The sequence below is a fragment of the Loxodonta africana genome, chromosome 13, assembly GCF_030014295.1.
Source record: "Loxodonta africana isolate mLoxAfr1 chromosome 13, mLoxAfr1.hap2, whole genome shotgun sequence".
Lineage (NCBI taxonomy): Eukaryota > Metazoa > Chordata > Mammalia > Proboscidea > Elephantidae > Loxodonta > Loxodonta africana.
Window position 1 is genome coordinate 59,373,029 of NC_087354.1, and position 109,853 is coordinate 59,482,881.

The 109,853-nt window shown below is 38.7% G+C and overlaps 2 protein-coding genes across 5 annotated transcripts; one reads left to right on the forward strand and one right to left on the reverse strand.

Annotated features, from left to right (window-relative positions):
* Positions 1-3,202: 3,202 nt before the first annotated feature.
* On the forward strand, positions 3,203-36,872 carry MNS1 (meiosis specific nuclear structural 1). 2 transcript variants are annotated; one of them, XM_003418326.4, is made up of 10 exons: positions 3,203-3,323; positions 4,048-4,269; positions 6,113-6,240; positions 7,181-7,283; positions 10,252-10,481; positions 11,070-11,286; positions 11,388-11,495; positions 19,270-19,527; positions 34,679-34,804; positions 36,329-36,872. In XM_003418326.4, the coding sequence occupies exons 1-10, from the start codon at positions 3,321-3,323 to the stop codon at positions 36,419-36,421; spliced, it is 1,488 nt and encodes a 495-aa protein (XP_003418374.1). In that variant the 5' UTR covers positions 3,203-3,320; the 3' UTR covers positions 36,422-36,872. The 2 variants fall into 2 exon arrangements, with proteins under 2 accessions (XP_003418374.1, XP_010596295.1); XM_010597993.3 differs by lacking the exon at positions 3,203-3,323 and adding an exon at positions 3,365-3,807.
* A 575-nt stretch (positions 36,873-37,447) lies between these two features.
* On the reverse strand, positions 37,448-97,531 carry TEX9 (testis expressed 9). Of its 3 annotated transcripts, XM_010597992.3 has the most exons (12): positions 95,874-97,520; positions 95,676-95,767; positions 80,288-80,351; positions 78,422-78,498; positions 70,979-71,027; positions 70,115-70,197; positions 69,281-69,459; positions 64,062-64,144; positions 63,501-63,674; positions 59,353-59,487; positions 38,791-38,925; positions 37,663-38,119 (listed from the first exon to the last, which is right to left on the reverse strand). In XM_010597992.3, the coding sequence occupies exons 1-12, from the start codon at positions 95,898-95,900 to the stop codon at positions 38,042-38,044; spliced, it is 1,176 nt and encodes a 391-aa protein (XP_010596294.2). In that variant the 5' UTR covers positions 95,901-97,520; the 3' UTR covers positions 37,663-38,041. The 3 variants fall into 3 exon arrangements, with proteins under 3 accessions (XP_064123584.1, XP_010596294.2, XP_064123583.1); XM_064267514.1 differs by lacking the exon at positions 59,353-59,487 and having other exon boundaries at positions 37,448-38,119; positions 95,874-97,531; XM_064267513.1 differs by lacking the exons at positions 37,663-38,119; positions 38,791-38,925 and adding an exon at positions 46,042-50,980 and having other exon boundaries at positions 95,874-97,522.
* Positions 97,532-109,853: the final 12,322 nt, after the last annotated feature.

Genomic DNA, 109,853 nt, shown 5'->3' on the forward strand with positions numbered 1-109,853 from the left:
TTGGAGAGAGATGCTGACGAAGAGTGAGCTACTTGTATCAGGTGGACAGTTGAGACTGTGTTGGCATCTCCTGTCTGGAGGGGAGGCAGGAGGGTAGAGAGGGTTAGAAACTGGCAAAATTGTCACGAAAGGAGAGACTGGAAGGAGGGAGCAGGCTGACTCATTAGGGGGAGAGTAAGTGGCAGTATGGAATAAGGTGTATATAAGCTTATATGTGACAGATTGACTTGATTTGTAAACTTTCACTTAAAGCACAATAAAAATTATTTTAAAAAAAAAAAAAGAATGCCTTTGACAGGCTCATTGGAAGATGTGACACAGCTGAGGAGTTAGTGAATTTGAAGATATAGCAATAAACATTGTCCAGACTGACACATAAAGAGAAAAAAGATTTGAGGAGGGGAAAAAAGAACAGACATTCAAGAGCTTTAAAACTATATCAAACAATATGTGTAAATCTATGTATTATGGACCTATAGCGTATATAAAAGTAAAATGTGCAATTAACGATAGCACAAAAGATGGGAGGGAGACATTGGAAGTACACTGTCATGAGGTTTACATATGACACATTAAGCAAAATTACAGTATTTTAATAATTAAATATGTATACAGCAAATCCTAGGAAAATCACTTAAAAATTATAAATAGAGGTAAAAATAATAATAGTGAAGATAAGATGGAGTCACAAAACATACTCAAAGGAAGAAAGGTAGAAAAGAGGGAAAAAATAAACAGCTGAAACAAAATTAAAAAAACTAGCAATTGTAGATTTTAATCCAACCATATCAATAGTTACATTAAGTATAAATCAACTCAACAGACTAATTAAGACAGAAGTTGTCAAATTAGATTAAAAAAAGCAATACCTAACTCCATGCTATTTATAGGAAACCCACTCTAAATGTAAAGACATAGACAGTTTCAAACTAAAAGCATGGAGAAAGATATACTATGCGAACACTAAGTAAAATAAAAGAAAGCTGGAATGGCTACTTTAGTATCAAAAAGATTTCAGAACAAAGAATACTGCCTGGGATAAACAGGGTCATTTCAAAATGTTAGATGTCAAAATGTCATGAAGATACAATAAAAAAAATCAAATAATAATCCTAAAGGTGTACACATGTAACAATAGAACTTTAAAACACATGAGGCAAAAAATGATAGAACTAAAAAAAAAAATTATGGCTGAAGACCTCAACACCCCTCTCTTAGCAACTGAAAAAACAAGTAGACAAAAATATTGTACTGTAAGAATATAGAATACCTGAACAACATTCTCAACCAGCTTGACGTTATTGACCTTACAGAACACTCCACCCAACAACTCCAGAATACACATTGTTTTCAGGTGCACTTGGAACAATCCCTGGGTAAAATGAACCTCAACAAATTTAAAAGAACTGAAATTATATAAAGTATGTTCTCTGACCATAATAGAATTAAATTAGAAATCAATAACAAAAAGATATCTGGGCAATCTGAAATACTTGGAAAGCAAACAAAACACTTTTAAATAACTCATGGGCCAAAGAAATCAAAACTGAAATAAAAAATATTTTGAATTGAATGAAAATAAAAGCACAATATATCAAAATGTGGAAGGTAGCTAAAGCAGTACTTAGAGGGAAATTTATAATACTATATGTTTATATTTGAAACCAAGAATGGTTTTAAATAAACAACTTCAGCTTCTACCTTAAGACACTAGAAAAAGAAGCGCAAATTAAACTCAAAGCAAGCAGAAAGAAGGAAATAATGATGGCAGGAGCAGAAACCAATGAACTTGGAAACAAAAACAATAGAAAAAAATTAATAAAAAGTTTGTTCGTAGAAAATATAGACAAAATTGATAAAACTCTAACTAGACTGAAAAAGAATACTTACCCAAAGTAATTTCTGTGTAGAGCTTTCTCCCACACTGCACCACCAGACCCCCCTTTATGTGCATAACAATAATATAATTTCAATAATTTGTTCATTTAACAAATATTTATTTTGCACCTACTTTATGCCAATCACCATTTTAAATGCTTGAAATATGTCAGTGCTCAGGTTCCTGGAGGTAAAGCCCACAAAAATACACACCTTCCCCCAAGAATGCAATGCCCAGGGCTTTCTTACTCTCACATTAGTCCACATTTAGCCTCCAGCAAATCATTAAAATTACCATTTAAGTGTTCCTACTAGTTTATGGCTCCGGTGGCTACTGTTTTAAGTACACAGATCTCAGCTTTGACTCTCCAGATTCACCTGTCTCTCCATATTTCTGTGTGGCAGTTTTCTTTGTGACCTTAGTTTTCTGATGGGTCCAAGAAAAATTGTTGATTTTCAATTTGTTCAGCTTTTCTTTTCTTATTTTAAGGATGAGGTTGACGACTTTCAGGCTCTTTACGTGCTGGAGCTGAAATCCGAAGTCCTATTTGTTATTAATCTCTAAGCAGCTGGATTGCTACACAAGATGGGCTTCAGATTAGGATAGCACTAACTGCTGCTAACTACCTTTGAAAAACACTTAGTTTTGACAAGACTTCTCTAAATACATAACCTCTGAAATAAGTGTATTTCACTAATTTCTCTGACCCATTTGTGTTCTTAAATTCTTCCATTTAAAATGGACTTGAATGTCTAACATGCTGATAAAATAAACCAGACCAACACCCCGGCCATCATGTATCTGCTCTTTCACTGGTACGTGGACCTTCTATTAAATAGCAGAATAAGATCCACGCGGCCCATACATTTTACTCCCAAAGTTTACCAACATCTTCTATGGGGGTGAAGTGAAGGCTCCTGGAAGCACTCGCCGCGCAAAGGTCTCAGGGTATCCCAGCAGTAGGGACAGTGCCCCGGGACAAGCACTGCTGAGAACGAAGCCATCAACCTCTGCAGAACTGGCTTTGAGGACGGAGGACGCTCTGTGGGCAGAACTCCCTCCAGCCACATGTACTAGACAGGAATTTGTGCTTTTCTCTGTAAACCGTTTCCAGCCTCCTACTTGGCTTCCAAACCACTCAAATTTCAGAGTTCGGCCGTTTGGGGGAAAACCTGGAGCTCTAAAAAAAAAAAGCTGACTGCAAAGGCCTCATCTGAACTTCCCGCCTGTTTAGTTTAGACCAATAGGAGAAGCCCCGCTGCCAGGCTCCTAAGAAGTCCTGTGCCTATTGGATGTCTCCCCGGCCAATAGGAGGCCGAGAGTCGCGCTGGTTGGCCTCGGTCAGGCTGCGGCGCCGAGACGGTTGCTAGGACACCGCGTTCACTCTGGGGCCCGAGGTGGTGGCGGCTGGAACAAGAGAGGGGAGTTTTCGCTAGCCGAGATGGTGAGCTGGTCGGGGGACGCGAAAAGCCTTGTTTATTTATTGGTTTAATATAGTTAGAGCCTCCTGCTTCTACAGAAAGATCTGAGAATCCAGTGGGAGACTTGAGTTTGCGCTCTGGGGCCTCAGGCGCTGTGTGAGGCGCGTTCGCGGAGGCTCCCAGCCGTTCTTGGTTTCCCCCGCACTGTAATAAATAACGCCTCTAAATCGTTTCTCATATTTCTGGGGAAAAATGTAGAACCTCTGGACAAATTAGTGAAAATAAAAGTCCTGGCGAGAGTGAGTGAAGGGATGGATACCAGCGGTTGACCGATTCAATTTGTGTTGGGAAAACGTGACCAGCGTCCCAACAGCACCCTTGCCCGGGTTCGGGGCGTGGAAGGAGGAGAGGAGGGATTCCCGCGTAGTGGTGAAGAAGTGGGGCTGTGGAGATAGACAGCATGTCTTTGAATCCTAGTATTGCTACTTATTAGCCTCGGAACCTTGGGTAAGTTGCTTTTACTTTTCATGCCTCGTCTATAAAATGGGGAATCCTACTAGTACCTACTATATTCGTCTACGATGTTTACCTCTTTATTATGGAAAATTCTCTGAACTTAGGAAGGAAGCCAATGGCCCTTCGTTTATAAGTTACCTATGTTTGTATCATTTAAAAGTTACAGATTTTGGTTTTTCAAAGTATACGTAATTTTTCGTTCTCTCCTTTTTGTGTGTGTGTGTGTTATAGGCTTCCAAAAGGAGAAATTTGAGCTTTGCTGAAAGGCATCAGAAATTAGTAGATGAAAACTACAGCAAAAAATTGCATATGCAAGCGCTAAAAAAGATAGAAAATCAAGTCAGGGATCTAAGAGTGAAGAATGAAAATGATGACCGTGTTGAGCGCAAGAGATTCCTCAGGTTATTACAGAATGAACAGTTCGAGTTGGATATGGAAGAGGGCATTCAAAAGGTAAGTTTTGCTGTGCATTGTTACACTATTTTTTTCTCCCCTATTCTCCTTGGAAAGGACGAAAGCCAACTGCTGATACTGGCGTTGAGTGGATGACAGCATCAGATAAGGGATGCCTCGCTGTGAGCCAGCCCAGCACAGGGCTAAGTCGTTGCGTCACTAGACTGTACTAGACTGCATGTCTTTGGATCCTAGTACTGCTATTTATTACCTGCAGAACCTTGGGTAAATTGCTTTTACTTTTTATGCCTCATTTATAAAATAAAAAATAAAATAAAATAGGGAGTAATAATGGTACCTATGTCATAATAGGATTGTTATAATAATGCGTTAATACATGTAAAGCCCTTCAATGGCACCTGGCACAGAGTAAGCACTCAATTTTACTTTTAGGTATGTATGAAATCCATAGTTATTAACTTCCACAGTTTTGTTCACAAAGTATGATTGTGTTGCTTTCCACGAAACACTTTTGGTTTTTTAAGTTGTGCTTTAGGTGAAACTTTACAGAGCAGACTGGTTTTTCATTCAACAGTTTATACACAAATTGTTTTGTGACATTGGTTGCAATCCCCGTGATGTGTTAACACTCTCCCTTTCCACACCTTAATTCCCCTTTTCTATCTGTCCATTTTTCCTGTCCCTTCCTGCCATCTCATCATTGCTTTCGGGCAGGTGTTGCCCTTTTGGTCTTGTATACATGATCCAACTAAGAAGCACATTCCTCATGTGTGTTATTGTTTTATAGACCTGTCTAATCTTGGGCTGAAAGGTGAACTTAAGGAATGGCTTCAATTCTAAGTGTCCAGGGGGCAATAGTCTCAGGGGTTCTTCCAGTCAGACCAGTAAGTCTGGTATTTTTGTGTGCGAATTTGAATTTTGTTCTACATTTTTCTGTCCATGACCCTCTATTATGATCCCTATCAGAGTGCTTGGTGGTGGTAGCCAGGCACCATCTAGCTGTTCTGGGCTCAGGCTGGTGGAGGCTGTGGTACTGTGGTCCATTAGTCCTTTGGACTAATATTTCCTTTGTGTCTTTGATTTTCTTTATTCTCCTTTGCTCCAGACAGGATGGGCCCAGTAGATGTACCTTAGATGGCTGCTCGCAAGCTTTTAAAACCCCAGAGGCTACTCACCAAAGTTGGATGTAGAACATTTTTTTAATGAACGTTGTTATGCCAGTTGACATAGATTACCCCCCCCCTAGACCATGGCATCCAGCCCTCAGCCCAAGTAACAAAGTTCCTCAAGGTGTTTGGATGTATCTATGAAGTTTTTATGACTTTGCCTTGGTCAAGTTGTATTGACTTCTCCTATATTGTGTACTGTCTTTACCTTCACCGAAGTTAACACTTATCTACTATCTAGTTAATGATTCCCCCTCCTTAGCCCTCCCCTCCCTCATAACCATCAAAGATTTTTTCTTTCCATGTGTAAACCTTTTCTCGAGTTTTTATAATAGTGGTCTCACACTGTATTTGTCCTTTTGTGATTGACTTTTTCTTTTAGCATAATGCCATCCAGATTCATCCATGTTGTGAGAGATTTCCATTGTGTGTATGTACCATGATTTGTTTATCCGTTCATCTGTTGATGGGCACGTAGTAGATTGTTTCCATCCTTTTGCTATTGTGAACAATGCTGCACTGAACGTGGGTGTGCATGTGTCTATAGTAGTTTGTGAAGAGATATCCACAAGACACTCTGGGAGTTATAAAACACACAAAATAGTCAACCATTGCACCTAAGGCATGTGTAGTTTTGTATAATAAAACAAATTCATCCTAAAAGAAAAAAAATGATTCTGAAGGAAAAATACCTGAAGTTACTTTTTCTCATTCAGGCAGAAGAAAACAAAAGATTGAGGGAACTCCAACTTGAACAAGAAGAAAAATTGGCTGCAGAGTTGGCAAAACTAAAACATGAAAGTCTAAAGGATGAAAAGATGAGGCAACAAGTAAGAGAAAACAGGTATCTTGGTTTCTCTTAATGATCTCACTTCTATGAAATAAGCAAAATATATAGAATCCAGGGATTATTAGTAGCTACCAAAAAAAAAAAAAAAATTTTTTTTTTTTTTTTTTACCAGGGTGGGAGGAGGGGAGAGGGAGAGTTTTTGTTTGGGGAGGGCATTAAGTTTATGTTAATGGTGGTGGAATGTTTTGGGTAAGGGTAGTGATAATGGTGGTACAACATGAAAAATATCATTGAGTTGTAAATGTGGAAGTTGTGTTGTGGGATGTATTGGGGTATGTGTTTTCACTACAATTTAAAAAAGAAGGGAAAAAGTGATTAGGTTTAAGACACACCCTACACTGATATGACCTCATTACCATAACAAAGAAAATGCTATTCCCAAATGGGACCACACTCCTGGGCATTAAAAAAAAACAAAAAACCAAACCCAGTGCTGTCCAGTAGATTCCAAATCCTAGCAACCGTATAGGACAGATTAGAACTCCCCCATAGAGTTTCCAAGGATCTTCTGGCAGATTTGAACTGCCGACCCTTTGGTTAGCAGCCATTGCTCTTAACCACTACGGCATCAGGGTTTCCCTCCTGGGCATAGGGGTGAGAATTTCAACACATATTTTGGGGGACACAGTTCAATTTATAACAGAGACCTCTGAACCAGGCATTGGTAAAAAAAATTTTTAGTGATGATAATGGAAATAAAAGCATTGTTTTGTCCAGAAAATTAATTATAACGTTGCATTCCACATGCATTCTGATTTTTATTTGGATGAAGAGAGAAAAGGGTATTTTTTCAAAATAATTTTAATAGTAGTTTAAATATTCTTAGTACATTTAGAAAAAAATCTTTAAAATTTCAGGTATAGATTATGATTTCATGGTAGTAAAAGAAATACAGTCCTCAAATTTAAATTTCTGTCCTTTTTTTTCTTAACAGTATTGAGCTCAGAGAATTAGAGAAGAAATTAAAAGCAGCGTACATGAATAAAGAAAGGGCAGCTCAGATTGCTGAAAAGGATGCCATTAAATATGAGCAAATGGTAATTATGCTTCTGGTTATTATGTCTTTAGCTTCGTTTAAGAAACCAAGATTTTTTGAAAATTGTTACATAGTATGAAGAATTTACACTGCTAGATTTCTCAGATATTTTTATACTATTTAGTTCTTTAAAGTGTAGGAAATTATGAATGATATCGTATGGAGCTTTGTTTAATCATGTTAGACCCTTTCAGATGTCTTCAAGTGACAATGCGTACTCTGCTTAAAATGAAAGAGATTTATTGAGAGCAAAGGCAGCTGTAGTGTTGGATCTCACAAACTGAAAACCAGTGTTCTGAACAGCTGCAGTCCCAGGAGCATAGTTATAGGGTTGAATCAGGAAGTTAGCTTGCAATGTTCTGATTCGTAGACAAGCAGTCAGTAAAGTGGAAGGCGGGATATCCTGAAGTGGGGCTTTGGTTGAGATTGGTCAACAGTATATGTGGGTTAAGGGGATGGGGTACACGCACATAATTATGGAAGTATGTGCTCATGAGGGGGTCACAAGACAATTGATGGGGGCCAGGGTCTGCTGGTTCCAACCAGCTAGAAGCCCAAGGCTGTATGTATATGAATGGAAAGAAGGCTGATCTATTGGTTCCACCCAACCTGAAGCCCAGGGCCATAAGCATGTGAAGAAGTTGAGGTTACATTCTCAGGAGTGCAAAAGCAGAAGTCACAAAATGGAGTCGGGCCTACATCTGAGCCAGACACCTTAGGCATGCCAGGCACCTCAGTGTTGGAACCCTTGTACCTGGGGATGTGAAGGGTTAGGTTGCCCAGCATCCATATGGTCTCTAACTAATTATTCTTTGACAGACTAGTACAGGACAAGGAGTTAGTATGATAAATTATTTTAGAACGTTAACTTCTTGTTTATTTTTTAAATGTTTTAAAAAATAATTTTATGTTGGAAACTCCTATTTTTCTAACTCAAGTGCTACCAAGTCCAGAGCAAGAGTTAACCCTCAAGCAGAGGAGTCTGAGACATACTCACCAGTAATGTTACATAGTATAAATGTGGAATAGTTTATTGAGGAGACATTGACAGGTAGGACAGACATGCTCACTTGAGCTGTCATATCACACAGAAAGGCCAGGCAAGGATTCCAAGGTCTGATTGAGGGATTCCAGCCTTCACTTCCCTTCCCTGCTTTCCCTATTAATGTGCAGGGCATTATGGTGGTGGAGTTCCCTCTCTTCTGATCCCTTTCACAGATGTTTTACAGCTGTTACAGAGAAAGAAGTAGAGGTAAATGTTCTGGCTTTTAAAGTTGGCGAGACTGTGTTACAAACTGAAAAGAAACAAAAAACAGCAAGTTGCAGAAAAATTACATTGGAAAATAATTCATAGCATAGATCATTTTTACATTTTAGAAAGCTGTACATATATGTATATATGTGTGTATTTTAACACATCATACATGTATTTGTGTGTGTTAATACAAATGTATACACACACGTATGTATTTTGTGTATCATTACACACGTATGTTCACATACATACGATTATAGGAGTGATATAAAAATACTTAACCTGTGCAAGTGCAGTATGAGCACCAAATAAGAATAGCTGCTGGCCATAAATGACATGCGTGTATGTGTACGTGTGTGTGATGTATGTGAGCATCCATTTTGTATTAGTTTAGGCAAGTCTAGAGGGTTAAACAGCGTGTGTGGTAGGAGTTGGTGGGGAGGCTTCATTTCCTAAACCCTTTAGTTCTACCCTTTAAAAAATGAAATAGAAAATAAAAGGTATACATACCTGTTTGACCAGTGGTTTGCAGTTTTAATTATCCTGACAGTTGAGGTTATTCAGGCAGTCGTAGACGTTTCAGCTTGACTCCTTAGAGAATTGCTGCTGTTTTCTAAATTGACCCACGAAAACTAAAGTCAGTACTTGACTACATGTCAGTACACCTGGGTACTAGTTCAGCCCTGCCTCTCTGAGTCTTAGCTTTCTTAGTCATAAAATGAGAACACTGTATTTCTATAAGTGTATGGTAATCTGTGCATACATTTTTTTGTCATTTCGTATTTTTCTTAAAGGACTTAATGCATCAACATACACAAAGAAAGCATCGGCAAAAAAAGAATTTTAGTCAAGTCATATTGATGGTGTATGTTGAAGGTATCAGCTAGATCATGAAAAGACATTTAGCATTTGCATTTTAATCTGTTTCTTTGTGTTTGATGTGCTAACCATTGCAGCATTTGGAATATGATCGTAAAGGTAAGGGTAATTTTAGAAGTTGCTGCAGTACATCTAACTTGAAACGCGTTTTGTCGATGATTTGAAAATGCTGCAAAGGAATAAGGGGTTTAACCCACCAAGAAGCAGGATTGGCTCTAACTCAGAGGGAGTGGTTTTGAGTGAATTAAAAACTGTAGAAAACAGGCAGAGTGACATATGGAACCCTTTTAAATTGAAGCGGTTACAGAGGGCCTTTAATATGTAAGAAAGGTGGGACCTCAACAGCCAGTGGCAGGAAAGAAAGTTTAGGCTCAGAGAAACTCAAGAGTTGTAGCCATTAAATAGCAGGCCTGTGGGAAAGAGGCTAGTACCACCTTACTTCAAATAGACTATGGTACAGAATGGAGCTAAAAATAGAGAAAATTGCCTGGAGCAAATTATAAAGAAGAAGAGGATGACTCACGTCTTAGCAGTTGAAATAGTTATTAATCAAGTTCTTACAATTTTACTTACTGTTTTTCACATATGGAGTTATTAATTATCATTGTCAGATATGGCCCTGAGAGAGTTACTTGAAGGAATACGAAAGCCTCTTTAGGGTTTGACTCATCATCCAAACCCTCCGGGTGACAGTGATTTAGTTTTGCTTTTTACCTAGATGGATGAAAAGATTTTATTTTACAGGCTTTATAATACTGAATTACATCTGCCTAAACTATCTGTTGTACTATGCTCACATTTGAAAATGGGAAGATAAATTTTGTTTTAATAACAGAAACGCGAAGCTGAAATCGCTAGAACCATGATGGAGGAACATGAGAGAGTGATGAAGGAAGAGAAAGCTGCAGAGGACAGACGAAACCAAGAGAAAGCGCAGTGCTGTCGTGACTTAGAGAAACAACTCGAAGAACAAGAGAAAAAGAAGCAGGAAGCTTATGAGCAGTTGTTGAAAGAGAAACTCATGATTGATGAAATCGTCAGGAAAATCCACGAAGAAGATCAATTGTAAGTTGGTCCCAGCTTTCTTAGGTGGCTAAACACTTACAGTGAATTTACCATAGCTTGTGGTGAAGATGTAAAACCTACTAGGACTAGGTACCTAGTGCACGCTCAGTAATTGTTAGCTATTGTTATGTAAAGTGAGACCAACCCTTGTCGTTTTTGCTAGCGTGTTGTCTAATTAAATGATTCTCGAGGGACTGAATCACTGAACGTTTGTTTTTCTTAAGTATGCCCATATCATGTGTCAGAGGATGTGCTTTCTGGTGGATTTCCGTGGTGACAGCTTAAGTGTAGAGTGATGCACGGCTTACATTAACAGGCTGTGACCTTTCTGAAATGAGATGCATAAAACTTCACTAATAGGTTGGAAGAGAGGCATACCAGCATTTTACCCAGAGAAAATTGATAGCTGGCATTTGACTTAGTGGTACAGAGTAGGCATTCAGAATGTTTGTTGTGTGAATGAATGAAGAAACTGTAAAGATGAAAGACCTTTTCCCCACATTATTATCAACACAGGGAAATAACTTTTTTATTTAACTATATTATTATTGCTATTTTTATAAAACTGTATCCCTTGTTGCTTTTTAGGGAAAGACAACAAAAGTTGGAAAAAAAGAATGCAACTCGAAGGTATATAGAAGAGTTTCAGAAACAGCAGGCTGTCTGGAGACAAAAGAAACGTGAGGAGATGGAAGAAGAAAATAGAAAAATTGTAGAGTTTGCCAACATTCAGAAGCAAAGAGAAGAAGATCGGATGGCAAAAGTTCGAGAGTATGAGGAAAAAAGACTACAGCTTCAGAATGCGGTATTAAAACAGTTAGTTCTTTAACATTGGAAGAATTCTGAAATAACTGGTTGTAGAATTTGGTTCCTACAAATATTTGTGTGTGTTTTTTAATTTCATAGCTGACTCAGAAATTAGAAGAAACACTGCGACAACGTGAAGATTTTGAACAAGTGCAACAAGAATTATATCAGGAAGAACAAGCTGAGATAGATGAGAGAAGACTAAAAGTAAGTTTTGGAAATTGATAGAACGGTTAACACAGAATAGAATATCATTCTGAGATGAGGCAGCGAAGCTGCATTTTTAAATTTCCTACCGCTTTACCATACATGTAAAGATTTACTACAGCCTTGGAAACTCTATGGGGTAGTTGTGTAGTGCCACTGAGTCAGAATTGACTGAATGGCAGTGGGATGAGTTTACCGTACATACCCAAAATTCTATATCATGTAAACAGTCATGAGGCATATGAACATTTGTGATATTTTATAGTTATTCATAGGAGGAGTAATGAAGTGTGTAAGACTCTCAAAATATGTATCACCTAAATATATGTGCCTGTAGAGTGTTTAAAAAGGGGCTGGTGAGGTTGTACTATTAGGGTGCCTCTCTAATCATTTCCTCTATCTCATGTTCCAGAATTTTTAGTTTTTGCATGAAGGTTCTATGAAGATTACAGCCTTGGAAACCTTGCGGGACAGTTCTACTCTGTCCTGTAGGATCCCTACGAGTCAGAATCGATTCCACGGCAGTGGGTGTGGTTTGGTTTTTGGGTTTGAGAATTCCCTAGGGTAGGACAGCCATCTGAGCCTATGGGAATGGTGCTCCCTGGAGTGGGCACCTGCCCCACACCAAAGCCAGCATGCTAGTTCAGATGTTGTATCACAGGAGCACACTTAGTTTTTAGAAAGCTGTTCTCATGGCTAGGAAACAAGTGGTAATGAAAACTCAAAGTCAGAAGTCCTGCCAGAGTTTTTCTACAGTTTAGGGTGTTGTCTTACACATCCTTAAGTCTTCACATTAACACTCACCATGCTGTACACTGCTGTTTTGTACTGCCCTCTGGTGACGTGTTTGCACACTCCTGTGTTGTTCTGTGAATGGTAGGCTAACCTAAGCTGAAAGGGAATAGGCCTAAAGCCACGAGAACAGCCTGAGGAGGTGCCCGTGCTACAGACAGAATAGCTAGAGAAACAGGAAATTAACCTTTTTGAAAGTATAGGATTATAGTTTGTCTCATTTAAATATTTGAACTAATTGGAAATTATAAGTGAAAAGTGAAATTTATAATCTAAGTGAACAATTTTTTGCCTGAAAATTAGGTGGTAGTCAACTACTTCTTCTCTCACAGCATTGTAACTAGCATAAAGAACTCATTTTCTTATAAAAATATCAGAGTTTCTTAACAATTCAGTTGTTAGATCAACATTAGGTGTTTTCTTACGTAGAATTGAAAGCATTTGCAAAAAATGCACACATGAGATTTTATTAGGTGTGTAAGGGAAAGTTATGCCTTCTTTTCCTTAAAGTCTTTTTAAAATGTGCTAATTAATTTGTACATAAGAGTTTGATTTTTATGTTTTGTCTCTTTTAACTAAAATAGCACTCTGTCAGCTTAAACGACATGCATATTATGTTACTGAAATGAAAACTGTATAACATTTTTCTTCAAAATGAAAATTCTTTCTAGGTTTCAGAAGTTTTAGAGAAAAATTTAGTGCTTGAAATTTTCAAGCTTGTGTTTTTCTTAAATGGCAAGCAATTTTAGCAGGAATTCTCAAAATAGTGAGTGAGTTAGTTTAATATAATTCTAAAACCAATCCAAATGTGGTCATTTAGACAATATAATTTTTGCCTGAATTGTGAGATTGATTGTCCTTGCAGGTAAAAGTTCACCAGTTTAAGATTTTGGGTGATAGGATACCCACTGTTCTAGTAACTTTTAAAATGTGGAGTATCCTTATTTAGTCTTCCTAACCAGAGAACAACTGCTAACATTGAGGTTTAAGTCATTAATTTTTCACACAGTTTTACTCTTGAATCTTCCAAAACTTTTTATTGGCTGAGTTCTGTGCCCAGCGTTGCTAAAAAGAAGCCTTGTACCTGTGGTCAGGTGAGCATGTGTTCCCGGTTCCTGCCAAACTGCGGGAAGGACTTCCTTGTGCAGCGTTACAGGCCTTAAAACGTAACATGTGAGAACCTTCAGAATGTGGTCAGTAGAGTGTGTTTAAAGAGCTGCTCAAAATTCATTACAGTGAGCTGTGCATGTTCTTTCTTAGTGTGACAATAAGGTATGGTGTTTCCTTTATTCATACTTCTATCTCTCAGTAGCATTCTTTTTTTTATATATAATTTATTTATTGTGCTTTAAGTGTAAGTTTACAAATCAAATCAGCCTCTCGTACAAAAAGTTATACACACCTTGCTATGACCTCCAGGCTGTTCTCCCCTTAATGAGACAGCACATTCCTCCTCTCTACCCTGTATTCCCTGTGTCCATTCAACCAGCTCCCATTGCCCTCTGTCTTCTCATCTCGCCTCCAGAGAGGAGCTGCTCACATAGTCTCATGTGTCTACTTGAGCCAAGAAGCTCACTCCTCACCATTATCATTATCTATCTTATAGTCCAGTCCAATCCCTGTCTGGAGAGTTGGCTTTGGGAATGGTTCCAATCTTGGGCTAACAAGGGGTCTGGGGACCTTGACCTCCAGGGTCCCTCTAGTCTCAGTCAGACCATTAAGCCTGGTCTTCTTCTGAGAGTTTGAGGTCTGCATCCCACTGTTTTCCCGCTTCATCAGGGATTCTTGGTTGTGTTACCTGTCAGGGCAGTGATTGGTGGTAGCCGGGCACCGTCTAGTTCTTCTGGTTTCAGGCTAATGTAGTCTCTGGTTTATGTGGCCCTTTCTGTCTCCTGGGCTCATCTTTTCTCAGTAGCATTCTTGACTCAAAACTTTTTGAAGGGAAGTCGGAGAGATAGTCAGGAAGAGGATAGTACGCTATATTCTTCAAATAGTTTAAGTTTGGTACCTGCGTGTAAAATATGTAAACTTTAGAGTTCTGTATTTTTAAGGGAGAATATTATAATTGGGGTAAGAGATAAGAGTGAGGTAAGAAAATAAACTAATAATAGAGAAGTATTTATATGATTTGAACAGACACTTAAATAAGATTTATAAATAGCCAACTCCTCGATAAACTATTAGTATTTAGTATTTTTCAGCTGTATCAAAACAGATTATTCTTCTGGATATACTGTTTCATCAGTTAGGAGGAAATAGATACTATGTATTGATATCAAAACCTACTTAATGATTAACTTCATATTAAATGAAAAAATACAGTTCTTTTTGAAATATCTTAATAGAATCAACTTATGCATGCCTAATACCTAATTCCCCTCACCCCAAGATTAAGAGTAAAATGACAGATGAAGGCATAACAGGCATATATGAACAAATGGGATGCAGATAGCAGTTATCGCCAAATAAAGTAGATCAGATGAGACTCAGATATCATCAGCAGTGAAGCTATAACAGAATAATTTAATCTGCCATGTCACGTTGTATAGAAATACATGACTTTAAAAGTGATTACAAATCTCTAGGAAATTTACAGACATGATGTAAGGGGAAAGACTGTTTAACACACCACTAAAAATTAATAACACTTTTTAACCTACTAACTGAAAATCTAAAAACATTATTCTCAGTTATTATTGGGTTGAAGAGGAAATTCACAGATTCTTGAGAGGATGAGAATATTACATTTCAAAAGTTATCAGATTCTGTAAATCTAATCTCGGAGGCAATTATTAAACAAGATGGAGAAAATATCTAGTCAATCAGCAACTTAGAAAAGAATATAAATTCAAGTGTAAGGCAAGAACGTAGAAGGAAATGAAGATACAAGGAATAAAGAAATAAAGATACAACGAAATTGACTAAAAATCAGGAAAACAGAGGAGCATTAATCCAAGTGTTTAATATTTGGGGAAAAAAAAGTATTTTCCTCTGGGAGAATACAATAAAGAAAAAAGTAAAAACAAATAACATTGGAAGAACATAAGTAAATATAGACAAGATTAGAAAAACAATGAAAGGTTATTCAATTATATAGTGATAAATGTGACTCTTCGTGGCGTAGTTTTCAGAGTTAAAAATAAACCCAAAGACGTAGAAAAATCGGACAAAATAAGATCAAGGATATCTTTTGTATCAAAAGCTTCTTGTGCCCTGCCTCACATCCTCTAGTTTCAGAGACAGCTGAGAGGCACAGTTGTGAGGGCCAGACTTGTGCTACAGGTTCATTAGCTGTAGGGGCAAGGGCAGGGGCAGGGAGCTACTACCCTCTGAGGCCTCTCTCAGCCGAAGGTGGAAGGGATCTGATAGAGAAAGGCTTCTTCCTGTCACCCTGGGCGCTGATGGATAGCAGTCCATGCATGCCTCACAAGGTCCTGGCAGGACTGAGCCCCAACTGCCCATGGTGGTAACCAACTCAGTATTGCGTCCTTGTGTTGGTTTTTCTTCTTCCCTGTTTCACTCGGCTTATTCCTCACTGCTGCTTTATAGGATTGTTGTTGTTATTGCCAGCGAGTTGATTCTGACTTACAGCGACACTATGGGACAAAGTATAACTGCCCCATAGGAATTCTAATTCCAAGACTGTAAATCTTTGTGGAAGAAGACTGCCACATCTTTTTCCCACAGAGTAGCTGGTGCGTTTGAACCACCGACCTTTCCGTTAGCACCCGAGCACTTAACCATTGTGCCACCAGGGCTCTTTAGTGACCCTGTATTACCTCCCCAGTAAAAAAAAAAAAATCTGTATACAAGTCCTTATTTAAGGCTCTCATTTCAAGGACAAACTCAGTGTAAGATAGACAGCTCTAAAAGTTTCCAGGCTCGGAGTGGTTTTACAGCAAATTATTTCTGAAACCGTAATGGGTTTTAGCACACGGAAAAGCATGGGAGATTGTATAGTTCATATTATATAGCTACCATAATACTGATCCAGACCCATCAAAGAATACATGGACCCTTTCCAGTCGAAAGAAATAGAACTAGGGTTTTGTTTTTCGCCTAAACGTCTCTGTTCCTTTGGTAAATGTCTTCACCATAGGATTAAACTGAAATTCACATGGGGGGTGGATTCCAGGAAACTATACAGTCCGTTTAGTTCACTGTGTATTACATTTCTGTGTACAAAATACTCTCTTGGCTCTGGAAGAATTCAGAGCTAAATGGGACAGTATCTCTACTTCAGTGAGTCTTTTTCACTTCTGTCTAGTACATGGCAAATACACATACACAATGTATATTATAAAAAACACTATGCGCCCAGCATCTCAAAGAAAAATAAGACATACCCTCTAGGAATTTATTTTTCAATGAGGAGATAAGGCACGTACATATGAAATAAAATTAAATGATAGAGAAATTAAATACTGTACAAGGCCAAAATGAGATGAGTATGGGTTGGAGTGATTTAAAAAGACTTCATGGAGAAGGCAGGATTTGAAAGGGAGATAAGGTATAGATGGTAAAGAAGATAGGATTTGAAAAGGGGATTAACTATGGATAGGTGAAGAAGAAGAGGTTGAATACTCAATATAAATTACAATGAACAAAGATGCTATAGCTGATACTGCAGATTGGCTCATCTAACACCCACTCCGTCCACTTTTAAAAATTTATCTTACTATATTATAAAGACGAGAAAGCTAAAACTACATTTTTGAGACTTTCTTTAGTTAGAATTGACCTAGGTTCTGTCCAGCAGACACTCCTTCTCACCCTCTACCCCATCCCCAGGCCAGTTCAAGGTGTGGAAGATGGAAGTGAGCAAAATGAGATAGCAGCCACCCGGATGAAGATCAGCTCATGTGTGGTGGCCGTGGGAGAGTTAGCATCATGGGATCAGAGCAGTGGGGTGCAGCTTGACCCCCTGGCCCTCCTGGAAGTTGTAGTATTTTGTTGTCTGTAAGATAGAGTAGATTCCGTTATCTGTAAAAACCCTGACCAATACAGGTGTTAAGACAGTAGTTTAATACCTTGAGGATATTGTTCTGTCTAGAGTATGTTAGAATTGGTCAAGGTTTGTTAGATTAGAGAAGGATTTAAAATGTACATCAGTTTTTTTTTTTGACATTGTTGTTGAGAATATACACAGCAAAACATCCACCAATGCAACAGTTTCTATATATACAATTCAGTGACACTGATTACATTCTTCGTGTTGTACAACCATTCTTATCCTCCTTTTCTGAATTGTTCCTCCTCCATTATCAAACTCACTGCCCCCCAAGGTTCCTATCTAATCTTTTGAGTTGAGATTGTCGTTTGATTCCATATAGAAAGTTCTGAGATTTACATCAGTTATTGCTAGGTGCCATGGAATCGGTTCTGGCTGGTAGTGACTTTATGTATAACAGAACAAAAAATTGCCTGGTCCGATGCCATCCTCACAATCGTTGCTATGTTTGAGCCTACTGTTGCAGCCACTATGTCAATCCACTTCATTGAGGGTCTTCCTCTTTCTCACTAACCTTCTGCTTTATCAAGGATGATGCCTTTCTCCAGCGATTGGTCACTCCTGATGACTTGTCCAAAATAAGCAAGACAAAAATCTCGCCGTCCTTGCCTCTGAGGAGCATTCTGGCTGTACTTCCTCCAAGACACACTTGTTCGCTCTTTTAGCAGGGCATGGTATAGTCAGTACTCTTCACCATCACTACAATTCGAACGCGGCAATTCTTCAGTCTTCCTTTTTCCTTGTCTTGCTTTAGCGTGCATATGAGGCCATTGAAAATACCATGGCTTCAGTCAGGCACACCTTATTCCTCGAAGTGACTTCTTTGCTTTTTAACACTTTAAAGAGGTCTTTTGAAGCAGATTTACTCAATGCTCATTTCATTTCTTGACTACTGCTTCTATGGGTATTGATTAATGATCCAAGAAGAATGAGCTCCTGACAGCTTCAGTTTCTTTGCCATTTAGCATGATGTTGTTTATTGGCCCAGTTATAAGGATCTTTTTGTTACAATTCATTTTCTTGGAATTGTAGTATTGGCAAAGAACATCAATTCTAGTTGAGTAGATAAATGACAGAGTAAGAGTAGTAAAATGTTATTGGTAGGATCTTGGTCTTAGGTATATGGGTGATCACTATAAAATTCTTTAAAGTTTTTGGTATGTTTGGAAATTTTCAGAATAAAATATTGGGGAAATAAAGGCTTGCAGGAAAGGACTTTAACTGCTCGAGGTAGGTTTGACTTGCCATGAGAAACTTCTGATTGCCATTGCTGGATTACTGTGTACAAATTTTAAAGAATTTTTGAGAACAGAAGTATTAGAAGACTAGAGATGGGTAAATGCAGGCCTGATTTCATAAAGGGGAGGGAGTTGGAAACGAAAAATGCTTAAACGATTGGTTTGGGCAGAACTTTCAGACAGGATTCTAGAAAGATTCATAGATGGTACAGATATCACACACCACATATTAGTAAACTCAGGTGTACAAAAAAGTTTTTAAATCAGCTCTTTTCAGAGTATAATTATGTATTAATTCTGAGTACAGAAAAAAGATGGTAAATGTATACAAATTGAAATTAAACAATAAGTAATACAAGGTAATTTCTCCAGCGATTTGTCCTTTTCTCCAACTCTCATTGTCGAGCTTTTGCATCCATATGAGGTGACTGAAAACACCATGGCTTGGGTCAGGTGCACTTCAGCCCTCAAAGTGACTTCTTTGCTTTTCAACACTTTAAAGAGGTCTTTTGCAGCAGATTGCCCAATGCAAATACATCATTTCAAAGGTAAGCATGCCCTTTATCCAATTAGTTTTGAAAGAACGGGGCAAAGTATTATCCTGAAAAGGTTTAATTTTTCAGTTTGTATGGTTTTATATTGTAACTCTTCAGTTTAACAAAACCCTATCCCACCCTTTCTTTATAAATCAGATATAAAGAAACTGAATTAACGTTTTGCTGTGTTGTTATAGGAAGAAGAAGAGAAAAAATTGAGAAAGCAAAAGGAGATGAAGCAAGACTTTGAAGAACAGATGGCACTGAAGGAACTAGTACTGCAGGCTGTGAAGGAGGAAGAGGAGATGTTTAGAAAAGCCACGCTGGCTAAACTGGCTGAGGACGAGCGAGTTGAATTAATGAATGCTCAGAAACAGAGAATGAAGCAGCTGGAACACAGGAGGGCTGTGGAGAAACTGATTGAAGAACGTCGTAACCAGTTCCTTGCAGACAAAGTAAGAAAAAAAAATATTCAGTTATTCATCCACTACATGTCACTGAGAACCTTTTCTGTGCTGGACAATGTTAGAAAGAGTGTGGAAAGAAAAGGTTATATAATTGCACTTTATATGCATTGATTTTGAGGTCCAGGGGAAGATTTCTAGTGGGCAGTTGGACATAAGATTTTAAGAGTTAGAGAACTAGGTTTGTGTCTATTTATGTTTCATTCATGAAACTGAAATAATACTCATTATCTGTCTCACTAGATTCTTGTGCTTTAAAGTGAGATAATCAGTGTGTGAATACTCTGAAAAGATAAAGAACTCTATAAAAATGGAGGGCACATATTAGGCTTATAGTAAATATTGAATAATAATAGAAGTGGTAGTAATAATACCAGCATTTATCGAGCGTTTACTACACGTCATTCACTATCGTAAGCTCATCATAAGCAATAACAAAATAACTTAACTTTTAACCCTTTTAATTAGGTGATACTCCTATCCCCACTTAAAGATACGTAAACTTGGACTGAGGCACAGAGAGATTATTTTCATTGCCCAAGGTTTCACAGCAAGTAATAGGCAGAGCTGGGATTAATTAATTAATTATGTCATAATGCTAACTTTTTGCTCCATGAGCAGACAGAAAAATCCCAGGATATTTTTTTTTTTTTATAACTTTTATTAAGCTTCAAGTGAACGTTTACACATCCAATCAGTCTGTCACATATAAGTTTACATACATCTCACTCCCTACTCCCACTTGCTCTCCCCTTCTTGAGTCAGCCCTTTCAGTCTCTCGTTTCGTGACAATTTTGCCGGCTTCCCTCTCTCTCTATCCTCCCATCCCCCCTCCAGACAAGAGTTGCCAACACAATCTCAAGTGTCCACCTGATATAATTAGCTCACTCTTCATCAGCGTCTCTCTCCCACCCGCTAACCAGTCCCTTTCATTTCTGATGAGTTGTCTTCGGGGATGGTTCCTGTCCTGTGTCAACTGAAGGTCTGGGGAGCATGGCCGTCGGGATTCCTCCAGTCTCAGTCAGACCATTAAGTTTGGTCTTTTTATGAGAATTTGGGGTCTGTATCCCACTGATCTCCTGCTCCCTCAGGGGTCCTCTGCTGTGCTCCCTGTCAGGGCAGTCATCGATTGTGGCCGGGCACCAACTAGTTCTTCTGGTCTCAGGATGATGTAGGTCTCTGGTTCATGTGGCCCTTGCTGTCTGTTGGGCTCTTAGTTGTCGTGTGGCCTTGGTGTTCTTCATTTTCCTTTGCTCCAGGTGGGTTGAGACCAATTGATGCATCTTAGATGGCCGCTTGTTAGCATTTAAGACCCCAGGCGCCACATTTCAAAGTGGGATGCAGAATGATTTCATAATAGAATTATTTTGCCAATTGACTTAGAAGTCCCCGAAAACCATGTTCCCCAGACCCCCGCCCTTCCTCCGCTGACCTTTGAAGCATTCATTTTATCCCGGAAACTTCTTTGCTTTTGGTCCAGTCCAATTGAGCTGACCTTCCATGTATTGAGTGTTGTCTTTCCCTTCACCTAAAGCAGTTCTTATCTACTGATTAATCAATAAAAAACCCTCTCCCACCCTCCCTCCCTCCCCCCCTCGTAACCACAAAAGTATGTGTTCTTCTCAGGTTTACTATTTCTCAAGATCTTATAATAGTGGTCTTATACAATATTTGTCCTTTTGCCTCTGACTAATTTCGCTCAGCATAATGCCTTCCAGGTTCCTCCATGTTATGAAATGTTTCACAGATTCTTCACTGTTCTTTATCGATGCGTAGTATTCCATTGTGTGAATATACCACAATTTATTTACCCATTCATCCGTTGATGGACACCTTGGTTGCTTCCAACTTTTTGCTATTGTAAACTGAGCTGCAATAAACATGGGTGTGCATATATCTGTTTGTATGAAGGCTCTTGTATCTCTAGGGTATATTCCTAGGAGTGGGATTTCTGGGTTGTATGGTAGTTCTATTTCTAACTGTTTAAGATAACGCCGGATGGATTTCCAAAGTGGTTGTACCATTTTACATTCCCACCAGCAGTGTATGAGAGTTCCAATCTCTCCGCAGCCTCTCCAACATTGATTATTTTGTGTTTTTTGGATTAATGCCAGCCTTGCTGGTGTGAGATGGAATCTCATCGTAGTTTTAATTTGCATTTCTCTAATGGCTAATGATCGAGAGCATTTTCTCATGTATCTGTTGGCTGCCTGAATATCTTCTTTAGTGAAATGTGTGTTCATATCCTTTGCCCACTTCTTGATTGGGTTGTTTGTCTTTTTGTGGTTGAGTTTTGACGGAATCATGTAGATTTTAGAGATCAGGCGCTGGTCGGAGATGTCATAGCTGAAAATTCTTTCCCAGTCTGTAGGTGGTCTTTTTGCTCTTTTTGAGAAGTCTTTAGATGAGCATAGGTGTTTGATTTTTAGGAGCTCCCAGTTATCTGGTTTCTCTTCATCATTTTTGGTAATGTTTTGTATTCTGTTTATACCTTGTATTAGGGCTCCTAGGGTTGTCCCAATTTTTTCTTCCATGATCTTTATCGTTTTAGTCTTTATGTTTAGGTCTTTGATCCACTTGGAGTTAGTTTTTGTGCATGGTGTGAGGTATGGGTCCTGTTTCATTTTTTTGCAAATGGATATCCAGTTATGCCAGCACCATTTGTTAAAAAGGCTATCTTTTCCCCAGTTAATTGACACTGGTCCTTTGTCAAATATCAGCTGCTCATACGTGGATGGATCTATGTCTGGGTTCTCAATTCTGTTCCATCGGTCTATGTGTCTGTTGTTGTACCAATACCAGGCTGTTTTGACTACTGTGGCTGTATAGTAGGTTCTGAAGTCAGGTAGGGTGAGGCCTCCCACTTTCTTCTTCTTTTTCAGTAATGCTTTGCTTATCCGGGGCTTCTTTCCCTTCCATATGAAATTGGTGATTTGTTTCTCTATCCCCTTAAAATATGACATTGGAATTTGGATCGGAAGTGCGTTAAATGTATAGATGGCTTTTGGTAGAATAGACATTTTTACTATGTTAAGTCTTCCTATCCATGAGCAGGGTATGTTTTTCCACTTAAGTATGTCCTTTTGAATTTCTTGTAGTAGAGCTTTGTAGTTTTCTTTGTATAGGTCTTTTACATCCTTGGTAAGATTTATTCCTAAGTATCTTATCTTCTTGGGGGCTACTGTGAATGGTATTGATTTGGTTATTTCCTCTTCGGTGTTCTTTTTGTTGATGTAGAGGAATCCAAGTGATTTTTGTATGTTTATTTTATAACCTGAGACTCTGCCGAACTCTTCTATTAGTTTCAGTAGTTTTCTGGAGGATTCCTTAGGGTTTTCTGTGTATATAATCATGTCATCTGCAAATAGTGATAACTTTACTTCTTCCTTGCCAATCCGGATACCTTTTATTTCTTTGTCTAGCCTAATTGCCCTGGCTAGGACTTCTAGCACAATGTTGAATAAGAGCGGTGATAAAGGACATCCTTGTCTGGTTCCCGTTCTCAAGGGAAATGCTTTCAGGTTCTCTCCATTTAGAGTGATATTGGCTGTTGGCTTTGCATAGATGCCCTTTATTATGTTGAGGAATTTTCCTTCAATTCCTATTTTGGTAAGAGTTTTTATCATGAATGGGTGTTGGACTTTGTCAAATGCCTTTTCTGCATCAATTGATAAGATCATGTGGTTTTTGTCTTTTGTTTTATTTATGTGATGGATTACATTAATGGTTTTTCTGATATTAAACCAGCCTTGCATACCTGGTATAAATCCCACTTGATCAGGGTGAATTATTTTTTTGATGTGTTGTTGGATTCTATTGGCTAGAATTTTGTTGAGGATTTTTGCATCAATGTTCATGAGGGATATAGGTCTATAATTTTCTTTTTTTGTAATGTCTTTACCTGGTTTTGGTATCAGGGAGATGGTGGCTTCATAGAATGAATTGGGTAGTATTCCGTCATTTTCTATGCTTTGGAATACCTTTAGTAGTAGTGGTGTTAACTCTTCTCTGAAAGTTTGGTAGAACTCTGCAGTGAAGCCGTCCGGGCCAGGGCTTTTTTTTGTTGGGAGTTTTTTGATTACCGTTTCAATCTCTTTTTTTGTTATGGGTCTATTTAGTTGTTCTACTTCTGAATGTGTTAGTTTAGGTAGGTAGTGTTTTTCCAGGAATTCATCCATTTCTTCTAGGTTTTCAAATTTGTTAGAGTACAATTTTTCATAATAATCTGAAATGATTCTTTTAATTTCATTTGGTTCTGTTGTGATGTTGTCCTTCTCATTTCTTATTCGGGTTATTTGTTTCCTTTCCTGTATTTCTTTAGTTAGTCTAGCCAATGGTTTATCAGTTGTGTTAATTTTTTCAAAGAACCAGCTTTTGGCTTTGTTAATTCTTTTTCTGTTCTCTAATTCATTTAGTTCAGCTCTAATTTTTATTATTTGTTTTCTTCTGGTGCCTGATGGATTCTTTTGTTGCTCAGTTTCTATTTGTTCAAGTTGTAGGGACCGTTCTCTGATTTTGGCTCTTTCTTCTTTTTGTATGTGTGCATTTATTGATATAAATTGGCCTCTGAGCACTGCTTTTGCTGTGTCCCAGAGGTTTTGATAGGAAGTATTTTCATTCTCGTTGCTTTCTATGAATTTCCTTATTCCCTCCTTGATGTCTTCTATAACCCAGCCTTTTTTCAGGAGGGTATTGTTCATTTTCCAAGTATTTGATTTCTTTTCCCTAGTTTTTCTGTTATTGATCTCTAGTTTTATTGCCTTGTGGTCTGAGAAGATGCTTTGTAATATTTCGATGTTTTGGACTCTGCAAAGGTTTGTTTTATGACCTAATATGTGGTCTATTCTAGAGAATGTTCCATGTGCACTAGAAAAAAAAGTATATTTTGCAGCAGTTGAGTGGAGAGTTCTGTATAAGTCAATGAGGTCAAGTTGGTTGATTGTTGTAATTAGATCTTCCGTGTCTCTATTGAGCTTCTTACTGGATGTCCTGTCCTTCTCCGAAAGTGGTGTGTTGAAGTCTCCTACTATAATTGTGGAAGTATCTATCTCGCTTTTCAATTCTGTTAAAATTTGATTTATGTATCTTGCAGCCCTGTCATTGGGTGCGTAAATATTTAATATGGTTATGTCTTCCTGATCAATTGTCCCTTTTATCATTATATAGTGTCCTTCTTTATCCTTTGCGGTGGATTTAAGTCTAAAGTCTATTTTGTCAGAAATTAATATTGCTACTCCTCTTCTTTTTTGCTTATTGTTTGCTTGATATACTTTTTTCCATCCTTTGAGTTTTAGTTTGTTTGTGTCTCTAAGTCTAAGGTGTGTCTCTTGTAGGCAGCATATAGATGGATCGTGTTTCTTTATCCAGTCTGTGACTCTGTGTCTCTTTATTGGTGCATTTAGTCCATTTACATTCAGGGTAATTATAGATAAATAAGTTTTTAGTGCTGTCATTTTGATGCCTTTTTATGTGTGTTGTTGACAATTTCATTTTTCCACATATTTTTTTGTGCTGAGGCGTTTTTCTTAGTAAATTGTGAGATCCTCATTTTCATAGTGCTTGACTTTATGTTAGTTGAGTCGTTACGTTTTTCTTGGTTTTTATCTTGAGTTATAGAGTTGTTATACCTTTTTGTGGTTACCTTATTATTTACCCCTATTTTTCTAAGTAAAAACCTAACTTGTATTGTTCTATATCGCCTTGTATCACTCTCCATATGGCAGTTCAATGCCTCCTGTATTTAGTCCCTCTTTTTGATTATTGTGATCTTTTACCTATTGACTTCCATGATTCCCTGTTATGTGTGTTTATTATTTTTTTTAATTAATCTTAATTTGTTTGTTTTTGTGATTTCCCTATTTGAGTTGATATCAGGACGTTCTGTTTTGTGACCTTGTGTTGTGCTGATATCTGATATTATTGGTTCTCTGACCAAACAATATCCTTTAGTATTTCTTGTAGCTTTGGTTTGGTTTTTGCAAATTCTCTAAACTTGTGTTTGTCTGTAAATATCTTAATTTTGCCTTCATATTTCAGAGAGAGTTTTGCTGGATATATGATCCTTGGCTGGCAGTTTTTCTCCTTTAGTGTTCTGTATATGTCGTCCCATTCCCTTCTTGCCTGCATGGTTTCTGCTGAGTAGTCAGAACATATTCTTATTGATTCTCCCTTGAAGGAAACCTTTCTTTTCTCCCTGGCTGCTTTTAAAATTTTCTGTTTATCTTTGGTTTTGGTGAGTTTGATGATAGTATGTCTTGGTGTTTTTCTTTTTGGATCAATCTTAAATGGGGTTCGATGAGCATGTTGGATAGATATCCTTTCGTCTTTCATGATGTCAGGGAAGTTTTGTGTCAGGAGTTCTTCAACTATTTTCTCTGTGTTTTCTGTCCCCCCTCCCTGTTCTGGGACTCCAATCACCCACAGGTTATCCTTCTTGATAGAGTCCCACATGATTCTTAGGGTTTCTTCATTTTTTTTAATTCTTTTATCTGATTTTTTTTCAGCTATGTTGGTGTTGATTCCCTGGTCCTCCAGATGTCCCAGTCTGCATTCTAATTGCTCGAGTCTGCTCCTCTGACTTCCTAGTGTGTTGTCTAATTCTGTTATTTTATTGTTAATCTTTTGGATTTCTACATGTTGTCTCTCTATGGATTCTTGCAACTTATTAATTTTTCCAGTATGTTCTTGAATAATCTTTTTGAGTTCTTCAACAGTTTTATCAGTGTGTTCCTTGGCTTCTTCTGCAGTTATCCTAATTTCATTTGTGATATCATTAAGCATTTTGTAAAGTAGTTTTTTATATTCTGTATCTGATAATTCCAAGATTGTATCTTCATTTGGGAAAGATTTTGATTCTTTTGTTTGGGGGGTTGGAGAAGCTGTCATGGTCTGCTTCTTTAAGTGGTTTGATATGGATTGTTGTCTCCGAGCCATCACTGGGAAACTAGTTTTTCCAGAAAATCCACTGCGTCCAGTCCAAATCCCTGCAGGACGGTTCCCCCGCTCGGACGTTGCTCTTTCTGCTCCAAGACCAGTCACTGACTCCCGGGGACTTCTCCTACTGGCTGCGTCCCACGCCGCCCGTGGAACCGGCTGGTCCCCCTCCCGGGGTTAGTTCAGGGGGGTGGAGCCGCTCTCTGTGCTTGTGCCGTACCTGACTGGTACGCTGGCTCCAGGCTCTGGAAACAATCGCTGCTTCCCCGTATTAGTTCGTTCTCCGTCTCTAAATCTGTGTTTGTTGTTCAGGGTTCGTAGATTGTTACGTATGTGATCGATTCACTTGTTTTTCCGTGTCTTTGTTGTAAGAGGGATCTGAGGTAGCGTCTGCCTAGTCCGCCATCTTGGCTCCGCCTCCCAGGATATTTTTTAACAACGGACACTGACTTGTTAGATGTTCTGCTGAGTGCTGGTGAGGGAACCAACACAAATAAAAGCTCATTCAGGTAGCTTCTAATCTAGTGCAGAAAATAAGTGAATATTTGTTTTCTTCCAAACTGTTAGTAAGACTGGATTATATACAAAATTCCATGATATAAAAATAGCACACTTCTGAAATGTACATGTAAACTTTATAGAATTTTATTTTACACTTTGTAATATTATACATTATTTTTAATAATGTATAATACAGTTATGGCAGAACTACATGGATTTACCTGAAAATGCATGAGCGGTGAATAAAAGGACTCCAGAGACGCCATTCTGAATTGACAGCATATGGGTTTATACCACACTGAGAAACATGAATGATAGGCAGAGGAGTAAGTAGTAACTCAAGTGTGAGGGGATGAGGACCTGGAAGAGGCTATTAACAGCAGTAGGAGGAGAAAGGGAAGAATTTAAACATTTTTAAAGGAGAAACAGAAGAGAATTGAATGATTTCTTTACTATGTAGGGTAGAGTGGAGGAAGGAGTCAAAATAACTCTGAAGTATCCACTATGGGAAACTTAATATAAGTGCTGTTATGTTCTGAGTTGAAGCTAAAAAATATAATGACTTAAAATTAGGCATATTGAATTTGAAATAGAAATGCCAAGTGGAAGATAATCCTGAAGGCAGCTGAATAAAAGAGTAAAGTATAGGTTAATCTTGTCTTAGAATTTCAGGTCTGGAAATAAGTAGCACAGAGAGGTTCAAGCCAAGATGATTCCTTTAAAGAATATATTAAATGAGGAACAATCAGAAGGCCTGTGACTGAGTCTTGGAGAACATTCCAATTTAGTTGGTAGAAGGAGGAGAAGAAACCACAAGATCAAGAAATGGTCAGAATGGTAAGAGAATTAGGTGGTATAGTTACAGAAAACCAAGAAAGATCTGTCTTTTGCCTGCTCCATAAAATGTTGGTGTACTTGGATTTCAGTTTTCCTTTATTCTTAATCAACTAACACCACAGTTCTGTTGTCATATTTCTAAATGCCTAAAGGATATAGTTGGAAATCTTGTGGCATACCTTAGAATTTAGGTTTCCAAAGGTGAACATATACTGGACAAACCTTTCCAACTCCCACACCCTAAATCTTGGTTAAAGACAACATATCCACTCAGTCACCCAAGCCCAATACCTTGGAAACGTTCCTGGATTTTTCTCTCACATAATGTTTTTTAGTCAGCCACCAAAACCTATTCATTCCACCTCAGCTATAAATCCAGCTTCTCTTCTTCATGTCTTAGTTCAGGCATTCAGTAGTATTCCTTGGACTTCTGAAATTGTCTTCTAATTCAGGGCTGGAATGGAAGCTGTCTTTCACAGTCTTTAGGACCTAGGCTCCTTCTGTCTTTTCACTGTGGCATCCTTATGGCATAGCCCTTTTCTTCATGGTCTGAATTGGATTTCTAGCTTTCATGTTCATGCTTCAAACAGCAGGGTGGAGGAAGTGGGGAAAGGGCAAAGGGAGTACATAGGAAAGATTCCTGGAAGCTGCCACATGAGGCTTTTGCTTACATTCAGTTGGCCCAAACCTAGTGTTACTGTGAACACACCTGCTGTACGGGAGCCTTAGAAATGTAGTATCAAAAAATTTTCAGGTATAACAATTCCATGGGTGATTCTTTTACCCCCTTTCATTTTAGAGAAAAAGTAATTAAGAGAAAACTTAGCCTTTTGATTAAGTAGAAAGAGTCATCAATGCGTATAACTTTATTCTCGATAACCTAGTTATCAGCATTGCTTCAGATTCTGTAACAGTATGCATCTAATAGAATATCAGTAAAATTGGTGGAATAGTAGCCCCAAGGGCTTCTCCTTCCACAGAGACAGAAAAATCAAGCAAAAACTGTCAGAATTAATGTTGTCAGAACTCTAGGAAATAGTCAAAGGTTTACAGCAACTAAGCAAATGCTGAATCAAGAAAAAAGCAACTTGAAAATATCAGGAATGCTTTGTTACATTTTTCCTTGCCATTTCCCCAGTTCCTCCTTGACCCAGGAGATCTCGAAGATGGCAGTCATATATCCAGAGGAGACCTTGGTCTCTAGTTCTGGAGAGACCAGCAGACCTTATTCTCAGAGAATCATGTTTGTCTATTCTAGCATATATTTGTTTTGCGTAATTCAAGGCGGAAAGGCAGCTATGCAGAGGGTATTCCTTGAAAATATTGATGGACAAATGAACAAAATACAGCTCCTGGAACAGAAGGTTACAGTTGAGGCTACACAATGGAGTGCTGTTGAAGGGAGTGCCCTAACACAGAGCCAGTCTGCAAAGACTAGGACAGCTTTCTGTCTTTTGTGTGTGTGTGTGGCAAGGGAGGGGGGCTGCTGATACAGGGCAAAGCTCTGTCAAAACAATAGCTAAACACAAGCTAAAGAAACAGAGCCTTCAGAGACCAAACATGAACAAAGAATACAGACTTTAACAAAAATAGTTTGGAAAAGTTACTAAACAAATAACAATAGCCTACAATAAGTAACAAAAACAAAACCTGAGGAAGGGGGAGAATTAGATTTCTAGAGTTATATTATAAAAATCAGAATATCCAGTTTTCTTAAAGAGTTAAAGGAAAATATAGACAAAGAGCTAAAGAAAACCAGGAAAATGTCTCAACAAATAAAGAATTTCAATAAAGAAATAGAAATTATAAAAAGGAACCAAACAGAAACTCTGGAGCTAAGAAGTACAGTAAATGAAATGAAGTAACAGAGTTGGGTAGGTGGAAGAAAGAATCAGTGAACTTGAAGATAGGCTAATTAAAGTGATCCATTCTGAAGAGGAACGAGAAAAAAGAATGAAGAAAAATGAACAGAGCCTAAGACACTTGTGGGATGCCATCAAGGTACCAACATACACATCATGGGAATGCCAGAAAAAGAGGAGAAAGAAGAAAGAGGCAGAAAAAATATCTGAAGAATTGATGGCCAGAAACAACCCAAATTTGATCAGACACATGGGTCTACACATCCAAGAAAGATAAACAGAAAGAGACCCACACTGCAACACATTATAATCAAGTTGTTGAAAGCCAAGGACAAAAAGAGAATTCTACCAAACATTTCTGCAACTCTTCCTGAAAATAGAAGAGTCAGAATCACTTACTACCTCATTCTATGAGGCTAGTATTCACCTGATACCAAAGCCAAAGAAAGAAAACTACAGACCAGCACCCCTTGTAAATACAGATAGAAAAATCCTCAACAAAATACTAGCAAACAAATCTAACACCACACTGAAAGGGTTATACACCATAATCAAGTGGGATTTATCCCAGAAATGTAGGGGTGGTTCAACATAGGAAAATTAGTTAATGTAATATACCATATTCAGGGTCGCTATGAGTTGGAATTGACTCGACAGCACTGGGTTTCTGGGTTACCATATTTATAGAACCAAAGTGGGGGGAGGGGCAACACATTATCTCAGTTGATGCAGAAAAAGCATTTGACAAAGTCCAATACCTTCTCATAATAAAAACACTCTATACATTTTTTTTATACAGTAGGAATAGAACAGAACTTCCACAGTGTGATAAAGGGTATTTATTTAAAAAAAAAAAAAATAGCTGATATTCTGCTCAATGATGAAAGACTGAAAGCTTTCCCCCTAAGATCAGGAACAAGACAAGGATGCCTGCCTTCACCACTGCTATTTAACATTGCTCTAGCCAGAACAGTCAGGCAAGAGACAGAAATAAAAGGCATCCAAATTGGTAAGTAGTAAAACTGTCTTTGCAGATTACATGATCCTATGTGTAGAAAATCCAGAAGAAGCCATACACACACACACAAAAACTACCAGAGCTAATAAATTCAGCAAAGTTTCAGGGTAGAAGATCAACACACAAAAATCAGTTTTTTTATTATTATTTTAGTTTCATTGACTAGCATGAACAATCCAAAAAAGAAATTAAGAAAACCTTACTTTCACAGTAACACCCAAAAGAATAAAATAGCTAGGAAGAATTTAACCAATAAGGTGAAAGATTTGTACACTAAAAACTACAAAACAATGCTGAAATTAAAGACCTAAATAAATAGACATCCTCTGTTCCTGGATCGGAATACTTAATATCGTCATGGCAACATTCACTGATGATCTCGAGGTTCATTGCAATCCCTATCAGAATGCCAACAACCTTTTTTTTTAAAAAAAGAAATGGAAATCAGATGCATATGGAATTTTAAAGGACCTCAAATTGATAAAACAGTCTCGAAAAAGAAAAAGTTGGAAGACTCAACAATTCTCAGTTTCAAAATTATAGAGCTACAGTGATCAAGACAGTGTGGTACTGGTGTAAGAACAGGCATACAGACAAATGAAATGGAATGGAGAGTCCAGAAGTAAACCGGTATACCTATAGCCAGTTGATTTCAACAAGCGTACAGTAGGGGAAAGAACAGTCCCATCAACAAATGGTGCTGGGACAACTGGATTTTGACATGCAGGAGAATGATGTTGCACCCCTACCTCACACCTTATACAGAAAATAACTCAAAATGGATCAAGAACATAAATATAAGAACTAAAATTATAAAATTCTTAGAAAAAATGGGTAAAAGCTTCAAGACCTTGTTTTTGATAATGGATTATAGACAAATGACCCTAAAACTTGAGCTGCTCAAGAAAAAAAAGATAAATTGGACATTATCAAAATTAAAAACTTTTGTGCATCAAAGGATTTTATCAAGATAATGAGAAGACAGCCTACAGAATGGGAGAGACTATTTGGAAATCATATGTCTCATATAGGATTGATACCAGAATATATAAAGAACTCCTACAATTCAAAAACAAAAAGACAAACTACCCACTTTAAAAGTGGGTCAAGAACGTGAACAGACATTTCTTTTACGAAGGCATACAAATGGCCAACAAACACATGAAAAGATGCTCAATATCCATTAGTCATTAACCAAAAAAAAAAAAAAACCCCAAACTCATTGCCATCATGTTGATTCCGACTCATAGTGACCCTATAAGCCAGAGTAGAACTGCCCCATAGGGTTTCCAAAGAACGGCTGGTGGATTTGAACTGCTGACCTTTTGGTTAGCAGCCTGAGCTCTTAACCACTATGCCACCAGAGCTCCAGGGAAATGCAAATCAAAACCACAGTGAGATGCCATTTTACACCCATTTGGATGGCTATATTAAAAAAAAATCAGAAAACAACAGGTGTTGGCGAAGATGTGGAGAAATTGGAGCCTTTGTACACTGCTGGTTGGGCATGTGGAATGCAGCTGCTCTGGAGGCGTTTGGTGGTTCCTCTAAAGTTAAACATAGAATTGCCGTATGACCCAGCAATTCCACTCCTAGGTATATATCAAAAAAAAAAACCAAACCCACTGCCATCGAGTCGATTCCGACTCATAGTGACCCTATAGGACAGAGTAGAACTGCCCCGTAGAGTTTCCAAGGAGCGCCTGGTGGATTCGAACTGCTGTCCTTTTGCTTGGCAGCTGTAGCACTTAACCACTACGCCACCAGGGTTTCCTAGGCATATATACAGAAGAATAAAAGCCAGGGCTCAAACAGATACTTGTACACAGTAGCCAAAGGATGGAAACGACTCAGGTGTCCATCAAAGGAGAGTGGATAAAATGTGTTATGTACATGCAGTGGACCATTACTCAGCCATAAGAAGGAGTGAAATAGTGATACATGTCACAACGTGGTTGAACCTCAAAAACATGACGCTAAGTGAAAGAAGCTAGGCACGAAAGGCCATATGTGATTTCTTTTATATGAGATATCCAGAACGGTAAATCCAGAATGGAAATATCCAGAGTGGGACAGAAAGCAGATTGGTGGTTGCCAGGGGCCGGGCACAAGGAGGAGTGGGTGTGATTGTTTAATGGGTACGAGGTTTTTTTTATGGAGTGAGGAATACGTTTTGGAATTAGAGTTAATAGTTGCACCGTGTTGTGAATGTATTAAATGCTTTTGAATTTTACGCTTTAACATAATTAACTTTCTTGTGTGGATTTCACCTCAGCATAAGAAAACACATCTAATAGGAGAGTAGACAGAAAACTCTGCTGGGAAGCGATTCCAGCTATAAGTGGCCGTGGATCTGGCTGTGTCATAGCCTTCTTTATCTTCATCTAGCAACTTTGAAGAGTTGTTAGGCGATACAGAACCTGCCTCCCTGTAGTGGCAAAGAAAACAAATATTCTCCTTTATGGTTTACATGTCTTTGACCAGGAGTGGTCTAAAGAAATCATAACCTCAGTAAACTAGTTATTTCAGGAAGCTCAGCATTAGTGCTACTTGAACGTGTTCTAGTTAAGAATTCATTCCTATTTCAGTGGTCTGCCTGTAGTATCCTCTGTCTAATGGGTTTATTTGCTGAGCTGTCTGGGCAGCCTCGGAAATCCTGGTGGTGTAATGGTTAAGATCTTGGCTGCTAACCAACAGGTTGGCAGTTAGAACCCACGAGGCACTCCTTGGAAACTCTATGGAGCAGTTCTACTCTGTCCTGGAGGGTCGCTGTGAGTGTGAATTGACTTGACAGCAGCGGGTTTGGTTTGGTTTTGCGCTTGATTACTAACCTAAGGGCTGGTGCTGCGAACCCACCCAGCGATGCCGTGAAAGAGAGGCCTGGCAGTCTGCTTCCATAAAGATGACAGCCAAGAAGACCCTATGGAGCAGTTCTACTCTAACACAAGGTCACTCTGAGTCAGAATCAACGGGTTTGGTTTGGTTTATGGGCAGACTCATTTGGATACAATTCCGTGAGTTCTTGTAAGTCCTGAATTTTTCTTAAAACTAATGTCCCAGAATTTTGGTGTGGTTATCTGAAGAACATTGAGAATTCTTTACTGAGAATACAGACTCTCCTGCCAGAGCTCCCTGCAGCTGCTGCTCTGGTGCTACAAACTGCCCCCGCCCCCCTCCCCAGCAAAAAAGCCCATTGCTGTTGAGTCGATCTGCCTCATAGCGACCCTATAGGACAGAGTAGAACTGTCCCATAGGGTTTCCAAGGAGCGGTTGGTGGATTCGAACTGCTAACCTTTTGGTTAGCCGCCAAGCTCTTAGCCATTGCTCCATCAGGGCTCCTTGTGCTACATACAGGCTTTATATATAATGTATATCATTTATCATTTTGATATCCATGTTCTGTTTTATCCACAAAATTTTTTCTTACACCATAAGCTGTCTTCAGCACCTGGCATATGATAAGCATTGAATAAATATTTGTTGGATTAGAAAATCACTCCTTTAAATGTTTATTACATGATAATGAAGACTTTGTCCTGAAAATATGTGTTTGTCTTTCTAAAATCCCAGTCACATAATGTTCTTGTAACTGTAATGGAATAGCGATAGTAAAAGAAAGATATATATTATCTACCTATGCAGTATCTTTTGAAGGAGTCCCTGGGTGGTGCAGACGGTTAACACACTCGGCTGCTAACCAAAAGGTTGGAGGTTCTTATTCACCCACAGGCGCCTTGGAAGAAAGGCCTGGTGATCTACTTCCAAAACAGCCCTTGAAAACCCTGCAGAGCACAGTTCTACTCTGACACACGTGGGGTCACCATGAATCGGTGTTGACTCAGTGGCAGGTGTTAGTATCTTTTGAACTTACTACCATAGACAGTTCATCGATTTTACCATGCAGTTCACTGCATGAATAGTTGTATTTGAAAACTTCTTAAAAGACTAATGTATTTTGTGAAAATTAATAAAGTTTGATTTACATTTCTAGGAGCGTGAACTGGAAGAGTGGCGGTTGCAGCAAAGAAGACAAGGATGTGTCAATGCAATTATTGAAGAAGAAAGAATCAAACTTCTCAAAGAACATGCTGCACAATTACTAGGCCATCTCCCTAAAGTAAGTGAGACTTCAGGCCTAATCTTCCTGACCTCTAACAGTGAAAAAAAACAGGCTTTAGAATTTCACAGGACCTGGGTTTTGTTCACTTCTAGGAGCTTAGCCTAATCTTTGAACCACTCTGGCCCATTTAAACATCTCTCAAATGAGAGGATTGGCCTTAGCATGTTCTTAGAAGTATGAGCTAGATTATTGAATTTAAATTTTAGAGGTTTTTTTTTCCTCCCCTTTTAGCATAGCCCAGTCGATTCCTTTCAGCATAAGATGTCTTAAAAAAAAAAAGACTAGACTATCCTAGAGCCACTATGATGCTTGTATACCGAAGATGATGTATATGAAAACATTGTAATTGCTAACACCAACGACGGATACATGTTTGAACTGAATCTGAGACAGATCTGCTGTATAATAAGAATTGATGTTATTACTAGGTACTAGGCAACCTTGGTTTTTACAAGTACTTCCAGAAGATAGCAAATTTTCATGTATATTTGACATATATCTATAAAATAATAACTGAGTGTCACAAGGCTACAAACAAATCACTATCCTACAAATATGAAAATCATGTCATTTGCTATTTTATTCAATCTGAAGACTCAAGCGCATATTTTGTGTCCTGTCCAGTGCTAAGTAAGCCCAGAGAAATAGAAATGTATGAGTCATTATTGCTTGTCCCACAGGACCTTATTGTCTAACTGGTTAGACAGGATTCCTGAATATGAAATGATATATTGACAGCAAAAGCAGTATATAATTGATGAATTTCCTGATATAGACTATAATCCTGGGAGAGTCTAGGGGTGTGGATATTTTTGAGGAGAAATAATTGTAGAGAAAGGAGGAAGGCCAAATATCCATCAGTGACTTTTATCCTTTAGGTTTTAATGGTCCCAAATGACTAAAGTACTTAGATCCTTTAGATGGCAAAATAAGTAAATATTTAAGCTTAATTTTATTTTAAAAAGCCTTTTACTGTATAAGGGAACAGAAAAAGTAAATAGAGAGTGAAGAATTTCAAAGCCTTGCTTAAATGGCTTAACTCCAAACCTGGATCCTTTCCTGCAAACTGCATGTTTGCTGATCAGCCACAGAACTGGGGCACATGGAGCCATCTCACACATGAAACCTTCCACAACTCAGTCCCTCCAACCCCGGGTCCCTCCTGTCATGTGGTAGGGCTGTTTCAAGACACAGGTGGGGTACTGTATACATTAAATTCCTTTCCATCTAGCCAGTACAAGCAGTAGTGATTGTACTTAATAAAGAACCCAGACTCCTATCACGGTTCCTCCGCTGGAGCTGACAAATCAAGCAGTCAACCAGTCTTAGAACATTCCGTATATTAAAGCCATAATTTTTAGAGAGTGTTGATGATGATTTAAAAACTCTGTCTATTGAATAGATTTCATTATTGTGTAGATAACTCTACTAGCCTCCTATCTATGATTTTGTTCGTCTTAAAAACATTTAGTGAAATTTTCTGGCATTTGAAAGTAACCCACAAAATATCTTTTCTTGTAGGGAGTATTTAAAAAAGAGGATGATATTGATATGCTTGGTGAAGAGTTCAGGAAAGCATATCAGAAAAGGAAAGAAGTTTGTGAAGAGAAGTGATGTCGTCTGGATTTAGTGAAACCGGGACTCTTCTGTATGTTACCACTAGGTGTCAGCATACCTTTTGTTTTACAGTTTGGGGACATGGGAATCCATGATCTATTTGCATTGTCTGAAATATTACTATCGTAATTTGTAAACAGTTAACTATAAAAAAAATTTTTAGTAATAAAATATTACTGAATAATTTTTATAGCAGCAAAAGTAATTGCTTTTAGTCAAGCTGTTATTTTTGTACTGATAATTAGAAGTTTTTTTTTTTTTATTTAGAAGATCTCAATTTGACACCACATTACAACATGTCATATATACCCGTTGCCATCAAGTCAATTCTGACTCATAGCAACCCTACAGGACAGAGTATAACTGCCCCATAGTGTTTCCAAGGCCGTAATCTTTACAAAAGCAGACTGCCACATCTTTCTTCCACATAACAGCTGGTGGGTTCAAACTGCCGACCCTTCAGTTAGCAGCCCAGCGGGGAGCGAGTCCTTTGGACCTGGGATCCCAGCGCTGAGAAGCTCGTGGAATCAGGAGACCAACAGAAAGAGACATCAAGCAAGCTGTAACCCTGAAGATAGTGAGAAGCAGTGGCAGGAGAGACCCGGCAGCAGAGATCTGGCATCAGGAGATGGTACGGTGGGCTTCCTGGCCCACGGAGAGAGAAAGCTGAGTGTCTTTGTGCAGAGGCCTAAGGCCAGGGAGAGGCATGCCTGTGAGCACAGCTGAGAAGAGGCTATCCTGATGGAAGAACTTATCCTGAGTGTTCCTAAGCCTGAATAGTAACTGTTACTTCCCTAACAAACCCCATAATCCTGAGAACGGTCTGTGAGTTCTGTGTAGCCATTGCAGTGAATTACTGAACCCAGTGGAGAAGTAGAGAATGCTGTGGGAGGGACGGTTGGTGTCAGAATTGGTAAAGATGGTGGAGAGAGGAGGCTTGTCTGGCCTACATCTCAAGGGAGTCAGCCGCGTGTGTGTGTGTGTGTGTGTGTGTAAACAAATTATATTACAAGCCAAGCTTCCCCATTCCTCAAGACGGTGTATTCACCTTGACTGACATAGAAGAGCGCTAGCCTAGAGTAGACTGTCCTTTGTATTACTGTGTTTTTCTTTAGGAACTTCACTTCCTTGACTTGTTTTAAAGCACCCTTTTCTGTGTACTATCAAGGGAGAAGAAAAGTAAATAAACAGAGCGAAGAATTTCAAAGCACTTTATTACCCAATGTGCTTAATTGTCAACAAGAACTTAAAACAGAATTTCAGATAAAGTATTATTTATAAACCTGAGCTGACTCTCCATAACATAAAATATTTTATACATTCAAGTACGGTTGTGAAAACATAAAAAGGATTAGTAGGTCATAAGAGAATCAAAAAGTTAAATTCTTGTTGCTTTATTTTACAAAACGCTTTCCTTTTTCAAATAATTATAAATTAGTTTTGTATGCCCCAAATCTAAACAAGGAAATCTCTGAAATTATTTTGATTTCTTATCAAATATTGTCATTATAAAGAGAAATGTAATTCAAGCCATTACAGTTTGTTCAAGTTAAATAAAATGGATATCTATCAATCACACACTATGTTATCTTTTAGGGACTAATTAAATTAGATCATTTATGAATTTCCCCATTCTAACGCTTTCATAAATTCCTCTTCAGTGAAAGACAGCATCTTGGCAGCTTCAATATGCATCTGTTAAAGAAAATTGTCTAATTTAGTCTTAAGAGTAGACCACAAAACAACAGGAAATATGTGTGTGTGTACAATATGCTATCCAAATTATAAGTTATGTTGTAGGAACGTGCTCTCTAGTTCTCATAAACATGATATTTGGAATGGTAATTACATTCAAGGGCCAGCCTATGTATCCAACAGTGGCATTGAACCACCTACTGTTAAAAGAACAATTCAGTAATAGTGTAATACCTGGGCCTTTACAAAAAGGGAAAGTGGCAGTACCATGAACTCAAGTCTTCTTACTACCGTGTGTCCCATGTACAGACACGTGAACAATAGTGGTTTGGAATGTCCTCAAGGTTTCAAGAGGCAAACAATCCCTAAGGTAGTAGTCATTCTTACATATGGTGCTTTGTAACTGGGGAGGACCCATGTTGCTTTTCCAGAACCATTTTCCATATTAAAAACTTACTTGCATGAAAATAAGTATTTGCTTGATGGTAGATTACATATAAATCTTATTATATGTTGTACTTTACATGTGTAATGTATTTTGTATTGAAAAGAATTGTTCTTAAAAGATGTCAAAATAAAAATAAAGCACTTAAAGTAAAAATACTAAATAGTAAAACAGTTCAAATAATATCTATGATTTAACTTTTTTCTTTTTGTTAGGATATACTCACCTTCTGCCTTTTTAAAACATCAATTAATTTTAATTGTTTCTTGAACCCTATCATTAATTCTCCTTTTTGTTTTTCTAGTTTCTTGTTTTCTGATTTTAAGGCTTCAATTTTTTTCTGTTCTTCATTTGCTACATCCTACAAAAGGGAAAAAGTAATCCATATTTTCTTTAATATGCAGTTTTTAAATGGAAAAATTATAAAAACTATCTTCGTATCAGTAGTAAGATAACATTTTAAAAACTCAAAACAAATTTTTTGTAGATAAACATAACTTTTAATAAATTATTAGAATTTTTTGGTAAGTTTTAATTATGCTCAGGTCTCTCTTGTTTTAAAAAAGTTTAAAATAAGTTAAATCCGTTCCAGTTCCAGCAATGGTAGAGTAGCCTGTATTGAACCAACACTCCTGACAATACAAATTGTAAACTCTGGACATATTTGTAGGCATAAATGAATAATGATTAGAAGCAGAAACTTAAAGGGGATGTGATTCTTGAAAGAAGCGAAGCACACTGGTTGAGGTCCACATTCAACTGGCTTCTCTCCTGAGAGCATTTCCCAGTTCACTGGCTCACAGTAGATAGATATCAAGCAAAAAGTAACAGTTTTATTGAGAGGAGTTGGAGGGCAAGGCTGTCCAAGTGATCAGAAATTTCCACGTAGGAATTCTTGGAAAGAAGGGAGCCCCAGAGTGGGGAGCCCTCAGAATCTGCATACATGTGTCCCACAACTCTTTGGCAGACACCTAATTCCATACGTAGGCTGAGATTCCAAGGAACCGTGACAGGCAACAGCTGCAGTGAAAAAGAGCTGAGCAGCAGTTTCAGCCACTGCCAGGGCAAGGAAGCTCAGTTTGTAATGTTGGTAAAAATTAACTGGATGAGCTTTGCAGTAATTTGGATGTTATGGAAAAAGAACTGGTGAATTTTAAGACAGGTCAATAGAAATGATAAAGTACAAGAAGATCTGTACTTCAAGAAGTGTTAAAGGAAGTCTTTCAGACAGAAGGAAAACTACCCTATTTTTACGCAGATGATTCAAGCCTTCCACATTTGTTTGCCAACCGTGCCCTCCCCCCACAAGATATTCTCGTAATCATGCTATGCTAATTTTTTTACAGCAGTATGTAAAAAAAATTGGCATAACAGCCCTTATGAAAATACCTCGCAGGGGAGGGTGTGGTTGGAAAACAAATTTAGGAAACCAAACAACTGTAGAAGGTGTGTGTAATTTGTATACAAATACAGTATATCAGCAGGAAATCTCAATACAGAAAGAAAAAAAATTTATTAAAAAAATGTTTAAAAGAAAAATTGACTCTTTAAAGCAAAAATAGTAACGTATGTGGAGTTTGTTATGTGTAAAGTAAAATGCATGACAATAGCAAAAATGCTGGGAAAGGGGAAATGGAAGTATGTTGTTATAAGGTTATTACATTATTCTTAAAATGCTATAATATTTTATTATTTTTATTGTACTTCAGATGAAAGCTTACAGAGCAAACTAGCTTCTCCTTAAACAATTAATACGCATATTGCTCTGTGACATTGGTTGCCAACCTCACGGCATGTCAATGCTGTTCCCTTCTTGACCTTGGGTTCCCCATTACTGGCTTTCCTGTCCCCTCCTGCCTTCTTAGCCTTGCCCCTGGGCTGGTGTGTACATTTAGTGTCTTTCTGTTTTATACTCCTGTCTAATCTTTGGCTGAAGGGTGAATCTCAGGAGTGACTTCAGTACTGAGCTATATAAGAGTGTCCAGGGGCCGCTCCAGGCATTTCTCCAGTCTCTGTCAGACCAGTAAGTCTGGTCTTTGTGTGTGTGTGTTAGAATTTTGTTCTACATTTTTCTCCAGCTCTGTCTGGGACCCTTTATTTGTGATTCTTGTCAGAGTAGTCAGTGGTGGTAGCCAGCACCATCTAGTTGTGAAATGCTTTATTTCTTGAAGGTAGACTGTAATAAATTAAAGATGCATATGATAAATACTAAAAGCTGTACACACAAAAGAGGTACTGATAATGAGCCAATAAACAACATGAAGTGGAATCATAAAATATTCAATTCAAAACAAGGCAGAAAAAGAAGAATGGGGGAAGAAAGAACAGATGGGACAAATAAAAGACATATAGCAAGATAATAGACTTAAACCCAACCATATTAATAACCACATTAAACATAAATGGCCTAAGCACCCAAATTAAAAAGTCAAGAGATTGTCAGATTGGATAAAAAACAAAACTCAATTATATGTTGCCTACCAAAAACTCACTTTAAATACAAAGACACCAGGAGTTAAAAGGATGGAAAAAGATGCCAATACTAACACTAATTTTTTAAAAAGTTACATTTTAATATCAGACAATGTACATGTCAGAAAAAGAATATTACCAGGAAGAGTTATGTCATAGTAATAAAGGCATCAGTTCATCAAGAAAGAGAATATTCTTGAATGTTAATATACTTAATAGCAGAACTTCAAAATACATGATACAAAAACTGATAGAAATGAAAGAAGACAGACAAAGCTACAATTTTAGAGACCAGTACTCCCTTCTTAATCACTGACCTAACAAGTAGACAAAAAAATAAGTAAACATAGAAAAGACTTGAATAACAGTATCAAGCATCTTGTCCTAATATTTATAGAATATTCTACCCAATGACTGCAGAATACATATTTCTTTCAAGGGACCATGAAATTACCAATTTAAGCCATATTCTGGGCCATAAAGCAAGTTTCCATAAGTGTACAATGATTCAAATAATACCAAATGCTTTCTCCGTCTACCAAAACCGAAAAAAACAAACCCAGTGCTGTTGAGTTGATTCCAACTCATAGCGACCCTATAGGACAGTAGAACTGCCCCATAGAGTTTCCAAGGAGCGCCTGGTGGATTTGAACGGCTGACCCTTTGGTTAGCAGCTGTGGCACTTAACCACTATGCCACCAGGGTCTCTGTCTACAATGGTATTTAATTAGAAAATGGTATTAAATTAGAAAATACTACAAGGTATTTTCTTCAATAAGAAATTTATTTGGAAAAATTTTTAAGTACCTGCAGACAAAATGACAAACTTCTGACTAACTCATGGGACAAGGTAGAGATCAAAGGCAAATTATTTTCAATGGAATGAAAATGAAAATATGACATAACAAACTTTGTGGGATGTAACTAAAGCAATGCATAGAGACAATTTTTGGTATTAAATGGTATTAGAAAAGAAGAAAGATCTCAAATCAATAAGCTTCTACTTTAAAAAACTAGAAGAACAGCAAATTGAAACAAGTAAAGAAAGGAAAGAAGAGCAGAAATTAATGAAAGTGAAACAAACAATAGAGAAAATCAAAACCAAAAGCTGGTTTTTTAGGAAAATCAATAAGTTGGTAAGCCTCTAGTAAGACTGATCGGGAAAAGAAGACACAAATTACCAGTATCAAAAATGAAAAGGAACATTACCACAGACCCTACAGATATCCAAAGGACAATAAAGGATTAGTATTAAAAACTTTATGCCAGTAAGTTTGACATAGATGCAATGGACAGATTCCTTGAAAATCACAACTAATGAAACCACACAAGAAGGTACAGGTAACCTGAACACCTCTGTATCTATTAACAAAATTAAGTTTAACATCTTTCCACAAGGAAACTTCAGGCTCAAATGGCTTTACTTGTGAATTCTATCAAACATTTAAGGAAGAAATAACATCGGTTCTACAAAATCTTTTCAAGAAAATTGTGAGGAGGGAACAGTTACCAGCTCATTTAATAAAGGGAACATTACCCTAATACCAAAATTTTACAAGAAAACTGCAGACTAAAACTGCCATGTGAACACAGATGCAAAAAGTCATAATATGTTAGGAAATCTAGTCCAGTAATATATAAAAAGGATAAGGATACACCATCACCAAGTGGAGCTTAGCATTTGAAAATAAACTGATGAAATTCATGTTAATGGACCGAAAAAAAGAAAGACGTTATCTCAATAGATACAGAAAGAGCATCTGACAAAATCCAACATCTACCTTCCTGACAAAATCTCTCAGCAAACTCGGAACACTTCCTCAAGGGGATAACGAACACCTATGAAATACCTACAGCTAACATCGTATTTAATGACAAAAGATTGAATTCTTTTCCCCTGTAGCTGGGAAAAAGGCAAGGATGACCACTCTCCTCAGTACATGCATTCATTATTGTACTGAAGGTTCCAGCTAGTGCAATAAGATAACAAAAAGAAATAGGAGGCCCTCAGAAAGGAAGAAGTAAAATTCTTTTTGTTCACAGACAACATGATCATCCATATCAGAGGTCAGTATAATTCAAATGTGAACAGCAGTCCTTTAAACAAATGCTGGAACACATGCAAAAATATGAACCTAGACCCTTACATCATACACAAAAACTCAGGAGGCAGGGCCAAGATGGCAGAATAGGCAAGCACTTCCTGTGGTCCCTCTTACAACAAAGACCTGAAAAAAACAAGTAAATTGATGATATATGACAATCTAGGAGCTCTGAACATCAAAGACAAAGCTGAGGAGTCAGACTGAGCACCAAGGGGAAGGACAGTTCAGAAGCAGCAAAGAAGTGCCAGACCTGATCTGGCTGGCACCCTGCACACTCGATCCTTTGGTGCACGCAGGCTGAGGCAAGCAGTAGTGCTTGGGATGGGTTTTGCCACACTGGGAGAAACTGGGCAGCGGAGAGTCTGCGTGAGCCTCCAGAGCCGGGGGAAGCGGTGCTGGCTGTGTAAAAGTTAAGTGCAATTATCTAACCTACCATGCAGGATCAAAATAGCCCTTTCCCCTATGGGACTTCGTAAGGCAGAAGTGCCTCTCTTCCCTCTCATCTGCCCTCTCCCTGTTCTGCTCCAGTGCTGGTCCAGCAGCGTTCAGCCGTTGCCGCACCCCCTACCCCAGAAGTGGGACCTGTCACGCCTGACCCAGTCTCCCAGCTTTGGGGAGGGAACGAATAAACAAAAAAAGGAGGCCACCAGCTCCTCTAAGCTGTGAGCTCAGAGCTAACCACGCCCAAACCAGTCTCCGGGCTTTAAAAAAACGCTTCAAAAAATCCTCTAAGCCAGGAACTCAGGGCAGGCACTGCCCATTTGCTAGGTACAGGCATAAGCGGTCCACAGACTTCAAATGCCTTTCATCCCTGCCTAGACCTTTGTGGGCCCATTCAACAGCATAGGCCCTCATTAGCATAGTACAACAGGGTATATACCTAAAGCCTATTTTCAACCGCAACACCTAAGGGGGAATGGCAGATTTGTGACATTTGACACCGTCCTGCCCATTAAGCAGGATTCTTACCCGCCCACATCAGGGGCCTAAGAACTGGAGGCTTCACGCAGTCCACGTAGCCACCCATAACAGGGGTCCTAGAATAAATGATGCCTCCCAGTCCTTACAGCCAATAGCACTGGGTACCCAAAGTGCAGCTGCAAAACCCACCCACCTACATGCTCAAGGGGGCAGGGACATATCTTCCACCTAGGCACTCAAAGGCAACCGTCAGCTCCCTTCCTTGCTCAACACATAACCCCCTACTGCAGCCAGATACCTGTGCCTGCCCCAATCACCCCTACGTAGCCCTGCCAATCTAGCACTGTAGGTGAGAGCCTGTACCACACACTCGGTGACTGACGACCTGGACACCTGAGCTGAATCCACACAATGAAAGTAAATGGACTCCTGGGCTCATACAACTAGTAGCAGCTCTAACCACCGGGTGACAGGATGTGAGAGCTTCAAAGATGTCAATAATCAAGGTAGCTCACACGACCACCCTATTTGTGCGTATCAAAACAAAACAAGAAGCTAGGCCACTGTAAGCAAACATACATTAAATAAATACAGTAACTGATTAATGGCTTGGAGAAAACAGTCAATAGCAAATCACATAAAGTGGCAGACCATGATGGCTCCAGCAAGCGACCAAAACAAAGAACCAGGAAACCTCCTGGAGGGAGAGAAGATCTTGGAATTACCAGAGGTAGAATTCAAAAGATTAATTTACAGAGCTCTTCAAATGATCAGGGAAGAGATCAGGCAAAACTAAAATCAAGCCAAGTAACACACAGACAAAGCAACAGAGGAATTTAGGAAAACTACACAAGTGCAGAATGACATATTTAACAGACTGCTAGAATCCATTGAGAGACAGCAAATAGAAATCTGAAAGATTAACAATAAAATTTCAGAATTAGACAATTCAATAGAAAGTCATAGGAGCAGAATTGAGGCAACAGAAGTCAGAATTACTGACTTCTTAGAAACTCTAAGAATTACATGGGACTCTATCAAGAGGAATAATCTACAAGTGATTGGAGTGCCAGAACAGGGGGAATAACAGGAAATACAGAGAGGATTGTTGAAGATTTCCTGGCAGAAAACTTCCCTGATATTGTGAAAGACAAAAAGATATCTATCCAAGAAGTTCATCGAACCCCATACAGGGTAGATCCCAAAAGAAAGTCACCAAGACATATTATATCAAACTTGCCAAAACCAAAGATAGAGAATTTTAAGAGCAGCTAGGGATAAATGAAAAGTCACCTACAAAGAAGAGTCAATAAGACTAAGCTCGGACTACTCAGCAGAAACCATGCAGGCAAGAAAGCAATGGTATGACATATATAAAGCCTTGAGGGAAAAAAACTGCCAGCCAAGAATTATATATCCAGCAAAACTGTCTCTTAAATATGAAGACGAAATTAGGTCATTTCCGGATAAACAGAAGCTAAGGGAATTCTAAAAATCAAACCAAAACTACAAAATTACAAATACCAAAGGGAGTCCTCTAGCTAGAGAATAATTTCAGATAACAACCCAAGACTAGAACACAGGACAGAACAACCAGATATCAACCCAGGTAGGGAAGTCACAAAAATAAATAAAAGGTAAAACACTGAAAACAGGGAAACAGAGACGTCAATATGTAAAAGATGACAACATTAAAAATGAGGAACTAAATAGTGTTGTCAGAACTTTCACATGGAGATGAAATCAAGGTGATATCAAGAAATAAAACACTGGTTTAAACTTAGAAAAATGGAGGTAAATTTTAAGATAACCACAAAGGAAACTAACAATCCTACATATCAAAATAAAAAAGGAGAAAAACATAAAGATTCAGTATATACAAAATCAACAACAATGAAAAAGAAGAAAGAAAATACATAAAGAAAAACGACTCAGCTGAGTGAAATAACTCAATCACAAAAGGACAAATATTGTATGAGACCACTGCTGTAAATACTCGTGAAAGAGTTTACATAGAAAAAGAAACAATCTTTGATGGTTACGAGAGAGGGGAGGGGTGGGGATGGAAAAACACTTAATAGATAATTAAAAAAACAAACCCACTGCCGTTGAGTCGATTCCAACTCATAGCGACCCTATAGGACAGAGTAGAACTGCCCAACAGAATTTCCAAGGAACACCTGGTAGATTCAAACTGCTGACCTCTTGGTTAGCAGTCTTCCACTTAACCACTGCACCACCAGGGTTTCCTAACAAGTGGAAATTTTGGTGAAGGGTAAGACAGTATACAGTATTGGGGAAGTCAGTTACAGGCAAGGTCATGGTAGCTCCACAGACCAGTCCAAACTCCCTGAGGGACCAAATTGCTGGGCTGAGTGCTGTGGGACCATGACCTTGGGAAATATCTAGCTCAACTGGCATAACATAGTTTATAAAGAATACGTTTTACATTCTACTTTGGTGAGTAGCATCTGGGGTCTTAAAAGCCTGTGAGTGGTCATCTAGGATACTCCACTGGTCTCACCCCTTCAGGAGCAAGGAAGAATGAAGAAAACTAAAGATACTAGATGGTGCTCAGCTACCACCACTGACTTCTCTGACAGGGATCACAATAGATGGTCCTGGACAGAGCTGGAGAAAAATGCAGAGCAAAATTCTAACTCAAAAAGAAGGACCAGACTTGCACACCTGACAGAGACTGGAGAAACCCTGAGAGTGCGGCCCCTGGACACCCTTTCAGCTCAGTAGTGAGGTCACTCCTGAGGTTCACCCTTCAGCCAAAGATTGAAGAGGTGCATGGAACAAAACAAGACTAAAGGGGCCCACCAGCCCTGGGGCAGGGACTGGAAGGCAGGAGGGAACAGGAAAGCTGGTAATAGGGAACCCAGGGTTGAGAAGGGAGATTGTTGACATGTCGTGGAGCTGTTAACCAATGTCAGAACAACATGTGTACTAATCGTTTGATGAGAAATTAGTTTGTTCTAAAGTACAAAAAATAAAAATAATAAAAAGAAAAATGACTCAGCACAGAAAATTAGGTGGAACAAAGCAACTGTCAACAACACACAAAAAATACATCAAAATGACAGTGCTAAACTCATACCTATCAATAATTATGTAAATGGACTAAATGCACAAATAAAGAGACACAGAATGGCAGAATGGATTAAAAAACAAGGTCTACCTATATGCTGTCTATAAGAGCCACACCTTAAACTCAAAGAACACAAACTAAAACTCAAAGGGTGGAAAAAAATACATCAAGCAAACAACAATCAAAAAAGAGCAGGAGTGGCAATATTAATCTCCGACAAGTAAACTTTAAAGCAAAATCCACTGCAAAGGATAAAGAAGGACACTATATAATGACTAAAGGGTCAATACCATAATAAATATATATGCACCCAACGACAGGGCTCCAAAATACATAAAACAAACTCTAACACCATTGAAAAGAGAAAGAGATAAATCCACAATAATAGTAGGAGACTTCAACACCACTTTCGGTGAAGGACAGAACATCCAGAAAGAAGCTAAATAAAGACAGAGAAGACCTAAATGCTAAAATCAACCAACTTGATCTTACAGACATACAGAACATACACAAAACTTAGCAAATATTAAAAGCTAAAAGTATGCAACTTCTATAAGAAACATCTTAGTGACATTACGCTTGGCAAAGAATTTTTAAATAGGAGACAAAAAGCACAAATTATAAAAGGAAAAAATATCAATAAACCGGACCTCATCAAAATTTTGCACTTCAAAAGACAGTGTTGTTACAAAAATAAAAGGCAAGCTACAGACTGCGATAAAATATCTGCAAAACATACATTCGACAAAAGTGTCATAGCTGGGATATATTACAACTCATTTCTAGTAAGACAACACAATTTTAGAAATGAAGAAAATGAGTTAAAAAACTAGAAATGTGAATAAAGTACGGTCTTTATTTAATCAAAATGTATAAAAAATGATTCATTAGTTATAACAAATATACCATATTAATGCAGATATTAATTATAGGGGAAACCAGGTACAGAATTTATGGGAACTCTGTGCTAACTTCATAATTTTTCTGTAAATCTAAAATTGTTCTAAAAAATAAAGTCCATTTTTTTTAATGAGCAAAGATTTTTATAGACACTTCACCAAAGAATATATTAAGATGCCAAATAAGTATGTAAAAAGATGCTCAACATGATTAATCACTGTTCTTGTGTGCCTTTGAGTTGATTCTGACTCATAGCAACCCTTCAGAACAGCAGAGTACAACTGCCCCACAGAGTTTTCTAGGCTGTAATCTTTATGGGAGTAGATTGCCGGGTCTTTTCTCCTGCAGATCGCTGGGTAGGTTGCAAACGTCTAGGAAACCCTATGGGGCAGTTCTGTCCTACGGGGTCGCTATGCATTGGAATCGACTGGACAGCAGTGGGACATATGCAAAATCAGCATCCCGTTTGTGTTTAAGTTAATCACCCATAATGCAGACCTGCTCTCAGAAGTTGTGTCTTGATTACACTTGTTGTTTTTATAGTGTTGATGGCTTTTTACTAAGTTGTTCATATATGAAGTCCTTATTACTTGAATTTATAAGATGGCTGGCTGGAATTAGGAGTGTAATCTGTTGTCATGGAAACCAGTTTTTCTATTTTCCTACACATGTGCTAATATAGAGATAAAATCTACAGCCAGAGTTAGAATTTGTAAATCCTGAAACAGACGGTTACCAAACAAACAAACAAAAAACAAACTTGTTGCCATCGAGTCAGTTCTGACTCATAGCGACCCTAGAGGACAGAGCAGGACTGCCCCACAGAGTTTCCAAGGAGCACCTGGTAAATTCGAACTGTTGATCTTTTGGTTAGCAGCCATTGCACTTAACCACTATGCCTCCAAGGTTTCCTACATGGTTACACTCCCTTGTATTTTTTTCAAAATCCCTTTAAAATGTACCAAATTGGAAATAGTATTCTAATAACATGTTAATTATTGCCAAGTTTGTAAAGAGGGCTTTACGTTCTACTTTATTTGGTAACTTCTAATAATAAATCCTAGTCATGACATTATTGATGTCCCTTGAACATGAAAACAGCCTGATCATACAACATAAATATCTCACAGATCATATCCGAAGCTAAAGGACCTCTTAACGTATATATTTGCCTCTGTTAAATATTTTGGAGGAATTATCAAGATCAATTCAGTTCTATTCCTATTGTTATTAATTTAATCCAAAATGTATCATCTGTGTATGTAATGAGGGTAGCTCCTAATTTCATCATCCATGCCATTATTAAATTACTAAATATTGGTACTAAGGGACAGATTATAATGGAGTGTCATTAAATGTCCTTTCACACTGACCCAGAACCAGAAAGAAATAATAGCTAACATTTATAGAGTGTACAATTGGCTTTCACACACATCGATAGTTGAACCTTCACTTATTCAACACACATTTCTGAAACTGAGAGCCAATTCTATGCCAAGCATTGACTAGATACTGGGGATACAATGGTGATCCTTAGAATAGCTCTACAGCAGTGGTTATCAAGGTGTAATCTCAGAACCAGCAGCCTCCTCATCACCTGAGAACTCATTAAAATTGCAAATTCTCAAGCCTCACCCCAGAACTGAACCAGACACTGTAGGGGTAGAGAGGGCCCACAATTTTTTTAACAAGCCCTCCAGGTGATTCTGATGAGTGCTCAAGTCTGAGAACCACTGCCCTGTAAAATAGCGCTATATATATTAGGAAATCGAGGCTCAGAGAGGGATGTAACAGTTGAGATACACTTTTTTTTCCACCACCTAGTGCCAGAACTTAGAAATGTGTCTGGCATATAGTACAGCCAATTGGTGTCGAGTTTATTCTGGCTCATGGCAACCCCATGTGCCGTGTAGAACTGTGCACCGTAGGGTTTATTCTGGGTGGATTCAAACTGCTAAACCTTTCTCCAATACTAGCCGAGCTGAGTTCTTAACAACTTGGATCACCCAGGGACTGCTGACATATACTATTAACAAAAAAACTTGCTTTAAGTCGATTCAGACTCATGGCAACCCCATAGGACAGAGTAGAACTACCTCGTAGGGTTTCCAAGGCTGTAATCTTTACAGAAGGAAACTGCCACATTTTTCTCCCATGGAGCGGCTTTTGGATTAGAACCACCGAACTTTTGGTTAGCAGCTGAGTATTTAACCACTGGGTCACCAGGGCTCCTCTGGCATGTTGTTGTTGTTGTTGTTAGGTGCCGTCAAGTCGGTTCCGACTCATAGCGATCCTATGCACAACAGAACGGAACACTGCCCCGTCCTGAGCCATCCTTAAAATCGTTGTTATGCTTGAGCTCATTGTTGCAGCCACTGTGTCAATCCACCTCGTTGAGGGTCTTCCTCTTTTCTGCTGACCCTGTACTTTGCCAAGCATGATGTCCTTCTCTAGGGACTGATCCCTCCTGACAATATATCCAAAGTATGTAAGACACAGTCTCACCATTCTTGCTTCTAAGGAGCATTCAGTTTGTCATACTGTGGGGGCTTGCATGTTGCTGTCATGCTGGAAACTATGCCACCAGTATTCAAATACCAGCAGGGTCACCCATGGAGGACAGGTTTCAGTTGAGCTTCCAGACTAAGACAGACTAGGAAGAAGGACGCAGCAGTCTACATCTGAAGAGCATTAGCCAGTGAAAGCTTTATGAATAGCAGTAGAACATTGTCTGATATAGTGCTGGAAGGTGAGCACCCCAGGCTGGAAGGCACTCAAAAGATAACTGGGGAAGAGCTGCCTCCTCAAAGTAGAGTCAACCTTAATGACGTGGATGGAGTAAAGCTTTCAGGACCTTCATTTGCTGATGTGGCATGACTCAAAATGCGAAGAAACAGCTCCAGACCTCCATTAATAATCGGAACCTGGAATGTACAAAGTATGAATCTAGGAAAATTGGAAATCATCAAAAATGAAATGGAACGCATAAACATTGATATCCTAGGCATTAGTGAGCTGAAATGGACTGGTATTGGCCATTCTGAATAGGACAATGCTATAGTCTACTATGCTGGGAATGACAACTTGAGGAATGGTGTTGCATTCATCATCAAAAAGAACATTTCAAGATCTATCCTGAAGTACAACGCTGTCAGTGATACGATAATATCCATACACCTACAAGGGAGACCAGTTAATACGATTATTATTCAAATTTGCGCACCAACCACTACGACCAAAGATGAAGAAATAGAAAATTTTCTTCAGCTGCTGCAGTCTGAAATTGATTGAACATGCAATCAAGATGCACTGATAATTACTGGTGATTGGAATGTGAAAGTTGGAAACAAAGAAGAAGGATCAGTAGTTGGAAAATATGGCCTTGGTGATGGAAACAATGCCAGAGATCAAATGATAGAATCCTGCAAGACCAACAACTTCTTCACTGCAAATACCTTCTTTCACCAACATAAACGGCGACTATACATATGGACCTCGGCAGATGGAACACACAGAAATCAAATTGACTACATCTCTGGAAAGAGACGATGGAAAACCTCAATATCATCAGTCAGAACAAGGCCAGGGGCCGACTGTGCAACTGACCATCAATTGCTCATATGCAAGTTCAAGCTGAAACTGAAGAAAATCAGAGCAAGTCCACGAGAGCCAAAATACGGCCTTGAGTATATCCCACCTGAATTTAGAGACAATCTGAAGAATAGATTTGACACACTGAACACTAGTGACCGAAGACCAGATGAGTTGTGGCATGACATCAAGGACATCATATATGAAGAAAGCAAGAGGTCACTGAAAAGACAGGAAAGAAAGAAAAGACCAAAATGGATGTCAGAGGAGACTCTGAAACTTGCTCTCGAACGTCGAGCAGCTAAAGCAAAAGGAAGAAATGATGAAGTAAAAGAACTGAACAGAAGATTTCAAAGGGCGGCTTGAGAAGACAAAGTGAAATATTATAATGACATGTGCAAAGAGCTGGAGATGGAAAACCAAAAGGGAAGAACATGCTCACAGTTCCTCAAGCTGAAAGAATTAAAGAAAAAATTCAAGCCTCAAGTTGCAATAGTGAAAGATTCTATGGGGAAAATGCTAAATGATGCAGGAAGCATCAAAAGAAGATGGAAGGAAAACACAGAGTCATTATACCAAAAAGAATTAGTCCATGTTCAACCATTTCAAGAGGTAGCATATGATCAGGAACTGATGGTACTAAAGGAAGAAGTCCTCTGGCATATAGTATAGAAACTCATTGCCGTCAAATTGGTTCCGACTCATAACAACCCTATAGGACAGAGTAGAACTGCCCCATAGGGTTTCCAAGGAGCAGCTGGTAGATTCAAACTGTTGACCTTTTGGTTAGCAGCTGAGATCTTAATCACTGCACCACCAGGGCTCCACCATGTTGTATAGGCACCCAATAAAGATTTGCTGGATGAAGAAATGAATGAATTCTCCAAAAAGTTGTGCTATCACCCAGTTATGGCAATAGACCAAGGAATATAATCCTAACTTGTTTAAAATACATATAAAGATAATGAATATATTTCATCTGGAAAGAGAAATGTTTTCTGTGACACCAAGAATTATAATTTTAAAACTAGTACTTTTGACTTTCACTTAAAAGAGAAAGTTCTCACCATTTATAATAGCTCCTAAAAAAGTAAAATACCTCAGAATAAATCTAACCAGGGATGTAAAAGACTTATACAAATAAAACTACAAAACACTACTGCAAGAAACCAAAAGAGCTCTACATAAATGGAAAAAACATACCATGCTCATGGATAGGTAGACTCAATATTGTGAAAATGACAATTATACCCAAAGCAATTTATAAATACTACACAATCCCGATCCAAATACCAACAATATTCTTTAAGGAGATGGAAAAAATTACCATTAACTTTATATGGAAAGAGACGAAGCTCTGGATAAGTAAAGCACTATTAAAGAAGTAGAAGGACTTGCACTACCTGACCTCAGAACCTACTATATAGCTATGGTAGTCAAAACAGCGTGGTACTGGTATGACAACAGAAACATTGACCAGTGGAAAAGAATTGAGAATACAGATGTAAATCCATTCACCTATGGTCACTTGATCTTTGGGAAGGGCCCAGAATCCATCAACTGGGGAAAAGACAGTCTTTTTAACAAATGGTTCTGGCAAAACTGGATGTCCATCTGCAAAAAATGAAACAGGACCCATACCTAATACCATATACAAAAACTACTTCAAACTGGATAAAGACCTAAATATAAAGTCAAAAGCTATGAAGCTCAAAGAAGAAAAAATAGGATCAACACTAGAGGCCCTATTACATGGCATTAACAGGATACAAACCAGAACCAACAACACACAAACTCCAGAAGATAAGCTAGATAACTGGGATCTTCTAAAAATTAAACACTTAATGCTCATCAAAAGACTCTACCAAAAGAGAAACTACAAACTGGGAAAATTTTGGCTATTACAAATTAGACAATGGTCTAATCTCTAAAATCTACAAGAAAATCCAACACCTCTACAACAAAAAGACAAATAATCCAATTAAAAAAATGGGCAAAGGAAATGAACAGACATATCACCGAAGAAGACACTCAAGCGGCCAACAGACACATGAGGAAATACTTGTGATCACTAGCCACTAAAGAAATGCAAATCAAAACCACGATGAGATACCAACTCACCCTGGCATTATTGGCTGTGGGGAGATGGGAAATTCTTATGCACTGTTGGTGGGAATGAAAAATGATACAGCCATTTTAGAAAATGATATGGTGCTTCCTTAGAATACTAGAAATAGAAGTACCATATGATCCAGCAATCCCACTCCTAGGAATATCTCCTAGAGAAATAAGAGTCGTCACATGAATAGAGATATGCACACCCATGTTCACTGCAGTATTGTTCACAACAGCAAAACGATGAAAACAACCTAGATGTCCATCAATAGATGAATGGATAATCAAACTGTGGTACATACACATAATGGAGTATTGTTGTTGTTGTTAGCTGCCGTTGAGTGAGTTCCAACTCATAGCGACCCTATGCACAATAGAATGAAACACTGCCCGGTCCTGCGCCATCCTTAAAATCGTTGTTATGTTTGAGCTCGTTGTTGCAGCCACTGTGTCAATCCACCTCGTTGAGGGTCTTCCTCTTTTCTGCTAACCCTCTACTTTGCCAAGCATGATGTCCTTCTCCAGGGACTGATCCCTCCTGACAACATGTCCAAAGTATGTAAGACGTAGTCTCGCCATCCTTGCTTCTAAGGAGCATTCTGGCTGTACTTCTTCCAAGACAGATTTGTTCATTCTTTTGGCAGTCCATGGTATATTCAATATTCTTCATCAACACCACTATTCAAAGGCACCAATTCTTTGGTCTTCCTTATTCATTGTCCAGCTTTTGTATGCATACGATGTGATTGAAAATACCATGGCTTGAGTCCGGGGCACCTTAGTCTTCCAGGTGACATCTTTGCTCTTCAAAACTTTAAAGGGGTCCTTTGCGGCAGATTTCCCCAATGGGCAATGGGTCATTTGATTTCTTGGCTGCTGCTTCCATGGCTCTTGATTGTGGATCCAAGTAAAATGAAATCCTTGACAAATTCAATCTTATCTCCGTTTATCATGATGTTGCTCATTGGTCCAGTTGTGAGGATTTTTTTTTTTTTATTAACTTTTATTGAGCTTCAAGTGAACGTTTACAAATCAAGTCAGATTGTCACATATAAGTTTATATACATCTTACTCTGTACTCCCACTTGCTCTCCCCCTAATGAGTCAGCCCTTCCAGTCTCTCCTTTCGTGACAATTTTGCCAGCTTCCAACTCTCTCTATCCTCCCATCCCCCCTCCTGACAGGAGATGCCAACACAGTCTCAAGTGTCCACCTGATATAATTAGCTCACTCTTCATCAGCATCTCTCTCCTACCCACTGTCCAGTCCCTTTCATGTCTGATGAGTTGTCTTCGGGGATGGTTCCTGTCCTGTGCCAACAGAAGGTTTGGGGACCATGACCGCCGGGATTCCTCTAGTCTAAGTCAGACCATTAAGTATGGTCTTTTTGTGAGAATTTGGGGTCTGCATCCCACTGATCTCCTGCTGCCTCAGGGGTTCTCTGTTGTGCTCCCTGTCAGGGCAGTCATCGATTGTGGCCAGGCACCCACTAGTTCTTCTGGTCTCAGGATGATGTAGGTCTCTGGTTCATGTGGCCCTTTCTGTCTCTTGGGCTCTTAGTTGTTGTGTGACCTTGGTGTTCTTCATTCTCCTTTGCTCCAGGTGGGTTGAGACCAATTGATGCATCTTAGATGGCCGCTTGTTAGCATTTAAGACCCCAGACGCCACATTTCAAAGTGGGATGCCAGTTGTGAGGATTTTTGTTTACTTTTTTTTTTTTTATGTTGAAGTGCAATCCATACTGAAGGCTGTGGTCTTTGATCTTCATTAGTAAGTGCTCCAAGTCCTTTTCACTTTCAGCAAGCAAGGTTGTGTCATCTGCATAACGCAGTTTGTTAATGAGTCTTCCTCCAATCCTGATGCCCCGTTATTCTTCGTATAGTCCAGCTTCTCAGACTATTTGCTCAGCATACCAATTGAATAGGTACGGTGAAAGGATACAACCCTGACACACACCTCTCCTGACTTTAAACCAATCAGCGTCCCCTTGTTCTGTCCGAACAACTGCCTCTTGATCTATGTAAAGGTTCCTTAGGAGCACAATTAAGTGTTCTGGAATTCCCATTCTTCGCAATGTTATCCATAATTTGTTATGATCCACACAGTCGAATGCCTTTGCATAGTCAATAAAACATAGGTAAACATCCTTCTGGTATTCTCTGCTTTCAGCCAGGATCCATCTGACATCAAAAATGATATCCCTGGTTCCACATCCTCTTCTGAAACGAGCCTGAATTTCTGGCAGTTCCCTATCGATATACTGCTGCAGTCGTTTTTGTATTACCTTCAGTAAAATTTTGCTTGTGCGTGATATTAATGATAAAAAAAAATATTGTTCTATAATTTCCACATTCAGTTGGATCACCTTTCTTGGGAATAGGCATAAATATGGATCTCTTCCAGCCAGTTGGCCAGGAAGCGGTCTTCCATATTTCTTGGCACAGACAAGTGAACGCCTCCAGTGCTGCATACATTTGCTGAAACATCTCAATTGATATTCTGTCAATTCCTGGAGCCTTGTTTATCGCCAATGCCTTCAGAGCAGCTTGGATTTCTTCCTTCAGTACCATTGGTTCCTGATCATATGCTACCTCTTGAAATGGCTGAACGGTGACTAATTCTTTTTGGTATAATGACTCTACGTATTCCTTCCATCTTCTTTTGATGCTTCCTGCGTCGTTTAAAATTTTCCCCATAGAATCCTTCACTACTGCAACTCAAGGCTTCAATTTTTTTCACTTCTTTCAGCTTGAGAAACGCCGAGCGTGTTCTTCCCTTTTGGTTTTCCATCTCCAGCTCTTTGCACGTGTCATTGTAATACTTTACTTTGTCTTCTAGAGCCGCCCTTTGAAATCTTCAGTTCTTTTATTTCATTATTTCTTCCTTTTGCCTTAGCTGCTCGACGTTCATAAGCAAGTTTCAAAGTCTCCTCTGACATCCATCTTGGTCTTTTTTTTCTTTCCTGTGTTTTCAACGACCTCTTGCTTTCTTCATACATGATGTCCTTGCACAACTCGTCTGGTCTTCGGTCACTGGTGTTCAATGTGTCAAATCTATTCTCGAGATGGTCTCTAAATTCAGGTGGGATATACTCAAGGTCATATTTTGGCTCTCATGGACTTGCTCTGATTTTCTTCAGTTTCAGCTTGAACTTGCATATGAGCAATTGATGGTCAGTTGCACAGTCGGCCCCTGGCCTTGTTCTGATGGAGGATATTGAGGTTTTCCATCGTCTCTTTCCAGAGATGTAGTCAATTTGATTTCTGTGTGTTCCATCTGGTGAGGTCCATGTGTATACCAAAAAAACCAAACCCAACGCTGTCGAGTCGATTCCAACTCATAGCGACCCTATAGGACAGAGTAGAACTGCCCAATAGAGTTTCCAAGGAGCGTCTGGCGGATTTGAACTGCCGACCTCTCGGTTAGCAGCTGTAGCACTTAACCACTATGCCACCAAGGTATCTATGTGTATAGTCACTGTTCATGTTGATGAAAGAAGGTATTTGCAATGAAGAAGTTGCTGGTCTTGCAAAATTCTATCATTTGATCTCCGGCACTGTTTCCATCACCAAGGCCATATCTTCCAACTACTGATCCTTCTTCTTTGTTTCCAGCTTTCACATTCCAATTACCAGTGATTATCAATGCATGTTCGATCAATTTCAGGGTGCAGCAGCTGATAAAAATCTTCTATTCATCTCTGGCTTTAGTAGTTGGTGCATAAATTTGAATTATAGTCGTATTAACTGGTTTTCCTTGTAGGTAGATGGATATCATCCTATCACCGACAGCGCTGTACTTCAGAATAGATCTTGAAATGTTCTTTTCGACAATGAATGAGATGCCATTCCTCTTCAAGCTGTCATTCCCGGCATAGTAAACCATATGATTTTCCATTTCAAAATGGCCAATACCAGTCCATTTCAGCTCCCTATTGATGTTCATGTGTTCCATTTCATTTTTGATGATTTTCAATTTTCCTAAATTCATACTTCATATTTGCCACATTCCATTAACAGATGTTTGCAGCTGTTTCTTCTCATTTTGAGTCACGCCACATCAGCAAATGAAGGTCCTGAAAGCTTTACTCCATCCACGTCATTAAGGTCCACTCTACTTAGAAAAGGCAGCTCTTCCCCAGTCATCTTTTGAATGCCTTCCAACCTGGGGGGCTCATTTTCCAGCACTATATCAGACAATGTTCCATTGCTATTCATAAGGTTTTCACTGGCTAATGCTTTTCAGAAGTAGACCGCTGGGTCCTTCTTCCTAGTCTGGCTTAGTCTGGAAGCTCAGATGAAACCTGTCCTCCATGGGTGGCCCTGCTGGTATCTGAATACCCGTGGCATAGCTTCCAGCATCACAGCAACATGCAAGCCCCCACAATATGAGAAACTGACAGACACGCGGAGGAATGGAGTATTATGCAGTGATAAAGAACAACCATGTATCTCTGAAGCATCTCATAACATGGATGAATCTGGAGGACATTAGGCTGAGTGAAATGAGTCAATCACAAAAGGACAAATATTGTATGAGGCCATCACAGTAGAAACTCATGAAAAGGTTTACACACAAAAAGAAATAATCTTTGATGGCTATGAGGAAGGGGAGGGTTCAGGATGGAAAAACACTAAAAAGACAATAGATAACTGGTGACTTTGGTGAAGGGTTAGACAGTACACAATACTGGGGATGCCAGCACAGCTTGTACAAGGCAAGGTCATGGAAGCTCCAGAGATACATCCAAACTCCCCAAGGGGCCGAAATCCTGGGCTGAGGCCTGTGGAGACCATGGTCTCAGGGAACATCTACCTCAATTGGCATAACATAGTTTGTAAGGAAAATGTTCTACGTTCTACTTTGGTGAGTAGTGTCTGGGATCTTAAAAGCCTGTGCATGGCCATCTAGAATACTTCACTGGTCTCACCCCATCAGGAGCAAGGTAGAATGAAGAAAACTAAAGATTTAAGTGAAAGATTAGTCCAAAGGACTAAAGGACAGCATCTACCATGGCCTCCACCAGAGTGAGTTCAGTACAGCTAGATGGTGCCCGGCTAACACCACTGACTGCTCTAACAGGGATCACAGTAGAGGGTCTTTGACAAAGCTGGAGAAAAATACAGAACAAAATTCTAACTCAAAAAGAAAGACCTGACTTCCTGGCCTGACAGAGACTTGAGAAACTCTGAGAGAATGGCCTCCAGACACTCTTTCAGCTCAGTAATGAAGTTGCTCCTGAGGTTCACCCTTCAGCCAAAGATTAGACAGAACCATAAAACACAAAAAGACTAAAGGGGGACAAAGCCCGGGGACAAAGCCCAGGGACAAGGACTAGAAGGCAGGAGGGAACAGGAAAGGTGGTAATAGGGAGCCCAAGGGTGAGAAGGGAGAGTGCTGACATGTTGTGGGGTTGTTAACCAATGTCATAAAACAGTATGTGTACTGTTTAATAAGAAACTAGTTTGTTCTGTAAGCCTTCATCTAAAGTACAATAAAAAGATCAAAAATAAATACACAAAGTCAAAAAAAAAAAAAAGAGGAAGTTCTCAAAGATGATTACTTTGAAAACTATCCAATTTTTCCATACCTTGTTATTTTGCCTTAATTTACTTAACTCCAGTTTATACTTTTCTGCTTCTTCTAGAGCTCTGTTCAGGCGGACTTCTGTGGCACTTTGGCTGGTGGCAGCCTGTTTTTGTAGTCGTCTTTTATTTTCTAGTTCCTGGATAGTAAAAAAGATATATGACACCTACAAATATATCATAAGTTCTCTTTTTGTTTTTTTTCAGCATTATCCATTTCCATATTCCTTGCTTTCTCCCAAATCTTGTTTCAGAAACTAAGCAGCTAGCATCTGTATAAAAAGGCCAAAGGTAGCACTAAGTGCTAGAGATCTCAAGTTCTCACCCCAGATTGGTACTAGGAAGACATATCCTACAAGATGTAGTCATGAACTAGGCTTTCAAGTTACTTTTTTATTTGGAATTTTCTGTCTCCTTCTATACACCCAAGATGCAGTGCATGCCCTTTTTCTTTATTTTATAAGCAGCTTTTTATAATTGTAGTTCTTCCTTTGGAAACCTCCGCAAACACCAACGTAAGCCACAAATAGGCTCCCTCACGAAGGCTTTTTTTGAATAGACCTGGTAATGGATATTATTTAAGAAAACTTCAGTTAACTACGGGGCATTCTACACTAGCCTGAGCAGGAGTAATACATCTCATGCATGATTTTCCATGCCCTGGAATAGGTTTAAACCTACATTTTTTATAAATATTCTAGGAGATACTGTTGCAGAATCTGCAGGCCACACGTTTCGACACAGAAACCTAGAGGAGAAACCCTAAAATTCCACCACAATCGGCCACCTGCCAACCAGCCTCATCTCCAGCCATAGCTGTTAACCTTCAGCAACATCAGCAGTCCTTGCACCTCTCCCAGCCATGGCATTTCTTGCCTCCAAGCCTTTGTTCCTGCTCTTCCTTTTGTACTGCTCCTTCCCCACTCCTCATTTTTACCTGGCTAGTGAAGAGTAACCCATGAGTTGGAGTTGACTCTATGGTGACTAACAACAATGGCGCCTACTCATGGTGTAAGGCTCTGCTAGGGCTGTACACTAGGGTTTTGGCTTCTCTGGGAAGCCTTCCCTATCTAATACTTGCTATCCCCCGAGACTGGATTAGGTGCCCTTTCTTCAGAGCATCTACAGTACCTTGATACATTTATATCCTAGTACATTCTGTGTGGTATTAAAACTATGGATTTACTTCAATTCCACCACTATAGTGTAAGCTCCCTGGGGACAGGAACTGTCTTAATTTCTGTTCTTCCAGCACTTCAGTGGCATCTAAGAGGCACTAATGACATGTTTGTTGAGCTGAACTTATTCTGTAGTATTAACCAATTTTTCTTTGCTTTCCTTATAATGTCCAGTAAACCTGTTGCCGTGAGTCAATTCTGACTCATGGCAACCCTACAGGACATAAGGGTTTCCGAGGAGCGGCTGGTGGATTCGAACTGCCGACCTTTTGGTTAGCAGCCAAGTTCTGAACCACAGCGCCATCGGGGCTCCATAATGCCTACTGCAGGGCCTTAAATATTGTGGAACTGCGTGATGCAATTAAGAACACAGTTGCCTGTATTGTTCCTTTTTATAATTTTTTTCTCCTCGCATTATTACTGTGTTTTATTTGAAAACTGATCGCCCTGGCTCTGAGTAATTAAGGGGAAAAACAAAGCGAAACAAAACAAAACACATGCTGCTTTTTATGTAGGTTTCTAAATACATGACACTGTGTGTGGATACCATCTGCCATCACCAGCCCTCTCCACAGTTTTGTGGGCGGGAGCTACACCAAGAGCAAGCCGGATTTATCTCACTGTTCCCATCAAACAGGCAAAGATCTTCATTAGCTGCAAAGTCCACAAGGCTTGCAGCTTCATTTCTGCTTCATCCCTCTCATAGGAGTATGGAAATGAGTCGCCTTTGCCATTCTCTTTCCTGCTGCTGACTTTGTAACCTGCTTCACAGAAAAATGGAACCAATCCCTACTGCGTGATGTCCTGAATCAACACTCACCTTTTGGGAGAAGCAAAAATAAAAGGATAGCCAGAAGAACAGTAAAGTACAAAATAAAGTTTTTCTGAGTAAAGCCACTAAAGAAAGAAATTCTTATCAGAAAACTTGTAAACATTTGTCTTCAATCGCATTCTCTCTGGCACCTTTTAGAAAGTACAGATAAAATACCAACAATGTTACGAAAACTTGTATCCTGAAAATAAGGTCAATAAAGTAAATTGATTGCTCTTAAAAAATAATAATAAAGCAGTTTACATGCTGCTAGACAAAAATTTTATGAAAAATCTCAAGCGTTGAATTTTACATTAGTTTTAAAAGAAAAAGCTGGATAGCTGAAAGAAAATAAAATCTAACTTTAAAACTCAAATACTGTGATATTTGAGAGGAAATAATTTACCGTTCTTTCATAATTCCTAAGGCATTCACTCCTGACAGGCACTGGGGGCAGGGTCAAGAGGAGGAGAGGGAATGTGGAGATGGATAAGGTGTGGCCCCTAGCTTCAAGGTGCCTTCAATCTAGCCGAAAAGAGGACATAGAACACACTGTCAACGAATCTGACCTAGTATCACAGGACCTGCACTCTGCACAGCGTAATACATATTCTTTTCAAGTGCATGTGAAGCATTCACCAAGACCAGCCATATTCCGGTCCATAAAACTAGTTAGAACACATTTGAAAAGAGTGAAGTCATGAAGAGTAAGTTCTCCTATCACAGCAGAACTAAATTAGAAATCAGTAACATAAAAATTCCTAATTATTTAGAAATTAATACAATTCTAAATAGCCCATGGGTCAAAAAAAGAAATCAGGAGAGAAATCAGAAAATATTTTGAATTAATGAAAATGAAGGAGCTAGTGGCACAGTGGTTAAAGTGACTGCTAACTGAAAAGTCAGCAGTTCTAAACCACCAGCGGTTCTGTGGGAGAAAGGTGTGGCAGTCTGCTTCCACAGAGATGTACAGCCTCAGGAAGCCTACAGGGCACTGTGAGTCAGAATCAACTCCACGGCAGTGGGTTTGACTTTGGTTTGGAAAGAAGATGAAGCAACATCAAACATCTGCAACATCCCTGCAGATAAGGCGATGCCTAGAAGACATTTATACCTTTAGATGCTTCTACTGGAAAAGAAAACAGGACATCCATTATCTAAGCTTCTACCTTAAAAATACTGAAAAACAAGAGCAAATTAAAGCCAGATAAAAATGAAGGAAGTGGTAAAGGGCAGAAATCAATGAAACAGTACAAACAATAGAGAAAAATTAATGAAATCAAATGCTGATTTATCAAAAATTTCAATAAAATTGATAAGCCTCTAGCTAGATTGCTTAAGAGAAGACACAAACTATCAGTATCAGAAATTAAAAAGGGATCATCATTACAGATCATAAACATCATAAACACAATAAAGAAATATTATGGACAAATTCATGCCAATAAATTAAAAAACTTAGATAAAATGAATAAATTTTTCAGAAAACACGGATTTCCAAAACTGATTCAAAAAGTAATAGAAAATCAGAATAGAATCATATCTATTAAATAAATTGAATTGCTAATTAAAATACTTGCAAAAAGAAAACTCCACATCCACCTGGTTTCACTGATAAATTACATCAAACATATACATCAATGGACATATAGATCAGTGTTAGACAATGAAACCCAGAAACTGACCCATACACGTATAGTGAATTGATTTTCTACCAAAGTGCCACAGTAACTAAATGGGGGAAAGAATAGTATTTTCGACAAATGGTACTAGATATTTGTATGGAAAAAAAAAGAACTTTGATCCCTTTCTCAAGCCATACATGAAATCATCTTAACACATAAAGGCTAAAACTATAAAAGTTGTAGAGGGAACCATAGGAGAAAATGCTCATGACCCATGGAGTGGACAGAGATTTCTAGGGTAAAATGGAAAAAGCACAAACCACAAAAAATAACATATTGAAATTTGCCAAATTTAAAACTGCTGCCTTTGAAACATACTGTTAGGAAAATAAAAACAGCAAGTCAGATTAGGAGTTTTTAGTAAATATTACTAAAGTGACTGAACAACCCCAAATGTGGTACCTATACAAATGTGTGACTTTAATTATTTTAGTATATGTTTTGCATTCAGTTAGGAAAAATGAAAATAAAACTATTACCCTTTCTACTGAAGACAGCTGTTGCTGTAATCTGTCACATTTTTTGTTTGCTTCTTCTGAAAGAGCTTTGTATTTTTCTATCTGAGACTGCTGTATGTTAACTGTACGCTGCTGTCGTCCACTATCTTCTGTAAGACTTTTCACCTGAGACTTTAAATCCAGAATTTCGTCTTCCTGTAGTCATAAAGGAATAAAGCAGTTGATTTGAAAAAAATACACGTTTGTTATCAAAACATAAGGCTGAGGAAAAAAAGGAGCTTCATGTGATCTTTCATGAGATAGTTATAGCTATTTCATGAAAAAAAACAAATTACATTCCATTTTCATCTTCAAAAGTCTAATACAGAAAATCCTAATTGTTAAGAAGTACTTAAAATTCTTCAGGCCTGTGAAATTGAACATCTAAGGATAAAGTTCAATATTTATATGCAATTTTTGAAATGAAAACTTAATGTGACTCCTATATCTCAATAAAGCTGTTATAAAAACTGTTAAGTGAAATTATTCCTAAAATGTCTTTGAATGTGAGAGCACTGTTTTTGCAAGGTTTTAAAAACTTACCTTTTTATTGCATTCACATACAACATCATCCAGCTCCTCCTGCATAACACGGAGTTTAGCCTTTAGAAATCTCATCTGAGCTTCTGCGGATTTAAATCATTCTGTTTACTGTCTCTCCCCGAATCTAAGATGCATCAATTGTAAGACACACTATCATTTTATGAGAAAACAAAGTGCTCCCGATGGAGAATCTAGCTAGAGATCCCTGCATAAAGCTGAAATACTAAAGAGTCACACCCCTGGTGCAAAGGTAAATGAGAAATAAATCCACCCAACAGAAGGGAATAGTAAGGAAATGTTCACTTCTCAATACTGGAACTGAGTAAGGAGAAAGAGGTGGACAAAAAACTAAAAACCTCTCCTTAGAATGTGAACCACAAGCCAGTACTCATACAAGTTTACAGACTGAATTCATACCTACCAGAGTGGTCCAAAATGCCTCAAACAGAGAATTTAAAGTGGTCTCATCAGGTCCCCAAGTGTTTGGTAGAGACAAATACAAATCCCTTCTGGTAAAATGACGTCAATCCCAGCCCGTGAGATTATCAAATGCTATCGATTGTAACATGCATGCCAATTTCAGAGAAGCTAAGATTTAGTGTATGTGTCTTAGAATCAAAGAAATACACTATAATACCTTTCTGCTGACTCCTTCTACTACAAACTCTCATTAAGCTTTACCTGTGATATTTCACTGCTAGCAAAGCTTCTATATTCATGAATATCAGCAGCAAATCTTTGAGGTTTATATCTTATAGCCCCATAAAAGTAAATAAAGTGAAAACTGAACTAAGAACCCACTCACAATTCATCATTCATTAAAAAAATATATACTGAGTCCCTACTAGATTTTCAGTACAGTAAGAGTATTACAAGACAAGCCTTGTCCTCATGAGGCTTGTTTTGAGGAAACACTCTGAATTGCCTCTGAGAAATCACTAGAAAAAAATCCCGCTAACTCATACACACATGATCTGCACAACACAAAGCAGTGGTTGAGAGCCACCACGAGCTAGGCTGCTAATAACCAAGAGGGCAGTTCGCATCCACCAGATGCTCCTTGGAAACTCTATGGGACAGTTCTACCCTGTGCTATAGGGTCACTATGAGTTGGAATGGACTTGACGGCAATGGGTTTGGTTTTGTTTTTAGTATGCACCACAAAGGAGACCTGTTAGTACAGTGGTTACAGTGTCTGGCTGCTAACTAAAAGGTAGGTGGTTCGAACCCACCAGCCCTTCGGCAGGAGAAAAGACCTGGTGATCTGCTCCTGAAAGATTACAACCTAGGAAACCCTATGGGGCAGTTCTACTCTGTGCTACAGGGTCGCTGTGAGTCAGAATCAACTCAATGGCATGCAACAACAGTATGCAGCACAGTAATCATTACGCAAAGTTACAATTCTTCAGAGAATTAGACAGATACTCTTTATGATCATCTAATACAAACTGCTAACGTTTCGAATGAAGAAATTGCTATTATTTCTTTGTAGTATGTAAAAATCAAGTTTATAAAGAGGGAAAGCGATACCCATTAGAAAACTCATTTTCTTATTTTAACCTGATGCTACATCAATAATTCACACATCCTTCTGTATGTGCTGATTTAACACCAAATAAATAAAAAATACACCCTGAACCCCCTTGTGGATGAGTCCATTCCAACTCACAGCGACCCTATAGGACACAGTACAACTGTCCCATAGGGCTTCCAAGGCTGTAATCTTTATGGAAGCAGACTGCCACATCTTTCTCCCATTTAAAGTGACAGAAATTCTGAAAACATGTTTTTTTTTTTTTTTTTATTAACTTTTATTAAGCTTCAAGTGAACGTTTACAAATCCAATCAGTCTGTCACATATAAGTTTACATACATCTCACTCCCTACTCCCACTTGCTCTCCCCCTCTTGAGTAAGCCCTTTCAGTCAGTCTCTCCTTTCGTGACAATTCTGCCGGTTTCCCTCTCTCTCTATCCTCCCATCCCCCCTCCAGACAAGAGTTGCCAACACAATCTCGAGTGTCCACCTGATATAATTAGCTCACTCTTCATCAGCGTCTCTCTCCCACCCGCTGACCAGTCCCTTTCATGTCTGATGAGTTGTCTTCGGGGATGGTGCCTGTCCTGTGCCAACAGAAGGTCTGGGGACCACGGCCGCCGGGATTCCTCTAGTCTCAGTCAGACCATTAAGTCTGGTCTTTTTATGAGAATTTGGGGTCTGTATCCCACTGATCTCCTGCTGCCTCAGGGGTCCTCTGCTGTGCTCCCTGTCAGGGCAGTCATCTATTGTGGCCGGGCACCCACTAGTTCTTCTGGTCTCAGGATGATGTAGGTCTCTGGTTCATGCGGCCCTTTCTGTCTCTTGGGCTCTTAGTTGTTGTGTGGCCTTGGTGTTCTTCACTTTCCTTTGCTCCAGGTGGGTTGAGACCAATTGATGCATCTTAGATGGCCGCTTGTTAGCATTTAAGACCCCAGACGCCACATTTCAAAGTGGGATGCAGAATGATTTCATAATAGAATTATTTTGCCAATTGACTTAGAAGTCCCCGAAAACCATGTTCCCCAGACCCCCGCCCTTGCTCCGCTGACCTTTGAAGCATTCATTTTATCCCGGAAACTTCTTTGCTTTTGGTCCAGTCCAACTGAGCTGACCTTCCATGTATTGAGTGTTGTCCTTCCTTTCACCTAAAGCAGTTCTTATCTACTGATTAATCAATAAAAAACCCTCTCCCACCCTCCCTTCCTCCCCCCCTCGTAACCACAAAAGTATGTGTTCTTCTCAGGTTTACTATTTCTCAAGATCTTATAATAGTGGTCTTATACAATATTTGTCCTTTTGCCTCTGACTAATTTCGCTCAGCATAATGCCTTCCAGATTCCTCCATGTTATGAAATGTTTCACAGATTCGTCACTGTTCTTTATCGATGTGTAGTATTCCATTGTGTGAATATACCACAATTTATTTACCCATTCATCCGTTGATGGACACCTTGGTTGCTTCCAACTTTTTGCTATTGTAAACAGAGCTGCAATAAACATGGGTGTGCATATATCTGTTTGTGTGAAGGCTCTTGTATCTCTAGGGTATATTCCGAGGAGTGGGATTTCTGGGTTGTATGGTAGTTCTATTTCTAACTGTTTAAGATAACACCAGATAGATTTCCAAAGTGGTTCTTCCATTTTACATTCCCACCAGCAGTGTATGAGAGTTCCAATCTCTCCGCAGCCTCTCCAACATTGATTATTTTGTGTTTTTTGGATTAATGCCAGCCTTGCTGGTGTGAGATGGAATCTCATCGTAGTTTTAATTTGCATTTCTCTAATGGCTAATGATCGAGAGCATTTTCTCATGTATCTGTTGGCTGCCTGAATATCTTCTTTAGTGAAATGTGTGTTCATATCCTTTGCCCACTTCTTGATTGGGTTGTTTGTCTTTTTGTGGTTGAGTTTTGACAGAATCATGTAGATTTTAGAGATTGGGCGCTGGTCGGAGATGTCATAGCTGAAAATTCTTTCCCAGTCTGTAGGTGGTCTTTTTACTCTTTTGGTGAAGTCTTTAGATGAGCATAGGTGTTTGATTTTTAGGACCTCCCAGTTATCGGGTTTCTCTTCATCATTTTTGGTAATGTTTTGTATTCTGTTTATGCCTTGTATTAGGGCTCCTAGGGTTGTCCCTATTTTTTCTTCCATGATCTTTATCGTTTTAGTCTTTATGTTTAGGTCTTTGATCCACTTGGAGTTAGTTTTTGTGCATGGTGTAAGGTATGGGTCCTGTTTCATTTTTTTGCAAATGGATATCCAGTTATGCCAACACCATTTGTTAAAAAGGCTTTCTTTTCCCCAATTAATTGACACTGGTCCTTTGTCAAATATCAGCTGCTTATACGTGGATGGATCTATGTCTGGGTTCTCAATTCTGTTCCATCGGTCTATGTGCCTGTTGTTGTACCAGTATCAGGCTGTTTTGACTACTGTGGCTGTATAATAGGTTCTGAAATCAGGTAGAGTGAGGCCTCCCACTTTCTTCTTCTTTTTCAGTAATGCTTTGCTTATCCGGGGCTTCTTTCCCTTCCATATGAAATTAGTGATTTGTTTCTCTATCCCCTTAAAATATGACATTGGAATTTGGATTGGAAGTGCGTTAAATGTATAGATGGCTTTTGGTAGAATAGACATTTTTACTATGTTAAGTCTTCCTATCCATGAGCAAGGTATGTTTTTCCACTTAAGTATGTCCTTTTGAATTTCTTGTAGTAGAGCTTTGTAGTTTTCTTTGTATAGGTCTTTTACATCCTTGGTAAGATTTATTCCTAAGTATCTTATCTTCTTGGGGGCTACTGTGAATGGTATTGATTTGGTTATTTCCTCTTCGGTGTTCTTTTTGTTGATGTAGAGGAATCCAAGTGATTTTTGTATTGTTTATTTTATAATCTGAGACTCTGCCAAACTCTTCTATTAGTTTCAGTAGTTTTCTGGAGGATTCCTTAGGGTTTTCTGTGTAAATAATCATGTCATCTGCAAATAGTGATAACTTTACTTCCTCCTTGCCAATCCGGATACCTTTTATTTCTTTGTCTAGCCTAATTGCCCTGGCTAGGACTTCCAGCACGATGTTGAATAAGAGCGGTGATAAAGGGCATCCTTGTCTGGTTCCCGTTCTCAAGGGAAATGCTTTCAGGTTCTCTCCATTTAGAGTGATATTGGCTGTTGGCTTTGCATAGATGCCCTTTATTATGCTGAGGAATTTTCCTTCAATTCCTATTTTGGTAAGAGTTTTTATCATGAATGGGTGTTGGACTTTGTCAAATGCCTTTTCTGCATCAATTGATAAGATCATGAAAACATGTCTTTTTAATATTATTTTAACGTTTTAACAATTAGCTACGGGGCATTTAACTTTAGTTGAAAAGTATTCAGTGAAAGAAATACACTTTTTATTTCTTATAATGGAAAATCTCAAACATCTACAAAACTAGAGCTACTACTACAATGAATCCCCCTTACCCATCACCATCCTCAATAATGACTCACAATTTTATTTCATCTATGATTCCATTCATTCCTCCTATCACCATGTCCCATTAGATTATTCTAAAACAAATCCAAGACATCACAATACACTTTTTAAATACAAGAAAACTTGTTGTTTTTGCAAAGATCTCTCTTTCTAATAAGTAACTGTGCTATAAAGATAAAAATAACAAACGAAAGGAAACTTACCTGTTCCAATGTCTTTACTAACACCAGAGAAAATATCATCATCTATGCACTCAGGTAAGCCTTGTTCATCTAGTTGCCCTTCAATTTTACTAATTGTTTTTGCAAGAGAAAAGTCTGTGAAATCCTCCGGAATGGCAACATCATTGGCAGTTTGTACATCAGAGTATTTCAGTTTTACACTAAAAATACATATACAATACAGAAAGGAGATACGGCTTTTACCCAAATAACAAAGCAGATCAAAATGACTATAAATTTTATGATGAAATCTACAATTGATACTTTCAAGGACTATATTATAAGACTTAGTAGCCTTTCAGGATTCACGAATTACACCGTCATAGAGTTGGACAGGCTTTATGAGGCCAGTTGGTCTAGACCTTGTCTCCAAACAGGTAAAGATTGAAACCAAGAGCACTGAATTTGTTCAAAATCCAGGGACTCCCTATACACAACAATGTACAGTGCTTTGTGAAATACCCAGAGGTAGAAGACTACTTGGTCTAATTGAGAGAACTGGGCAGAGAGACAAGAATCATAGGTTCTACTCTCAGTTCTCAGAAAATATCTCACTAAAAATAACATTTAAAAAATTAAAAATGTGGCAATTTTCCTTAAAGAAACTTTACAAATATTCATTAACTGCTGCAAGATATTTCTAAGGGGAAAATGTTTTAACTTATTGAACGTGGATGAGATATATACAGTGTAATTTTATATATTTTGGAAATAAAAAGATCTAGAGAAACACAAAAAGCTTAAAAATTAAGAACAATTGTACTCTAAATCATAAAACTAAAAATATAAAAGTAACATTTTCAAACTGTACTATACCTTGAGTTTGTTTTCCTTCCTTTATGCGCAGAGTGTAGTTTGTTTTGAACCTTGATTACTGGACCAATATTTTTGGTCTTTGGCTACATGAAAAGAATTTAAACTACTGATTAAATAGATTCTAATCATCGGCCAAGGAAAGCAGTTTTGTAATACATAGAATTGCTATTTTAAAGGAATTAGCTAAACTGTATTTTGCAGAATCCCAGAATTTTACAGTTTGAAAGGGCCTAGAGATTGTCAGAACCAAGATGTTCTGAGATAAGGAAAATGAAGACCAAAGACTCAAGGGTACTCTGCTAGCTAGTAGAGCATTAAACCCCGATGTTCAGACTCTCAGAATTAATTCTCCTCACCACCTGCTTGACTGTTCATGGGGCAGGCCCTCCCTGGCATTCACGTTTACTGTTCCCTTGGCTAGATGCCCATAGTGGGGAACTTGTGAATCCCAGTTTGCCCAGGCTCCGGAACACTAACCTCTGCAGGGTAAATATTTAAATGAATGAATGAACCTTTCAAACCATCTTCTTTATATATGAGTACCTTTCTTTGTCCAGTCTTCTACCTACAAGATTTAGGCTTCCAAAAGAAAACTAAAAAGCCTCAGGCTACAAACTCACTCCACTCAGGATTTTTTTTCCAGTGGTTGGAAATACATCTCCAAATTGTTCAGTGAAATTGAGACAATGAGGGTTCAATCTATTTTATGAGCAACATTTCATTAACGCATCCCTTCTGAGTACCAAATTTATATTCTACTTCTACAGAGTCACACCTCTTCTCTATTTTGTGAAAGAAAAGTATAAAACATAACCTAACATTCTACAGAATGTAACTGTATTTATAGAAAGTTTGACTTCATACCTTAGATTCTGAATGTAGATGAATTGTCTCTTCAGAGGATAACAGGCCTCTACAGACAAAAAATAAACACTATACATTAATGATCAATGATACTAAGCTGAGACTCTGAAATGCAATAGTAATTATATTTGAAAGGGAAAATATACAACTTTCAAGTAGACTCTGCTGTAATTCTAGTCATTCACATGTTAATCTGTTTTGAATGACAGTCTCAAATAAGTAAAGTGACCTAGTTAAATAATTCACCTTTGGGAAGATTAACTATAATGCCAACATTTTTCTAGGAAAATACAGCACCAATTTTAATGAACAAAAACCATGCAAGGACTATCCATTTTGCAAAATGATTCACCAACAGTGCTTTTCGTTGTGAGTACACTCACGGTATCATTTGTCTAATGAACTTAATTACTTGGCCAATGTCTGCTTTCCCCATTACACTGTGAACTCCTCGTGGGTAGGAATCATATCTGCCTTGGTATTGCTCTATGCCTAGTACTTTGCACAGTATCTAGCACATAATCTTTTAAATTGGTGCTAAATAAGTATTTGTTTGATTAATTAATAAATATATCTAAAATGCAATTCATTTTCGTGCACAAAGTTTTCAAAATATGCCTGCAGCTTAAAGTAAGGCGTGGTTATGGGGATCTTCAAACTATGGCCTGTGGGCTAAATCTACCTACACCCATTCGTTTACTCAATGACTACGGCTGTTTTCAGACTACAACTCAGACTAAGCAGTGGTGACAGAGAAAGTATAGCTCCCCCCCCAAAAAAACTACTACTCAATCCTTTATAGAAAAAGTTCGCTTATCCTTGATCAGTTGCTTAGAACATACCAACATACGTATTAATATTTCTGAAAACCAAGCTAATACCTACTGTTGCCATTAAAAAAATTTATCATATCCCCTGAAGACATCTAACCATATTTGTTGTTGTTTTGTACTGTCAAACTAATTTCAACTGCTGGTGACCCCACGTGACAGACTAGAACTGCCCTATGGGGTTTTCTAGGAATCTTTACAGGAGCAGATCACCAGGTCTTCCTCCTACAGAGCTGCTGGGTGGGTTTGAACTGTAAATCTTTCAGCCAGCAACCAAGCCCTTAACGGCTGTGCCACCAGGGCTCCCTTCTAATCACAGTGGAGGACATAAATATACAATTACTTTCCACTAGATACTAGTCATACATAATTTTTTTAAATACACTTAAGTAGATAATACTTAAGTGTATTAAAAAAAATTAAGTATATTAATTTTTATTATTAATATATTACTTAACTATATTAAAAAAATTTTTTGTATGACTAGTATCTAATGGAAAGTCGATGGCAACGGGTTTTTTTTTTTTTTTTTTTTAAGTAGATAATATTGAATCCAATCTCTAATCTCTTGAAGAACTCCAGAAATAGCTCTGGGAAGAAAAGAAAAAAAGTTTTCAAAATACCTTAAAAATACAGAAACTAAAGAATCATTAAGGAATCCTGGTGGTGCAATAGTTAAGTGCTCAGCTGCTAACTGAAACGTCGGTGGTTCAAACCCACCCAGGGCTTTGCAGGAGAAAAGACCTGGCGATCTGTTCCCTTAAAGATTACAGCCTAGGGAACCCTATAGAGCAGTTATACTCTGTCCTACAGGGTCTCTATGAGCTAGAATCCACTCGATGGTACATTGCATCACAGAATCATTCTGACATATAAAATGAAAATCTTTCCAAATATTACAGAAATCTTAAGTGTTCTCTTTGATCACCCTCAATTCAAATTAATGTTTTCCATTTCCTTATATTTTCTACATCTTTCTTCCCTCCTCCACACACACATACATTTTAAGAGTTACATATCTGCCTGAGGGCTAGTAGGCTAAAGTTATTCTGCTAGTACATTTCCATGAAAAAAATGATCTAGAACACAGTATTCTGATTACTTTTATTAAACTTCTCCACGAAAAGTTTCTATGTAAGTGCGATTCATACGGCCTGCTTTCAGCCGACTGGAAGATGTGTATACACCGTACTATGCTATTAGAAAGCTAAATTCTGGTTTCCCTACCACACTGTTGGACCACGTAACCCTCGCTGTTGAGGATCTATTATAATGTGTACTGCCTGACTACAACCACTTAGGTGGATTATCACTGTTCCAAGTTGAAGTGAACAGTCTCTGCAAAATTACCTCTTCTGTTAAGCAATTCCCAACTAGTGGTCAAATGCCATGTTTCACAGGGTAAAAGCAGTTCCAAATAGTAGCATAAAAGGCACCTGATGTAGGCAGAGGTGCCATCAGCTCTTTACACTGAAGGAACATTTAGTAAAAGAGTATCAGCAGATTTATTTTTAAATCAGTCTCTTATTTGCTTCCACAGAAACCGCAGGTTAGCTTTTGTTACCATCACTAGGTCTTCTAGTTCGCTGGACAAGAGCTATGCCTAATCTTACCTGTAATACAAATTTTGTAATTTTCGTAACAGTTAAACATCTTTTTTTCATAAAATATCAGAGATTATTACACATAGTATGGATAAGTAGCTTCATGTTATACGTAAACATACATATGTGTGTACTGGATGATGATGTCAAAATGTATTTTTTATGAATATACTAAAAAAAAAAAAAAAAAGAAAACCAACATGCTAGGCATTAACCCTTTGGGAGCAAGACCAGATCTGTTTACTTGCTATTGCACTACCAGTGGCTAGTACCTGGCAGTAACTGTGTTCAGAAATTATTCTTTGAGGTTACTGAGCTGTAATTTACATATAGTAAAATATGCCCTTATTAAGCGCATAATTCTGTAAAATTTGACAGACTTATGTGGTCATATAGCTACCACAACAATCACGATATGGAATATTTCCAGTATCTCAGAAGCTCCAAGTGCTACTTCATAGTTAACTCCTCTCCTGGAAATCCTGTCCAGACAACAACTAATCTCGTTTCTGTCCCTTTACCCGTTGCCTATTGTCATTGAGTCTGTCCCTATAGTTTTGCCTTTTCCAGAATGTCATATAAAGAAATCATATGGTATGTACATTTCTGAGTCTGGCTTCTTTCACTTAGCATCCATGTTGCTGCTGAACCAGCAGTTTGTTGCTTCTTATTGCCAAGTAGTATTCCATTGCAATGTACATACCACGCTGTTCATCAATTCACCATTTGATGGATATTTGAGCTGTTTCCAGTTTTGGAAAATTATGAATAAAACGGCTATAAACATTTGTGTACAGGTTTTTGTGTAGACGTACGTCTTCACTTCTCACGGGTAAATACCTAGGAGAGGAATCGCTGAATCATATGCAATAATTATTTTTGAATAAATAAATTCATGTCCCAAAATTTCAAGTATAAGCCAAATATGCTGGTGCTTTAGTAACAGATTTCCTTTTTATCTCTAAGCCCTGTACTACTGCTGGGTGCACAGCTAGGCCATATCTCGTTCACCATCTCCCTAGCTGTTAATGGACGTAAGAGCTACCAATGGACATAAAGTAAAGTATGTGTTTTGGGGGGAGATAACTGCCCTCTGAAGAAACCCAGAACTCCGTTCAGCTATCTAAGTGGGGTAACAGAAGAAGGGCTGTTCTCTGGCGCCAATAAATCTGGAATAGCCCTGAACAGGGGCAATAAATGATGTCCATTGCCTACAGGAGGTCTTCCACCTTCACTAGTCATTTTCCTTTGTATTACCCACTTTTACTACTCCTTCCTCAACCTGTTCTCTATACATGCTACTTGGCGTGTAGACATGGCTGTCTAATTAGTATTTAATCCTGGGAGAGATAAACTTGGGTGTTCTTCTCTAAGACACGAACTGGAGCGTGCTTGGATGCAATCTAACATACACTGTGGATGGGAGCCTAACTTCAGGGAATCTAGGCTGATGATGACGTGTGCTGTTCTACTCATCACTGTCCTGTTTATTCTGTGAGTAATAAACGCCTGTTGACATCGTCATTAAAACAGTGGCCTGTGCTCTGCTCCAAACGTTCTTCACTAAGAACTTGTGAATACAGGATACCGCAAACGTGTTTAGCCATCATGCCATCTTAGAGCTGTACAGAGCAGGCAGCTCTTCCCCAGTCACTTTCTGAGCACCTTCCAACCTGAGGGGCTCATCTTCCACAACTATAACAATCTTCCACAGCTACTCATAAGGTTTTCACTGGTCAATTTTTTTAGAAGTGGATCTATAGGTCCTTCTTCCTAGTCTGTCTTAATCTAGAAGCTCTGCTGAAACCTGTCCACCATGGGCGACTCTGCTGGTATTTGAAATACTGGTGGCACAGCTTCCAGCATCACAGCAACACGCAAGCCACCACAGTAAACAAACTGACAGAAAAGCTATGGAAGAGCTGCCTCCTCAAAGTAGAGTTGACCTTAATGACATGGATGGAGTAAAGTTTTTGGAATCTTTTTTCAACAACATAAACGGTGACTATACAAGTGGACTCACTGGATGGAATACACAGGAATCAAATTAACTACATCTGTGGAAAGAGATGATGGAGGAGCACGATATCAGCAGTCAGAACAACGCCAGGGGCTGACTGCAGATCAGACCTTCATCAATTGTTCATATGCAAGTTCAAGTTGAAGCTGAAGAAAATTAAAACAAGTTCACAGGAGCCAAAGTACAACCTTGAGTATATACCACCTCAATTTAGAGACCATCTCAGGAATAGACTTGATGCACTAAAAACTAATGACCGAAGACCAGAAGAGTAGTAGGATGACATCAAGGACACCATACAAGAATAAAGAAAAAGGTCATTAACAAGACAGGAACCATATCTGTGCCCATTCCAAAGGAACCCTGATCCAAAAGAATGTGGAAATTATCAAACGATATCATTAATATCACACACAAAGTAAAATCATGCTGAAAACCATTCAAAAGAGGTTGCAGCAGTACAGTGACAGGAAACTGCCAGAAATACAAGCCGGATTCAGAAGAGAATGTGGAACGAAGGATATCGTTGCTGATGTCAGACAGATCTTGGCTAAAAACAGAGAATGCCAGAAAGATATTTACCTGTGTTTTATCGACTGTGCAAAGACATTCGACTGTGCGGCTCATACCATTGCAAAGAATGAGAATTCCAGAATACTTAATTGTGCCCATTAGGAACCTATACATAGATCAAGAGGCAGTGGTTACGTGGCTTAAAATCAGAAAAGGTGTGTGTCAGGGTTGTATCCTTTCACCATACTTATTCAATCTGTATGCTGAGCAAATAATCCAAGAAGCTGGACTATATGAGGAAGAACAGGGCATCAGGATTGGAGGTAGACTCATTAACAGCCTGCGATATGCTGATGACACAACCTTGCTGAAAGTGAAGAGGACTTGAAGCACTTACTGATGCAGATGAAGATCAAAGACCACAGCCTTCAGTATGGATTACACCTCAACATAAAGAGAACAAAAATCCTCACAACTGGACCAATAAGCAACATCATGATAAACGAAGAAAATGTTGAAGTTGTCAAGGATTTCATTTTACTTGGATCCACAATCAATGCCCACAGAGGCAACAGCCAAGAAATCAAACGACCCACTGTATTGAGCAAATTTGCTGCAAAAGACCTCTTCAAAGTGTTAAAAAAGCAAAGATGTCACTTTGAGGACTAAGGTATGCCTGATCCAAGCCATGGTATTTTCAATCACCTCATATGCACACAAAAGCTGGACAATGAATAAAGAAGACCAAAAAAGAATTGATGCCTTTCAATTATGGTGTTGGTGATGAATACTGAATATACTCTGGATGTCTAGAAGAACGAATGAGTCTGTCTTGGAAGAAGTACAATCAGAATGCTCCTTACAAACAAGGATGATGAGACTTTGTCTCACATGCGTTGGACACGTTATCAGGTGGGAACAGTTCCTGGAGAAGGACATCATGTTTGGTAAAGGAGAGAGTCAGCAAAAAAGAGGAAGACCCTCAATGAAATAGAATGACACAGCGGCTACAAAAACGGGCTCAAACACAGCAACGACTGTGAGGATGGTGCAGGCCCCAGCAGTGCTTTGTTCTGTTGTACACAGGGTCACTATAAGTTGGAACAGACTCGAGGGCACCTAACAACAACCACAACAGGGCTGTGCAGCTCTTACAGCCTGCTTCTCAATCTTAGAAGATTGGGAAGATTGGGGGAACCCATAATTGTTTTCAGATTTAAACAGTCATAGACACTTTTAATCTAGTCTTAAAGATTCTTTGGTGGTACAACTTTCACAAAACTCTGAGTTTCTTATCTCTTTGATTCCAGTCCCATGTGCCATTACCACACTCACAGTTCTTTTCAAGAATTAGTTCTCTGATATGCTTTTTTTTTTTTTTTAATTTGAACCTTTCTCTTTCTCAGTTTAAAAAGGGGTTACCTTGAGGTTGTCAGGCTTCTATGGTGAGGCTGTATCTTTGGTTTGATCTTGGCCTGTAGTCACTTTATCCAATTTAAAAATTTTACTAAGATGTCCTTTAATCTGATTCTTGCTTTGAAACACCTTAATTAATTGAAAATTTTATCAACATTTGAGGAGGCCACATCTTTAGTCTTATCTTTGCCTCAAGGTAGAGTTTTTATAGGCTTTTATTCCTCAAAAATGTACTCAATTTTATATCATAATACTTGAGGTCTAAAAGCAGCTGACTCTCCCAACATCACAATATCTGTAATTTCTAGAATCTCCATATTTTTTTTCATTTCTGCTTGCAAATCTGCCAATTCTTTCCCGAATTCATTTCTTTCTTGTAATACCTTGCCACATACAGCTAATAGCAAAAGCATGTCCTACTACCAGCGTTTTCCAATCTCTTCCCCAAGAGTCACAAGTTTATAGGACACCTGCTGTTCTGCCTCCCAGTATACTACAGGTGACAGTTTTATTCACATAGATCCTATACTTTCCCTGTTAAATTTATTCCTAAATATTTCATGGTTCCCTAATTTCTTGACACATTAGAAGTTCATGTGAAATTGAAGAAAAACAAGATCTAATATATATTACCTTTACTAATCTATTTTCCACCTAATCTTCATATACATTTTAAAAGAAAGGTGGTACATCACGTGAGGACAGGTTCACAAGGCTCGTCCACTGTGGCTGGAGCCTCAGTGGAACCACACACTACCTCACCTGCATGGGCAAACTGTGCACCTTGTGGAGCTGCAGAGTTCTCATTCTTAAAACAAGGACAATAATATTTATCTCAAAATAATACTTTGAGAATTAAACGAGATAAAGTAGGTCTTGCGTGGTATCTGACTGATACATGTCCAGTTATTATTTTATATATTACATTACTATTCTTCAAATTATAGAGTTGGAAAACCTACATGCAAAAAGATTTTACATAATAAAAGGCCCACATGTCATTTAAAAAAACACAGCAAAACAAAAAACCAAATAGTATTTGAGACTTTCAGTCGCTTACCTTAAACTGCAATCATCCTCATTTTGGTAAGATTTAACTTGTGAAAAAGGCCTCGATTGTACTTCTTGCTGTTCTCTCTAGTTAAATGAGGAAATATATGTCATGTATAATACAGAAAAGGACATAAAACCAGGATACATTCAAGTGCCTTTCTGATCATTAATCATTTCCAAGTTGTCCATGAGACAGAAAGCCACAGAATTCAAAATGCTATGGTGTAATATTACAGTTTTACCTTTCATTAGCTATGGGTTAAGAAAGCCAATTTTATGGGAAAATAAGAGGATCAATGCCTTCATATGACTTTGTCTGACTCCTTCCTTCGTCCCCACTACGTTAGAGTCTTCCATCTCTTGTAACATGCAGAGGAAATGAGAAAAACTCTCAAGAAATTAATAAATAAACTCATTAAATGGTAGAAACACTTGTCTCAAAACAGGCAAAGTTTCAATGAAGAAGCTTTGAGGAGACCATGAAGATGCTAGAAATGAAGCACTGCGGTAAAGGCTTTTGGGAGAGATACATCAGGAAATGAATGGTGGGTAAACTAAAATTCAATTTGGCTAAAGTAATATTCAGTTAGCTTCTGCAGGGGTAGAGATGCCCCCTCTCCTTGCCCAGCCCTTCCCATTTTCTACTCTGCTCTGTATTGGAAAAAGGTTCTTTTTAGGGGTCCATTCAAGCAGAATACATAATGAATCTCTTGTTCTACCATAATGTTGGATTTCTTTTTTTCAAGTATTTTCCTGCTCTTTGGACACTGGCAAAAACTAAAAGATATAATAAAAAAATTTTTTTTTTTAATTTTTATCGTGCTTTAAGTGAAAGTTTACAAATTAAGTCAGCGTCTCACACAAAAATTTACATACACCTTGCTATATATTCCTAGTTGCTCTCCCCCTAATGAGACAGCACACTCCTTCCCTCCACTCTCTATTTTCATGTCCATTCAGCCAGTTTCTAACCCCCTCTGCCCTGTCATCTCCCCTCCAGACAGGAGCTGCACAGATAGTCTCATGTGTCTACTTGATCCAAGAAGCTCACTCTTCACCAGTATCCTTTTCTATCCCATAGTCCAGTCCAATCCCTGTCTGAAGAATTGGCTTTGGGAATGGTACTAGTCTTGAGCTAACAGAAGGTCTGGAGACCATGACCTCCAGGGTCCCTCTAGTCTCAGTTAGACCATTAAGTCTGGTCTTTTTATGAGAATTTGAGGTCTGCATCCCACTGCTCTCCTGCTCCCTCAGGGGTTCTCTGTTGTGTTCCCTGTCAGGGCACTCACTGGTTGTTAACAGCCACCACCTAGTACTTCCGGTCTCAGGCTGATGTAGTCTCTGGTTTACATGGCCCTTTCTGTCTCTTGGGCTCATAATTACCTTGTGTCTTTGGTGTTCTTCATTCTCCTTTGCTCCAGATGGGTTGAGACAGAAAACTTTCTCAGTGGCTTTTAGAAAATGCATGCTTACCAAAAACATAAACATACATATACATATATATCCATGTTCAGTGTGTGATAATTCACGGAGCTGAATATTTACTTTGAGTACTTTTTTGTATGTATAAACCAAAAACCAGACCCACTTACTTGGTGTCAGTTCCGACTCATAGCGACCTTATAGGACAGAACAGAATGCCCCCGTAGAGTTTCCATGGCTGTAATCTTTACGAAAAGGAGCCCTAGTGGCAAAATAGTTAAGAGCTCAGCTGCCGGCGGAGAGATGAGTGGTTCCAACCCACCAGTGGTTAGCAGACGAGTGCTTTAACCACTGTGCCATCACTTTTTGGTATGTATATTATACGTCAAATTAAAAAGTTTAAGAAATTTAGCACTTACATGAAATTACTAATAATTGTACATTTACTTACTATTACTTCCTCAGCTTGTCGAACCAAGTCAGCTGTTTTTGCCTCCAATTCTGCATTTAAACGTCTAAAAACAGAAAATGATTTAATAACTAGGATATACTGAAGATTCTAACAAAAGCTAAAGTAATCAAGTTTCAACAACTACACGTTAACGAGTGATCTAATCAGCAAATACTAAAACATACACATTACATTTTTACTCTAAAATTAACATAACTGTAATTTTCTACTCCCCATGGATTCTTCCTTCCTTGTGACAGAAACCCAAACAGTGTAACTCTTAGCCTTGACTCATTTCAGGGGGAGTGACTTGTCTGACTAATAAAACTGGGAAGAATAAACTGGGTGGGTTCAGCTCAGTTCCACTCTTCATTTTGGGATCAGCCTACCTGCAGAGAATACAAATTCTAACCTTGCTTCTCCAAAGACAGGCCCTTCCCCCAACTGGAGATGGCGCTGAACAGGTTGGGAAGAGGTCTGCCCGGGTCTGGGGTATTGCTGTAATTGGGGAGGTAAATCTGGGGTTTAGTGAGCAGACCCAGTGTGACTCACGCCTCAGCTACATATTTCAATATCACTTTCATCAAAAATAAAGTTGATCATTTTGATCTCCATCTGCCATTCTTTTGTTTTATCTCTTAATGTATTTGGTCCCATCAAAACTGCAAGAATGACAATCCACTGGAGGAAACGAATTTTAAAAGGGAAATTGCTCATAATCTTACACCTTCATCCAACCATTTTCATTTTTAAAATGTCCCTCCAGTTTTCATACACACCATAGTCACCATTTTGTACTATGTTACCACATAACAATATAAAAGGAACACGAGTATCTTAAATTAGTCTTTACAATTATTGCCTTAAAGAGCTACACAACATTCCACTGGATTGCAGTTAACGTAATGTACTCAACTATGCTCCTACTGTTAGTTCAAGTCTCTTTCACTATTACAAGTATCTTCAGAAGCATAACTTTTTTTCTACTGATGGATCATATTTCTAGACCATCTATGGTCTTTTAACATTAATACCACATGAAGGAAATATTTTTAAATTTAAAAAATGAGATACCGGGGCGGGGCCAAGATGGCGGACTAGGTGGACGCTACCGCGGATCCCTCTTGCAACAAAGACTCAGAAAAACAAGTGAATCGAACACATACATAACAATCTATGAACTCTGAACAACAAGCACAGATTTAGAGACGGAAAATGAACAAATATGGGCAGACAGCGACCGTTTTCAGAACTAGGAGCCAGCGTACCAGGCAGGTGACCTTTGGAGCCCGATCTGGGGCAGAGCCCAGGGGGGCAGACGGCACAGACAAGGGGCCCAGCCCTACTCCCCCGAACCCATCCCGGGAGGGAGTCTAGCTGGTTGGCGCGGGTGGTGTAGCGGCGCAGCCAGAGGGAGAAGCACCCGGGAGGCAGTGACTGATCTTGGAGCGGGGAGAGCAGCGTCCCAACCGGGGAGCCGTCCCGCCCGGATTTTGGCGGACGGGGGCGGAGCGTGAACGCGGGGATCAGCTCTATATTCTGTGGTGCTACACTCCTAGCTCTCTGATCCCTCCCCCACCCTCCCCAGGCAGATCCACTAACATCCGAATACCCAGGGCCGGAGGGAGAATTCAGATAGGGATCTAACTGCATTTTTTTTAGCTGATTACCTGGAAAATCTAGTTTCCCAGTGATGGCTCGGAGACAGCAGTCCATATCAAACCACATAAAGAAACAGACCATGACAGCTTCTCCAACCCCCCAAACAAAAGAATCAAAATCTTTCCCAAATGAAGATACAATCCTGGAATTACCAGATACAGAATATAAAAAACTAATTTACAGAATGCTTAAAGATACCACAAATGAAATTAGGATAACTGCAGAAAAAGCCAAGGAACACACTGATAAAACTATTGAAGAACTCAAAAAGATTATTCAAGAACATAGTGGAAAAATTAATAAGTTGCAAGAATCCATAGAGAGACAGCATGTAGAAATCCAAAAGATTAACAATAAAATTACAGAATTGGACAACGCAATAGAAAGTCAGAGGAGCAGACTCGAGCAATTAGAATGTAGACTGGGACTTCTGGAGGACCAGGGAATCAACACCAACATAGCTGAAAAAAAATCAGATAAAAGAATTAAAAAAAATGAAGAAACCCTAAGAATCATGTGGGACTCTATCAAGAAGGATAACCTGCGGGTGATTGGAGTCCCAGAACAGGGAGGGGGGACAGAAAACACAGAGAAAATAGTTGAAGAACTCCTGACACAAAACTTCCCTGACATCATGAAAGACGAAAGGATATCTATCCAAGATGCTCATCGAACCCCATTTAAGATTGATCCAAAAAGAAAAACACCAAGACATATTATCATCAAACTTGCCAAAACCAAAGATAAAGAGAAAATTTCAAAAGCAGCCAGGGAGAAAAGAAAGGTTTCCTTCAAGGGAGAATCAATAAGAATAAGTTCAGACTACTCAGCAGAAACCATGCAGGCAAGAAGGGAATGGGACGACGTATACAGAGCACTCAACGAGAAAAACTGCCAGCGAAGGATCATATATCCAGCAAAACTCTCTCTGAAATATGAAGGAGAAATTAAGATATTTACAGATAAACACAAGTTTAGAGAATTTGCAAAAACTAAACCAAGACTGCAAGAAATGCTAAAGGAAATTGTTTGGCCTGATGACCAATAATATCAGGTACCAGCACAATACAAGGTCACAAAACAGAACGTCCTGATATCAACGCAACTCAAATAGGGAAAGCACAAAAACAAATTAAGATTAATTCTAAAAAATAAATAAATAAAATAATACACATAACAGGAAATCAATAGATAAACAATCACAATAATCAAAAAGAGGGACTAAATATAGGAGGCATTGAACTGCCAGATGGAGAGTGATACAAGGCGATATAGAAGGATACAAGTTAGGTTTTTACTTAGAAAAATAGGGGTAAATAATAAGGTAACCACAAAAAGGAATATCAATTCCATAACTCAAGAAAAACGTAACGACTCAACAAACACAAAGTTAAACATAATGAAAATGAGGATCTCACAAGCTACTAAGAAAAACGTCTCAGCACAAAAAAGCATGTGGAAAAATGAAATGGCCAACAACACACATGAAAAGGCATCAAAATGACAGCACTAAAAACTTATTTATCTATAATTACGCTGAATGCAAATGGACTAAATGCACCAATAAAGAGACAGAGAGTCACGGACTGGATAAAGAAACACGAGCCATCTATATGCTGCCTACAAGAGACACACCTTAGACTTAGAGACACAAACAAACTAAAACTCAAAGGATGGAAAAAAATATATCAAGCAAACAATAAGCAAAAAAGAAGAGGAGAAGCAATATTAATTTCTGACAAAATAGACTTTAGACTTAAATCCTCCACAAAGGATAAAGAAGGACACTATATAATGATAAAAGGGACAATTGATCAGGAAGACATAACCATATTAAATATTTACACACCCAATGACAGGGCTGCAAGATACATAAATCAAATTTTAACAGAATTGAAAAGTGAGATAGACACCTCCACATTTATAGTAGGAGACTTCAATACACCACTTTCGGAGAAGGACAGGACATCAGTAAGAAGCTCAATAGAGACACGGAAGACCTACTTACAACAATCAACCAACTTGACCTCATTGACTTATACAGAACTCTCCACCCAACTGCTGCAAAATATACTTTTTTTCTAGTGCACATGGAACATTCTCTAGAATAGACCACATATTATGTCATAAAACAAATCTTTGCAGAATCCAAAACATCGAAATATTACAAAGCATCTTCTCAGACCACAAGGCAATGAAGCTACAAATCAATAACAGAAAAACTAGGGAAAAGAAATCAAATACTTGGAAACTGAACAATACCCTCCTGAAAAAAGGCTGGGTTATAGAAGACATCAAGGAGGGAATAAGGAAATTCATAGAAAGCAACGAGAATGAAAATACTTCCTATCAAAACCTCTGGGACACAGCAAAAGCAGTGCTCAGAGGCCAATTTATATTGATAAATGCACACATACAAAAAGAAGAAAGGGCCAAAATCAGAGAACTGTCCCGACAACTTGAACAAATAGAAAGTGAGCAACAAAAGAACCCATCAGGCACCAGAAGAAAACAAATAATAAAAATTAGAGCTGAACTAAATGAATTAGAGAACAGAAAAACAATTGAAAGAATTAACAAAGCCAAAAGCTGGTTCTTTGAAAAAATTAACACAATTGATAAACCATTGGCTAGACCGACTAAAGAAAAACAGGAAAGGAAACAAATAACCCGAATAAGAAACGAGAAAGACCACATCACAACAGAGCCAAATGAAATTAAAAGAATCATTTCAGATTACTACGTAAAATTGTACTCTAACAAATTTGAAAACCTAGAAGAAATGGATAAATTCTTGGAAAAATACTACCTACCTAAACTAACACATTCAGAAGTAGAACAACTAAATAGACCCATAACAAAAAAAGAGATTGAAACGGTAATCAAAAAACTTCCAACAAAAAAAAAGTCCTGGCCCAGACGGCTTCACTGCAGAGTTCTACCAAACCTTCAGAGAAGACTTAACACCATTACTATTGAAGGTATTTCAAAGCACAGAAAAAGACGGAATACTACCCAACTCATTCCATGAAGCGACCATCTCCCTGATACCAAAACCAGGTAAAGACATTACAAAAAAAGAAAATTTTAGACCTATATCCCTCATGAACATAGATGCAAAAATCCTCAACAAAATTCTAGCCAATAGAATCCAACAACACATCAAAAAAATAATTCACCCCGATCAAGTGGGATTTATACCAGGTATGCAAGGCTGGTTTAATATCAGAAAAACCATTAATGTAATCCATCACATAAATAAAACAAAAGATAAAAACCACTTGATCTTATCAATAGATGCAGAAAAGGCATTTGACAAAGTTCAACACCCATTTATGATAAAAACTCTTACCAAAATAGGAATTGAAGGAAAATTCCTCAACATAATAAAGGGCATCTATGCAAAGCCAACAGCCAATATTACTCTAAATGGAGAGAACCTGAAAGCATTTCCCTTGAGAACGGGAACCAGACAAGGATGCCCTTTATCACCGCTCTTATTCAACATCGTGCTGGAAGTCCTAGCCAGGGCAATTAGGCTAGACAAAGAAATAAAGGGTATCCAGATTGGCAAGGAGGAAGTAAAGCTATGACTATTTGCAGATGACATGATCGTATACATGGAAAACCCTAAGGAATCCTCCAGAAAACTACTGAAACTAATAGAAGAGTTTGGCAGAGTCTCAGGTTATAAAATAAACATACAAAAATCACTTGGATTCCTCTACATCAACAAAAAGAACACCGAAGAGGAAATAACCAAATCAATACCATTCACAGTAGCCCCCAAGAAGATAAAATATTTAGGAATCAATCTTACCAAGGATGTAAAAGACCTATACAAAGAAAACTATAAAACTCTGCTACAAGAAATTCAAAAGGACATACTTAAGTGGAAAAACATACCCTGCTCATGGATAGGAAGACTTAACATAGTAAAAAATGTCTATTCTACCAAAAGCCATCTATACATATAATGCACTTCCAATCCAAATACCAATGTCATATTTTAAGGGGATAGAGAAACAAATCACTAATTTCATATGGAAGGGAAAGAAGCCCCGGATAAGCAAAGCATTACTGAAAAAGAAGAAGAAAGTGGGAGGCCTCACGCTACCTGATTTCAGAACCTATTATACAGCTACAGTAGTCAAAACAGCCTGGTACTGGTACAACAACAGGCACATAGACCAATGGAACAGAATTGAGAACCCAGATATAAATCCATCCATGTATGAGCAGCTGATATTTGACAAAAGACCAGTGTCAGTCAATTGGGGAAATGATAGTCTTTTTAACAAATGGTGCTGGCATAACTGGATATCCATTTGCAAAAGAATGAAACAGGACCCATACCTCACACCATGCACAAAAACTAACTCCAAGTGGATCAAAGACCTAAACATAAAGACTAAAACGATAAAGATCATGGAAGAAAAAATAGGGAGAACCCTAGGAGCCCTAATACAGGGCATAAACAGAATACAAAACATTACCAAAAATGATGAAGAGAAACCAGATAACTGGGAGCTCCTAAAAATCAAACACCTATGCTCGTCTAAAGACTTCATCAAAAGAGTAAAAAGACCACCTACAGACTGGGAAAGAATATTCAGCTATGACATCTCAGACCAGCGCCTGATCTCTAAAATCTACATGATTCTGTCAAAACTCAACTACAAAATGACAAACAACCCAATCAAGAAGTGGGCAAAGGATATGAACACACATTTCACTAAAGAAGATATTCAGGCAGCCAACAGACACATGAGAAAATGCTCCCGATCATTAGCCATTAAGAGAAATGCAAATTAAAACTACGATGACATTCCATCTCACACCAACTAGACTGGCATTAATCCAAAAAACACAAAATAATCAATGTTGGAGAGCCTGCGGAGAGATTGGAACTCTCATACACTGCTGGTGGGATTGTAAAATGGTACAACCACTTTGGAAATCCATCTGGCGTTATCTGAAACAGTTAGAAATAGAACTACCATAAAAAAAAAAGCCATACAACCCAGAAATCCCACTCCTCGGAATATACCCTAGAGATACAAGAGCCTTCACACAAACAGATATATGCACACCCATGTTCATTGCAGCTCTGTTTACAATAGCAAAAAGTTGGAAGCAACCAAGATGTCCGTCAACGGATGAATGGGTAAATAAATTGTGGTATATTCACACAATGGAATACTACGCATCAATAAAGAACAGTGACGAATCTCTGCAACATTTCATAACATGGAGGAATCTGGAAGGCATTATGCTGAGTGAAATGAGTCAGAGGCAAAAGGACAAATATTGTATAAGACCACTATTATAAAATCTTGAGAAATAGAAAAAACGGAGAAGAACACATACTTTTGTGGTTACAAAGGGGGGAGGGAGGGAGGGAGAGGGTTTTTTATTGATCAATCACTAGATAAGAACTGCTTTGGGTGAAGGGAAAGACAACACTCAATACAAGGAAGGTCAGCCTAATTGGACTGGACTAAAAGCAAAGAGGTTTCCGGGATAAAATGAAAGCTTCAAAGGTCAGCGGAGCAGGGGCTGGGGTCTGGGGAACATGGTTTGAGGGGACTTCTAAGTCAATGGGCAAAATAATTCTATTATGAAAACATTCTGCATCCTACTTTGAAATGTGGCGTCTGGGGTCCTAAATGCCAACAAGCGGCCATCTAAGATACATCAATTGGTCTCAACCCACCTGGAGCAAAGGCAAAGGAAGAACACCAAGGTCACATGACAACTAAGAACCCAAGAGACAGAAAGGGCCGCATGAACCAGAGACCTACATCACCCTGAGACCAGAAGAACTAGTTGGTGCCCGGCCACAATCGATGTCTGCCCTGTCAGGGAGCACAACAGACAACTCCTGAGGGAGCAGGAGACCAATGGGATACAGACCCCAAATTCTCATAAAAAGACCATACTTAATGGTATGACTGCGACCAGAGGAATCCCGGAGGCAATGCTCCCCAGACCCTCTGATGGCACAGGACAGGAACCATCCCCGAAGACAACTCATCAGGCATGAAAAGGACTGGTCAGCGGGGGGGAGAGAGAGGCTGATGAAGAGTGAGCTAATTAAATCAGGTGGACACTGGAGAGTGTGTTGGCAACTCTTGACTGGAGGGGGGATGGGAAGATAGAGAGAGAGGGAAGACGGCAAAATTGGCACGAAACGAGAGACTGAAAGGGCTGACTCAATAAGGGGAGAGCAAGTGGGAGAAGGGAGTAAGATGTATGTAAACCTACATGTGACAGACTGATTGGAATGGTAAATGTTCACTTGAAGCTTAATAAAAATTAATTTAAAAAAATGAGATATCTTGTTTGTTTTTCTTAGATATGTGATTCAGAGTAACATAGACCACTGGCATCCTCCACCCCGAATAAAAAAATCTGTGTCATAACACTTTTTGAAACAGGGTGAAGCTTTAAGAGCTATTTTTATCTTAGGATGATCTAGTCAAAAGAATAATATGATAAACACCAAGAGTAGCATTTATGGGACCATTATGTCATTTTTTACATTTCCCTAACAAGAATCATGAGAATTTACATAGAACTTCTGGTCAGTATAGTAGACTGAGATGACTCCGAAGACTACTGTTCTGCTCCAAACCCATAAAAATGCTGGATAGAATGTAACAAATGAGAAACCGCCAACTCAAACTCAGGCAAGGGAAATCCCCTGATGCTAAGAATAAAGCAGCAACTCAAAGTGAAAGCAGTAAACAGGAACAGAAGCCAAAACAGCTCACAGCTATAAGCTGAGGCCTGTGTAGGAGTCAGGAGGGGTTGCCCCATTTGTGAAACACAGACTACAAAAACTCTCCCACTAACTCTGTTGTTAGTTGCCCTCGAATTGATTCCAACTCATGATGACCTCATGTGTGCAGAGTAGAAATTCTGCATATGGTTTCAAGGCTGTGACCATTTGGAAGCAGATAGCCGGACCTGTTTTCTGAGGCATCCCTGGGTGGGTTCAAACCGCCAACCTTTCTGCTAGTAGTCGAGTGCTTAACTGTTTGCACCACACAGGGACCCTACGTACCCTTAAGCGAGCGGAAATGAAGTGAGGGCCGTAAGTGGAGAAGATGCTCGTGTAGCTGGAACACACAGTCGTGACTTCCAGTTCATACAACCTGCTTGGAATAGGGATGCTGTGTCCAAATTTTAATATAGAAAGCTGGTGTGTGAAAACTCTGTAAAACTAGTAAACTCAAAACTGCCCCACAGGGCCATTTACTCATCTAGAATATATATGGCATTCTCTCAGAAAGCAAACTCTGCTAAAGATGACCTCACAAAGAAAACAAATTACATAAAGAAACAAATCACCAAACCATGGGAGAACCAGCAGAGGCAGCTTTAACCACCACATCACCAGGGCTCCTTGAATCAGACCACAGATATGAAGAAATCATCTACAAAGTCAGATAGAAAGATAAAGAGATTTAAAAAAAAAAGATAATACTCATTTAAAACAAACTGTATGACAGCTTTATTATCTACCTACTGTCTAACAGAAGCAGCCCTGGTGGCACAAGTGGCAAGTGCTCAACTGCTAACTAAAGGTCAGCAGTTCGAACCCACCAGCCTCTCCTCAGGAAAAGATGTGGCAGTCTGGTTTGATAAAGATCACAGCCTTGGAAGCACTATGGGGCAGCTCTACTCTGTCCTATAGGGTCACGGTGAGTCAGAATTGACTCAGTGGCAACTGGTATGGGTACTGTCTAATAGAAGCTGCAGAAGAAAATCCCAGAAAGCAGAAAAAGTCAAAATATGAAGAGATAATAGCAGAGAATTTTCCAAAATTGAAGACATGGATCCCAAGCAAAATAAAGGAAAAAAAAAAAAAAATCCACACTTGTACATATCATGGAAACCCTGTTGGCATAGTGGTTAAGAGTGCAGCTGCTAACCAAAAGGTCAGCAGTTCGAATCTACCAGGTGCTCCTTGGAAACCCTATGGGACAGTTCTCTGTCCTATAGGGTCACTATGAGTAGGAATTGACCCAAACGCAACAGGTTTGGTTTGGTTTTTTTACACATAGTGGATCTGCAAAACTTCAAAGACAAAGAAAATACTCTTTAACCTACCAAAGAGATTATTTAAAAGAGAAGAAAAATCACCTACCAGCGTGGTTACCTAAAAAGCTAACAGCAGATGGCTTATCAACATCTTAGATTTCAATAGGCAAAGAAATGGCATGTTCAGTGGGCTAAGGGGAAAAAATGGCCATCTAGAATTCTATGTTCAGCTAAACTGTCATTGAAGAATGTAAGTGCAAAGTAACACAACTTTCAGAAAAGACCAAAGAGCATAAGGTTCAGATTTTCATTGAACTAAGTACTTAAGGGTCTACACTTCAGTAATGAGGAAATGAATCTGGAAAAAAAAAAAATAAATGATGAGGAAAGAAATTAGAAAACACGACTGTAAATCTAAAATAGTACAGACTATAAAAATAACATTGACGATAAACTGAGGAGGAGGGTTGCTCAAAACAAAGAAGACATAAAGTACCATTTAACTTGAAAGATAAGGGAAAGCCAAGTTAAAGCATTCTAAGGTCCCTCCAAACTAATGAAATAAAAAAACATAATAAAACTCATTTAATCCAACAGAAGACAAAAGAACAAAGCAAAATAAAGCTATAGTAAGCAGAAAACACAAGATTAGATAGACAAACAACTTCAAATATTTTCTTGTTATATTGTTAGGTGCCGTTGAGTCGGTTCCCACTCAGAGTGACCCCACGTAACAGAATGAAACATTGCCCAATCCTTTGGCATCCTCACAATCGCTGCTATGTTTGAGCCCATTGTTGCAGGCACTGTGTCAATCTATCTCCACTTTGTTGTTAGGTGCCATTGAGTCAGTTCCAACTCATAGAGATCCTATGCACAACAGAATGAAACACTTCGGGTCCTGTGCTGTCCTCACATAATCCTTGTTATGCTTGAGCCCACTGTTGCAGCCTCTACTTTACCAGGCATGATATCCTTCTCCAGGGACTGGTCCTTCCTGATAACATATCCAAAGTATGTGAGAAGTCTTGCCACTGTTGCTTCGAAGGAGCATTCTAGCTGTATTTTTTCAGGGACACATTTGTTCATTCTTCTGGCAGTCCACGGTATATTCAATATTCTTCGCCAACACCACAATTCAAAGAAATCAATTCTTCTTCTGTCTTCCTTATTCATTGTTGAGCTTATGTATATGATGTATATGAGGCAGTTAAAAATACCATGGCTTGGGTCAGGTGCACCTTACTCCTCAATGTGACATCTTTGCTTTTTCACACTCGAAAGAGGTCTTTTGCAGCAGATTTGACCAATGCAATACATTGTTTGATTTCTTGACTGCTGCTTCCATCGGCGTTGATTGTGGATCCAAGTAAAATGAAATCCTTGCCAACTTCAATCTTTTCTCCACTTATCATGATGTATGTTATTGGTCCAGTTGTGAGGATTTTTGTTCTCTTTATGTTGAGGTGTAATCCATACTGAAGGCTTTGGTCTTTGATCTTCACCAGTAAGTGCTTCAAGTCCTCTTCACTTTCAGCAATCAAGGTTGTGGCATCTGCATATCGCAGGTTGTTAATAAGTCTTCTTCCAATCCGGTTGTGGTGTTCTTCGTATAGTGCAGCTTCTTGGATTATTTGCTCAGCATACAGACTGAATAAGTGTAGTGAAAAGATACAACCCCGATGTACACCTTTCCCAATTTTAAACCATGTAGTAACCCCTTGTTCTGTTCAAACAACTGCCTCTTGGTGTATGTACAGGCTCTGCATGAGCATAGTTAAGTGTTCTGGAACTCCCATTCTTCTCAATGTTATCCATAATTTGTTATGATTACACAGTCGAAATGCCTTTGTATAGTCAATAAAACACAGGTAATCATCTTTCTGGTATTCTCTGCTTTCAGTCAAGATCCATCTGACATCAGCAATGACAACCCTGGTTCCACGTCCTCTTCTGAATCTGCCTTGAATTTCTGGCAGTTCCCTGTCGATGTACTGCTGCAACCATTCTTAAATTATCTTTTGTAAAATTTTACTTAATGTGATATTAATAATATTATTCAACCATTTCCACATTTTGTTGGATCCCCTTTCTTTGGAATGGGCACACATGTAGATCTCTTCCAGTCACTTGGCCAGGCAGCTGTCTTCCGAATTTCTTGTCATAGACCAGTGAGTACTTCCAGCATTGCATCTGTTTGCTAAAACATCTGAAATGGTATTTCATCAATTCTGGGGCCTTGTTTTTCACCACTGCCTTCAGTAGAGCTTGGACTTCTCCCTTCAGTACCATCAATTCTTGATTATATGCTACCTCCTAAGATGGCTGAACATCAACTAATTCTTTTTGGTATAGTGACTCTATGTATTCCTTCCATCTTCATCAAATATTTAGTAATCACAATAAATGTAAATCAATTAAACTCACTTATTGCAAGGCAGAAATTATCAGACTGGGTATAAAATGAATGCTCTTAAAACTAAATGACATAAAAAGTTTGAAAATAAATGAAAAAAAATATAATAGACACTATGCAATAGTGAAAGGAATAATGCATTAAGAAGATTTTAATAAATCAAACAATATAGCCTCCAAACAAAAAATGACATAATCATAATGAGATACTTAAAAAAAAACTATAATTACAGTGGATGATTTTAATATACCTTTTAATAGAAACCAACATAGCTAATAGAGAAGTGATGAAAATACTGATGTTATGAACAACAAAATTAACTAGTTTGACTTAATAGTGAACAAATAGTAAATACACTTTCTATTTTGTTGAGTTTATCAAAGAATACAAAGAATATTTACAAAAACTGAATATGTACTTGAACACACAAAAAACTCAATACATTAAAAATATCATATACATTCCCTGACCATAGTGCAATTAAAAATTAACTTTAAAATAACAAAAAAAAAGAAACTAAAAGAACCATGTATTTTCAATCTAAAAAACACACTCCTAAACAATCACTGTGAAAATCAAAGTATTTATAACTAAATAGCCATGAACGAAACACGTATCAGCAGAGGTCCTAGAATACAGTTAACGCTATAATTGAAGAAAAATTTACAGACTTAAATGTATTTATTAAAAAATAAGAAAAACAAAATTGAACCCAAGAAACTAAAAAATTATTTCCAGCTCTTTGAATTTGCCACAATCAAAAGCTGGAAATAACAAAGATAAAACCAATCAAATAAAAAATAACATAAAGAAATTGGCAAGAAAACCCAAAGCTAGTTCTCTGAAAAGACCAATAAAATAAATAAACCTCCCAACAAGACTGGTAAGAGGGAAAGAGAGAAGGCAAAAACAAACAATATTGGAACTCCTCTAAAACAGAGAGTATATATGAACACAGTCAAGATTTAAACATAATAGCATAATTAGAGTAAATTTATGCCAATAGATAATTTATTCTGCAAGCAATAATACCCCTAAATAGATGAATAAAGCAAATTATAAATCCAATGTAATCAAGACTTTTCAGGAAGTGGCAGGCAGACAGGAGAGGGTTGTCCCATCAGGTACCAAGACCAATTAAAACTGACGTTAGTAGTGTTATTATTTCACTCTCTGGTGTCATAATATAGGTGTGAAGCTTGGAAAAATCTTGTGAACTCAGTGATTAGCATGTTTCCAGTCTATCCTCTCAAACAGTGATCCTCCAACTGCTTGGCAGTAGCTGAAATGTACGCAATTATGCATTGAAGTCCCTGGGAAGTACTGTGCTCTGCTCATTGAAAAGACCTCCCATATGCTTTAATACCAAGATGACAGGTGGCATTTTACTTCTGCACAGCACAGAAGCTGTCTGTAAGCTTCAGGGAGACCCAAGAAGCTGCTCTGTTCCTATGCCTCAGATGTGCACACCTCAAAGAACAGGTGAGAGAACAAGTTACAAATGACCACCTTTCCCATGAACTGTTCCTGGTAGGACAGGATAGCTCCTGTAGATGCCTGGCTTTGGGATTAGGTCCCTAGTAACCCACCGGAACAAGCTGCAAAATATACTCTCAAATAATTAAATGAATTCACCTAATCAACAAAGGTATTTAGGGCCGTCTGGTGAATGGTAGGGAAAATAACCGTTTTGGTTTGTGTACACGAACAGTAAATTCAGTTGCTTAAGTGTACTCTTGAACTGGAATAACAGGCCCATTTTTTCAGACAGAGGAGAGTGGTTATTTTCTTACCCCTTAACCCATCTGAAGTTAGCACGTGTCTATTTAGAAACTGTACACTTCAGTTTTACTTTTAAATATGCTTTCACTTCAAATATAAATCACATGGTCACTATATTTAACCATCTAAGGAACTGCCAGGCTGTTTTCCAAAATTTAAATTAAATTAGTTACTTTATTTTAAATTAAAAAGGAAGGGGGTTGTTAAAATATACTTTCTGTAAGGGTATACAATGGCAAATAATACAGATATGGTCTCTGCCCTTGTGGGATTCTCCACCGTCCTGTGGAGCGGACAGTAAAAAAGTAAACCAATGAATTTATGTAATTATGTTAACTGCAAAGAAAAATTAATAAGATGCAAAGAAAAAGAGTAGCAGCATGGCCAAGGAAGAAAACTCTGGGCATTACAGGTAGAAAGCATGTGTGATTGCCCTCAAGGACAGGCAGGAAGAAGCTTCAGGAACTACAAGGTTGGAGGGTAGTAGGCAAACAGGTGAGGGCGCCAGATCAAACAGAGCAGGCAGGAGTCAGAGCTGCTAGACCTTTTCAAGTGCAATCGTTTTAAGCAAGGCAATGTTGTGATCAAATGAAAAGATAACTCCAGAAACTGTGAAACTGGGGGCTGAGACGTGGCTTGTGCACATGTTGCCAGGATAGCTGAAACTACAGTGAAAGCAAACAAGGGAAGGAAATCCTCCTCCCAACTCCACCAAGTGAGAATGAGAATAGTAACTCCGTGGGCAGCTACACATGTAGGCGTGTTAGGAATAGAATCAGAGATTGTTGGAAATGGAAGAAATTTCCCAGATCACAAGCCAGCCTCCTCAATTTACAAGCAAGTAAGCGGGTCCTCAAGATCAAACCGAAAACTATGTAGGAGCTGGGAGATGAACTAAGTCCTCAAAGAGTACACTTTCCCCTAAGGCTTAGCTTCAACTTTGCTTCTGAAATACCTAATCTGGCTGCGTTGTACTTGCAGGGAAATGGAAGGGTGGCTAGAATGGGAGTTAAAAGATCAGGATTCTAGTCCCAACTCTGCCATAAACTAGGCGGCAAAGAATACATCCACTTGGCAATTTCACCTCTGAGCTTTAGTTTCTCTGAGTACAAAATGCTGACGGTCGCACCAAGAAGCAGGCTTTCAGTTTAGAAACCAAACCTAAAGAAATTTACATACGTAAACTCTAGGAAGTTGAAATTAAGTGAATCTACTAAACTAGAAACTGAACTATTCCTGGCAATTCCGGATACCCAAATTACATCCGGCAGTGCATCTGGCTGACGAAAATGTTTACTTGGGCTAAATTTTGGCGCCTTTCAAGTATCTTCTAAGAGATGGGCGAGCTACTCATGTCAAAGAGAACCAACGAGAGGCAGACAGAGGAGGGGGAAGGTGGGGTGGGAACGCCGGTCAGCGAGCGGTCCGAACGATCCTGCCAGGCCAAAGAAAACACTCGCAGGCAGCCTCATTTCTTACTTATATTCTTCCTCCTGGGCGAGGAGGTCCCGTCGGGGTGCAGCAGGTTGTGGAACGCGTAGCGGGAGCTGAGTCCCTGGAACGCTCCGTCTCTGTAAAAGACACAGACACTTTCAGCCCCGAAATTAAATGTTATTCGGCGTCCTTCTGGCCCACCTGGAGCCTAGTGGCTCCACAAAAGTCCGGGATTGAACCGACCCTGACACCCAGTGCGCGCCCCGCCATCTTTCAGGACCGCGACCCGGTTACCAAGGCAACGACACATCTTCCCGCGAGAGTTGGCACTTCCCGGGCGCCAACAGTTCCTACTCCCGCTCTGCTCCTGGAGAGCCGCGGGAGCTGGGGCGGGGCCCGGGAACCGGAGCTCGGACGTGGCCGCCGCGGTTCGCGCGGGTCACCGCTTGTGCTGCTGCTGTCCACCGTCGGGGGAGGAGAAGCCGTCCACGTGCTCCCTGCTGGTCACCATTGGGGCTGCTGCTGCTGCTGTCCACCCTCGGGGGACGAGAAGCCGTCCAAGTGCTTCCTGCCGGTCACTGCTGCTCCTGTCCACCGCTGAGGGATGAGCAGCCGTCCACGTGCTTCCTGCTGGTCGCTGCTCCTCCTGTCCACCGCTGAGGGACGAGAAGCCGTCCAAGTGCTTCCTGCTGGTCACCGCTAGTGCTGCCGCTGTCCACTGCAGGGGGACGAGAAGCCGTCCGCGTGCTTCCTGCTGGTCACTGCTGCTGCTGTCCACGTGCTTCCTGAGTTACAGCCCGGTGTAAACTCCCAAAGTGAATGCTTTTCAACCCGGGAAGGCAAGTCGTATCCACTACTTCATAGAAAGCAATCTCCTAACGCGCCTACTCTGTTGTGGTTTTTCAACCTTTAGTGGCCAGTCCTCCTCCCACGCCTTTGGTTTAAAGCAAAGTCTTAAGTGGAATTCTAAAGACCTGATTTCCAGCATTTATTCACAGCAGGATTAAGACTCCAGGCTCTCAAGTCAGTCTACTTGAGTTTATATCTTGGTTCTGCCGCTTACTAGTTGTATGGTTTTTGGCATATCACTCTGTGTGTCTCAGTTACTTCATCTATAAAATGTGAATAGGAATATCACCCACCTCACAGAGTTAGGAAGATTCAGTGAAGCTTAGAATCGTGCTTGGAACCTAGTAAACAGTCCGTAATTATTAGGTATGACAGTGTCAATAAGGATAAGGCAGCTAGCTACTTTGAAGAATACAAGTGTTTGAAATTAGAGGCTGGAGATGACAGAGAATTTTATCACCACCCAATTTATCTTTTGCATTTTGTTTTGCTTGCACAATATTGAGAAAATCCGATTTCTAAAGGAGACCCATTGGATATGGTAACAGATTTTTCACAGTTGCCTTTAAAAAGTCAAGGCACTATTGAATTTAAAAGAAGGCAGAAGATTCATCTCAGGGTCTGCATCTCAACGAGGCTTGCAGCACCATTTAATATGTTGGAATTTGATAGATATCTCCTCTGAAAGATCGAGGATTTTAAAAATTATTTACACGTACATATATAAGCACTACGCCATAAACCAAAAATACCAAACCCATTGCTATCTAGTCGATTCTGACGTGTAGCGACCCTATAGGACAGAGCAGAGCTACTCCATAGAGTTTCTAAGGAGCACCTGGTAGATTTGAACTGCCAACCTTTTGGTTAGCAACGGTAGCTCTTAACCACTACGCCACCAGAGTCTCCACTAAATCACAGATGATATAAACAGAAGAATAAATAGTACAGTTTAAAAAATACTAACAAAATCAGTAATAAAGAAGCATCCATTCACCCTCTCACTCAGCTTTAGAAAAAAAACCTTGTAAGTATTTTAGATACCCCCTGGGCCATGTCAGATCTCCACAACCTCTTTCACTGCCAGAGGTCAAAAGTATCCTGAATTTGGTATTTATCATTTCCTTGTGTCTGATGTTTTATCACTCATACATGAATCATACTTGATATGTTTTTTTGTGGCTTGATTTTATTTGTTGACATTTGTGAGATTTATCAGCGGATTTTTTTATACCTGCTAGTGTTAATTTCCACTGCTTTGTGGTATCCACTGTGTATCTCATCTACATGTGTAAGTGTGTCTCCAGGATTTATACCTGGTAGTGGAACTGCTGGGTCTGTGGGAGATGCGCCCATGCTGAAGTGATGTGTAGGCTTCTAGGTCACGTCTACTAAGCTCCTGTCCTCACAATTCATGCCCTCCTTTCTCTTCTTCTTTCCCACTTTTCACTGCAGAGGAACAAGACAAAAGGGATGTCAGCCACAATATAAGCTCTGAAGTGCTTAAGCCCAGACTATTACATGAAAAATGAAATAAATGTTTCTTGCTTATTTTGTGTCTCAATTACAGTAAACCTGTTGCCATCAATTTCTACTCATAGCAACCCTATAGGACAGAGTAGAACTGCCTCATAGGGTTTTCAAGGCTGTAAAGCACTGTGGAAGCAGACTGTCACAGCTTTCTCCCAGGAAGTGGCTAGTGGGTTCAAACTGCTGATCTTTCATTTAGCAGCCAAGTACTTAACCACTGTGCTCCCAGGGCTCCTTTGTTTCCAGTGTTGTTGTTGTTGTTCAGTACTTCGAATCGGTTCCGACTCATAGCAACTTCACGTACAAAAGAATGAAACGCTGTCCCTCATTCCATGTCTTCTTCTGAATCCAGCTTGAATTTCTGGCAGTTCCCTGTCGACGTACCACTACAACTGCTTTTGAATGATCTTCAGGAAAATTTTAGTTGCTTGTAATATTAATGATATTCAATAATTTCTGCATTCAGTTGGATCACCTTTTTTTGGAATGGGCACAAGTATGAATCTCTTCCCGTCGACTGGCCAGGTAGCTCTCTTCCAATTTTCTTGTCATAGACAAGGGCGCACTTCCAGCACTGCATCCATTTGTTGAAACATCTCAGTTGGTATTCCATCAATTCCTGGAGCCTTGTTTTTTGCTGATGCCTTCAGTGAAGCTTGGACTTCTTCCTGCAGTACCATTGGTTCTTGATCATATGCTACCTCCTGAAATGATTGAACATCGACCATTTGTATGTCCAAAGAGTTACAAACATGGTGGATATTAATCCAAATATATCAATCAGTAATCACCTTAAATGTCTAAATACATCTATTGATCTGGAGCCCTGGTGATACAGTGGTTAACAGCTTGGCTGCGAACTAAAAGGTCGGCAGTTCGAATCCACCAGCTGCGACTTGGAAATCATATGGGGCAGTTCTACTCTGTCCTGTGAAGTCACTGTGAGTTGGAATTGACTCAGTGGCAATTGGTTTGGTTTTGGATTTTGGTTATCTATCTATATGAAATATCTAGAATAGGCAAATGCAAAAATGAAAAAGCTTTTCAGTGGTTACCAGGAGCTTGTGGGAAGGAGCAGTGAGGTGTTACTGCTTAAGAGGTACTGAGTTTCTGTTTGCTGAAAAATCTTGATGACTGCACAACACGGTAAATATAAGTAATGTCCCTGAATTGTACACTTAAAAATGATTAAAATGGCAATTTTCTTGTGTATGTTTTACCACAATAAAATTGGAAAAAAAAAAAAAGTAAAGGGATGGAAGGCACCTATTTTGGAAAGGAGGATGCAAAGCTTTATTCCTGTGTGACATGATCTTGTACATAGAAAATCCTAAGGAATCCACGAAACACTATGGCAACTAAAAAGCAAGTTCAGCAGGGTTGCTGCGTACAAGGTCAGTATACAGAAATCAATTGTATTTCTGTATAGTAGCAATGCCCAAAACAAAAATGAAATTAAGAATTCCATTTACAATAGCATCAAAAATAGGAATAGATTTAACAAAAGGAGTTGTTATGGATTGAATCTTGTCCCCCAAAAATGTGTGTCAGCTTAGCTAGGCTGTGATTCCCAATATTGTGTGATTGTCCTCCATTTGTGATCAGATGTAATTATCCTGTGTGTTGTAAATCCCAACTTCTATGATGTTGATGAGGCACAATTACAGGCAGTTATGTTAACAAAGCAGAACACAGTCTATAGGATTAGGTTGTATCTTGAGTCAGTATCTTTTCAGATATAAAAGAAGCAGGCAGAGAGGAGAGGGACTTCATACCACCAAGAAAGAAGAGCCAGGAGCAGAGCGCATTCTTTGGATGTGGTGTCTTTGTGCTGAGAAACTCCCAGACCCAAGAAAATATTGATGACAAGGACTTTCCCCCACAGCCGACAGAGAAAGACAGCCTTCCCTTGGAGCTGGCACCCTGAATTTGGACTTATAACCTCCTAGGCTGTGAGAGAATACATATCTGTTTGTTAAAGCCATTCACGTGTGGTATTGAATAGCAGCAGTAAATAACTAAGACAGAATTGAAAAAGTTAATACTCTGAAAGCTGGAAATCTTTGATGAAAAATTTAAAGAAGACGTCTAAGTAAATGGAGAGATGTCCCATGTTCATGGATCAGGAGATTTAATGTTTTTGAGATGACAGTACTCCCTGAAGGCATCTACAGATTTAATGCAGTCCATATCAGAATCCCTGTTAACTTTTTTCATGGAAACTGACAAGTTGATCCTAAAATTCATGTGGAAATAAAAAGGATCCAGAATAGCCAAAACAATCTTGAAAAAGAAAAGCAAAGTTTGAGGACTCATACTTCCCAGTTTCAAAACTTACCACACAGTTACAGTAATCAAGACAGCGTGGTGCCGGCATATGGATAGACGTATGGATCAATGACATAGAATTGAGAGTCCAGAAATAAACTCTTACATTTATGGTCAGCTAATCTTTGGCAAGTGTGCTGAAGTAATTCAGTGGAGGAAATTTTTTTTTTCCAGCAAATGATATTGATTAGACTGACTAAATAGCCCACATAAGTAGGAGATCACTATAATTGCTGCCACTGCTTTACAAGTCCCAGCCAATGAGACAGAATCCAGAATTGGCACCATTGACGTTTAAGTTGGAGGAGACAGTTACCCCCAAGTGGTGCCAAACCACAACCAGGATGAGCAAGGATTTAACTGTAGAGGGAAACCACTGGAACTTCTAGCCAACTAGCTAGACAGGCTCAAGTGACTCATTTCTTTAATTTTCACAATAACCCAGTTCTTTTTACCCCAGTGAAAATTTTCACCCGTACTAATCTTATCACGAGGGAATTTTATTGTATCTTTAAACTGATCAATGAAAATAATTTCAGTCTAGAACTGTACATTCACTCACCAATGCTATAGGGCAAGAATGAGGGTGACATAACGATATCTTCAGATAAACAAAAGCTAAAAGATTTACCACCCACATTTACTAAAGGAAATTCTAAAGGATGTACTTCAGGAAAAAAAGAAAATTATACCAGAGGTACGCTTAGAGATACCAGAAGAATGGCGAGCAAATAAAATTGTAAATATGTATGTAAGTCTAAATAATACTTCCAAAAGACCTGCTAATAATGAAGTCTAATTTGTGGAGTTGAAAAAAGGGGGCCTAAAATACTGCATTGTCATAAAACTAGGAAGAGGAGGAAACTTCCTCAACCTGATAAAGGGCATGTCCGAAAAACCCACATCTAACATCATACTTAATAATTAAAAAAACTAATGTTTTTCCTCTAAAATCAGGAACAAGACAGACATTTCCTCACTCCTGTTCATACTGGAGGACTGGAGTTCTATCTTGTGTATTAAGATAAACAAACTACCAACAAACAATTGAAAATTAAATTTTAAAATGCAGCACCAGCCCCTGAACACCCTTTTAGCTCAGTAATGAAGTCACTCTTGAGGTTCGCCCTTCAGCCAAAGATTAGACAGGTCTATAAAACAAAATGAGACTAAAAGGGGGCACACCAGCCCAGGGGCAAGGACTAGAAGAAAGGAGGGGCAAGGAAAGCTGGTAATAGGGAACCCAAGGCGGAGAAGGGAGAGTGTTGGCAAGTTATGGGGTTGTTAACTAATACCATAAAACAATACGTGTACTAACTGTTTAGTGAGAAATTAGTTCTGTAAACCTTCATCTAAATTACAATTAAAAAAAAGAGAATGAAGAAGAAAAAAAATGCAGCACCATTTACAACGGCACCAAAAAACGTGAAATGCTTAGGTATAAATACATCAAAATTAGTGGATGATATTTATGCTGAAATCTGCAAAACACTGATGAAAGAAATCAAAGCACAGCTAATAAATGGAGAGATATAACATGTTCATGGATTGCCAGACTCATTATTGTTAAGATGTCAATTCTCCCCGATAAAAATCCCAGCAGAATTTTGTAGAAATCAGCAAAATAAATTCTAGTTTTATATGGAAAAACAAAGGAACTAGAATAGTCAAAACAATTTTCTAGGAAGAAAGACATTGGAGGATTCATGTTGATTTCAAGACTACAGTAATCAAAATAGTGTAGAATTCACAAAAGGGTAGAGAAAAATAGATTAATTCAATACAACAGAATTCAAAAGTAGACTTATACTTTTCCAAAAAAAGTACAAAGGCAATTCGATTGAGAAAGGACAGTCTTTCAGCATATGCTGTTTAGAACAATTGTAAGTCCTTATGCAACAAAACTAACCTTGATCCACGCTTCACACCATATAAAAAACAATTTGGCAGTATCTTATAGAGTCAAACATATATTTACCATACAACACATCAACCTATGTAATTACCCAAGAAAAATGAAAACATGGCAGACTAAGTACTGTATGATTCCATTACTGTTAAATTCTAGAAAAGGCAAAGCTATAGTGACCGAAAGCAGATCTATGGTTGCCTAGAACTGGCGTGGGAGAAAGGTGGTGACTGCAGAGGGCCATAAAGAACTTTCCTTTGTTGGAAATATTCTGTATTTTGGTTGTGGTGGTGGATATGTGACTATAATATGTAAATGCCAAAACTCATTATACTATGAAAATGAATGAATTTTATTGGATGTAAATTATTCCTCAGTAAAGCTGGAGAAAAATAAATTGTTTAGAATATTTCTAAAGCTTCCTCATATTCAGAGTTCAACTTATTTGAATCACTTTTTGACTGAATCATCAATGTCTGTCTCCATATGATATTGTCTTCTGTACTATCAAGAGTGTTGATTCTGGAGCATTTATTAGGAGTTTCCAACTGTTTTCTACACAATTTTCTTCTCTGCCTCTAACGCCCATTCTGCGAGTTTTGATGCGAATGTTCCAGCAATGGTGATCACATCACATCAGCTGCTTGTCTGACTGTGACTCTGCGATGCATTTGGACTTCAATGTTTGTTCGTAATGGACATCTTGGAACTGAAATGTGGTAGAGGCACACTGGGTTTACATCCTGATGAGATGAACTTTTTACTATTATGTAATAATCTTTTTTTCTCCAATACTGCTTTTTGGTTAGACATTTATCTGAAGTAAATATAATTAACTTGGAATTTTTTGATTAGTATTTTTCCTGGTATATCTTTTCCTTTCAGAGATCAGCCCTGCTTTAGCAATGCAAGGGCTCTAGAGAACCAGTGTTGGTGCTCAGCAGAGCTCACAATGCCTAGTGGGAGGTGGATACCTGACAGAGCAGTAGCAGTACCTTTAAGGTAAGCGTCTTAGTCTGGGTTCTCTAGAGAAGTAAAACCAGTGAAGTGTATAAATATATAGAGAGAGAGATTTATACCAAGGAAGTGGCTCACATGGTTGTAGAGACTGGAAAGTCCCAAGTCTGTGGGTCAGGCTGGAAGCTTCTCCTGACTCACATAGCTGTAGGGGCTGGTGAACCCAAGATTAGCAGGTCAGACAGCAGGCCTCTGGCTCACAGGCCACAGAAGCCAGCAGATCCTAAGATCGGCAGGTAAGCTGCTAGCTCGAATCCCAAGAACTGGAGGTCAAATGAACAGGAGCCAGCTGCAGGACCCAGAGCAAGCGAAAGCCAGCGAGCTTTGCAGGAAGTCCACCTATATTGGATGCAGCCCACACCCCCAAGGGAACTCCCTTTCAACTGATTGGCTGCTCATAACAGATTTCATCATGGAGGTGATCATATTATATCAGATCTCATTATGGGGTGATTACATCATTATATAGCTGCCAAACCACAACATAACTGCCAAAACACAGAATCATGGCCTGGCCAAGTTGACACACAACCTTACCCATCACAGTAGGACCTGTTTGTAAGTACATGAGAAGTGGCTCTAGGAATTCCCAGAAACACCTCAGGGACACCGTAGAAGTTGTTAATGTTCTCTGCAAGGAAGTGGAGCAAAAGCCAGTGACACCTGAGTATTTCTTTTAAATCAATCCACATCAGAGCACCTAAATATATAAGCAAACACTGATAGAATTAACAGGAGAGGTAGATAGCACAACAATAATAGTTGGAGACTTCAATACACCGCTTTCAATATTGGACAGAAATCTAGAAAGAAGATCAAGGAAACAGAGGACCTGAATGACGCTATAAACCAACTAGATTTAAAAGGCACATATAGAACACTCTGCCCAACAACAGCACAACACACATTCTACTCCAGTGCACATGGGTCACTCCAGGATAGATCACATGTTAGGTAACAAAGCAAGTCTTGATAAATTTAAAAAGATTAAAATCATGCAAAGCACTTTCCCTAATCACAATGGAATGAAACTTGTAATCAATAACAGAAAGAAAAGCTGGAAAATACACAAACATATGGAAATTAAACAACACACTATTGAACCATCAATGGATCAAGGAAGAAATCAAAAGAATGATCACAAATTTCTTAGAGGAAAATGAAAGCACAAAATACAAAATTTATGGGCTACAGCAAAGGCAGTACTTGGAGGGAATCTTAGAGCGATAAACACCTACGTGAAAAAAGAAGAAAGATCTCAAATCAACAGCCTAACTCTACAATTGAGGGAACTAGAAAGGGAAGAGCAAACTAACTCTAAACCAACCAGAAGGAAATAAAGATCAGAGCAGAAATAAATAAAATCGAAAACAGGAAAATAATAGAATCAACAAAACTAGAACTTGGTTCTTTGAAAAGATCAATAAAATCGACAAACTTTTAGCCAGACTGACAAATAAAAGTAAAGATTTCAATAACCAAAATAATAAATGATGTTACAACTGACTCAGTGGAAAAAGAGAAGTAGAGTATTATAAACAGCTGTATGGTTGCAAACTGGAAAACCTAGATGAAATGGACAAACTTTTAGAAGTACACAACCTACCCCAACTGACTCAAGAAAACCTGTTGCCATGCAGTCGACCTATAAGAGTAAGTAGATATTCTCAACAGACCTATAACAAGTGAAGAGATTGAATCCATGATCAAAAACTTCCCAACAAAAAAAAAAAAGTATGGTTTCACTGGGGAATTCTACCAAACATTTAGAGAAGAATTGACACCAATCCTGTGTAAACTCTTCCAAAAGATAGAGAAGGAAGGAATGCTCCCTAATTCTATGAAGCAAACAACCCTGATACCAAAACAAAGACACCACAAGAAAAGAAAACTACAGGCCAATAACTCTTATGAATAGGTTAATAAAATACTAGCAAACAGAATGCAACAGCATATTAAAAGAGTCATACATCACGACCAAGTGGGATTTATTCCAGGAATGCAGGAATGGTTCAGTATTAGGAAATCAATCAACCTAATACAGCACATTGATAGAACAAAGGAAAAGAACCACATGATCGTTTCTATAAATGCAGAAAAAGCATTTGATAAAATCTGACACCCTTTCTTTATGAAAATCCTCAAGAAGATTAGAATAGAAGGGAAGTTGGAATGTGTGGCTAATTGCCTCCATGAACAACTGCCTCCTTTGCCATGAAACCAGAAGAACTGGATGGTGCTCAGCTACCATTACTGTTCAGAAGTTCTTTTTAACAATTATTTGATTCATATATGTTTATAAAACTTTAAAAAGAAGCTGTATTTACAACTCAGAAGGCTGTAGATTATAAATTTTCAAAAATGCTAATAAGATTATACATTTTTCAACACATGAATCATGACTGTCTTGAAGTGAAACAACCCAAAACAAAAACAACAGATATGTAGATTAATTAAAACAAGCTTAATACTCTGAATATGTTTCAACAAAGTAGCAAACCATTTAATAACTCAAATATACATTAAAATGCTAGTTATAAATGGATAAAAAGGAAAACAAGGCCAGTCCAGTCAGGGCAATTAGAGAAATTTAACTATTGGATTATGGAACCAGCTTAGTCTTAATTTACCTTTTCTTGGTTATAAGTTTAGTAAAAAAAAAAGTGATTTTTCAGCTTCATTTGTCAAAGAACTTCTTTATAACACAAATTCACGTAAGGGAAGTTTCCATTCTGTCTTCATCTATAGAGAAAGCTAAAAAAAAAATTGCTATTAAAATATGGACAGTCTCTTCAATATTTTATGATAAATTTTGGTACCAAAGTAAAATTATCTATTTATTGAAGTGCCTTGCTTTAAACTTTTTACCAGAAACGTTTATTGTTTTTTAACTGACTTTTAGGACTAGTCCGATACTATACAATAGTATGCTATGGAATAGTCGATTTATTATAAAAGAGTCGTGCTGAATACGTGAAATGAACGATCAAGAAAAATTTCTTTTCATCTCACCATTCCTGAATATGTTTATATGATTTATTTGGGGTAGGACAGATGATTTCTGGGTGTTGTTCTTCCTTAGCAGATTGACAGCAGCAATCATTCACTCCCCTTTACTCTTTTCTCTATGATTTTCAGCAACTGTTCTCTACCTCAAACATTGTATCATTAATTCAGATGAGGGCAGGCAAGAGCGTGTTAGATCTGTAGCCCTTCCTGAAAAAATCAGAGCACTAGTTACAATTATTCAAGATCGTCTCTGTGCCGGTAATTATGTCCAATCATTATAAGATCTGGTTGCCAAACTTCACCTTACTTTGATCTGTAAGTCCCCAAATGACATATGTCTCCTCAAGTCCTCTCTGGCTTGATAATACAGATCTCCTCGTGTCCTTCAGACAATACTTGCTTTCCTACTAAATGGCTGAAAGATCCAGCACTGTAAGTCAGGTCATGGGTGGCATTTCTCACAGTGTCTCTCGAATAAGAAAGTACTCTGATACTAACTTTTCAAACGAACAATGCTTTCAGTTTTGTCCACTCTAAATGAACTTGAAAAGTAAAAAACTAGTCTTCCATAATTCAATTCCTCAAATATTTGAAAAATTTTAGGCAGGTTGATAACTCTGTGTAGCTGCCACATCTGTTTTGAAATCATGCTTTAGGGTAATGAGAATGTATAAAACATGGCATTTGGCTGTGGAAACATTGTGAAACCAAATAGGGATTTAAAGAATGTTGTAAATTCTGGATCTTTATGCAGTAAAGTTCATCACTTTGAATGTGACCTAAATAAACATTTTTAGTTGATTCAATAACATGAAGCTAATAACAAGGTAGAGAGAAAGCTTATGGGGGAGGCGGTGGAGGGGGAGCAGGAAGCTAATAACAAGGTACACCAGAAATAAAGGAATTCCATTCAATGCTGTGTTTGCCATTTTCTACGTTGTGTTTGCAATATGTGCATGAAACAAACACAACATAGAAAATATGAGTGTCTAAGATATCTAGCTATGAACAGAATCCCAGTCTATTCAAGATAAACTTTTTTTTAAGTTCAGGTGAAATTACACTACAGAATCATAGAATTTTAGAACTGTACATAATCTGGCACAGGCCCCTCATTTTACAGTAATGAGGAACTCCCGTTCTAGAAGGATTGAAGGACTCAGTCAAGGTTACACAGTTCATGGGATTAGAAGTCAGGTTATGTTACCCCCAAACACATTGTTCTTTTTAATATAAATTTTTTTAATTGCCGTAGTATTTTAATTTTATAATTGGTATAATAATTTATTATATTTTCTCAAATGTGTTTCACAATCAAAATTTAACTCTCAGAAATGCTCAAAATACAGAGTTTAAGAAAAAATCCTGTCTGACATGTGTACCACCACCTATGAAAAGTATAAAAGTAAAATACTTGCTATTTTAGAAGTAAAAATTGGGGCTAGATAAGATCCATCACATATAAAGTTCGATGTTAGCGGTGTGTAAAATGTTTGAAATGATGTTAGGGAAAATGAAACTGAAAAAACTGCAAATGCCAAGACAACAATACAATAAAATTTGTAATTAAGGAAGGGCTAAAAATTGAAAGGTTATTCAGCAGAATGAGGAAATTATTGAACAATATCATTAATATCACACTCAAGTAAAATTTTGCTGAAGTTAATTAAAAAAACAGTTGCAGCAGTACATTGACAAGGAGCTGCCAGAAATTCAAGCCTGATTCAGAAGAGGATGTGAAACAAGGGATGTCACTGCTGATGTGAAATGGATCTTGGCTGAATGGAGAGAGTACCAGAAAGATGTTTACTTGTGTTTTATTGACTATGCAAAGGCATTCGACTGTGTGGATCATAACAAATTATGGATAACATTGTGAAGAACAGGAATTCCAGAACACTTAATTGTGCTCATGTGAAACCTGTACATAGACCAAGAGGCAGTCGTTCAAACGGAACAAGGGGATACTGCATGGTTTAAAATCAGGAAAGGTGTGAGTTAGGGTTGTATCCTTTCACCAAATTTGTTCAATCTGTATGCTGAGCAAATAATCCCAGAAGCTGGTCTATATGAAGAAGAACAAGGTATCAGGATTGGAGGAAGACTGATTAACAACCTGTGATACCCAGATGACACAACCTTGCTTGCTGAAAGTAAGGGGGACTTGAAGCATTTACTGATGAAAATCAAAGACTACACCCTTCAGTATGGATTACACCTCCCATAAAGAAAACAAAAATCCCCACAACTGATGAATCTGTGAAACATTTCATAACATGGAGGAACCTGGAAGGCATTATGCTGAGTGAAATTAGTCAGTTGCAAAAGGACAAATATCGTATAAGACAACTATTATAAGAACTCAAGAAATAGTTTGAACAGAGAAGAAAATATTCTTTGATGGTTATTAGAGGGGGGAGGGAGGAAAGATGGGAGAGGGGTATTCACTAATTAGATAGTAGAAAGAACTACTTTAGGTGGCGGGAAAGACAACACACAATACAGGCGTGGTCAGCACAACTGGACTAAACCAAAAGCAAAGAAGTTTCCTGAATAAACTGAACCCTTCGAAGGCCAGCATAGCAGGGTGGGGGTTTGGGGACCATAGTTTCAGGGGTCATCTAAGTCAATTGGCATAATAAAATCTATTAAGAAAACATTCTGCATCCCACTTTGGAGAGAGGCATCTGGGGTCTTAAACGCTAGCAAGCAGCCATCTAAGATGCATCAATTGGTCTCAACCCACCTGGATCAAAGGAGAATGAAGAACACCAAGGACACAAGGTATTTACAAGCCCAAGAGACAGAAAGGTCCACATAAACCAAAGACTACATCAGCCTGAGACCAGAAGAGCTAGCTGGTGCCTGGCTACAACCGATGACTGCCCTGACAGGGAACACAACAGAGAACCCCTCAGGGAGCAGGAGAGCAGTGGGATGCAGACCCCAAATTCTTGTAAAAAGACCAGACTTAATGGTCTGACTGATAGTAGAAGGACCCCGGTGGTCGTGGCCCCCATACCTTCTGTTAACCCAGGACAGGAACCATTCCCAAAGCCAACTCTTCAGACAAGGATTGGACTGGACAATGGGTTGGAGAGGGATGGTGGTGAGGAGTGAGCTTCTTGGATCAGGTAGACACTTGATACTATGTTGGCATCTCCTGCCTGGAGGGGAGATGAGAGGGTAGAGGGGGTTAGAAGCTGGCGAGATGGACACGAAAAGTGAGAGTGGAGGGAGGGAGTGGGCTGTCTCATTAGGGGGAGAGCAATTGGGAGTATGTAGCAAAGTGTATGTAAGTTTTTGTGTGGGAGACTGACTTGATTTGTAAACTTTCACTTAAAGCACAATAAAAATAAAAAATAAATCCCCACAACTGGACCATTAAGCAACATCATGATAAATGGAGAAAAGATTGAAGTTGTTAAGGATTTCATTTTACTTAGATCCACAATCAATGCCCATGGAAGCAGCAGTCAGGAAATCAAGTGATATATTGCAAAGAGCAAATCTGCCGCAAAAGACCTCTTTAAAGTGTTAAAAAGCCAAGATGTCACTTTGAGGAGTTAGATGCGCCTGAC

Bases quoted from the DNA above. Each gene is read 5' to 3' on its own strand.
- TEX9 (XM_010597992.3), bottom strand. From the start codon at position 95,900: ATGGCGGGGCGCGCACTGGGTGTCAGG. The intron at 95,768-95,873 runs GTCGGTTCAATC...TGTCTTTTACAG, and splicing joins GGCGCGCACTGGGTGTCAGG to AGACGGAGCGTTCCAGGGAC. The intron at 63,675-64,061 runs GTAAGTTTTTAA...TTATGACTACAG, and splicing joins TATGTGAATGCAATAAAAAG to GAAGACGAAATTCTGGATTT.
- MNS1 (XM_003418326.4), top strand. The intron at 11,287-11,387 runs GTATTAAAACAG...TTAATTTCATAG, and splicing joins GACTACAGCTTCAGAATGCG to CTGACTCAGAAATTAGAAGA. The intron at 11,496-19,269 runs GTAAGTTTTGGA...GTGTTGTTATAG, and splicing joins TAGATGAGAGAAGACTAAAA to GAAGAAGAAGAGAAAAAATT.